The following is a 115452-nucleotide window of genomic DNA, read 5'->3' as shown; positions in this document are numbered from 1 at the left end:
TTTTATGTTCTTATGTTCTAAGCAAACGATATGATGATACATGAGCATCTTGAGCCTGCCTCCTGCCAGTATATACATTATATACTATATATATATATATGCATAAAAACACAGTAGGAAAGTGTTGTTTCGCTACTTTTTTGGAGCATTCACATATTGTTTGTATAGGAAGATATAGAAGAATGTACACCCTAACACAAAGAAAATACATTGCAGTAGGGTGGGGGGGGTGGAAGGTACAACATATGGGGGGGGAAATCTGTTATTGATATGGCAGCTATGAAGATTGTACGTTAAATAAATATTTCTAGGTGTGAGTGAAACCATAGAACGGCCTGTGTAGAAATGATGCCATAGCTAAAGAGTATTAAATCGCATGCCCTGATGTGGTTAATGGGTTGAAAACCCTGCACGTATTTGTGTAAGGCAGGTACCAATAGGGAAAGAAAACAAACAGTTCAGCTGTAGCAGACCAGTCTCTCCCCTGCTCCTGAGGCATGTGGCCACCATATTAAAACAACATTTCAGCAAAATCTTACAGAGTTCCTGGAAGATTGGCCACAAGAAAAAAACAGAGGGTGGACTGACTGCTTCGACGTATATATATATATATATATAAAAAACCTTCGAGTTGCATATCGCTTCATAAAATTCTAATCTATTGCGTTACAGCCGGAAGTCAGTTGTCATGTTTTCATCAGTGATGGACTGTTTTTTTTTATTTGTGTCCAGGGAGGTGCTACCGGTGCTTTCTGTGTTGCTGGCGTGCTCCTCATCTCTCTTTCGCTTGTGCGTAAAGGGGTTTTCTCCCTCACACAATCTTCCGTCTGAAAGTCCTAAAGATCGCAAACACACAATCGCTGTGGACTGTTCTACTACCTTCTTTGTTTTATCCCTGAAAAGGGAAAAGAAAGATAATGACGGCGGTTAAGATGAAAAACGAGTTAGTTAAAACAGACAGTGTGGTACAAGACTGGGGGAGAACAGCTGGACCAGCAGCTGGTCACATCCATACAGTTAACACATACAAGAGGAATCGTGACATTTTTACCATTGCATTTTGACAGCAGGATTATTATTGGTCCAACAAACACGTACTCAATGGGGAAATTGGCTTGGTTGCTTTTTCCATCTATCTAGCAGTCTACACACTTGAAATGTACATATATAGACGCCAGGCAAGGACAAAGTGAATTGGGAAGTCCTACAGAAGGGACTGGTTTACTGATGTATAGCTTAGACTATAGGAAATGCAGATCTCCACGAGTCATAGAACAGGAGGGATGAAAATTGAGGAAAGATAAACAAAAGTTAAATAACAGGTCTGAGATTCATTTTAAGCCAACTTTCTTTTTATTCATTCGTGGGATATGGGCGTCGCTGGCTGACCAGCATTTATTGCCCATCCCTAGTTGCCCGAGGGCAGTTGAGAGTCAACCACATTGCTGTGGCTCTGGAGTCATATGTAGGCCAGACCAGGAAAGGTTGGCACATTTCCTTCCCTAAAGGACATTAGTGAACCAGATGGGTTTTTACAACAATCGTCAGCAGGTTCTTAATTCCAGATCTTTTTTATTGAATTCAAATTCTACCACTTGCCATGGTGGGATTTGAATCCGGGTCCCCAGAACACAAGCTGAGTTTCTGGATTAATAGTCCAGTGATAATCCCACTGAGCCATCGCCTCCCCATGGGGAAAGCAATTGATTTGAGTTGAGAGTCATGACGGCACATTTGATCTCTGTAGAGTAATCCAGTCAGTCTCATGCCCCCTTCTATCCATGTGGCCCTACAAGTTCATTCCCTTCAATTCAATTTCCTTTTGAAATCATTCATCGTATTTGTCTACACCCTCGTGGGCAGCGAGTTCCACCTCATGAGAATTCGCTGCATAAAAAGTTCTTCCTTGCATTCTCCCCTACATCTCTTGCTCAAAACCTAAAATCTGTGTCTCCTGATTATCAGCCAATGAAAATAGTTTTCCCTTGTCTATATTATCCAAATCTGTCATAATCTTGAAACCTCTAACAAATCTCCCCTCAATCTCTTTTGCTCCTCGGAGAACAGCTCCAGCTTCTCCAACCTAATCTTGTAGCTGAAATCCCTCATCCTTGGAACCATTCTGGTAAACCTCCTCTACATCCACACAAGAACCCTCACATCTTTCCTAAAGTGTAATAACCTGAATGCAATACCCTCTAACTTCCCTGCTTTTGTAAACAACACCTCCATTTATGTAGTCCAAGAACGCATATATTTACTAACTACTCTCTCACTATGTTCTGCTGCCTTCAAAGTTCCCTGCATCCCTTCACACTCTTTGGAACTATGCTATTAAGTCTACATTGCCTCTCCCTGTCCCTACTGCCAAAGTGAAGTGTCACATTTCTCTATATTAAATTCCATTAGTTAACTGTCTTGCTGGCCTGTGTCCTTTTTTAAAATTCATTTACAGGGTGTGGGCATCGCTGGCCAGGCCAGCATTTATTGCCCCATCTCTTTTACCTTCGAAAATGTGGTGGTGAACTGTCTTCTTGAACTGCTGCAGTCCATGTGCTTTAGGTGCACCCACAGCGCTGTTAGGGAGGGACTTCCAGGAATTTTGGAGGGTCATGGTGGCAGAATAGTGAGCAATGCTGCCCCACAGTGCCAGGGACCTGGGTTCAATTCCGGCCTCGGGTCACTGTGTGGAATTTGCACATTCTCCCCGTGTCTGCATGGGCTTCCTCCGGGTGCTCCAGTTTCCTCCCACAGTCCAAAGATGTGCGGGTTAGGTTGATTGGCCATGCTAAATTGACCCTAGTGTCAGGGGGATTAGCAGGGTAAAGATGTGGGGTTGCGGGAATGGGGCCTGGGTGGGATTGTTGTCAGTGTAGGCTCGATGGGCCAAATGGCCTCCTTCTGCACTGTAGAGATTCTAGATTTTGACCTAGCGACAGTGAAGGAATGGCAATATATTGACCCAAATCAGGATTATGAGTGACTTGGAGGGGAACCTCCAAGCAGTGATGTTCCCAGGTATCTGCTGTCCTTGTCCTTTTAGATGGTAATGGTTATGGATTTGGAAGGTGCTGTCTAAGAAACCTTGGTGAGTTCTTGCAGCACAGCATGTAGATGGTACACGCTGTGCCACTGAGTGTTGGTGGTGGAGGGATTGAATGTTTGTGGGAAGAGTAGCAATCAAGTGGGTTGCTTTGTCCTGGATGGTGTCAAGCTTCTCGAGTGTTGTTGGAGCTGCATCCATCCAGGCCAGTGGAGAGAATTCCATCACACTCCTAACTTGTACCATGTAGATGGTGGACAGATTTTGAGGGGGGCGAGGGGGCAGAGTGAGTTACTCGCTGTAGGATTCCTAGCTTTGGATCTGCTCTGAAAGCCATGGTATTTATATGGCTAGTCCATTCAGTTTCAGGTCAATGCTAACCCCTAGCATGTTGACAGTGAGGTTTCAGCAATGATAACGCCATTGAAAGTCAAGAGTCTATGGTTACATCCTCTTCTGTTGGAGATGGTCATTTCCTGGCACTTGTGTGCCACTTGTCAGTCCAAGCCTGGATATTGTCCAAGTCTTTCTGCATTTGAACATGGACTGCTTCAGTATCTGAGGAGTCGTGAATGGTGTTGAACATTGTGCAGTCATCAGCGAACATCCTCACTTCTGACCTTATGACAGAAGGAAGGTCATTGATAATTAGCTGAAGATGGTGGCACAGTAGTTAGCACTGCTGCCTCACAGCTCCAGGGACCTGATTCAATTCCGATCTTGGGTGACTGTCCGTGTGGAGTTTGCATGTTCTCCCTGTGTCTGTGTGGGTTTTCTCTGAGTTTCCTCCCACAGTCCAATGACGTGCAGGTTAGGTTGATTGGCCATGTTAAATTGCCCCGTGTCAGGGATTAGCCGGGGGTTGGGGTTACAGTAATAGGACTTTGTGGGATCATTGTCGGTGCAAGCTCGATGGGCCGAATGGCTCCCTTCTGCACTATAGAGATTCTATGATTCTAAGATGGCTACTAGGTCTGGGACACTACCCTGAGGAACTCCTGCAGTGATGTCCTGGAGCTGAGATGATTGACCTCCAAAGTTTTGCTTCTTGATACCACAGTTGGTCAAATATTGGTCACTTTCACCTCACGTCTGGAGTTCAGCTTTTTTCCACAAGTTTGGACCAAGGTTGTAATGAAGTCTGGAGCTGAGTGGCCCTGGCAAAACTCAAACTGAGTATCCGTGAGCAGGTTATTGCTGAGCGAGTGCTGCTTAATAGTGCTGTTGATGGCCCCTTCCATCACTTTACATTGAGAGTAGACTGAAGAGGCAGTAATTGGCTGGGTTGGATTTGTCCTGCTTCTTGTATATAGGGCAGACCTGGGCTATTTTATATATTGCCAAGTAGATGCCAGTATTGTAGCTGTACTGGAACAGCTTTGCTAGGGGTGCAAAAAGTTCTGGAGCACAGTACTATTGCCAGAATATTGTCAGGGCCCATAGTCTTTGCGGTATCCAGTATCCGTTTCTTGATATTGAATTGGCTGAAGACTGACAGCTGGGATGCTGGGGAACTCTGGAGGAGGCAGAGATGGATCATTCACTTGGCACTTCTGGCTGAAGACTGTTGTAAATGCTTCAGCCTTATCTTTTGCACTGATGTACTGGGTTCCTCCGTCACTGAGGACGGAGATATTTGTGGAGCCTCCTTCTCCAATGAGTTCATTGTCCATCAACATTTATGACTGGATGTGGCAGCACTGCAGAGCTTAGATCTGACCCATTAGTTATGGAATTGCTTAGGTCCGTCTATTACTTGCTGCTTATGCTGTTTGGCACACAAGTAGTCCTGTTTGGTAGCTTATTCAGATTGACACCTCATTTTTAGGTATGCCCTGGGATGCCTCTGGCATGCCCTCCTACACACTTCATTGAACCAGGGTTGATCCCCTGGCCTGGAGGTAATGGTGGAGTGGGGATATGCCAGGCTATGAGGTTACAGATTGTGTTGAATTCAATTCTGTTGCTGCTGAAGGTCCACAGTGCCTCATGGCTGCCCAGTCTTGAGTTGCTAGATCTATTCCAATCTATCCCATTTAGCACAGTGCCACACAACACAATGTAGTTTATTGGCATTATCCTCACCATTTTCCACACCTCCTAGTTTGGTATCATTGGCAACTTTTGAAATTTTACTCTATTCCAGTATGCAAATCATTTATATAGATCTAAAAAAGATGTGGTCCTCATACTTTGGAATACCATTGTCAACCATCCTCCAGTCTGAAAAACAACCATCTACCATGACTCGCTTTATTTTGTTCTTAAGTCAATGCTTTAACCAAGCTGACACTGAACCCTCCTGTTAAGCAGCCTTTTAGGTGGCATTTTGTCAAAAGCTTTCCTAAAATCCACTACCCTTTCATGGATCTTCTCTGTCACTTCATCAAAAAATTCAATTCAATTATTCCAATATCAGGCTGTTTCATCCTATTAAAAAATCTTATTCCTGACAAAGCCGGCATTTACACAAATACATTTTGATTTGGATACTAAGGTATAATGCAGTTGCTCCAACAAAAACTTGAACGATAAAGTGATCCTAACTAAATGTTAGTTCAATCCAGCTGCGTAAATGCTGCAGTCTACAGCAATGAAAGGAATAAGGAATGCTTTCCACAGATGTGCTGTCTGTGACCAGTTATCATTTGAGCATATGGACCCAATAAAAAAAACTACTCTCACTCAAACAGATTACAGAAAGGGCAAAGTAATTTATTAAAGACCTAATTTCTTAAAGCGAAACAGCCCTTCAGCAATTAATGAATAAATAAAAACAAATGAACGAAGAGGGATTAAGCTGGGCTTTCAATAATCAGTCTGAAAAGTTCAGATCAGGAACTGAGCGCACGTCAAGTCAGAACACAGGAGGACAAAGGGATTTTTGTTTTGAGTTTTTTTTTTAGAAATATGTTAATCATTTGCTTGGTGTTCAGTTATTTGCTGCTACCTGACTATAAATAGTCACACTTTACCCTTGTACATTGTACCAGGCGAGAGAGACCGAGGGAGCTTGCCAATATTAGCGACCAGTCACTCAGCTCAGTTCAAGGGCAATTAGGTCCAGCCAGTGATGCCCACATCCCCGTTTAAAAGATGAACTGGCTGGACAGAGTCAGGGTCAAACAAATTCTCACCTGCTCGGTCCAGCTGGAAAACAACCAGTTTACTCTTTCTAAACTTGTACTGTTTCCTTTCCCAGGCCAATGCCTTGGTTCAGTCCCTTGAAACGTTACATTCCTCAGCTGGCGAGGGAGGTGGGTGAGCAGCCAGGTCCTGTGGTCACTAGTGTTCTGTACCTGTTACTGCGAGGTGTCAATTGCATCATTCCACCCAGCGGGGAAGCATCGGAGTTTATCCCTCATTAAAAAGCCCAGGTAGCAGTCAGCAGTGTGGCAACATGCAGCAAAGCTGTGCCATGTGGCTCTGTGGCACTGCACGGTGACACAACAACCGGGACAATTTTCAGACAGAGTTAAGATACACAAGATTGGGTTCAAACACAATGATTTAATTTGAAGATTAAGCAAAGATTTGAGAAAAAAAAAGCATGATTTCTCATTCCAAAAGAAAGTCGTCCTGATAAGTTTATAAATTCACTTCACATTTATAACTCTGGGTTTCAGAGTTTGCCTCTTTTTTTTATCCATTTGTGGGACATGAGCATCCCTGGCTGGGCCGCATTTATTGCCCATTCCTAGTTGCCCTTGAAGGGCAGTTGAGCTGCTATGGCTCTGGATTCATATGTAGGCCAGTAAGGACGGCAGATTTCCTTCCCTAAAGGACATTAGGGAACCAGATGGGTTTTTACGACCATCGACAATGGTTTCATGGTCATCAGTAAATTCTTAATTCCAGATTTTAAAATAAATTGAATTCCAATTCCACCACCTCCTGTGGCGGGATTCAAATCCGGGTCCCCAGAACATTAATTGAGATTCTGGATTAATAGTCTCGCGATAATACCACTAGGCCATCATCTCCACACTAAATAGATACAAGATCTTATTCCCCTTTCTATTATGAGGCTCCCAAATCAGCAAACAGTGCATCAACGGGTAACTGAATAATTATCTGAAGAGATTTACAGGGCTCTGTGGGGAGTGAGACTAGTTGGGTTGCTGTCGCAGAGGGCCAGTATGGATGTGAAGGGCCGATTAGCTTCTTTCTGTGCTGTAACCATTCTATGATTCTGTATAGATGGCCCAGCCAACGTCCTGTACAAATTTATCATTCATCTTGCGCTTTATGCATTTTTCTGTAAAACTGGAAATGTTCTTCATATATAAAGATAAAGGGTGCAAATTTGGTTGCAGTAGCACTGCTGGAGGTGACGCTATGGAAACTGAGTGCCCTTTTGCTTGGGCTAGCTGCACCACTGACTGCTTCTGACATGGCCCACACGGTGAGTTAACTTGTGAAAGGCATTGCGCGGGAGTTCCTGACGTCACACAGCCCTGTTGGCTGCCCAACTTCCTAATACAGACCATGCAGGCTCGCCAAATAAATGTGCACGTCATTCCACATGGCTGAATCTACAAAGGTCAGGAGCAAGATCGGACCCACACCAGTGCTATTTTAAAAGACCAGGCATCCAACATGCAGGTGAATTAATTCGCAGCTGTTAAAAAGTCCTTAAAAAGTAGTGTGGAGTATTTTTGCAGGTGTTGGGGTGAGTTCCTGGATTTGGCAGAGGGCGTTGCTGCATAGGGCGGCACGGTAGCACAGTGGTTAGCACTGCTGCTTCACAGCTCCAGGGACCCGGGTTCAATTCCCGGCTTGGGTCACTGTCTGTGTGGAGTTTGCACATTCTCCTCGCGTCTGCGTGGGTTTCCTCCGGGTGCTCCGGTTCCCTCCCATAGTCCAAAGATGTGTGGGTTAGGTTGATTGGTCATGCTAAAATTGCCCGGTAGTGTCCTGAGATGTGTAGGTTAGAGGGATTAGCGGGTAAATGTGTAGGGATATGGGGGTAGGGCCTGGGTAGGATTGTGGTCGGTGCAGACTTGATGGGCCAAATGGCCTCTTTCTGCACTGTAAGGTTTCTATGATGCTATGATCCTCACGGACAGAACCATAGAATTCCTACAGTGCAGGAGGAGGACATTCGGCCCATTGAGTCTGCATTGACTCTCTGAAAGAGCATCTTACCCTGGCCCACCTCCTGACCCTATCCCCATAACCCTCCCTAATCCCCCTAACCTACACATCTTTGGGCACTAAGGGTCAATTTAGCATGGCCGATCCACCTAACCTGCACATCTTTGGAGTGTGGGAGGAAACTGGAGCACCCGGAGGAAACACACGCAGACACGGGGAGAACATGCAGACTCCACATAGACAGTGACCCAAGCTGGGAATTGAACCCGGGTCCCTGGCGCTGTGAGGCAGCAGTGCCAACCACTGTGCCGTGTTCTCTGCCTGTGACCTTGCCCTCCGGTGAGCTGGCAAATGAACCATCTTTTCTCTCTGCCCCGTTTGAAACTCACTAATACCAAATGACTCACTACGAGCTGATCCCAACCTTATACTGCCTTTTATGGTATGTGCAGCCTCAATATCTGCCTGGGAGCCTCCTAATGTCAGATCAAGTGACAAGGCCTTTTTATCGGTGCTGTACTATAGCTTGTTCTCTTCCTCCTGGAGTTCCTGTGGCTGGGCAGGCAGCAGTTCTTGGGTGTCTGAAAACAGCACATCAGAAGTTTGGTGTGAAGAAAGGGCTTGAGGTGAAAGCAATAGGTCCACAATCACACCATTAGCTGCCTCACTGTGTCAGAGAGCAGGATGAGGTGAGCTGGCCATTGAGACTTGACAGAGAACAGGAACATGCCATCACCCTCAATATTCTCAGCAACGCTGGATGGCGCACACACACTCTATCGCAGCTGGCTCTAAAGTTCAAAGAAACAACTCCTCCATCGGCTCAGGGGATGGAGGTCTCTTCCCCCCCAACCCGTGCTCCCTCCTATTATGTGCTAACGTGTCCTGCAAGTGAAATGGCAAAATGTCAGTGTTTACTTGGCACTGTGCTTGGCTGCCATTGCTGAATAACTGGAGGGACATGGGCCTGAGGCTGGCAGCATTGATGAGTGTGAGAGTATGAGGGAGCGCGTCTGGATGTGAGGAGCGAGTTCTGAATGTCAGGGAATGCTGATGGTGTGGTGCATTGCGCAGAGTAAGGGGCTGATAATCCAGTGGATAGGAGATAATTGGTGCAGTTGCATTCACTGACCTTGACCACCCATGGGAGGTGACTACACTTCTTGTGGCACTGTTCCCAGGCCCTCAGGTCCAACTCTTCCTGGCCAATTGTTCCTATTCTATTCAGAGGGTGATCTCCGAGGGCTTCCCACAGAACTATGGAGTCTCTCCTCTTGTCCATCTTCATCACTAAGGCCTCCAGTGCCACATATATCCCTCTGGAAACCCTCTTAGATCTAATGTTCCATCTTAGAATCCCTACAGTGCGGAAGGAGGCCATTTGGCCCATCGAGTCATTGAACCTCCGACAGACCACTGTACCCTGGCCCTATCACTGTAACCCCACATATTTACCCCGCTAATCTCCCTACCCTACACATCTTGGGTACACTAAGGGGCAATTTAGCATTGCCACCTAATCCGCGCATCTTTGGTCTGTGGGAGGAACCTGGAGGAAACCCATGCAGAAACAGGGAGAACATTCAAACTCCACAGTCACCCAAGGCTGGAATTGAACCCTAGTGCTGTGAGGCAGCTGTGCTAACCACTTGCCACCACGCCGCCCAGTCTTCCATGGTTCAAATTATAGCATTATTATTCAGTGCAGCTTTCCTTTAAGAGGGACAGACAGTCTTTTAAGAGCAGAAGGCAGATTGCACCACATGCTATTAGCACAACGCTGCTCGTACCCCTGCCAGGCACAGAGGGCAGCTGGCAGACACTTGGTGCTATGCTATAGACATGGTAAATTAGATGGTAGCACCAACAGAACCAGCACGGGCAAGTCACAAACTCTTACCCCTGCACTTGAATAACGGGGAAGCCAGGTTTTTATTCCAAACTTTTTCTTCAGTTGTGTTGATGGCATCTATTTGACGAAAGCTAATAAATGCATTCCCGAGGGTAAGCACTAAAATCTTTAAGTACACATATCAGGACAGTCTGTTCTCTGGCTGTTACATCTTTAACCTCCTCAACATTTGATTCAGTAGCTCTGGAGTCAAAATTCCCGAGCTCTGATGTTTGAGACAGGATTTATTGTCCAACATGGTAGGAATGACAGCCCCCTACTGTTCAACATCAGGAGATGCTTTCACAAAATATCTGGCCAAACGCTTTCTAATCTTTCCGTGCACGACTAGGATGAAGTCTAGTGGCTGGAGAGCACAGGTTTCTAGGACTTGCTTTCAAAGCAATCACATAAAACCTGGAAGGGAAGGAAGGGGTTTAGAGATTTTTTAGAAGCCTAAATAATTCTTCAAATATTCAGCAACTGAACTGGATGATTTAACAGTTTCAAACAGGCTACCACCATAGCAGATGAACTATTACTGACTCTTTTTCTTTGGTTGTGTGTGAATAACGTTCTTTTTAAAGCTATTTTTTTCCCTTCCCCATTGGCCTATGCAAAACCAGAGCCAAGGCAAACAATCTGCATGAAGCCTCAAGTTAGTGTTGCTCTGAATGAACAGGTAGGACATGTGTGACAGGAGGTCAGAAGTGACTTGGTCACCAATATTTCTGTGGGAATGCACTTTGCCTCTGGCCAGCTCATCCTCTCCCTTCCTGTCAGTTTTTAATTCCCAAAAGGCATTGATGTGGGGGAGGGAGGGGTGGGGGTACAGTTGCATGGGTGCCAGGTGCCATCTGGTACCTTAAGTGGACATTACTTACGCCTGAGCTTAGACATTGAGTGTCAGCATGCCAACTGATCTTGACTGGGGCAGCAGGATGGACACACATAACAGCTACCCAAGAATGGAATCCTTGATCAATGTTCTCCTCAACAGCAACAAGGCCAATTGGCGCATCCCTATCTTAAAACACAGCAGCGTCCATGTCCCCATACAGTCCAAAGATTTGCATGTTAGGTTGATTGGCCACGGTAAATTGCTCATAGTGTCAGGGGAACTAGCAGGATATGGGGATTAAGCCTGTGTGAGATTGTGGTCGGTGCAGACTCGATGGGCTGAATGGCCTCTTTCTGCACTGTAGGGATTCTATGATTACAGGGAACCTCTGATCAGTCCAGCCGGCTACACAATGTTAACCCACCAAATTGCTGCAGAGAGAGAAGGGGTATTTTCTCCTTCCTGACGGCGATGCAACCAAATCTGGGAAGATTGCCACTCCATGCTGTTATACACATGCCTCAAACCATTATTCCAATGACTCCCCCCCTCCCCCCCGGACCAATTCTAATCTGTACAAATGCATTCCGAGTTCAACAACTCCAATCGTTTGAGATCAGAAACCTACAAGTGAACGGGTTATGGGTGCAGGGACCACTTGTAGAGGGGAAGTCTCCCAAGTTACCGAGAAGGCATTTGACTAGATAGAAAAATAAAAGTTCACCTGCCACTCTCGACCATGCTGCCAAGGAGAGCTGTGCCAACTGCTTCCCCATTGTTTCACCAGGAGAAAAATAAGACATCGACTCAGAATTCACTTGCATGGACTACAAAGGGTCGTGAAAGAAGCCCAGTCCATCAGGCAAACCAGCCTCCCATCCATTGACCCTGTCTACACTTTCCGCTACCTCAGAAAAGCAGCCAGCATAACTAAGGACCCCACGCACCCCAGACATACTCTCTTCCACCTTCTTCCATCAGAAAAAAGATACAAAACTCTGAGATCACTCAAGAAAAGCTTCTTCCCTGCTGCCATCACTTTTGAATGGACCTACCTTGCACTAAGTTGATCTTTCTCTACACCCTAGCTATGACTGTAACACTACATTCTGCACTCTCTCCTTTCCTTCTCTATCAATGGTATGCTTTGTCTGTATAGTGCGCAAGAAACAATACTTGCAGTAAGGGTCCTACGTGAAGTGAGTTTATTAGTCTCTCTGGGAAGGGCATTGCTAGCGAGGTCAACATTTCTTGCCAGTTCTTAATTGTCCTCGAGAAGGTGGTGACGAACGGCCTTCTTGAACCACCGCATTCCACAGCCACAGTGCCGTAAGGAACTTCCAAGCTTTTGACAAGACAACAGTGAAGGAATGCCAATACAGTTTCAAGTCAGGATGGTGAATGACTCGGAGAGAAACTTGCAGGTGGTGGTAGTTCTAAGTGTCTGCTGTCCTTGTCCTTCTAGATGGTAGAGGTTGTGAGTCCGGAAGCTACTGTCGAAGGGGCTTTGTTGAGTTGGTTCAGTTCATCCTGTAGATGGTACAGAGTGCTGCCACTGTGCATTATTGTTGGATGGAGTAAATGTTCAAGTTGATGGAAGAGATGCCAGATAAGTGAGCTGCTTTCTCCTGGATAATGTTGAGCTTCTTGAGTGTTTTTGGAGCTGCACTCATCTAGACAAGTGGAGAGAGTATCCATCATACTCCTGCAGCTTGATAGGACAATTAATGGCATCTTCCATCACATTGCTGATGACAGAGCACAGACTGATGGGGTGACAATTGGCCGGGTTGGATTTGTCCTGCGCTCTATGGACAGGACATACTTGGGCAATTTTTCACATTGTTAGGTAAATGCCAGTGTTGCAGCTGTACTGAATCATCTTGGCTAGACATGCAGCTAGTTCCGGAGCACAAGTCTTCAGTACTGCCACCAGAATGCGGTCAGGGCTCATAGCCTTTGCTGCTTTATGGACAACCTTAATCCAGTTCCCAGCAGACATGGGTTTATAGTGCAAAATTGTTCTACTTAAGAATTGTTCTACTTACTCAGAAATGCCACAAAATGGTTGGCTGCGAGTGGGAAATGGAAGGAATGTCATTCCACTAGAGTAGGGCTGAATTAGATGGGACTTTACTTTAGCACCTGGTTCTGTTATACCTGATGTGGAGATGCCGGCGTTGGACTGGGGTAAGTACAGTAAGAAGTCTGTTATACCTGACAGGTTTACTTGTTATCAATGTGCCTGAAATGGGGAGAGCTTCATTCCCTAACTTCAATAAGCTAAAAACTATTTTATTTTACTTGAATGAGGTGGACCGAATGATCCATTTATTTTATCAAATGGGACTCTACTTATTAGTCAATGCAAGCAACAAACTGCAGAAACTGAATTCATTACGAATGTGGTCTCTTGGCCATTAAACAGCTTCATACCAATAATTTCTTCTGGGCACGGAATCTTGCCCATTAACAACCTGAAACCATCAAAGGGACGGCTGCATTATTCCAAAGACATCAGCAAAGTGCCCAAGGTAAGTGCAGCATCATGGGTGGCTTGCAGCAAATACAGTAAGAGTTTTAACAACATCAGGTTAAAGTCCGGCAGGTTTATTTGGTAGCAAATACCATTGCTACCAAATAAACCTGTTGGACTTTAACCTGGTGTTGTTAAAACTCTTACTGTGTTTACCCCAGTCCAACGCCGGCATCTCCACATCATTGCAGCAAATAGCCAGGAGAATTGGTGGATCTGAACATTCCTTCTGAAAGGTGACAGCCTTCGAGAATCTATCAGTCTGGGTGGAACTCAGCAGGTCACAGCTATTCTACCTCATTCGACAAGGATCTGACCTATTTTCTACATCTAATATTTCTAGTAGCTTTGACAAATGTTGCCGTTTCATAATGCTATATTCTCAGTACGTCATCACACTGTGCAGTGGAAGCTCGACAAAGCACTAAGTATAAGTATTCTCTCAAACTGTTTTTTATAAGCTAACTAATTTTTAGCATAGCTTTCTTTACTGGTGCAAGAGTCTGCATTCCGTAAAGCATGTTGTTAACATTTAGTTACTAATTAAACACAACTTTATATCTTCATAGGGTGACGTGTTTAGAGTAGGTTACATTTAGCTTAAATTCAGTGCTTAAAGAAACTGCAAAATAAAATGTCAGGCTGACTTTAAATAATTATATAATTAAAACATCTGCTAATAATTATCTAACCAATTGTAACAACATGTTTATCACAGGACTGGATCAAAGTACCTAGTGGACATTTTGGACCAACCTGGTCTTTGGAACCAGGAGCAGGGTTAAGTAAAATCAACCTCCACATCACTTACCAACAGGAGGAGCTGTAGTTTTTGTCTGCTACTGTCACGACTGAATTAAATAATCTGTCTGAAGGCCTTTGTACCTGGTACAGAACAAAGCGTCCAGTTAAATGATCTGTCTGAAGATGTTTAGGCCTAGTACAGAACATCCAGTTAAATAATCTCTCTGAAGGTCTTTGTGCCTCATCTGGAACAAAACAGCATGGTGGCACAGCGCTAGGGACCCAGGTTCAATTCCCGGCTTGAGTCACTGTCTGTGTGGAGCTTGCATGTTCTCCCTGTGTCTGCGTGGGTTTCCTCCGGGTGCTCCAGTTTCCTCCCACAGTCCAAAGATGTGTAGGTTAGGTGCATTGGCCATGCTAAATTCTCCCTCAGTGTATCCCAACAGGCGCTGGAGTGTGGTGACTAAGGAATTTTCACAGTAACTTCATTGCAGTGTTAATGTAAGCCTACTTGTGACTAATAAATAAACTTTACTTTTAAACATCCATTTAAAAAATAAAAATAAACCTGCTGGAAACATCCAGCAAGTTGGGCAGCATCTGTGGAGGTAGATACTCAGATGAGGCTGGGATTCTCCGACCTCACCCTCTGTTGGGATTATTTGCTGAGCGCCAAATTCTCCTTTCTCACTGGCAGCGGTAGTGGGGCGCGCGAGATCGGAGAAGTCCGGCCAACATTTTAGGTCACCGACCTTTCATCAAAACCGTCAGAAATCAGAGTTTTATCAGCTGGTGAAAAGAAGGAGCGGAAGTAAAGAATTCTAACTTCTTCCCGCTCTGATAAAATTGTTATCAAACTGAATCATTAACTCTTGTTTCTCTCTCCACAGGTGCTGGGTGTTTATTGCGTTGTCTATCTTTCTTTCAGGTTTCCAGCACCTGTTTTTGCTTGCTTTTGACCCAGCTAAATAAATTATTTAAAGGTCCTCGCATCCAGTACAGAACAAAACACCCAGGGCGGCAAGGTGGCACAGTGGTTAGCACTGCTGCCTCACAGCTCCAGGGACCCGAGTTCAATTCCCGGGTCACTGTCTGTGTGGAGTTTGTACATTCTCCCCATGTCTGTGTGGGTTTCCTTCGGGTGCTCCGGTTTCCTCCCACAGTCCAAAGATGTGCAGATTAGGTGGATTGGCCATGCTAAATTGCCCATAGTGTCCTGGGCTGTGTAGGTTAGAGGGATTAGTGGGGTAAAATATGTGGGGTTGTGGGGATAGGGCCTGGGGTGGGATTGTTGTCGGTGCAGACTCGATGGGCCGAATGGCCTCCTTCTGCACTGTAGGGTTTCTATGTTCTATGTTCAGTTAAGCATCTTAGTTAATCACTCCAATCAATCATCTCAGTTGGATCAGAATTTAGAATGGCAAAGTCTGCCCAGTTAATCTGGTACAATTTAAAGGAGCTCCCCAGTTTAGTGTAAAAGCAAAATACTGTGGATGACGGAAATCTCAAATAAAAACAAAAAATGCCGGAAAAACTCAGCAGGTCAGGCAGCAACTGCGGAGCGAGAAACAGTGTTTTGAGTCTGTATTTCAGAGCTAAGGAGAGGGAAAAATGTGATAGATTTTATACTCTTTAGAGAGGGTCTGGGGCAGAGTAGAAGGTATGGGGTAGGTGGGAACTGGGGGAGATTACACAAAGGCACAAAACAAAGGGAGTGTTAATGATATTGTTAAAGACTAAAGAAGGTGCTGACAGCGGCATAAAGCAGAATGTTAACTGCGGAATAAAGGTCAGTTGTGTTAAAGCAAAACTAAAGAACAAAAGACAAATAGCCTTGTGAGCGAGTGGGGGAGGGGAATGCTGAAACAAAAGAAAAAAGGGATAAAAATGGGTCGGGGAGGGAGGGAATTCCAAATCTGAAACTATTGACTCCTCAGTTTGAAGTTGGGTTTCTATGATCCAAGTGTTGCCTCGCTATAAGACTAGGTTTTTTTGTTATTTGACGCATCTCATTGAAAAAAAACCCTTTAATATTCCCAAATGATATGTTGTTGTCCTCATTCCAAATGTCCGATTGCAGCACAGTCAGGTACTTAGCCTTTTTCAGCTTGTGAGAAAACGTGATCAGTTGCTTTTAAAGAAGTGATCATGATGAGGATTCAACTCCAATGAAGAAAGAAAGTTGTTCACCTTCTACCTGCTGCTAAAATGAGTTTTACTTGCCAGTTCTGTTCAACTGGATCCAAACATGAAGCAAATTAACACCAACACTTAAACAAGTCTGCTACAGTGCACACCCTTACTAAGCAGTATTCTTTTAGCATACCAAAGTAGAGCCCAGTTAAAAACTTGCTTGCATTGTGTGAAAGTGTAAATCATAGAACAAACTAACGGTTGAAAACTTACCGTCACATACACTGGTTGAGGAAGCTTCTGTTTCCGACACCACTCGAGTAATATCATTTTGGGTGTGATCTGAGGTGGGTACTCACGCCTGGAGGCAACACAAACATCATAAATTAGTCATTTGAAAAGGTGAATGGCACACACAGAAACTAGAAGCAGGAGGAGGCCATTCGGCCCTTTGAGCCTGCTCCGCGATGGTGATGGCCTAGTGGTATTATCACTAGACTATTAATCCAGAAACTCAGCTAATGTTACATAAGAAATAGGAGCAGGAGTAGGCCATCTAGCCCCTCAAGCCTGCTCCGCCATTCAATAAGATCATGGCTGATCTGATCTGTTCTGGGGGACCCAGGTTTGAATCCTGCCAGGGCAAATGGTGGAATTTGAATTCAATAAAAAAGATCTGGAATTAAGAAGCTACGGATGACCATGAAACCATTGTCGATTGTCGGAGAAACGCATGTGGTTCACTAATGTCCTTTAGGGAAGGAAATCTGCCGTCCTTACCTGGTCTGGCCTACATGTGACTCCAGAGCCACAGCAATGTGGTTGACTCTCAACTGCCCTCCCAAGGGCAACCAGGGATGGGCAATAAATGCTGGCCAGCCAGCGACGCCCATGTTCCACGAATGAATTTTAAAAAATCATTATGATCATGGCTGATCAAATTCAATATGCTGATCCCACCTTCCCCCCTTTAGCCCCAAGAGCCATGTCTAATTTCTTCTTGAAATCACACAATGCTTTGGCCTCAGCTACTTTCTGTGGTAGTGAATTCCACACACTCACCACCCTCTGGGTGAAGAAATTTCTCCTCACCTCAGTCCTTAATTATTTTATTTTCATAATGGCCGACAAAAAGAATATGGAAACTTTTCGTACAACATTTGTTAGACAGGGAAGTCTTTGGACATTAAATTAGATTTGGTGCAGAGTTTAAAGCAGGGATGTATGAAAGTGAACTCGCTACACTGGTTTATGGATGCTTTGCAGTTACCTTCTAAGTCAGTATGCTTACATTCTTTGGCAAACTACTGTGGCTACATATCTCGTTAAATGGTCTGTGAATCTGCCAACAGCCTCCCGCTGTCAGTTGGAAAACATGGAGAATGATGGAAAAATGGTTAGCGGATGATTTCCACTGGCAGCAGTTCCTTCTGCATTCCACTCAGCATTTTCCTTTATTTGTTTTGTCCCAGGCTCACTCAAGCTTTTCCTTCACAGCGCACAGATTGCAATGAATTTCTGAAATGTTTAGTTCCGGGAGGACACGATGCAATGTGTATTCCAGTTACGATTTATGTGCCGTGTAAGGCAGAATGCCATTACTACCCACTCTGTGTATAGCAGGTTGTGGAAAAGACTCTTCACTGCCAGGACAAGGAAGAGCTTTCCCTGATGTGTGCGCGCAATTCCTGTAAACTTCTCATCTTGATAGCTCGTTAAATGTGAACCTTTTGACTCGGGCATAAGCTGTGTTGCTGCGCGTAAGCATTGTGCTCCCTTATTGAGGCACCACTTATGTCCAGATTCAGGAAAAGAATAGCTCAACTGGAACTGATAGAACTTTGGTAAGGAGCCAATGTCTGAAGCTGAAAGTATTATTTTTGTGTCACGTTGGTGGTTGCTGCAGTTTACAGACCCTTTTGCACAAGACTGAGGGCATTGGTGTGTTGGTCTTTTCAGTTTAAAGTCTTAAAGTTTATTCATTAGTGTCATAAGTAGGCTTACATTAACACTGCAATAAAGTTAGTTGCCACACTCCGGCGCCTGTTCAGTCACACCGAGGTAGAATTTAGCATGGCCAATGCACCTAACCAGCACGTCTTTCAGACTGTGGGAGGAAACTGGTACAGCCGGAGGAAACCCACGACGCAGACACGGGGAGAACGTGCAGACTCTGCACAGGCAGTGACCCAAGCTGGGAATCGAACCCTGGTACTGTGAGGCAGCAGTGCTAACCACTGTGCCACCATGCTGCCCCAGTAGTAGTTTATGGGTAGTGATGAGGAACCCAAGATGATTCCCCTCCCCCCCCTCCGCAAAAATACTGCCTCACTCAGCTGCCATTCAGTAAGTTGTCAAACTGGGGGAGCAGTGGGTATTTAACATGGAATCTTTCTATTCTGGAATTCTGATCTACCCACTGGGCAACCAGACTGGGACAACTCCTGTTCACCCAACTTTCACTTACCCTAATCCAATATAATCATCATGACCATTTTTTCTGTCTAAGAAAACTTACTTCGAAACCCATTTTTCTTACCCTATCTATTTCATCCTGGCCCACTCTGCACATTGTGGAAGAAAACTGCAAAGATGTACCTCAAAAGGTATCTCTCATTCAGCCATTTGAGGCTGCTCTGCCGATTAATAAGATCATGGCTGATCTGATAGTAACCTCAAATTTGCACTCTGCCTACCCCCCATAACCTATCACCCTCTTGTTTTCCAAGAACCTATCCACCTCTGCCCTAAAAATATTCAAAGACGCTGCTTTCAGCACCTTTCCAGGAAGAGAGTTCGAAAGGCTCACGACTCTGAGAAAAAAAATGGTCTCATTTCAGTATTAAAAGAACAACCCCTTATTTTTAAACAGTGACCACTAGTTCCAGATTTTCCCACAAGAAGAAGAATCCTCCCAATGTCCACCCTGTCAAGATCCCTCCGGATTTTGTACGTTTCAATGTTACTCTTCTAAACTCCAGCAGATACAAGCATAGTCTGTCCAATCTTTCCTCACAAAACAACCCACCCCTTTTAGGTATTAGTCTGATAAACCTTCTCTGAACTCTTCCAACACACTTACACCTTTCCTTAAATAAGGTGACTAATACTGTATACAATACTCCAACTGTGGTCTCGCTAATGCCCTGTACAACTAAAGCATATCCTCCCCACTTTTGTATTCAATTCCCCTCACAATAAACAATAACATTCTATTAACTTTCCTAACTACTTGCTGTACATGCATACTAGCTTTTGATTTATGCATCAGTACAACCAGATCCCTCTGAATCTCAGAGCTCTGCAATCTCTCACCATTTAGATAATAGATATTTCATTCTTCCTGCCAAAATGGACAATTTCACATTTTCCCACATTATACTACATTTGCCAGATTTTTGCCCACTTAACCTATCTGTATCTTTTTGTAGTTTCCTTATGTCCTTTTTCACAACTTACTTTCCTATCTATCTTTGTGTCATCAGCAAATTTGACAATCATCGCCAACTATCCCTTCACCCAGTCTTTATGTAAATTGTAAAGAGTTGAGGTCTCACCTCAACGGAGTGGCACACCACTTTATACATCTTGCCAACCTGAAAAAGACCCACTTTGCGTAATCTCTGCTTCCTAACAGCCAATCAATCTTCTCTCCAAGACAATATGTTACCCCAAGAACACGAGCTTGTATTTTCCGCAATAACCTTTGGTGTGTCACTTTATCAAATGCCTACTGGAAATCTAAGTACATCCACTGGTTCCCCTTTATCCACAGCACACGTTACTTCCTCAAAGAGCTCCAATAAGTTGGTTAAACACGATTTCCCTTTCACAAATCCATGCTGACTCCCTTGTGTCTTCACGGTGGAAGACACAAATAGTTTACCGAATATTAACGATAGAGGGTTGGTAGGAGGAGAGGTACTCAATACAATTAATGTTACCAGGGAGGCAGTGCTTGGTAGACTAACGGGACTGAAGGTGGACAAGTCCCCGGGCCCGGATGGAATGCATCCCAGGGTACTGAAAGAAATGTCAGAGGTAATAGTGGATGCGTTAGTGGTTATTTATCAAAATTCGTTGGATTCTGGGGTAGTGCCGGCGGATTGGAAAACGGCTAATGTTACGCTGTTGTTTAAAAAAGGAAATAGACAAAAGGCGGGCAACTACAGGCCGGTTAGCTTAACGTCTGTAGTTGGGAAAATGCTGGAATCCATCATTAAAGAAGAAATAGCAGGCCATCTGGATAAGAATGGTTCGATTAAGCAGACGCAGCATGGATTCATGAGGGGAAAGTCGTGCTTGACGAACTTGTTGGATTTTTATGAAGATGTGACTAGTGCGGTTGACGGAGGGGAACCGGTGGATGCGGTGTTTTTGGATTTCCCAAAGGCGTTTGATAAGGTGCCTCACAAAAGGTTGCTGAAGAAGATTGGGTCACACGGAGTTGGGGGTAGGGTGTTAGCGTGGATTGGGGATTGGCTATCCGACAGGAAGCAGAGAGTCAGAATAAATGGGTGCTTTTCTGGTTGGCAGATGGTAGCTAGTGGCGTGCCGCAGGGATCGGTACTGGGGCCTCAACTATTTACCATTTATATAGACGATCTGGAGGAGGGGACTGAGTGTAGGGTAACAAAGTTTGCAGACGACACAAAGATAAGTGGAAAAGTGAATCGTGTGGAGGGCGTAGAAGGTCTGCAGAGATTTGGACACGTTGAGTGAGTGGGCGAGGATCTGGCAGATGGAGCAAAACGTTAACAAATGCGAGGTCATTCACTTTGGAAGAAATAATAGCAAATTGGATTATTATCTAAATGGAAAGAAATTACAACATGCTGCTGTGCAGAGGGACCTGGGGGTCCTTGTGCATGAGACGCAAAAACCCAGTCTGCAGGTGCAACAGGTGATCAAGAAGGCAAATGGGATGTTGGCCTATATCGCAAGGGGGATAGAATATAAAAGCAGAGATGTCTTGCTGCATCTGTACAGGGCATTGGTGAGGCCACAGCTGGAATACTGTGTGCAGTATTGGTCCCCTTATTTGCGGAAGGATATATTGGCCTTGGAGGGAGTGCAAAGAAGGTTCACCAGGTTGATACCAGAGATGAGGGGTGTTGATTATGAGGAGAGACTGAGCAGATTGGGTTTGTACTCGTTGGAATTTAGAAGGCTGAGGGGGGATCTTATAGAGACCAATAAGATAATGAAGGGGCTGGATAGGGTAGAGGTGGAAAGATTCTTTCCACTTAGAAAGGAAACTAGAACTAGAGGGCGCAGCCTCAAAATAAAGGGGGGGTCAGTTTAGGACAGAGTTGAGGAGGAACTTCTTCTCTCAGAGGGTGGTGAATCTCTGGAATTCTCTGCCCACTGAAGTGGTGGAGGCTACCTCGTTGAATATGTTTAAATCATGGATAGATGGATTCCTGATCGGAAAGGGAATTAGGGGTTATGGGGATCAGGCGGGTAAGTGGAACTGATCCACTTCAGATCAGCCATGATCTTATTGAATGGCGGGGCAGGCTCGAGGGGCTAGATGGCCTACTCCTGCTCCTATTTCTTATGTTCTTATGTTCAAAAGCCCCTGTGTAACTTCTTTAATAAATAATTCTAACATTCTCCCTATGACAGATGTTAAGCTAACTGGCCTGTGGTTTCCTGCCATGCTGCAGTGGGGCACTAACATCCTGGCCGATGTACTGACAAGGTCATGCTGTTGCGGGGAGGGTTGTTCGTTAACAATGAAACAACCGAGAGTAAATCCATTCTTAGGTTAAATTTGTAAAATTTTAAGAAGTTAATTTTAAGACAAAGTGCAGTGAGTGAATGGACATAATAAACATAGAAGGTAGGAGCAGGAGGAGGCCATTCGGCCCTTCGAGCCTGCTCCGCCATTCATTACGATCATGGCTGATCATCCAACTCAATAGCCTAATCCTGCTTTCTCCCCATAACCTTTGATCCTGTTCGCCCCAACTAAAAAAAACTAAACAAATCAGGTAAATTTACATTAGGAAACCAGCGAAATCTAATTACATTTAAGGTTTCAAATCTGATGGACGTTTTCCTGTCAGTCGTGAAAAAATAATCAGCTACCAATTTCAATCTAATCATCACAAGTGTGTTTGTTTGGAGACATTTTAGTCACCAGGTGTTAAAGATTTCACTAAAGATTAAGCTTCATTTCTATAGAATTTCCCCTCCATTCAATTGATCCTAGCTATCTGATGCATGATTTAAAATGTCCCTTCATCAGAATGTGCAGATTGCAGTAGGCAAAACAGTTTTATGTCTCTGTCATGAGATTTTAATCAGGCAACGTTCGCATGTTTGCCTTAAATCTGATGAGTGGCAGGATAAAAGTATACTTCTTAAGTTATTAGAAAATTGGAGCCATAAGCTACCGCCCAAAGGGCTATTCTGAAAAAAGAAAATAGCCCTTTAGGGGTGGTTTATGGCCACCCAAAGAATTTAATACCATATTCTAATCATACCAACTGTTGTGCGGCCTTACTTGTTGAATCGGACTGCCATTTGGATGGCATCAGGAGATCCATTATCTCCAGGCTGTTGTTCCAATTTCTCTTGACATTTTGCATTCAACACGTCCCTCTTTCTTTCCAAGCAAGCTGTAACTTCTTTATAATATTCATTCATTTCAAAAGCCTCGCTGTTTATAGGAAGAATGCAACCATGATTACCAAATGTTCTTTCATGTTCGTCACAACAAGAAACAACTGAGCTTTAACAAATTACACACTTAATGTTCATCACTTGGAAACTTTGGCTTTTTTTGTGCCAGCATTCTACAAGGGGTCAGGGAGAAATTAGAAGTCAAAAGTGTTTTATTGTTGATGCAATTCTTGTGTGACCGTCTCAAATTATTCTTGTGACAAGGGCTGTTGCTGGACATACTCTCTTCCACCTTCTTCCGTCGGGAAAAAGGTACAAACGTCTGAGGTCATGTACCAACCGACTCAAGAACAGCTTCTTCCCTGCTGCTGCCATCAGACTTTTGAATGGACCTACCTTGAATTAAGTTGATCTTTCTCTACACCCTAGCTATGACTGTAACACTACATTCTGCACTCTCTCCTTTCCTTCTCTATGAACAGTACGCTTTGTCTGCATAGTGCACAAGAAACAATATCTTTCACTGTATACTAATTTAATAATAAATCAAATCAAATCAGTCTTAAGATGGTTTTGGTGACATCACTGAGTTAGGTGTGCCGGTTAGGTGCATTGACCATTCTCAATTCTCCCTCTGTGTATCTGAACAGGCGTCAGAGTGTGGGGATTTTCACAGTAACTTCATTGCAGTGTTAATATAAGCCTACTTGTGACATCAATAAATAAATAAAGTTGTGGGTTTAAGTCCTACTCCAGGACCTGTGCACATAATCGAGGCTGACACCTGAATAGTGAATGATGGAGGGAGGACTGGATAAAGGGTATTTCCTAATCTCTGGAAAAGAACTCGAGAAGGAGGACGATCCAGTTGTTGTGGCCAATGGCATTGGTAGAACAAGGAATGAGGCTCTGCGGAGGGAATTTGAGAAGTTGGCATCCAAGTTAATAAGAAGAACCTTAAGGATAATTGCAATAATTCCGCCAAGGCCAGTTTCCCACCACCAAAAAATCCTTCATTGCAAACCCAAGGAAGAGTCGTATTTGCAGCAAACAAGCCTGTACCTGAGACCCACACAACAAGCAACGGGTTTTAACCTGCCACTGCTCGCTTCCCATTGGGTGAGGCTCTGCTTGCTCAATAAGGGAGCTTGCACTCCATGAACCTCACGAGGAGATCTATCGACGATACCCTGTGTTCTTCATGACCGTCATAACAATAATAATAATAATCTCTGGATTAATACCCAAGTCGTATGCAAACTGGCAGAGGGTTAAACAAGTCAGAGTTGAACGAAGCCTCCTAGAGTTGCATGGGAGACATGAAGTGCTGGCTAGTAACTAGGAAAGAATCATAGAATCCCTACAGTGCAGAAAGCGGCCATTCAGCCTATCGAGCCTCCACCGACAACAATGCCACCCAGGCCCTATCGCCGTAACCCCACGTATTTACCCTGTCAATCTCCCTAACACTAAGGGGCAATTGAGCATAGCCAATCAACCTAACCCGCACATCTTTGGACTGAGGGACCTGTTTCACTGCGACAGACTCCACTTAGACAGACCTGGAACAGAGTCCTGATGAAGCAAGTAATTAAGATGTGGAGATGCCGGTATTGGAATGGGGTGGGCACAGTAAAAAGTCTCAACACCAGGTTAAAATGCAACAGGTTTATTTGGAATCACGAGCTTTCGGAGCACTGCTCCTTCATGATGAAGCAGCAGCGCTCCGAAAGCTCGTGATTCCAAATAAACCTGTTGGACTTTAACCTGGCGTTTTGTGAGACAAGTAACTAAGACTGCAGGTAGTGCTTCAAGCTTTAAAAAAACAGGGATGAGGACTTCAAACGAAAGGATATTTACAAACCTAAAGAGAAAAGTCAAGGCTGCTGAGCTGTGAGCAACTTGGGCCAGGATGAGCAGATTGTGACAGGAAGATGCAGAGAGTTTAATGGTAATAGTATAACAGAGATAAGTTAAACCAGGGGAAAAGATGAAAAGTTTAAATTGAGGGCACAATGAACAAAGCACTCGCAACAACACAGAGAGGTTAATGGCACAGAGATAAATGGGTTTGGTCTAACAGCCATTACGGAAACGTGGGTGCATGATGACCAAGGTTGAGAATTAAATATCCTGAGGACACTGTAGTTGATCAAGAAATAAGAGGAGATTGTAACAAAGCTGATGCGATAACATCACATCAGTCATCAGAAAAATGCTAGAATTCATCGTTAAGAAAATGATAACAGGGCACTTTGAGAATCATAAAGGCCTGGATTTTACGAACAGCAAAAAGGGCCTGAATTTAACGGGCAGCAACAAAGCGGTGGTGCTGATTTTGAAGAAAGGTGCACAAAAATGTTTGAGTTATTCTATTTTTTAATTCATTAATGGGACATGGGCGTCGCTGGCTGGCCAGCATTTATTGCCCATCCCTAGTTCCCCTTGAGAAGGTGGTGGTGAGCTGCCTCCTTGAATCGCTGCCATCCACATTCTCTGTGGTGTGGATTTCACCTTTCTTGTCAGCAGTATGAACCTGGTAACCAGTCAAGGGGATCTCCAACCATTCAACAACAATGGTGACATCACGCTCAGCAAGCAGCTGATCACATCGTATCATTCTCACAGACACCAAACCACCAGGTAAAGCCCACTTACTTTACTCTTTTAAATTTTGAAGGGACTAAATGAAATGTATCCAAGTTTGCTGGTGATAGAAAGCTAGGAAATGTGAACTCTGAGACAGGTGCAAAGTGTGTGTATAATGTATGTGGGCAAGGTGGTGGTGGCAATATCACGGGAAGAGTGTAGGGTGCGGGATTCTCCGACCTCCCAGCCACGTGTTTCCCAGTGAAATTCCCATTGACGTCACCCCACACCGGCAGGAAAGCCGCAGGCGGGGGTGCACTGCCAGCGGGACTGGAAAATCCCGCCGGAGTGAACGGCTGGAGAATTCCGGCTAGGGTACTCAGTTTGGTAAAAATGGAAAAAAACAGAATTTTTAAAAAATGGTGAAAAGTTATTAAATGCCGGTATTCAGAGGAATTTGCTCACAAAACACAAATAGTTAACTTGCAGGTACAGCAAGCAATTAGGAGAGGAATGGTCTGTTGACCTTTACTGCAAGGGAGCTGGAGTGCATGAGTAAAGAAGTCTTGCTGCAGCTATACAGGGCTTTGGTGAGGCCACACCTAGAGTAATTAACATGTACAGTTTAGGTTTCCACATCTAAAAGGATAGACTTGCTTTAGAGGGGTTGCAACAAAGTTTCACTAGATTGATTCCTTGGATGAGAAGGTTGTCCTGAGAAGAGATCGAATAGATTGGGTTTATAATCTTTAGAGTTTAGAAGGAGGAGGTGATTTCATTGAAACACAGAAGATTCTGAGAAGGCTTGACAGGGTGAGTATAGAGGGGCTACACCCCCTTTTGGAGACTCCAGAACAAAGACAAAAACAGACTATCTGGTCATTGATCTCATTGCTGTTTGTGGGCCTTTTGCTGTGCGCAATCTCCTGTACACTAACAGTGACTGCATTTCAAAAGCAATGCATTGACTGAGGTGCTTTTGGACATCTTGAGAATGGGTAAAGTGCTATATCAAAGGTTCTGCTCACCCCACCAATGCCCAAAGCTGCAGTTACCATTTTCTCTGGATTGTCACATGTCAGGCAACATAGAACAGTACAGCACAGTACAGGCCCTTCGGCCCCCGATGTTGTGCTGAACCTTTTCCGAAACCAAGATCAAGCTATCCCACTCCCTATCATTCTAGTGTGCTCCATGTGCCTATCCAATAACCGCTTGAAAGTTCCTCAAGTGTCCGACTCCACTATCAATGCAGGCAGTCCATTCCACACCCCAACCACTCTCTGAGTAAAGAACCTACCTCGTATATCCCTCCTATATCTTCCACCACGAACCTTATAGTTATGCCCCCAAGTAACAGCTACATCCACCCGAGGAAATAGTCTCTGAACATCCACTCTATCTATCCCCCTTATCATCTTATAAACCTCTATTAAGTCGCCTCTCAACCTCCTCCGCTCTAAAGAGAAAAGCCCTAGCTCCCTCAACCTTTCCTCATAAGACCTACCCTCCAAACCAGGCAGCATCCTGATAAATCTCCTTTGCACTCTTTCCAGTGCTTCCACATCCTTCTTATAGTGAGGTGACCAGAACTGCACACAATATTCCAAATGTGGTCTCACCAAGGTCCTTTACAGTTGCAGCATAACCCCACGGCTCTTAAACTCAAACCCCCTGTTAATAAAAGCTAACACACTATAGGCCTTCTTCATGGCTCTATCCACTTGAGTGGCAACCCTCAGAGATCTGTGGATATGAACCCCAAGATCTCTCTGTTCCTCCACATTCCTCAGTACCCTACCTTTGACCCTGTAATCCGCATTCAAATTTGTCCTACTAAAATGAATCACCTCGCACTTATGAGGGTTAAACTCCATCTGCCATTTTTCGGCCCAGCTCTGCATCCTATCAATGTCTCTTTGCAGCCTACAACAGCCCTCCAAGAGCAGGCAAGTTCTCCGAGGGATGAGGAAAAGGGGGTCTGAGTCTTATCCATGTAGAGCCTTCAGGGAGTGATTCTCTTAACTTGACCTCAACAAGAATAAAGTTGATTTATTAGTGTCACAAGTAGGCTTACATTCACACTGCAATGAAGTCACTGTGAAAATCCCCTAGTCGCCATACTCCGGCGCCTGTTTGGGTACACTGAGGGAGAATTTAGCATGACCAATGCATCTAACCAGCACGATTTTCAGACTGTGGGAGGAAATCGGAGCACCTGGAGGAAACCCACGCAGACACGGGGAGAACATGCAGTCTCCGCACTCTGTAAACCAAGCTGGGAATCAAACCCGGGTCCCTGGCGCTGTGAGGCAGCAGTGCTAGCCACTGTGCCGTGTGAGTGTGTGAGCGCACGTGAGTGAGTGAGAGTGTGCGTGTAAGGCTGATGGCAGTGCACACACAAATGTTTAGTGCATTGGGGGGCCTGCCAGAAAGCCTGCATGAGGAGGAGTCAAGCACCTTGTGCAATCTGTCCTCCAGCAGATCACTAGGATTGCTCAGGTGCTATTCCAGGGAGTGGCAGTGGCTCCATAGAGAATGAACCTTCTGCCCTCACTTAGAATGGCAGCATCTGTCCTTGCAACACTGCCACTATAGTGCCCTTGTTGTTGCCTCCCATCCAGATTCTGCCTCTATGTTACCCTGTAAAGTACACACAGTTCCAATATCTGTAAGATATATATCTAAATAATAATATGGTTATGAACTAAAAGTGAGGCTTGAAATATGCATCAGGCAAGCAACAGGACGACTCTGCTTTCCCAAGCAGAGAACCAACATTGCAATTCTGTATCTGTACCATTAGGTGGCAAGCTTAACTCATCAACGTAGAAATGTTAGTGATCAGTGTCAGCACAAAACTACTCCACTTGCCCACTGCCACACCCCCAACAAGACTCAAATATAAACTGACTTTGCAATTAGCACGACAGATTATGAATTAGTCAATGCTGATTAATTCAGTGCCCTGTGAGGCTAATTCAAATGGTCCGAATTTTACCATCCCGCCAGCCACAGGAATCGGAGCAGGCGGGAGGGCGGATAATGGGAAGGTCTGTTGACCTCGGACAGGATTTTACGGTTTCAGGATGAGCGAGGCCATAAAATCCCGCCCATTTGTGTGTTTTCTATTTCTAAGCTGATCGTACCTTGTAACTATAATTTACTGAGGCTGTTTGAATGCACAGAATTTTTACTCACGTGCCACTGAAAACAGAAAATGAAAATTTTACCAGGCCATTGTGAATGCAACGAAACAGAGGACACGATATCAGTGAGAGTTACACCAATATTAAATGTCACCCTACAGATCTGGAGGTAAACCTGGATTAAACCCTGGATGGTTTGATTTGTGCAACATTAATATGGTTCAATCTGTTAGATAATAACGTGGAAGCTCAGACAAATCAAGAGTTCAAAACTGTTGTAGAGATAATACACAACTGCAATGCAAGGACACAATGAATTCTCAGTGACAATGCCTTACAGATAACATGTGCTTAATCTGGGTTCAGTTGTCTCAATGACAACAGGACAATCAAGCGAAAATGCAGCAAATTGCAAATGTAGCCAGTTCCCAGGAAGGATCAGTGGCACAGTGGTTAGCACTGCTGCCTCACAGCGCCAGGGTCCCGGGTTCGAATCCCGGCTTGGGTCACTGTCTGTGCGGAATCTGCACATTCTCCCCGTGTCTGCGTGGGTTTCCTCCGGGTGCTCCGGTTTCCTCCCCCAGTCCGAAAGACGTGCTGGTTAGGTGCATTGGCCATGCTAAATTCTCCCTCAGTGTACCCGAACAGGCGCCGAGGGGATTTTCACAGTAACTTAATTGCGGTGTTAAAGTAAGCCTACTTGTGACACTAATAAATAAACTTATAAACTTGTTGTATCTGAGATGTCAACCTGTGCTTTCCTTTTACAGGAGTTGCAGATTTTGCGGTTTTGGTTTCAGTTTGAGATTTTTGGTTTTTGTTTCTTTCAGCACTCTTTTTGGTACGGTTTCACCTCACCCGACCAACCAGGTCAGGCAGTTCCCGGCATGACAACCCAACTGAAATAGGCTTGTACGATATCCCCGTTTGCAGCTGCTCCCTGGTCTGACTGAAGGTCAGACTGTTCAGCACTCTGCAGTGTTCTGGTAGCAACGAACAGAGTGACGTGCTGACAATGGGACGGTTATTACCCAAATCATGTGTGACAAGGTTGAAGCAAATTCCACAAAGCAAAACCCCGAGATCAGTGCCACTAGGAGAATGTTGCAGCAGCACCACCAGGTCATTAATAGGCAAATTTATTAAAACAGGTCAAAGAAATTTGTACCTGGAGGGAACTTTTTTTTAAACCGTTCGGTACTTTATTTCTAATCAAAAAAGCCAATTCAAATTAAACCCGATCATGTTCCCCACATGAGGGACAAACCAGATCCAACCTGATAAGACAGGACATTGTATCCCATCTTGGACTCAATCAAACAAGATCCAAGCTGACAGAATGAGGTATTGCACCCCCTGGGGTAGCACAGTGATTGGCACTGCTACCTCGCTACGCCAGGGACCCCAGGTTCAATTTTGGCCTCGGGTGACTACGTGGAGTTTGCACGTCCTCCCCATGTCTGCATGGGTTACCTCTGGGTGCCCCGATTTCCTCCCACAGTCCAAAGATGCGCAGGTTAGGTTGATTGGCCCTGCTGAATCGCCCCTGAGTGTCAGGGGGATTAGCAGGGTAAATATGTAGGATTACTGGGATAGGGCCTGGGTGGGATTGTTGTTGGTGTTGTTGGACTGAATGGCCTCCTTCTGCACTGTAAGGATTCTACGATCTATGATTTTGTAGAGCCTCGGTTTAACCTCATTAGCTACTCTGACCCCTTAGCCTGGCTTAGAGAACTACAATCGCAGGCGTCGGCACACCCCAAGTGCAATGAACCACAGAATCCCTGCAGTGCAGAAGGAGGCCATTTGGCCCATCGAGTCTGCACCGACTCTCTGACAGAGCATCCTACCCAGGCCCTTTCCCGTAATTCCAAGTATTCACCCCACTAATTCCCCTAATCTACACATCTAGGGGCACTAAGAGGCAATTTAGCATGGCCAATCCACCTAACCTGCACATCTTTGTGGGAGGAAACCGGAGTACCCGGAGGAAACCCACGCAGACCCAATGGGCTACCCTTGTCCCCTGCGTGATCATGGTTTCACCCCCGCTTTAGGCTTTAAAAATCAAAGAGCAATTAAGCATCTTCTAAAGGGTGATGACAGTAACATTACAACTGCAGAAATTAGTCACTGAGTTAATATCGCTCTTATCTGATTTGGCAATTCTGGTGAATCAGATTGCTTGTTTGCAATTTCTCTTTACACCTCCAGTTAATTCATTATTCTCTATTCTTCAGCTGTTATTGTGGGAACGTGCAAGAGTTAACCAGAGTCACGTCATCAGTTTTATGCAATTCTATCAGATATGCTTCAATGAAATGAAATGCTTGAGGTTTAGATTAATTTGGTGAGATGGCAGGCAACTGTCCCAGGAATTCAATACATCATTAACAAGCAGCATAAAAGCGTCCTTGATGCATTTGGATTATATTTTTCAGTTATTTGTCAAAGACTGCCTGAACTATGCATCTCAAAAGACATTCAGATGCCAGTACTCAGTGGCTGAGCAGCATTTGACTAATGTGTGTAACGTGTTGTCTTCCTAACAGCCATCCTAACAAGACTTTCAATTGAAGCTTCTGTACATGGAGTTAAGAAATAAAATTATAAACCTTAAAAATTAATTACATTTTTAGTGAAACAGCAAATGCTACAATGGAATGCAGCAGGGTGGCACAGTGGTTAGCACTGCTGCCTCACAGTGCCAGGACCCGGGTTCAATTCCCGGCTTGAGTCACTGTCTGTGCGGAGTCTGCACGTTTCCCCGTGTCTGTGAGAGTTTCCTCCGGGTGCTCCCGTTTCCTCCCACAAAGATATGCCGGTTAGGTACATTGGCCATGCTAAATTCTCCCACAGTGTACCCGAACAGGCACCGGAGTGTGGCGACTAGGGGATTTTCACAGTAACTTCATTGCAGTGTTAATGTAAGCCTACTTGTGACACTAATAAACTTTAAACTTCAAATCTCACAGGATCCAGGGTGAGGTAGCCAATTCGATACAAAATTGGCTTGATGACAGAAGACAGAGGGTGGTTGTAGAGCGTTGTTTTTCAAACTGGAAGCCTGTGTCCAGCAGTGTGCCTCAGGGATCATAGAAATCATAGAAGAATCATAGAAACCCTACAGTACAGAAAGAGGCCATTCGGCCCATCAAGTCTGCACCGACCACAATCCCACTCAGGCCCTATCCCCACATCACTACATATTTTACCCACTAATCCCTCTAACCTACACATCTCAGGACACTAAGGGGCAATTTAAGCATGGCCAATCAACCTAACCCGCACATCTTTGGAATGTGGGAGGAAACCGGAGCACCCGGAGGAAACCCACGCAGACACGAGGAGAACATGCAAACTCCGCACAGACAGTGACCTAAGTCGGGAATCGAACCCAGGTCCCTGGAGCTGTGAAGCAGCAGTGCTAACCACTGTGCTACCGTGCCGCCCATCAGTGCTGGGTCCACTGTTATTTATCATTTATACTAATGATTTGGCTGAGAATTTAGGAGGCATGGTTAGTCAGTTTGCAGACGACACCAAGATTGTGGTCAGTGAAGAAAGTTATCTAGGATTGCAATGGGATCTTGATCAAATGGGCAAGTGGGCTGATGAATGGCAGATGGAGTTTAATTTAGATAAATGCGAGGCAATGCATTTTGGTTGATCGAACCAGGGCAGGACTTACTCAGTTAATGGTAGGGCATTGGAAAGAGTTATCAAACAAAGAGATCTAAGGGTACAGTTTCATAGTTCCTTGAAAGCGGAGTCATAGGTGAACAGGGTGGTGAAGAAGGCATTCGGCATGCTTGGTTTCGTTGATCAGATCATTGAATACAGGAGTTGGGACGTCTTGTTGAAGTTGTACAGGACATTGGTCAGGCCACACTTGGAATACTGAGTACAGTTCTGGTCACCCTATTATAGAAAGGATATTATTAAACTAGAAAGAGTGCAGAAAAGATTTATGAGGATGCTACTGGGACTTGATAGTTTGAGTTATAAAGAGAGGCTGGATAGGCTGGGACTTTTTTCCCTGGAGCATAGGACGCTTAAGGGTGACCTTATAAAGGTCTATAAAATAATGAGGGGCACAGATAAGGTAGATAGTCAACATCTTTTCCCAAAGGTAGGGGAGTCTAAAACTAGAGGGTATAGGTTTAAGGTGAGAAATACAAAATGGTCCAGAGGGACATTTTTTCACACAGAGGGTGGTGAGTGTCTGGAACGAGCTGCCAGAGGCAATAGTAGAGGTGGATACAAGTTTGTATTTTAGAAAGCATTTAGACAGTTACATGGGTAAGACTGGTATAGAGGGATATGGGCCAAACGCGGGCAATTGGGACTAGCTTAATGGTAAAAACTGGGCGGCATGGACAAGTTGGGCCAAAGGGCCTGTTTCCATGCTGTAAACCTCCGTGACAATGACTCTATTTAAAAGTGAAATCGGAAAGCATTTTTTCCACACAAAGCATAGAAGAAAGCTGGCCTCTCTTCACCCAAGAGGCAGTGAATGCCAGATCAACTGGAGCTTTCATGACCGAGACTGCTGGATTTTTCTCTGGTAAGGGTGTTGAGGTGAGGGCGTGGAACAAAGGTGGATAAAGGGAGGTGAGGTACCGATCAGCCATTATCTAACTGAATGGGGGGCAGAGCAACCTCAATGGGCTGAATGGCCTATTCCTGTTCCTAAAGCTCCAGGCACAGAAACCAGGACTTCAAGGGTAAATAAGAAGAAATCAATTGAAGACTACTTTGGACTTCTAGAGCTTTCTAGTTTCTATATGAACAAAACACATTTAGTCATCACAGATACAATGTGGTCTCTTTGAGTTAAACACTAAATTAAATTCTTACCAGATCTCTTCATTCGATTGTGCAGCATGCAATTTTTTCCCCTGAGCCGATTCCAGTTTCTCTCTCAACATTTGGCAGAGACAGTATTTTGTATTTGAGTAATGACTATCATATTTAATTGCCTGGAGAACAAAAAATAGAATATAATTACACCAATCCTTCTTTAATACACTGCCCACTATTTTGCAGCGTAGTTCAAATTCCATAGAATTATTAATGATGCTTATATAGATTTTAGCTATATTAATTATAAAGCATTCAATTCAAATCAGCTTTGTCCATAGAAACTGGACCAACTTTTCCCTCCTTTTAAGCTCCCATTATTTTGGTGTTGTTGCTGTTTTCCATGAGTCAGGATTCCCATGCCAAGGATCTATAAACCACTGGGCCACTGGAAATCCTGTTTGGTTTTTTAAAAGGATCAAATTAATTTGTATCCTTTCATCTTCCCAGAATTGGGCTTTTGGCTGGGCAGCCGAATTTCCAGTAGCGGGTCCTGGCACTGCAGGGTGGGAAAATCCTGGCCCATGTGTAACATGATGTGGAGATGCCGGCGTTGGACTGGGGTAAGCACAGCAAGAAGTCTCACAACACCTGGTTAAAGTCTAACAGGTTTATTTGGTAGCACAAGTCACAAGCTTTCCGAGTGCTGCTCCTTCATCAGGTGAGTGTTAGGAGCAGTGCTCCAAAAGCTTGTGGCTTGTGCTACCAAATAAACCTGTTGGACTTTAACCTGGTGTTGTGAGACTTCTTACTATGTGTAACAGTCATGTTAACAAAGGCAAAGAAGAGTACGGATGTTGGGAGAGTGGAAGGTGTATGGAGGGCGATTGGCCATTCAGTTATAAATATTGCAAATAGTGTCAGTCTTATTAAAATAAAAGATTTCCTGCTTTAGGTACTCTTTTTTGGAAAAACATCTACCAATCATTTGGGATATTTTTGACATGGAAATGATGCTGAGCCTTCTGCATGTTTATTGTGGTTCAATTATTCTGCAGAGTGTAGGCACCTTTGCCTAACAATGGGTTACCCTTTTGCGGACAAACAGCTGGCTTCATGCACAGTGACCTTTTCCATCTTACTTTGTCATGGCAACATCGAAAATTGTAGCAGGAGTAGGTCATTTGCCCCTTCGAGTCTGCTCCACCATTCAATATAATCATGGCTGATCCTCAATTTCAATGCCATGGTCCCATGCTCTCCCATACCCTATTGACACCATAGTCTGGAAATCTATCTATTTCCTTCTTAAATATGTTCATTGACTTGGCCTCCACAACCCTCTGAGGCACAGAATTCCACAGATTCACCAGCCTCTGAGTGACGAAGTTTCTCCTCTTGTCAATGGCTTCATGGCCAGTTTAGTTTCAGTGTACAGTTTTAATGGAGCTAAACAGACATTGAGACAAAAAGAGATGGATAATAAGTTTCTCAAGGAAAATATATCACTTTTACTCCGACTTAGCAACCCTTTCCATCACTGTGTCATTTGTTTGCAGAATCACAGGGGAGACAGTGGCATAGTGATATTGTCACTGGACTAATAATCCAGGGTAGTGCTCTGGGGACCTGGATTTGAATCCCGCCACAGCAGGTGTTGAAGTTTGAATTCAATAAAAATCTGGAATTAAAAGTCTAATGATGACCATGAAATCATAATCGATTGTTGTAAAAACCCATTTATGTCTTTTAGGGAAGGAAATCCTTTCCAGGTCTGGCCTACATGTGACTCCAGACCCACAGCAATGTGGTTAACTGCTAAAATGCCCTCTAAAATGACCTAACAAGGCACTTAATTCAAGGGCAATTAGGGATGGGTAAGAATGAGGGCCCAGCCAGTGATGTCCACATCCCATGAATTATTTTTTTTAAAAAACGGCTCCCATGAGATCCGCTAAATAGCAAATTATTACCAATTGGAATGAATCCAAATAGGAAGCAGTTAAATTCTGACATTATCTACACATCCTCCAGAATTTTTCTTATCTATTATTTCTTTCTACAGTTTGCATCAAGTATGATAAATCGCCCGCCAGGCCGGGGACAACTAAAAATACTCACATATGAGAGATATTCCTTTAAAACCTTCTCTGCTGGTAACAGTCCTTCTCTTCTGAAGATGGAAGGATTCCACATGGCTGCACGGGCCACCATTACTGAAGAAGCGTTTGTTAGCTGGCGGAATTCTTCGATGCCTGCATACTCTTTGATAATCTCCTGAGATCCCCCACTGAATGGACAGCAAACTGAATGTAAATCACAGCTGCAGTGATATGGCATTTACACCCGAAAGCACATGGGATGTATCATGCAGTAGAACAAACTTGAAAAGACTCCTTGATCAATGCAACATTCTGGAACTAAAGCAACATAACATTGATTCCCTGGATAACCCTCCCATATCCGACTGAAATATATTCAAATATTTATCCAGGTCTATTTTAAATCACGTGCCATTCTTTGAATTGATCAAACTATATTTTCCAGCTATGTGGATGTATAAAGTTCTTGAAAATTATGTGAACAGTAATAATATTTAATATTTAATTTAATCCTTGGTTATCTAGCCTCATCATAAGACGTAGGAGCAGATGTAGGCCATTTGGCCCATCTGGTCTACCCTATCATTCAATGAGATCATGACTGATTGGATATGATAATCCTCAACTCCACTTTCCCGCCTTATCTCAAAAATCCTTGATTTCTTTACTGATTAAAAATTTGGTTTGTCTCAGTCGTGAACATATTGAACGACCCAGCCTCTACAGCCCTCTCCGCTAAAGAATTCCATAGGTTCATTACCCTCAGAGAAGAGATTTCCACTGAAGCACAAATGGGACACCCTTCACTCTGAGATTATGCGATGATGCCCTTTGGTCCTAGACTCTCCCACCAGGGGAAACAAACTTTCAGCATCTGCCCGGTCAAGCCCCCTGAGAATCCTTTGGGGGGGAATCGTAGACAATAAGACATAGGAGCAGAATTAGGCCACTCAGCCCATCGAGTCTGCTCTGCCGTTCAATCATGTCTGATATTTTTCTCATCCCCATTCTCCTGCCTTACCCCATATCAATCAAGAACCTATCTATTTGTCTTAAAGACAACTCAATGATCTGGCCTCCACAGCCTTCTGCGGCAAAGAGTTCCACACATTCACCACTCTGGCTGAAGAAATTCCTGCTCATCTCTGTTTTAAAGGATCATCCCTTTAGCCTGAGGTTGTGCCCTCTGGTTCTAGATTTTCCTACTAGTGGAAACATTCTCTCCACACCCATTCAATCCAGGCCTCGCACTATCCTGTAAGTTTCAATAAGATCCCCCCTCATTCTTCTAAACTCCAACCAATACAGACCCAGAGTCCTCAACCATTCCTCATAGGCAGAGGGCGGGCGGCGGACCATGCAAAGGTCCGTTGACCTAGTGTAAGATTTTCCGGTTTTGAGGTGAGTTTTGGGAAAACCCCACCCTATGCGTCTCAATAAAGCCGCCTCTGATTCTTCTATACTCCAATGTGTCTAGATCCAACCTACTTGACCTCTCCTCATAAGAAAATCCCTTCGTACCCGGGATCAGCTTAGTGAACCTTCTTTGGACTGCCTCCAATGCCAATTTCCTTCGATAAGAGGACAAAAACCAAAACTGTTCCCAGCACTTCATTGTGGCACCATAATTAGCCTTTGTAACCAGGACTTGTAGATGGTAGGGTTGTGTGTTTAATATCTGATCATTCCCCTGATCCAGAAGAAGGATAGTGACTCTCGGACAGGATAGAGCTAAGTGATTGTTGCTTGTGAGCCCATATACCCAGTGCAAGTTGTTCCCTTCAAGAGAGGGCAATCATTGTGATGGGAAAAACATCAGAGAAAACTGTACGACCAGAACAAGTACATAACAAAGAGGCAAATATTGTCTTAGTTGTGTGAAACAGCATTCGGAGCTTTCTGGCTGTAGTTCGACAATCCTGCATGGGATAATTTAGGTGAGAACTACTTGAGTTAGACGCCTAAGCAGAATTTTTTATGCAGTTGACCACAGAGCTTCTGAAAATCTATAGATTAAAAACATTTATACACATGGTGACATATAATCAATGAAGACAAGTCCTCTGAGATTAATTAAAAATCATCCCACTGATTTCACTTCACAGTGAACTAAAAATAGATCCAGCTGTGATATTATTTGACAGCTATTCAATGGATAATTTGAATGGCTCAAAATGCTGGTGTTATAATCTGGTTGGGTGCCTTGCATTTTTTGAAAATGGTAGTGAAAGCAAATATAATGTACTGCAAAGATTAAGCAACGCCAGATTCCTCAGGCCACACAACGTGTTCTCTTTATAAGGTTACAGTACATGAGAACAGCAGAAGAATGGAAAGGACTTTCTTTAAATCCAAACGCAAATCCCATCCTCCTTTCATTCTCACAGTCCTCAAAGTACAGGCTGCCATTTGCAGGTGGCACAGTGGTTAGCACTGCTGCCTCACAGCGCCAGGGACCTGGGTTCGATTACCGGCTTAGGTCACTGGCTGTGCAGAGTCTGCACGTTCTCCCTGTATCTGCGTGGGTTTCCTCCAGGTGCTCCGGTTTCCTCCCTTAGTGTCGGGGGGACTAGCTTGGGTAAATACATGGGGTTATAGGGATAGGGCCTGGGTGGGATTGTGGTCGGCACAGACTCGATGAGTCAAATGGCCGCCTTCCGCACTATATGATTCGATGATTAACCATCAGATGAAATGAAAGATAAAATGCCAAAGCTCATTGAAGCTCTCTTATTAACAGACTTGCTTCCAAAGAACAGGGAGTCTAGTTGTAGGATTCAGCTGTGATGCAGTAAAATGTATGTTATCTATAGTCAATTACGAGGGGACATAAGTTTAAGGTGCGAGGGGCAAGGTTTAAAGGAGATGTATGAGGCAACCTTTTTACACAGAGTGGTGGGTGTGTGGAACTCACTGCCGGGGGAGGTAGTGGAAGCAGATACGATAGTACCTTTTAAGGGGCGTCTTGACAAATACATGAATAGGGTGGGAATGGAGGGACATGGTCCCCAGAAGCGTAGGGGGTCTTAGTTCAGTTGGGCAGCATGGTTGGTGCAGGCTTGGAGGGCCGAAGGGCCAGTTCCTGTGCTGTAATTTTCTTTGTTCTTAAAATCCAGTTTTTCACTCAAGTGAGGGTTGTTTAGTTGTTCACATTATTCAAATACTTTCTCATTTTCCAACAGGGTTTGTGCAAACCCATGGCAAATAGAATAACCATCAAAACATCCATGTTAAATTTTTATTAACATCCAAAGATGTGCAGGTTAGGTGAATTGGTCATGCTAAATTGCTCCTTAGTCTCCAAAGATGTGTAGGTTAGTTGGATTAGCCATGGTAAATGTGTGGGGTTACGAGGGTTGGGTGGGGAGGCACCTGGGTAAGATGCTCTTCGTAGAGTCGGTGTAGACTCGAAGGGTCAAACAGCCTCTTTCTGCACTGTAGGGATTCTATGAAGATGCACTAATTGTGCTAAACCATGCTACTCGAACCTTCAATGGAGTTTCGAAACCAAAATAATTCTACTTGGCATCATCCAACACTGAGAATATCTCAAATCTATTTTTTGAAAGCAAAGAAAGAGAAATTGTACCCAGGAGTAAAGTAAAAGGGTCAAATAAAACTGCAGTACTTTTATCAGAGTGTGAAGGTAAAACAATGAATTTCTCCAGTTCAAATTACTGGCCAATGATAATAGTGTCTGAACAGAGGGCAGCAAAAGAGCTGTTTCCCAAACAGACAGACACTAAAATAATTAATACTGAATCATCAGATACATACAAGGCCGTCTTTAAATCGGAGATAGATTAGGTTTATTCACAAGTGTGCTAGCACGGACCTCCCAGCAACACAAGTTCCCAAAATCGGTCAAAGTTGCAGGCTTTCCGAATCACCTTTAGTTTGCCACCATTGCAGTAAGTTGCACAGTGGATGGGATTGTTGTATAGAGGAGCAACTTCTCCCCATGATATCCAATTCACTCAGATCTTTTCTATGGAGAAAGGGTTACCCACCAGCTGAATGCTTGTTCGATTCAAAAACAGATTACAGACTGCAGAAAGGGCTGGACAGAGATCGGCAACCTTGCCATTGATTGCACAGAAAAAAGTGTTCTCGTTTCCATTTCACATTTACTAATGAGTGCTTTAGTGAACTGCAAAACAGTTTGCTACTAATTTCCAAAATATTTAATTGAACCATAAAGGTTGATCTTGACCTTTGGTAGCAGTGGTCACAAGTTACATGCTGCCCACTTTACCTTTCTAATGATATGGAACGCAAATGGCTGGCAGTTCAATTATTGCCCCTGTTGTGCAAGTTAAAACTAGTCCTGCAGTGTCGGTAGGTCTAACTTTGTACAACTGGATTGTTTTATTTGACTTACTTTGCTATCACTGGGATAGACACAGCTTCAGAGATCGCTTTAATTATGTCGCAGTGCACAGGATGCTGTGGCCGTTCCTCTTTTCTCCTGTGGAAAAGACAAATTATAATATTCTTCTATGGTTCCAGTAGAAAAGGGGAAGGTGTTTTACACACACTCACTGTGATAGAGACCTGAAGCAGTAGGAGCCACTGTCCTAAATTATTTTTCTATAATTCCCCGACTGTCACTTCTCTTCCCACATTCCTCCATTTCTGACCTCCTGATTTTTGCCATTTAACCATTGATGGTGTGCTTTCAGGCGCCTAGATCTGAAGTTCTGGAAATTCCTCTTTAAACCTATCTACCTCTCCATCATTCTTTAAATGCTCCTTAACACCTACCTCTTGGTAAAACCTGTCATGAGATCTCTGATGTGGCTCCATATAAATGCAAGTTGCAGTCGGTATGGAAGGAGCAGTGATATAGCAAGGAGCAACTTTACTCATTGAGCCATCAGGGGAACTAAAGAATACATTGTAATCTGCTGCTGTGCAAACTGTGAATTCTGCATCACATCTTAAACTGCCCAAACTGGTACTTCTGTGTACAGCCTAGCAGGGATGGGCAAGTATATCTAACTGAGGCACCGCAAGGTACATCATTTGAATATCATCACCTCCAAGTTCGCTTCTGTGTCACAGACAATCCTCACTTGGCCATATTTCACCCTTCCTTCATTGCCACTAGATCACCAAATACCATCACCATAAAGACGGCAGAGGTGTAAGAAGACTCGCTGCCTCCTCAGGCTACTGAGCAATGGTCTAGAAATATGGCCTCACCGGCATTGCCCATATCCTGAGAACAAGTTTAAAAAGAAAACCTTCCACTGAAGCACAAAAGGCCAGGAGGGAACTTAATTAGAAAATTCAAAAGGGTTTATGACGGGAAAGACTATTTCCAATGGTCAGGAGATCAGAAACATGACAACCAGAAGGGAAAGCAGAGAAGGCAAGAGAATTTTTTTCACAGTGTTTCTGAACAAAGGAATACTGGGCCACAGGAAATGAATAATCTCCATCACACTTCATGTATATCAATTTATAGTTGGAAAGACAGTGTTAAATTTAAAGGCGAATCCTAGCATCAGAAATCTGCTAACTTAACAATGCCATTTGGAAGTGCAAATTCCAAAATGAAACCATCACAACAGACCCCTGATGGAAGGAATATAACATGATATCTTGAACGAAGTATAATATTGAATTCTTTCTTACCCGAGGTACCCGAGTCACAGTGTATCATGTTCTTTATGAAGTCCCATGAAACCAGGCCTGTCAGAGTGACTGAAGCCAGCAATTCCAACTGGCTGCAATCCCACAATTCAGATCTACAATCATTGGCATATTTAACACAATATCCATCGAGAATCTTCAAAAACACCAGGCCAGTAGAGACCCAGGCTCAGAACTGCGCCAACTGTTACATGGCACCTACAGTACAATGCAGCCAAGGGGTGGTAGCAGTCAGGCAAGGACGCAAACCCGGCCCCAACTCCAATGCTGACTCTTTGGGACAGTGCTGTGGAAAGGTAAATGGAGCAACCTCCTCACAACTACCTGCTGCCTCACAGCGCCAGGGACTTGGGTTCGATTCCCGGCTCGGGTCATTGACTGTGCAGAGCCTGCACATTCTCCCCATGTCTGTGGGGGTTTCCTCCGGGTGCTCCGATTTCCTCTGAACGATGTACTGGTTAGGTGCATTGACCATGCTAAATTCTCCCTCAGTGTACCCGAACAGGCGCCAGATTGTGGTGACTAGGGGATCTTCACAGTAACTTCATTGCAGTGTTAATGTAAGCCTACTTGTGACACTAATAAATAAATTTTACTTTACGTATCACCAATGCCCCTTCAGCATCCATTAAGCAAAGGGGTCAGGTATGGGTCTGCTCTGTAACTTGCTGTCAGACTAATGCCTGCACACCAATATAGCAACAATACTGCCTGCTTAATTCCTCACTAGAAGTCAGGAAGCACTGGTTTGTATGCTGTGACATTATGTCAGCCTAACAGTGCCCTTTCTTTAAATGCTGTCGTTTGAAAGTTCTGTAACCAGTTGATATAGGCAAGCTTCTCCAATTAGAGATCTTCACTTTTGAACAGTCTTGTACATCACTACTTCCTGACAGGAAGGGTTCATAATTAGAAAGGTCTTGCTCAGGCAGCAGAGAAACAATTCTTATCGGTCTGTGAATTGGTACTTAGATGAATAAAACTGTCAAACATGAAGGGAAAAGTTAAGAGCCTTTTTTCAATGCAGTTGTCGGGATTTGCAATACTTTACCAAGAAGAGCAATGGGAGCAGAATGGCGTTTAGAGAGTTAAAGTGTCGAGGTAAAACACCAAGTATTGAGCTGAAGCCACATGCACCCTGTCCATTATTAAAGAGGAGATAGCAGGGCATCTGGATAGAAATGGTTCGATCAATCAGACGCAGCATGGATTCATGAGGGGAAAGTCGTGCTTGACGAACATGTTGGATTTTTATGAAGATGTGACTAGGGCGGTTGATGGAGGAGAACCGGTGGATGCGGTGTTTTTGGATTTCCAAAAGGCGTTTGATAAGGTGCCCCATAAAAGGCTGCTGAAGAAGATTAGGGCACATGGAGTTGGGGGTAGTGTGTTAAAGTGGATTGGGGACTGGCTATCCGACAGGAAGCAAAGAGTCGGAATAAATGGGTGTTTTTCCAGTTGGAGGAAGGTAACTAGTGGCGTGCCGCAGGGATCGGTACTTGGGCCGCAACTGTTTACCATTTATATAGATGATCTGGAGGAGAGGACGGAGTGTAGGGTAACGAAGTTTGCAGACGACACAAAGATAAGTGGAAAAGTGAATCGTGTGGAGGACGGAGAAGATCTGCAGAGAGATTTGGACAGGCTGAGTGAGTGGGCGAGGATATGGCAAATGGAGTATAACGTTGAGAAATGCGAGGTTATACACTTTGGAGGAAGTAATAACAAATGGGATTACTATCTCAATGGAAACAAATTAAAACATGCTACCGTGCAAAGGGACCTGGGGGTCCTTGTGCATGAGACGCAAAAGCCCAGTCTGCAGGTACAACAGGTGATCAAGAAGGCAAATGGGATGTTGGCCTATATTGCGAGGGGGATAGAATATAAAAGCAGGGATGTCTTGATGCACCTGTACAGGGCATTGGTGAGGCCGCAGCTGGAATACTGTGTGCAGTATTGGTCCCCTTATATGAGGAAGGATATATTGGCATTGGAGGGAGTGCAGAGAAGGTTCACCAGGTTGATACCGGAGATGAGGGGTTTGGATTATGAGGAGAGGCTGAGGAGATTGGGTTTGTACTCGTTGGAGTTTAGAAGGATGAGGGGGGATCTTATGGAGACTTATAAGATAATGCGGGGGCTGGATAGGGTGGAGGCGGAGAGATTCTTTCCACTTAGTAAGGAAGTTAAAACTAGAGGACACAGCCTCAAAATAAAGGGGGGTCGGTTTAAGACAGAGTTGAGGAGGAACTTCTTCTCCCAGAGGGTGGTGAATCTCTGGAATTCTCTGCCCACTGAGGTGGTGGAGGCTACCTCGCTGAATATGTTTAAAGCGCGGATGGATGGATTCCTGAGCGGTAAGGGAATTAAGGGTTATGGGGATCAGGCGGGTAAGTGGTACTGATCCACGTCAGATCAGCCATGATCTTATTGAATGGCGGGGCAGGCTCGAGGGGCTAGATGGCCTACTCCTGCTCCTATTTCTTATGTTCTTATGTTCAAATCAGTATTCAATTTATATAGCATAAAAAATACTTCCGTTTCTCACAAGAAAGAGACAAGAACAATCACAGCTCTTTCTCCGAATGTCTAGCTGAACAGCAAAACGCAACTTTAGCTCGAAGTCTCAATCAAAAGACACCTTCAACAATGCAGCACTCCCTCAGTATTAACTGAACGAGCAGTCTAAGTTATGTACTCAAGTCCTGGAGTGGAGTCTGAACTCACAATCAGCTGGCTTAGAGTGGATTGAGAACCAAGCTGATACTTAGGCATTGAGAAAAGCCATTTCCTCACTCTCAGAAGAGGGACCCCTCCCACACCAGCTTCATTTATTTTCTGTTTCCCATATGGAATCGGAGTACGGTTAAAATGACACTGAAGTGTGGGATATTGTTCATAACTTGCCTTTTGGTAATCTGGCTCAAAGCTCCAGAATTTCAATCTGGCATGTGCTAAATGCCTGGAAGCGAGGAGAGAATAACGTGATCCATCTCCTTAACTTTCATATAGGAACCAGATAATGTTGTCCACCCAAGACATTTCTCCCTCTCGTTAGCTCTGAAGAAGTTATACAGACTCAAAACATTAACTCTGTTTCTCTCCCTGCAGGCGCTGACAGACCTGTTGTGTTTTGCCAGCATTTTCTGTTTCAAATTTCCAGCATGGGGCAGTATTTTGCTTTTATTATGATGCTGTCTACCCACTTCACTCTATAAATACTCCTGTAACTCAGGGCACACTGATGAAGCCAGCAACCAAGAGTTTGTAGACTTCACTTGTACCTTCCGTGCACCGCCACAGCTGCAACTCCCGTTCGTTCGATGCGTTTTACAAGCTGAATGGTGTCTTCCAGCTGCAAGTAAAAGCATTAAAACAAATCATGAGATCAAGAGGTGAGCTAGGCTTTAGCTTCCTTGATGAGCAACACTTTAAACAATGAGTGTCACTGTTGACATACTTTGCAAATGTCAATCCAATAGCAGAAGAACTTTATACAATCACTTTTTGCTTTTTTGGACTAAACAACTGCTTCTGACATTTAGTGAGACAACGGAGGCAAGTGACCTTATAGTGGGAGAGGGCTGAAGCTTCCTGAGAATATTTCCTAAGCTGTTCCGATGAAAGAACAATATTCACTGATTGAAAAGAAATGCTTTTTGGCAGTTGGTTTGAAAATAGGAGTGGGGAAAACTTGGGAGCAGTATCCGATTCAAAGATCCCTGGGGCTACTCGCTGCTGCTATTATTCCCATTTTCCTTTCTGGCAATGCAGAAGGAAGGTGTCAGTGTTAAACTTGGAGAGATAATTATCGTTTGAACAATGAAGTTGGACTGGTATATTGGAAATTGTATTCCTTCAGGGTTAAGGTACAACAGAAAGAAATAGAATTTGAGGAGGCGTAGGCCTCCAAGCAATGCTTGGGAGGGAGGGGGTTTGGGGGTGGGAGAATAACCAAAAACAGTTTTTGGATTTTGAACAAATGTAATACTTGGAACAGGTCTGGGAATTTCCCAAAATAACTAATTATTTTTATAGGATTTTCTAAGTTTTATTAAAAAAAAGGTGCCCCATGGTGCATCACAAATGGAAAAGAGGGAGAAAGAGATTAAAGAGGGGTGACCAAAACTTGGCTGAAAGGATCGGTCCAAAGGAAATTGTGATGGAAAACCATTGCAACTTCCAGCACAGGCGATCATGTCTAAGCCAAGTTCTTGCTTCAACAATCCAAAACTAATCCCACACTCCTCATACACCCTGTATCTTCCCCTGATAATATTTATCGATATTATAGCTGTCTGAACTACCTGTAAGAAATCTCACAACACCAGGTTAAAGTCCAACAGTTTCTTTGGTATCACGAGCTTTCGGAGCGCTGCTCCTTCATCAGGTGAGTGGACTACCTGAGATAACATATTCCATACTCCAACAAAGCTCACAGGAAGGGATAAAGGGCTGGAAGACACAGGGTGAGGACAAAGAGAGATGTGAAGGTGAGGAAAGGTGATGTGATTTTAAATTCAATAAGTGTAGGTGGGTTAGAGTAGAGGATGGGCAATCAGGACTTAATATGGTACAAGATACAGAGGGCTAGCGTTAGACACTGGAAGTTTAAGGAGGTGAAGGTTGGCAAGTAAGGCATTGGAAAAAATATCAAGCCCAGAGGCTCACGCAGGGAGATTCATAAGAACACAAGAACTAGGAGCAGGAGTTGGCCCCTCGAGCCCACTCCGCCATTCAGTAAGATCATGGCTGATCTTTTTGTGGACTCAGCTCCACTTATCCGTCCGCTCACCATGACCCTTAATTCCTTTACTGTTCAAAAATTTATCTATCTTTGCCTTAAAAACATTCAATGAGGTAGCCTCAACGGCTTCACTGGGCAGAGAATTCCACAGATTCACAACCCTTTGTGTGAAGAAGTTCCTCCTCAACTCTGTTTCAGATTCAGATCTATGCAGCATTCATCAGGGAAAATTAGCCAGTTCGGATCCACCATGATTGCCCTTCAAGAACCTTTTCCATTATTCAGATGCTCTCCATTCACTCTTGGACATATCAGCCTTACAAAACTGACTGATCCAGGATGTAAGAATTTCACAAGATCAGCTGACGGTCACTGCACTGAAAGGAAGTAATGAGACGATTGAACAATGTCTGAATATCTGGAAGAATTAAGATTGTTCAGTAAATAATTATAGGTAATAGCAAAGTCATCGTCTTTATAGGACAGTACGGTGGCACAGTGGTTAGCATTGCTGCCTCACAGCGCCAGGGACCCAGGTTCATATCCTGGCTTGGATCACTGTCTGTGTGGAGTCTGCGCGTTCTCCCCGTGTCTGTGTGGGTTTCCTCTGGGTGCTCCGGTTTCCTCCCACAGCCCGAAAGACGTGCTAGTTAGGTGCATTGGCCATGCTAAATTCTCCCTCAGTGTACTCGAATAAGTGCCAGGGTGTGGCGACTAGGGGATTTTCACAGTAACTTCCTTGCAGTGTTAATGTAAGCCTACTTATGACACTAATAAATAAACTTAAAACTTTGTTAAAAGAGAAAATGCTGGAAAATCTCAGCAGGTCTGGAAGCATCCGTAAAGAGAGAAAAGAGCAGATGTTTTGAGTCCAGATGACCCTTTGTCAAAGACAGGCGAGAATTTGTCAGTTTTGACAAAGGGTCACCTGGACTCGAAACGTCAGCTCTTTTCTCTCCTGACAGATGCTGCCAGACCTGCCTGAGATTTTCTAGCATTTTCTCTTTTGGTTTCAGATTCCAGCATCCACAGTAATTTGCTTTTAAACTTTGTCAACTCTGCACCTCCCCCACCCCACCCCAGCCAATGCACCCAAGCCATTAACTCTACCCTCTGCCTGGCAACTGGGGTGGCATGGTATCACAATGGTTAGCACTGCTGCTTCATAGTGCTAGGGACCCAGGTTCGATTCCCAGCTTGAGTCATTGTCTGTGTGGAGTCTGCACGTTCTCCCCATGTCTGCATGGGTTTCCTCCGGGTGCTCTGGTTTCCACCCACAGTCTGAAAGATGTGCTGGTTAGGCGCATTGACCTGAACAGTGGCGACTAGAGGAATTTCACAGTGACTTCATTGCAGTGTTAATGTAAGCCTTACTTGTGACTAATAAATAAACTAACTAACTACCTGAGGCTGAAACAGACCATTTGCAACCTTGGTGTTGTATTTGAGCCCAAGGTGAGCTTCCAACCTCACGTCCGCTCCTTTACCACTACTGCTTACTTCCACCTCTGTTGCTCCACTGCCGTCTCAACTCATATTCTGCCGAAACCTCATCCAGGCCTTTTTTATTAAGCCTCTGGAGCTGATGCCATTGGTGCCACCAATTCTCACCTGGCCAACCTCCCATCTTCCATAAACTCGAGCTCATTCACTACTCTGCTGCCCGTGTCTTAAGTCACAGCGAGTGCAAAGATGTGCAAGTTAGGCTGATTGGCCATGCTGAATTGCCCCTTAGTGTCAGGGGAACTCGCAGGGTAAATATATATGGGGTTAAGGGGATAGGGCCTGGGTGAGATTGTTGTCGGTGCAGATTCGATGGGCCGAACAGCCTCCTTCTACATCGTAGGGATTCTATGGTTTTATGTAGTCTTTTCAACCATCACTCCCATGCTTGCTGATCTATAGTGGCCCCTGGCAAAACCCATTTTCAATTCTCATCCTTGAATTCAAATCCCTCTGTGGACCCACCTCGCCTTCTCTGTAACCTACTTCAGCCCTGCAATCCTCTGAAATCTCTGCGTTCTTCCAATTCTGGCCTTTTGAGCATTCCCAATCTTAATTGCTCTACCATCGGTGGCCATGCCTTTAGTTCCCTAGGCCCTAAAGACTGTCATTTCCTCCCTATACCCCTCAGTCTCTCTTCCTCCGTCTCCTCACTTACGCTGCTCCTCAAAACTTACTTTGTTGACCAGTTTTTAGTGACTGCCTTAATCTCTCCTTATGTGGCTCAGTGCTCAATCATGTTTCACAATGCTTCTGCAAAGTGCCTTGGGGCATCTTGCTGAATAAAGACACTATTTACATGGAAGTTGTTATTGTTAAAAGCTAGGGAAGGCTGACAAGTGGAGATGATGTTTGAAATTGTTTTACCACAGTGCACTTAACTATTTATCACCTTCATATACTGTTTAATAGTTTAAATTATTTAAATATAACGCACAACATCAGTTGTGGTTGTTAGAAGCATAGAACTAAATTCAGTTGTGTGTCCCTGGCATTGGGAGGTCACTGCACTTCAAAACATTTGAGGTGTTTCTGAGAGATATGAGGCTGGACTTGAATGGATGACTTTAGTTTTTTTTCCATTCCGTTCTGGGGATGTAGATGCCACTAGCAAGGTTGATATTTATTCCCCACTTGTCATTGCATTTGAGAAGTTGGCAGTGGACCATCGTCCTCAAGCAATGCAGTTTAGCAGTTTTGTTGGTTTTTAAAAAATTTTACACTATTTTTAATGTTACAAAGCCAACGTGCAGAGTGGACAGGGCAAACCCTTAACCCGTCTCCTTGCTCGCTCCAAAAACCAATTAAAATGCAAATCAAATCCAATTCATGCCCCCGACAAGACAGACATACAAGCTCCAAGCTGACAAGAAACGGCACTGGGCCTAATCCTGGGCTTGATCATACAATCCTTCAGTGCAGAAGGACGCCATTCGGCCCATCAAGTCTGCACCGACCACAATCCCATCCAGGCCCTATTCCATAACCCCATGCATTTACCCTAGCTAGTCCCCCTGACACTAAGGGGCAATTTAGCATGGCCAATCCACCTGACCCGCACACCTTTGGACTGTCGGAGGAAAACAAGCAGACACGGGGAGAACGTGCAAACTCTGCACAGACAGTGACCCAAGCTGGGAATCGAACCCAGGTCCCTGACACTGTGAGGCAGCAGTGCTAACCGCTGTGCCACCATGCCACCCTTGCTTAGCCAAAGGCCGAGAAGCGATCAAAGTGGAGACTATGGGCATCGATCCCAGTACCTCTCAAATGCAGAGCAAGCACTCTACCAGGTGAGCTAATTCCTAGGCCATTTCAGAAGGCTGTTCGTTGATGTGGGTCCAGAGGTGCTTTCTGGTCAGGCCAGGTAAGTGTGACAGATTTCCTTGCTAAAAGGACTTAAATGAACCAGTTGGGCTTTTAGAACAATCTAACAGCTTCACCGTCATTTTATTGATTCCAGCTTTTGATTTCCAAATTTAAAAAATAATAATTAAATTGTTTGGTTGGATTTGAATCCACGGAAAACAACTGGTCCGGATGGGGTACCCGGATGAGCACTCAGATCCTGCGCGGATCAGCGGTCGGAGGTATTCACAGACATCTTCAACCTCTCTTTACAACAATCTGAGATCCCTATCTGCTTCAAGACGACGCCCATCATCCCGGTACCTAAGAAAAACTAAGCAGCGTGCCTTAATGACTATCGGCCGGTGGCTCTGACATCCATCATTATGAAGTGCTTCGAAAGGTTAGTCATGGCATGATTCAATTCCAGCCTCCCGGACTACCTGGATCCACTACAGTTTGCCTACCGCCGCAACAGGTCCACAGCAAACGCCATTTCCCTGGCCCTGCACTCAACCCTGGAACACCTAGGTAACAAAGACACCTATGTCAGACTCCTATTTATTGACTACAGCTCAGCTTTCAACACCATTATTCCAATGAAACTCATCTCCAAACTCCGTGGCCTGGGCCTCAGCTCCTCCCTCTGCAATTGTGCCCTGAACTTCCTAATTCACAGACCACGATCAGTAAGAATAGGCAACAACACTTCCTCAACACCGGTGCCCCACAAGGCTGTATTCTGAGCCCCCTACTATACTCCTTATACACCTATGACTGTGTGGCCAAATTCCCCTCCAATTCGATTTTCAAGTTTGCTGACGACACCACCGTAGTGGGTCGGATCTCAAAAAATGACGAGGCAGAGTACAGGAATGAGATAGAGAATCTGGTGAACTGGTGCGGCAACAATAATCTCTCCCTCAATGTCAATAAGACGAAGGAGATTGTCATTGACTTCAGGAAGCGTAAAGGAGAACATGCCCCTGTCTACATCAACGGGGACGAAGCAGAAAGGATCAAGAGCTTCAAGTTTTTAGGTGTCCAGATCACCAACAATCTGTCCTGGTTTCCCCCATGCCAACACTATAGTTAAGAAAGCCCATCAATGTCTCTTCTTTCTTAGAAGACTAAGGAAATTTGGCATGTCAGCTACGGCTCTCAGATGCACCATAGAAAGCATTCTTTCTGGTTGTATCACAGCTTGGTATGGTTCCTGCTCTGCCCAAGACCGCAAGAAACTACAAAAGGTCGTGAATGTAGCCCAATCCATCACGCAAACCAGCCTCCCATTCATTGACTCTGTCTACACTTCCTGCTGCCTCTGCAAAGCAACCAGCATAATTAAGGACCCCACGCACCCCGGACATTCTCTCTTCCATTGGGAGAAAGATACAAAAGTCTGAGGTCACGTACCAACCGACTCAAGAACAGCTTCTTCCCTGCTGCTGTCAGACTTTTGAATGGACTTACCTTGCATTAAGTTGATCTTTCTCTACACCCTAGCTATGACTATGACACTACATTCTGCACTCACTAGTTTCCTTCTCTATGAATGGTATGCTTTGTCTGTATAGCATGCAAGAAACAATACTTTTCACTGCATGTTAATACATGTGACAATAATAAATCAAATCAAATCAATGTTCTTGGGATTGTTACTCAGGGCCTCGGAGTTACCAGGCCAGTAGCTACCACATGATTCTATCAGTAACAGAAGGAATAAAGACAGGTTATGAATACGAAAGTTCCTATAGGTGCTTAGGTAGAAGAAAAAGACCAGACACTTACAGATGGCAAAATTCGAATTTTGCAGGTCACTGGCTTTGTGATTCCTTTGACCAGAGTGGAAAGAATCTGAAATGGTTGGACAAAAATTAGGAAAAATTAGTTTAATACATTCTTAATAGAAATTACATCAAATGTTGATCTCCTGTATAGACACTGACTTGAAAAGCTCCTGACAATGGGTGTGAGAATAGCCTTGCGCAATTGATTTGTGCAAATTCATTGAAATGTCGGCAACACTCGTGCTTTGTGCTCCCTGCCGATTACTGTGATTGCTGAATGCAGCCAGTGCTAACCCCTGCTGTACATCGGCTGCATCAGCAGGGGGCTCACAATCATAACTACCTAGCACTCCTGGAAGCTAGCTTAGACTGCCAAAAGCTAACGTGCCTTGCCTAATGAGGAAGTGCACTGTGGCTGGAGCAGCTGCTGGCAGTCGCGCAGCAAGTGAATTTGACCTGGAAACAGTGAAGAACGGCACATTTTGAGAGAGAATGCAAGCTGCAAAGTTTTCAAAACGACACTGGAGAACTGGGTGCAGCAGGTGCGAGACGTCTGGTATCTGCAAGAGGCCGAGAGGCTCTCCAGAAAAATAGCCAAAAGGCAGCGGAAACAGACACCAGAGGACATCAATGCCAAGGTCTAGCTGCAAGGTTCTGGACATAGGGCTGCAATAGGTTCAGCAACCTCACAACTGCTCAAGATCAGTGAATGTATCTTCAACTACCATATCCTGCCAACTATATCACTAGCCTCCAAACTCATTCATTCACTTCTCCCCACCACCCATCACTCACACATAATCTTTTTTTATTCATTCATGGAATGTGGGTGTTGCAGCAAGGTCAGCATTTATTATAGAACCCCTGCAAAAGAGGCCATTCGGCCCATCAAGTCTGCACCAACTCTCTGACAGAGCCAGGCCCTCTCCCCCACACTATCCCTATGACACCCACACCTTTCCCATGGCTAATCCAGCTAAGATGTGGAGGTGCCGGCGTTGGACTGGGGTAAACACAGTAAGAAGTTTAACAACACCAGGTTAAAGTCCAACAGGTTTATCTGGTGGCTTTTGCTACCAAATAAACCTGTTGGACTTTAACCTGGTGTTGTTAAACTTCTTACTAATCCAGCTAACCCAAGAGGCAATTTAACTTGCCCAATCAACCTACCTTGGACTGTGGGAGGAAACCAGAGCACCCGGAAAAAACCCCACGCAGAACGGGGAGAACATGCAGACTCCGCAGAGACAGTGACCCAAGCCGGGAATCGAACCCGGGGAACTGTGAGGCAGCAGTGCTAACCACTGTGCCACCATTTATTTTCCACCTCTAACTGCTCTTGGGAAGGTGATGGCATGCCACCCGTTTCTATACAGCCAAGTGTTTTGCTGGGCAATTTCAGGGAGCAGTTAAGAGTCACCCACATTGCTGTGGATCTGGAGTCACATACAGGCCAGACTAGGATGGCAGATTTCCTTCCCAAAACCATGTTAGTGAACCAGGTGAGTTTTAATGACAACCAGTAGTTTCAGTAACTATTACTGATCATAGCATTTTATGTCAGATTTATTTATTTAATTAAAATTACATTCTCCAACTGTCTGTGGTGGGATTTGAACTCATGTCTTCAGATCGTTAGTCCAGGCCTCTGAATTAGTAGTCAAGTAATATAATCACTATGCTAGCTTATCGTACCTACGAGCATACGAATTTGGAGCAGGTGTAGGCAACTCAGCCCCTCAAGCCTGCTCCACTATCCAATAAAATCATGGCTGATCTAATTGCAACCTCAACTTCACATTGCCACCTACCCCTGGTAACCTTTCACCCCCTTGCTTATCAAGAATCCACTCAGCTCTGTCTTAAAAATATTGAAGCTTCTGCTTCCACCATCTTTTGAAGAGGAGATTTCCAAAGACTCACAACCCTCCGTCTTAAATGGACAACCCCTTATTTTTTAAATCAGTCACCCCCCCCCCCCCCCCCACAATTTTAGATTCTCCACAATGGGGAACAGCCTTTCCAGCTTTGATTTCCAAATTCTAAATTGTTGAGTAGGATTTGAATTCACGTTAACATTCTTTGGATTGTTACTCGGGGTCTCTGGGTTACCAGGTCAGTAGCGACCACATGACGGTATCTTTTCTATCAATAGAAAAAGCAATAAAGACAGATTATGAATACGAGAGTTCCTATAGATGTTTAGGAAGAAGAAAAACACCAGACCCTGTCGAGTGCCTTCAGGATCTTACATGGCACCTGTACTTTCATCAGATACGATTATGTTCTAACATTCACAATGGACAACAGCACGGAGTGCTCCCTGTTCATTCTTCCAGTCATGCTGTATGCTAAAGGGAATGCCGATTTCTGCACCCATCGTTTGGGACAACTGCTTTGTGTAGAAGCAAAACCTTTTTCAGCACCTGTCACGTCACTCGCTGTCAACCTCTGCAACCTGAAAGAGTTATGGAAAATACTTGCAGAGAAGCCATAAGAAATCAACCCGAAACTGAGTTAACAAATGACGATCCCTTCAGTGCTGGTTGAGGGGGGGGGTTTCAAAATACACCTGGTTCAAATACTGCAGTGAAACGTGAGAAAAAAAAGGTTGTTTGTTGAATGATGGATGGGGTGGCAGTGAAGAATTAAAGTGCTGAGAAGCTAGTGTGTGCTTAGTTGTGTGAGGTAGAAAGGGGGCAAGAGAGGGCATTGGATGGAACACTGAGCTTCAAAATGGCAGCAACGGTCATTATCACTGTGGCACTAATTGCTCTCAGCAGAATGGCATCATACACAATTTGTAGCATAAATGTGTACATCTACCAGATGCCATTTTGGATCCTGTGTGGCACCCATAGCACTGAAATAACAGGCCCTACCAAACCCAATTCTGTCTCCTATTTCTTTACGTACAGTTATATATTTCAAAATATAATTTTAATTCTGGATTTTCCCAAACTAAAATTTTATAGATTAGAACAGCCAGACAGCTATAAGCTTTCTGTGTAAACTTCAAAGCAAACAGCTAAAAATCTTGTTGCAGGACCGCATAAACCTCGGGATAAATTAACCCCACACACAATGCAACAATGAGGAGGTTCTAGAGGCTGCTTCTCCACCAAAGTGAATCACACGGACCTGAATCACCCAACCCTTCAAAACGCTCCAAGCCCCAAGTCAAATCAAAGAACAGCAAAACCGGAGCTTCCTCTGAAAATCCATAGCCCCCTCACATCCAGCACCTTGTCAATTCAGATCCACTACAAGGTACATATTAAATGTTAAAAAAACCACGGAACTCACAAAGCAGATGGTATGAGAGCAATGACTATTTTCATTTTGATTGATTTATTTGTATTCATGGAGAGCTCAGTTTTGGTCATCATACATTGGGGCTGAATTGCTGTCAAATGCCAGTGCTGGTTACATTTATACAGGGCAATAAACAGTGCTCACATTTATCACTTGGTAATTCTGAGTCACAATTCCATTGCACATCTCGCAGAGCCTCGAACCTACAGAAAACATGTACTAGAATATATACTTTGGAGAGAGGCTGGCATAGCAGTGATGTGGCTGGATTAGTAATTCAGTGGCCCAGGTTAATGCTCTGCAGACATGGATTCAAATCCCACCATGGCAGCTGGTGGAATTTGAATTCTGTTAATAAATATGGAATATAATGTTCGTCTCAGTAACGGTGACAATGAAACTATCATCAATTGTATTAAAAGCCCATTTGGTGCCTTTAGGGAAGGAAATCTGCCACCCTTACCTGGTTTGGCCTACAAGTGACTCCAGACCGCAGCAATGCGGTTGACTCTTAACTGCCCTCTGAAGTGGCAGCCATTCAGGTAAAGGGCAACTAGGGGTAGGCAAGAAATGCTGGCCTTGCTAGCAACGCCAAATACCATGAAAGAATTAGAACATAGAAAACTACAGCACAAAAGTGCCCCACAAGTTGTGCCGAACATGTCCCTACCTTTTAGGTCTACCTATAACCCTCCATCCTATTAAGTCCCATGTACTCATCCAGGAGTCTCTTAAAAGACCCGATTGACTCCACCACCACTGACGGCAGCTGATTCCACTCGCCCACCACCCTCTGTGTGAAAAACTTCCCCCTAACATTTCCCTTGTACCTACATCCCAGCACCTTAAACCTGTGTCCTCTTGTAGCAGCCATTTCCACCCTGGGAAAAAGCCTCCGAGAGTCCACCCGATCGATGCCTCTCAACATCTTATATACCTCTATTAGGTCTCCTCTCATCCTACGTCTCTCCGAGCTCCCTCAGCCTATCCTCATAAGGCATGCCACTCAATCCAGGCAACATCCTTGTAAATCGCCTCTGCACCCTTTCAATCTTTTCCACATCCTTCCTGTAATGAGGCGACCAGAACTGAGCACAGTACTCCAAGTGGGGTCTGACGAGGGTCTTATATAGCTGCATCATTATCTCCGGACTCCTAAACTCAATCCCTCGATTGATAAAGGCCAGCACACCATACACCTTCTTAACCACCTCCTCCACCTGCGGGGCCGATTTTAGAGTCCTATGGACCCAGACCCCAAGGTCCTTCTGATCCTCTACAGTACTGAGAGTCTTTCCCTTTATATTGTACTCCTTCGTCCCATTTGACCTGCCAAAATGGACCACTACGCATTTATCTGGGTTGAAGTCCATCTGCCACTTCTCCGCCCAGTCTTGCATCCTATCTATGTCCCTCTGTAACTTCTTTCATCCCACGATCTGTATTGATAATAAATTTAATCATTTTTACCACAATATTCAGGAATAACACCTTAAAACAACCAATGAAAAATGAAAGACAATGGCCGGGATTTTACCAGCACGGAGATCGGCATTCTCCATTGGCCTCGGGCGGGATCTTACGAACCTCGGGCGGACGTGCTGGTAAAATTCCGCCCATAATTTTAAACAGCAGCTGGTATGCAAATAGTGGCCATGGAAGACTGTAGATTTCTAATGTCACATTAATTGTTATCTGGAATATTGAAAATACACAGGCTAACATGAATCAGAGAAAAGAACATTTTCTTTTAAAAGCAATGGAAGTAACAGTGTTCATCATCATCACATCAACTTCTGGAATCCGCACATGCGCAGGATAACGCAGAAATCCAGAAGTTGCTGTCAGTGAATCTATGCTTCACCAGATGGTGTGCTTTTCAGGTACACATGGACTGCATGCAATTAATGGGAAATCTATGAAATGATGAGAGTTTCCACTCTTACACGGTTAATCTCAGTGTAAAAACCTTTGAAAGTGTTACACCTTCTTGAATGAGGTGTAACTGGGGTATTGACTTCATAATTACTGTTAAACATCCTCACTAGCCCTGAAAAGCTAATTTTATATTTGTGGAATATCAAATTTCTCCATCAATGATAAAAAATTGCACATTTTAAAAAGAATTTTTCTTTTCTTTTATCAGTTTGCACACACTTCTTTTAGCTCCTATCTTAATCCAAGCCATCAATTATTTTGCTATTGAAAAATTAAAAGTGAATGAAATTAAGTACTTCTAAGTTCCTGGTTTCCGGTCTGTGAGAATACCTCAGTGTGATTGGCTGCTTACCCACTGGCTGACATCACTGCTGCTGCAAGCAAGACATCCCCTTGACTGACTTTCAGATTCAAACTGCTGTTGCAAAGGGGATATCCATGCCACAGAAATGGCTAAACCTTTGTGGACAGTTATCTTTTGAGGCGAGTGGCAGTGCTTTGCTGCTGACCTCAAAGTCCAGACCATTGTCTTTAGGACATAATGATCGGAAAGAGACAGCACAATATGTTGGACTAAATCCTCTGGTCTCCGGATCATTAGAAGTCAGGTGTATGACCAATGATGCATGTTGGGACGTTGCAGACGTCCTGATTTATGTTTCAAGTTAGTTGATGATGCCACCATAGTGGGTCGGATCTCAAACAATTATAAGATGGAGTATAGGAAAGAGATAGAGAATCTGGCGAACTGGTGTGACGACAATAATCTCTCCTTCAATGTCAACAAAACAAAGGAGATAGTCATCGGCTTCAGGAAGCGGAATGGAGGACACACGTCTAACCACATCAACAGGGATGAAGTGGAACTGGTCGAGAGCTTCAGGTTTCTAGATGTCCAGATAACCAACAACCTGTCCTGGTCCCTCCATGCCGGTGCTATAGTTAAGAAAGCCCACCGCGCCTCTACTTTCTCAGGAGGCTGAGGAAATCTGGCATGTCCGCTACAACTCTCACCAACTTTTACAAATGCGCCATAGAAAGCATTCTTTCTGGTTGAATCACAGCTTGGTGTGGCTCCTGCTCTGTTTAAGACCACAAGAAACGACAAAGGCTTATGAATGAAGCCCAGTCCGTCACACAAACCAACCTCCCATCCACAGACTCCGTCTATACTTCCTGCTGCCTTGCAAAAGCAGCCAGCATAATCAAGGACCCCACGCACCTTGGACATTCTCTCTTCCACCTTCTTCCATCAGGAAAAAGATACAAAAGTCTGAGGTCATGTACTAACTGATTCAAGAGCAGCTTCTTCCCTGCTGCCATCAGACTTTTGAATGGACCAACCTCATATTAAGTTGATCTTTCTCTACACCCTAGCTATGACTGTAACACTACATTCTGCACTCTCCTTTCCTTCTCTATGAGCGGTATGCTTTGTCTGACGCGCAAGAAACAATACTTTTCACTGTATACTAATACAGGTGACAATAAATCAAATCAAATCAAACCTTCCACTGAACTCTACACCGCTGTGACAGAGCTCCCCGATGGATGCCGTACTCCGCAATTCTGGAAAGCTGGGCTTGAAGGGAATGTGGAGCAATCGAGGGAATTTTCAAGCAGAATGGCAATCCGACAGTGATTACCATCCTTGGAAAGTCTGGGCCATCATACTTACAGACAGTCTTTAACACGAAAATAAGCCATTGTGACAAGAGGCTTGGACAAAGAGATGGTCTAAAGGTTTTAAAAGGAAAGCTTAGAGTCAAGGCATGAAACATAGAAACTAGAAGCAGGAGTAGGCCATTCGGCTCTTCAAACCTGCTCCGCCATTCATTTTGATCATGGCTGACCATCGAATTCAGTATCCTGACCCTGCCTTCCCCCCATATCCCCTAATCCCTTAAGCCCCAAGAGCTATATCTAATTTCTTCTTGAAATCAGAGAACGTTTTGGCCTCAACTATTTTCTGTGGTAGTGAAATCCACTCATTCACCAAGAAATTTCACCTCACCTCAGTTCAAAAAGGTTTAGCCCTTATCCTCAAACCATGACCCCTAGTTCTGGACTCCCCCACTATTGGGAACATTCATTCCTTTCTAACCTTGTTAAAATTTTCTAAGTTTCTATGAGACCCTCTCACTCTTCTAAACTCCAGTGAATATAATCCTAACTGACTTGGTCTCTCCTCATATGACAGATCTTCCATCCCAGAGATCAGCCTGGTAAACCTTCACTGTACTCCCTCTATAGCAAGGACAGCCTTCCTCAGATAAGGACACCAAAACTGCACACAATACTCCAGGTGTGGCCTCACCAACGCCCTATATAATTGCAGCAAAATATCCCTATCCCTATACTCAAATCCTCTTGATATGAAGGCCAACATACCATTTGCCTTCTTTACTGTCTGCTGTACCTGCACGCTTACTTTCAGCGATTGATGTATGAGGACACCGTGAGTAGTCATACTCATCAAATCACACAATGTCAGCCTGGTGCTTGACTAGTCTGTGGGACAGCTCTGCCAATTCCTGCACAAGCCCCCAGATGTTGGTGAGGAAAACCTTTCAAGGTCAGTAGGGCTGGGTTTGCCATTGTCGTTTCTAGTGACTAGGTCGATGCTGGGTGGTCCGTCCAGTTTCATCCCTGTTTGCAGACTTTGTAGTGGTTTGTCATACAACCGAGTGGCTTGCTAGGCCACTTACAGAGGGCATTTAAAGAGCCAACCACATTGCTGGGGGTCTGGAGTCACACGTGGCCAGACCAGGTAAGAAGGGCAGATTTCCTTCCGTATTCTCTTAACACCTACTCTCTGTTTTGTGTGTTTAAGTCAGCTTGCTATTGTCCTACTTATCCCCCGACTCCACATGTTTGGATTCTTATGTCTACAATGCGGTATCCTATTGAAGCTTTTTGGAAATCCAAATGTATTGCCTTTTATTTACCACGCCTGATATTTCCTCAAAGGATTCAATAAGGTTGATGAAGCGTGATCTTCCTTTTTGAAATCCATGTTATCTACTCTATTATATTTGCAGTTGCCAGATGTTTATATCTAGATATCGTTGCTAGATTGCAGAAATATCAGTGTAGGGCTTTAAAGAAAGATCAAGTGTGTTTACTTGCACCCCTCAGGAAATGTAATTAAGTTGTGCAGGAGACCAGAACAGTGCAAACTTTTCATCCACCATTCCACATTGCGCCTGAGCTTTTGGCTTTCCGAGTAGCTGAGATACAAAGGCAACCTAACTTGGCGGATTTCCACAAGGCAAGCAATTTGGAGGCAAGCACAAAATGTCATACTTCTTCTCCAAGGATCAACACAGCCAAGAGCATGGAATGAAAATGTAACAAAACGCCGGATATTTCATGCGGTTCGCCTGTTATAATCAATGTGCTTCACGATCTGGTGAAGAGTAGCCATTACCAGAGAAACAAGAAATCAAATAACCGCAAACCTGGAAAAAATTAGGAAATCTTAAAATCAATCTCAGTGAAAACAGGTCTGAAATTGCAACAGGATGTTTTGAAGATGAAATCAATTGACTTGATGCTTTTGTAAAAGTTATGGAAACTTGGAAGATATACTTTGGGGCGGCACGGTGGTTAGAGCTGCTGCCTCACAGCGCCAGGGACCCAGGTTCAATTCCCGGCTTAGGTCACTGTTTGTGCGGAGTCTGCACAATCTCCCCATGTCTGCATGGGTTTCCTCCGGGTGCTCTGGTTTCCTCCCACAGTCCAAAAGATGTGCTGGTTAGGTGCATTGACCATGCTAAATTCTCCCTCAGTGTACCCGAACAGGCGCCAGAGTGTGGCGACTGGGGGATTTTCACAGTAATTTCGTTGCGGTGTTAATGTAAGCCTACTTGTGACTATTAAATAAACTTTAAACTTTTTAAATGTTTGGATTTAAAAGATTTTTTTGAAAGCGCCGCAGCCTTGCAGTGTGTTATTTTAATATTCCTTTCTGTCCCATCCTTAACAAGAGGAACAGTTACTGACCAGAAGCTGCAAGTCATGGATCAGTGGTAACAATCTTGCTTTGAAAACTTATGGATTCAAACTGCACTTCAGATACCAGAGCGCACAATCCACTTCAGTGCATTATTCAGGGCATGCTGCTTGCTGACTATCTATCACATACCCAGCAACATTAATGGAAAAAAGGTGATCTGCTCATTGTTTCGTGGCTGTTTTTTTGGGTCTTGCTGTGTACAGTTGATTGCTGCACTTTCTAAAATACACGTGAAAAGTGTTCCGTTGGCTGTAAAGCTCAAGATCATGAAAGGCGGCATACAAATGTAGCATCTTAATTGTTAAGTCTTGACGAGATGCTGCCTTTCAGGTAAGGCAGTTCTATCAGCCCTTGAAATCTGGAGGAAAGAGCAGAAAAATGCGATGGGGGCAGGTTATCTCCTACACGGAGGTAAAAAAGACAAAAGAATAGGTGCGATTGGTTGAGCAGTTCTCGGAGTAAAAATGACCATTATTCTGCCTGAGTTAATAAAGCTTTGCCTGTCCGGCGACACCATTTTATTTGAAAACAATGCTACATTCAGCACTTGCAACAGAAGTTGAGAAAACCTTCAACTTTTAAAAAGCCACCCGACCTCCCCAAACCAACCGACATATCTGCTATCAACACCAGCTCCCTTCCTCTGAAAGGTGAAGCAGGAGTAGGCCATTCAGTCCCTTGAGCCTGGCTGATCTGTATTTTAACTCCATCCATCTGCCTTTGTTCCGTAACCCTCAGTATCCTTGACTGACAAAGCCGATCAGCTGAACCTTCCCCCACTCTCCCTCCCACCTTTTGGAAAACAGAATCCCAGATTTCCACGACCCTTGGTATGAAGAAGTCCTTCCTAACATTCCTCATGAACTGGATTCCGCGGCCACAGGAAACAGTCCCTCTCCGTCTATCATCATCAGATTGCCTGTCTTAAGTGCAATTAGGGATGGGCAATAAATGCTGGTCTAGCCAGCGTGGCCCACATTGTGTGAAAGAATTAAAAATCTATTTTAATTATCTTGGACATCTCCATTTGATCAGTCCTGGATATCTCAAGCGATACCGAAAGAAATACAAGGTTAGTCTTTGCAACCTGGCCTCAACCTGGCCTATATCGCAAGGGGGATAGAATATAAAAGCAGAGATATCTTGCTGCATCTGTACAGGGCATTGGTGAGGCCGCAGCTGGAATACTGTGTGCAGTATTGGTCCCCTTATTTGCGGAAGGATATATTGGCCTTGAAGGGAGTGCAGAGAAGGTTCACCAGGTTGATACCAGAGATGAGGAGAGACTGAGCAGATTGGGTTTGTATTTGTTGGAATTTAGAAGACCGAGGGGGGATCTTATAGAGACCTATAAGATAATGAAGGGGCTGGATAGGGTAGAGATGGAGAGATTCTTTCCACTTAGAAAGGAAGCTAGAACTAGAGGGCACAGCCTCAAAATAAAGGGGGGTCAGTTTAGGACAGAGTTGAGGAGGAACTTCTTCTCTCAGAGGGTGGTGAATCTCTGGAATTCTCTGCCCACTGAAGTGGTGGAGGCTACCTCGTTGAATATGTTTAAATCATGGATAGATGGATTCCTGATCGGTAAGGGAATTAGGGGTTATAGGGATCAGGCGGGTAAGTGGAACTGATCCACTTCAGATCAGCCATGATCTTATTGAATGGCGGGGCAGGCTCGAGGGGCTAGATGGCCTACTCCTGCTCCTATTTCTTATGTTCTTATTAACATTAATCCACTGGCCTCGTATCGTTCTCCTTAAATGTGCCTCCTGGCAACTTTAAAAGATAGGCCCAAATCTTCTGTTCTCCAGATCAGTGGATTTCCTTTCTTAAACATGGAGACCAAAACTGCACACTATTCCAGATGTGGCCTCATCAAAACCCGAAACAATTGGGGCAAAACGTTTATATATCTATAGACCAATTCCCTTGCAATAAAGGCCAACATGCCATTTGCCTTCCTAATGGTTAGCATTCTAACTTTGTGTTCCTTGTATGAGCATCCCCAAGTCTTTGACAATCGACACTTACCAGTTTCACACCCTTTAAAAAACATTCTGCTTTTCTAATTTTGTTGCCCACTCACTTAACCTATCTATATTTCTTTGCAGCCTCGGTATCCTTCCCACAGCTTACCTTTCAACTTAGTTTTGTATCCTCACCAATTTCAGCAACATTACTCTCTGCCTCGTCATCAAAGTCATTAACTACAGACTGTAAATGGCTGAGGCCCCAGCATTGATCCTTACTATTCGCTGCCTGCCAACTTGAAAATGTTCAGTCCCAAGAAGCCCAGGCCAGGTCACCCACCCAGGATGGCCCGGTCCAGGTCACCTGTCCTGAGGGACCGGCATCATCATTGTTCAAGGAAGATCCTGGTGGACGGGAGATGGTACCTGCTTAACTTACAATCTCATTTGACCAGTCCCTCCCTATATTATTACTGATCTGTTTTCTGTAAAAGGAGAGGCACTTGATGCTACATTTTATGGGAGTGAACTTCACCCACAGTCTACCAACCTGCAGATCATTGTGAGTGCTTAGAATAGATAAGATATTGCTTCATACAAGATCAAAGTCAATTCTGTTTATTATTTTGGTCCTGGCAATACTGAATGGAAAGCAGGCTGTGACAGAAAGTGGCGATACAGTCATGCTGGTCATGTACTGCTTGTGGGCTTGAAACTGAGGGGCTGCAGTTGAAAACAGTTCACGTTGTGGTTTTCCTTTTTGGTTTCAAATTGAAGATCTCACTAAATTAAACATGAAGGGTTTGATGCATTCGGAGTCATCTGCTGACCTGGTTCATAAAGGCCTTTCCAAAACCTTTTTGACACGCTTGAATTATTCCTAAAGTGAAATATTACTAAGTTATGCATGTAATTGACTTGCCAGTGAGATCATACAATTGGACACTTTACAGTACTTGAAAAATTGTGTCAAGCATCATACATAATAATACAGCGATTAAAATCTACTGCTCTTAAATTTTACAGTGCACTTTTTGCATTTAATGCACCTCAAAATGACCAAAGGACAGTTTCAAGATTAAATCTCTGTGCATCAAGAGCCATGTCATTTACTCACAGGTGCAGAAGACTTAAAGTGATGAAGCAAGTCGACAAAAAGATGAAAGAATCTTATGTCGTCCACTAAGCAACACGCTTCCTTTATTCTGATACCATAACTGTACTAAATATACTTAAAGTACACCTGAAGCATATTTATGAACCATGCAAGTTTATACCCTCAACCCAATTTGTGTTACAGGGAGAAATCCCACAATTGCACCTCCCCATCTCTCATATTGTGAATATCTAACTTAAAAAGTCCAATTGTGCCATGAATATTTGGATTGGTCAGGAAGTATGTTCATAGCACAGACTGAGCATAGAGTGTTACTGACTGGTTCGTGTTGACCACATGACTGTTACTACTACCCTAAGCGGGAGGGCCGGGAACTCTCTCTCAGCTGTTGAGTTGTAGGTTTACCCCAATAAAAAAGTTCTGGGGAAAAATAAATCCTCTCCAATTTGGCCTTTCCCTTCAAAGCTCTGCCAGAGCTTACACATTTCTGTAACTGTGAGCCAAAAGTCCATTCCTTCAATTACTTTTAAAACGTTATCACTGTTTCAAGAAAGCCAAACTACATAAAAAGCAATGAGATAGACAACCAGATAATCTGTGTTTATTTTTTAAAAAGTGGTCTTGTTTGAGGAATAAATTTTGGCTCTAACACTGGAAGGTGAACTCTGCTCTTGTTCAAACAGTGTCATGGCATCTTTTGTGTCGGCCTGATCATTTTTAAATGTCTCAGCTAAAAGTTGACACCGCCAACAAAGCAGCACTCCCTCAGTGATACACTGAGGTATCAACCTAGGCTACGGGCTCAGGTCGGTCAAGTAGAACTAGATGCACTGTCATTGTGTTACCCAAGATTACTTCAGTTTAGTGTTTGCTGATGCTTAAAGTCAAAATGACATTAAGTGACACACAATTATGATGTTTCGTATCAGTCTTATTTTATTATAAAGTTTATTTGTTAGTGTTCTCTGCACAGCATCCCTGTAACATGAAGAAAAGGCCAAGCTTGTGGCTCACTTGCTCAGGGCCCAAGTAGGCTCACATTAATATTGCAATGAAGTTACTGTGAAAATCCCCTAGTCGCCACACTCCGGTGCCTGTTCAGGTACACTGAGGGAGAATTTAGCATGGCCAATGCACCTAGCCAGTACGTCTTTTGGACTGGGGGAGGAAACTGGAGCACCCGGAGGAAACCCATGTAGACAAGGGGAGAATATGCAGACTCCACACAGACAGGTGACCCAATCCGGGTCCCTGGCACTGTGCGGCAGCAATGCTAACCACTGTGCCACCCTTAAACTGAAAAACATTATCATAAGCCTATTTATTTTGATAAAATGAAACTTTGCTGCATTATTATCACAGCTGCATCACCAAACCTGTGCCAATCCATGTTTTCCCAGCAGACCTTCAGCAAACTTAAAAAATGCTCGGCCAGAATTCACTGCAGCCAGTGACTGGCCTGCTGTTTATTGGACTCTCTCTCACCCGTTTAATTTCCATGAAACTTTGAATAGGAAGTGGCTGTTCACGGCAGTGGAGAATGGCATGGTGCCCTCTCAAAAACATCTGGGATCTGAGTGAACAGGGCAGGCAACGGTGCATCCCCTTCCCCAATCAGAATGAAGGATTCAACAGCACAGAGTCTGAAGCAGGGAGTGTAAATGAGCAGTGTGCTCAATGGCAAATCAGGTGCAGAAAGCAAAGAAACACTGAATGGAGAGAGAGAGACAGGAACAAAAAGTAAAATAGAAAGCTAAAGTTGAAAGAATCAGGCTACGCATCTGCAATTGTTAATTTTCGGGGCCAGAGAGGTTGATGGTTAGTAATTAAGATGTTTCACACTATTAAAAAAAGGTACTTAGACTGATGAGGACAAACCCAAACTTCCTGTGACAAGTTTCCTTCGTAATAACAGTGCAAATACAGGAGCTTAACAGCAATCAATGTATCTGAAGGTTAAGCCAGGCAGAGAGATGTCACTTTTGTGAAGCTAATGGTAAAGCAGTGTAACTCGAACAGTACCTTCTGGACTTCTATATTTAAATGAACATTTATCCATAGCTAAAACTGCTGTGCTGTTTACATATAAACAGTGAACATTATTGACCTCACTATTATTCTGATTTATGCCCAGTTCTTACTACTTCATTCAAAAAAAATGCTAAATAAAAACCTTTTGCGCAATGGCCTCAGTCTTAGTTCCAGATAACCTGTTGTCCATGATCATGGGAAAATTTGCAGGATGTGGAAACATTTTGACGCACAATTTAACCTCTTAAATATCCTCTGTACCGTTTTCCTGTTTGTCTGCTCATGTGCTGTAGACTGGCAATTAGTCAGCTTTCATTCCCAATTAACGATTCTCAATGGATTCAGGATTGATTCCATTTTTATTTTGAAAGCAGTCACTTGAAATGTTGAATTCTAAACCTTGCCACTGTTCCTTTGACTCATTTTGTAATACAAAAGCTTTAGTGCACAATACTCCAATAACACCATCTACGGGAAAAGTAAAATAAGTGACAGATATCTTGCAATGGCTTGCTGGCAATTGCCCCAGTTATGATGCAGGGCAAACCTTCATACTGAGAAACAGAAAAATCTCTCAGCTCATTCATTCCTGGGCATGGCTCTTATCACGTAATGTCAAACTCTGAACTCCCAGTGAAGCATGCTGAATTAATGACACCAAAGGAAGGCAGGAAGGTTTAGTTTTGTTCTACTGCAGGAAATATACTGTGAACTTCTGCCCACAACACGGTCACCGCAGCCTCGGCCCAGAGGCAGCCAATCTTTTGGCTGCTCCCTCAGCCTGGCTTTGCCAGGACATTCAGCTGCTACGGTCTTGCCGCTTGGGCGCTTCCTCAGGTGAAAGACAGACACGTGGCTGGTAAAGGCGGCTGAGGGACTTCACTGGTGCATTTTGGGAGAAGTCAGACCAGCAATATCCACCAAGAAGTGGGAAGCGGAAGGTCTGATGTCTCAGAGTGGTATAACCTTATGCCTTTTTTTCTCCCCCCCCTGTTTAGGTTATGTATCTAACCCCATGGAATCATACACACGGTTTTTCATGCTCTGATCGCTGTTGGATGCATCCAGAAGAAATGTGGGCACTTACTACACACCACATGACGCATCTGCATTATTTAAGAGCTATGGGAAGCAGTGAGTAGTGGCTGGGCTCATGTGATGAATGCACGGTTAACCAACTGTCTGTGCACGAGGACACCAGTCGTCAAGGCTGACATTCAGGTCACCAGAAACTAATTTTAACTGCCTTTATCATTATCCTAAAATGAAACCATCATGTTTCTCATGAAGTTTTATTTTATTGCATCAACTCAATTTGACATTTAGCAGAAGGGTCAATCTTTGGAAATATAGCAACATCTCCAGGATGAGTTGTGGGGTAATCTGTCTTAAGCTTTGCTCAAACACTGACTGCTCTGTGGCAATCTTCCCAGAAAAAAAGACACTTCCCATATCGTATGGATTGGGACATCTACATTTGCATCTTTCCTGTTATTCCATGGCCCATCTGCTCATAATGCATTATCCATTTTAATTTTAGAATTGAAAGAAAATGTTGAATCCTTCTCAATGTTATGGTCTGTCAAATACATTTTCATAGAATATAGAATCCTACAGTGCAGAAGGAGGCCATTCGGCCCATCGAGTCTGCACCGACCACAATCCCACCCAGGTCCTATCCTTTCCCCAAAACGCCATGCAATTACCCTAGCTAGTCCACCTGACACTAAGGGGCAATTTAGCACGGTCAATCCATCTAACCCGCACATCTTTGGATTGTGAGGGGAAACCAGAGGACCCAGAGGAAACTCACGCAGACACGGGGAGAATGTGCAAACTCCACACAGACAGTGACCCAAGCCGGGAATTGAACCCGGGTCCCTGGCGCTGTGCAGCAGCAGTGCTAGCTATTGTCACCGTGCCGTCCCATTTTGTTCATTAGACTGGTTTTGGGGATGAGGAGATTCTCCCATGAGAAAAACACTGAACATGTTAATTCTCTATTCCCTAGAATTTAGAATAGTGTGAAGTAATCTAATTGAAACATAGGGGGGGAAATGTGTTAGTGCAGTACGTGCGATTGCCTTGATTCTCTGGCGATGCCGGTAATGGCTTGCGGTGCTGTACGTGTAGTGTCGTTTCTGCAAACTAACGCTTCCCCATTACATTTCTTATAGAGATCGACCCAGATGTTGCTGAGAGGATGTTTCCCCTGGCTGGGGAGTGCAGAAAGTGGTGACTGGCTCAGGCTCAGGGGTTGGCCATTTAGGACTGAGATGTGGAGAGATTCCTTCACTCAATGGATGCTGAGTATTTTTATCATTCTCTAAATCAGAGAGTAGTGGATGCGCATTCAGCATATTCAAGACAGAGATCATCAAGTGAGTGCTGAAGCAATGAAAGGGTACGGGGGGGTAAGTGCAGGCAGGGAGAGCAGAGGGAGAGCAATCAAGGTCTTATTGATAGGTGGAGTAGGCTCTAAGACCTATCCCTGCTCCCATTTCTTATGCTCTTATATAGAATCCCTACAGTGCAGAAGGAGGCCATTTGGCCCATCGAGTCTGCACCAAGCACAATTCCACCTAGGCCCCAACCCCACAATCCCATGCATTCACCCTGCTAGTCCCCACTGACAGTAAGGGGCAATTTACCATGGCCAATCAACCTAACCCGCACATCTTAGGACTGCGGGAGGAAACCGGAGCACCTGGAGAAAAGTCACGCAGTCACGGGGAGAATGTGCAAACTCCACGCAGACATTGAGCCTAGGCCGGATTCGAACCCGGGTCCCTGGCGCTGTGAGGCAGCAATGCTAACCACTGTGCCGCCCCCATCACTGATGAGGGTGGGATTTGAACCCACGTGTGCAGAGTGCAATAGACTGGCAGTCCATCGCCTTAACCACGAGGCTCTTACATAATTTTACCTCAGTAGGAGTTAACTGGACCGGTTTCATGATGTCCAATGTTTACTTCAGAATCCTGTAACTCCGCAGCAGTGTTTATTTTTCATTTGAGAGGCCAGCACAGAGACTTCAAATTATACTTTCCACTGGTGCTCTTAAGAAGCCAGGCTCTGCATGTTCACCTTGAAGTGCGCAGTGGTGTTGAGACCAGCAGGCTGGGTTACTGGAGAGGAGTACGTGCTTCCTGCCTCCCTCTCTGGAGCTCGGGATGAGCTTCAAGAAGATTATTTGGTGGATTCTCTGCACAGCATCCCTGTAACATGAAGAAAAGGCCAAGCTTGTGGCTCACTTGCTCAGGGCCTGTTGGTAACTGCGGGCGGCACGCTGACACAGTGGTTAGCACTGCTGCCCTCACAGCGCCAGAGACCCAGGTTCGATTCCGGCCCTGGCTGACTGTTGGTGTGGAGTTTGCCCGTTCTCCCCATGTCTGCATGGGTTTCCTCCGAGTGCTCCAGTTTCCTGCCACAGTCCAATGTGCAGGGTGTGCGGGTTAGATTGACTGGCCATGCTAAATTGTCCCTCAGTGTCAGAGAGGTTAGTAAGGGTCATGGGGATAGGGCCTGGGTGGCCTGTCTACCACACCACCAGTCGGTGGTGTGGTAGACAGTGAGGAAGGGTGTCGTAGTTTGCAGGAAGACTTAGACAGGTTGCAAAGTTGGGCCGAGAGGTGGCGGATGGAGTTTAATGCGGAGAAGTGTGAGGTAATTCACTTTGGTAGGAATAACAGATGTGTTGAGTATAGGGCTAACGGGAGGACTTTGAATAGTGTGGAGGAGCAGAGGGATCTAGGTGTATGTGTGCATAGATCCCTGAAAGTTGGGAATCAAGTAGATAAGGTTGTTAAGAAGGCATATGGTGTCTTGGCGTTTATTGGTAGGGGGATTGAATTTAGGAGTCGTAGCGTTATGTTGCAACTGTACACAACTCTGGTGCGGCCGCACTTGGAGTACTGTGTGCAGTTCTGGTCCCCACATTACAGGAAGGATGTGGAGGCTTTGGAGAGGGTGCAGAGGAGGTTTACCAGGATGTTGCCTGGTATGGAGGGGAGATCCTATGAGGAGAGGCTGAGGGATTTGGGATTGTTTTCGCTGGAAAGGCGGCGGCTAAGAGGGGATCTTATTGAAACATATAAGATGATTAGAGGTTTAGATAGGGTGGATAGTGATAGCCTTTTTCCTCTGATGGAGAAATCCAGCACGAGGGGGCATGGCTTTAAATTGAGGGGGGGTAGTTATAGAACCGATGTCAGGGGTAGGTTCTTTACCCAGAGGGTGGTGAGGGATTGGAATGCCCTGCCAGCATCAGTAGTAAATGCGCCTAGTTTGGGGGCGTTTAAGAGATCCGTAGATAGGTTCATGGACGAAAAGAAATTGGTTTAGGTTGGAGGGTCACAGTTTTTTTTTTTAACTGGTCGGTGCAACATCGTGGGCCGAAGGGCCTGTTCTGCGCTGTAATGTTCTATGTTCTATGTTCTAATTGTCGTCGGTGCAGGCTCGATGGGCCGAATGGCCTCCTTCTACACTGTAGAGATTCTGTGATTCTATGACAGGTGAGTGAAGCTGGGGAGCTGAGTGGGCAGGTGGAGACAAGCAAAAATGTTCAAAGTCCAGAGCAGCACTGAGCAATGCAGAGGTTACCCCAGCATGGCAGAGTTTAGTGTTTGACATTTGACTCCTCCTCAACACCTTTCATCTGTGAGGCAGTATTCCTTAAAAGGTGGTGCTCTAGGTAATCATTACTGAAGCATCCATAAATTTATAAGCCAGTGTTTACTCCTAATGCAACCCAACCTAATGGAGAATCCTAAAAATAAACGAGAGCCAGAGGCCGTAAATTTTATTTGTCGGTAGAATTATTGCTTTGCATTCCACTGAGCAATAGTTACCTGGGATCAAGGCCCTGTTTCCATTTAAAGCTACAGCAAACAAAATTGCTCCATCCCATTAGAGGTTTATTGTTTAATGTAATTTCTGTACTTCTTTCAGCTTAATAATAACATGTTGCTTTTTTTTTGGCCAACAGGACCGGTTTAACTCCTGCAGTAATATTCCTGCATAAACCGCAATGGTGGCAGCGGGTAAGTCAACCAGTGGAGGGTTAACATAACTTTGTTCCTGCCTGATTTGCACAGCTCAGCTGCTCACTGAATAAACTCACCAGTCATATCTTGGGAGTTTTCCTTTTCTGGGTGCTTTGGATTCAATCTGTGTATCACTGGTAATCACAAATGCTTTATTATGATCAGAGTTATCCCTTGGAACCTCGTGAACGGCCATATGAAGTGCAAATAAATCTTGCATTCAGATTTCTTTGTTGATCCATGACATTATTCAAAAATCTTATCCCATATTTTTGTTATGGATATGTAGGTGCATTGAGTCATATTGAATACACAACAGTCCAATTCCAATTCTCTTCCCGCACCTAGTGGTTCAATAAGGCAGGCTCTTGTCTGCTTCCATAGCTAGTAATTCCTGGAATAGGTCGCTAGTCTGTCACCAGAGGTTTATAGTTTAAGTGGTGCCGCTCCCCCGTTAAGTGTGGCTGACCAGAAGTCTCTCCCACTCTTACCGCCAGCCATTGACATGTTTGGAAGGATTTGCAAGTTGACACCCATCCTGTTTGACCCCATTATGAACACATCTTCCTTGGCCATCAACTCCCTAGGGTGGGACTCGAACCTGGGGCTTCTGGCTCAGAGACAGGTAAGCTCAAAACCTCCTAATACATAACAGTACTGTAGTATAACTGAAAGGAATTAAACCGCTATTTCTGCTAGATTTCATTTTGTAAGTTATTTTTGCAGGCCAGGAGCTGGCTTTTTACAGCATCTCTGATCCTTCTCCCATGTGAGGACCTGCACATGGATGAGTGCACACTTGCCTGGATGGGTGCAGCTCCAACAACACTCAAGAAGCTCAACACCATCCAGGACAAAGCAGCCCACTTGATTGGCACTCCATTCACAAACATTCACTCCCTCCATCACCAAACACACAGTGGCAGCAGCAGTGTGTACCATCTACAAGATTCACTGCAGCAACTCACCCAGAGTCCTCCAACAGCACATTCCAAACCTAGGACCACAACCACCTAACAGGACAAGGGAACACCACCAACTGCAAGTTCCCTTCCAGCCACACAATGCCCTGACTTGAAACTGTTATCACCGTTCCTTCACCGTCACTGGGTCGGAATGCTGGAACTCCCTTCCTAACAGCACTGTGGGTATTTCTACAGCACATGGACTCCAGGGGTTGAAGAAGGTGGCTCACCACCATCTTCTCAAGGGCAATTAAGGATGGGCAGTAAATAGCCAGCAACGCTTACACTGCATGAACAAATAAAATGGCGTACTCTTTGTACATGTTGAACATGCATGTGTAATCTAATGGAAGGGTAGTGAAGAAACAGGACATATCGACATGGCTGGATTTACAACATGGGAAAGCTGAGAATACATCAATAGGTGGCATTTATATCGTCAATCTTGTGTCAAACCTGGCCTGCAAATTGAAGTGCAACAGGAAATTATTTTATGTCCGTGGTGTATTTTATGAGTCATTGCCTTTCATATTTTACAACAAAACCACTCCAATGCCTGTAACGAGTTATGGGAAGTCCCGAGGTCAGGAAAAGTGCAAATTAGTTTCTATAAATTTCATGCATATATAGTTTACAGAGAAAAACCATGCCAGATTTCACCTTTGAGTGCATCAGTGTGCCCTTTGAAATATCCTGAGAATATGATGCGGAGTAGTGTGTCCAGTTTTGGTCCATCCCACTCACCCGAGGAAGGAGCAGCGCTCTGAAAGTTCACGATTCCTAATAAACCTGTTGGGACTATAACCTGGTTTTATGAGACTTCTTACCATATCCTGAGAATATGGAAGGTGCTATCTGAATGCAAGTCTTACCTTTATTAATTGTTATCATGACTGTAATAATACTGTAGGATTTGGTGTCCCAACGAACAGAAAAGATCCAAAAAAAATTAATCCCCTCTCCGGCAATGTCTCTTTTCTTTTACTCCGGAAATCTCTCAATGGTTTGGCACATTGATGTACTGGAGACAATATTCAATATTCCGTGTCATTGCAACAGGAAGTGAAATCAAAGTATACAGTCCAGAAAAAGGCCACTCAATGTAACCAGTCTATGCTGGTGTCTTAACTTCACTTGAGCCATCTATCCTTCTTCATCTAACTCTATCAGTATATCTCGCTATTCCTTCTCACCCCCATGCTTATGTGGGCTCCAAACAAGTTTTCATAGCTAGGAACATTTAATGAGATATAGGTAACTGGAGACAGATATTACATTTCCCCAGTAAACCACATCAGCATTTCTGAAACAAAGTTTTATGTTTGCAGATTGATGGAGAACAACTGGAAGATAATTCAGTGTAACTACTTACAGCTTCGATCTTGTCAGGATTGGACAACAATGCTACTCCCATGCCACCCTACATAAATACAAAGGAAAAGGAAAAGATTAGTTGGGAGTCAAAGCTGCTTAAATTTAAAAGAGAACATATCTTGAGTAATAAGCAAACACAGGAACATAGGAATTAGGAGCAGAAGTAGGCAAATTCAGCCAATCGCGCCTGCTCCGCCATTCAATTAGATCATGGCTGATCTCTCCCTGGTCTCAAATCCATCTCTCCACCTGTTCCCAATATCCCTCTTTCCCCTTTTTTAAAATTAGAAACATGTCTATCTCCCTCTCGAAACCATTTAATGATTCAGACTATGCCACACAAAGGGGCAGCAATTTCCACAAATTCACCACCCTCTGTAAGTAGTAGTTTTTCCTCATCTCAGTTTTAAATCTACCGCCTCACAACCTTTACCACTGACTGCTTGTTCTAGATTGCCCCATTAGAAGAAACATTTGGTCTGCATTTACTTATCAATCCCCTTTAAAAATGTATATACCGCGATCAAATCCTCTCTCATCCTTATAAACTCCAGCGAGTACAAGCTCAAATGTTTAATCTCTCCAAATACATCAAACCCTTCATCCCCAGAAACAATCTGGTGAACCTCCTCTGAACTGCCTCCAATGCCACCACGTCCTTCCTCAAACAAGGAGGCCAAAATTGGACACAATATCCCAGATGTGGTCTCACCAACACCCTATACAATTGCAACAAGCAAACCGAAGTAGCAACCCCCTCATTCCAAAACAGCAATATGAAGTGCAAGGGCCTCAGGAGATTCCAACCTCTGATAAGAAGCTGTTTCTGTGAAATATCTCAGGACAATGTGGCGTTTTATTCTGTTGAAGGCGCTACTTGCTGTAGTTTTAGTGCAAGCCTCGATAGGCAAACTGGTAATATTAAATGTTAAATTGTTGCCTCAATAGTAAGGGGCAATCTCAGTTGTTGCCTCAGTACATTGGAATGCCATTAGTAAGCACAGAGAGGATCTTAATCCATAATCTCAAGCCTTAGAATGTGTGTCAACATTGCTGTTGGACTGTGTCCCAATTTCATATATTTTATAAATGCAAAATCTTATTCGAAGGGATTTAAATTCCTGTGCCCAAAATGTTATTAGTAATTAACTGAACATAACAGCACCAATTGGAGTGACACATCTAACCGCACAGTTCAGCATTACTTTTCATCTACAAAGTCACAACTTTAGGCCTGCCGAAATTCTCAGTTTGCTCCCAACACTTCAAACACCAAATTCAATCCCAGAATGTGCAGATTAATTCAGATTCATACTTAAATTTGTGTTTTTCTTTCATGGGTATAGCATGGTGGCACAGTGGTTAGCACTGCTGCCTCACAGCGCCAGGACATGGGTTTGATTCCGACCTTGGGTTTGATTTGAATTGATTTATTATTGTCACATGAGTTGGTATACAGTGAAAAGTATTGTTTCTTGCCTGCTATACAGACAAAACATACTGGGAGAAAGAAAGGAGAAGTTTCAGAATATACAGCCATAGCTAGGGTGTAGAGAAAGATCATCTTAATATATGGTAAGTCCATTCAAAAGTCTGATGGCAGCAGGGAAGAAGTTGCTCTTGAATAGGTCAGTATCTGATCTCAGATTTTTGTGTTTTTTTTCCCCGATGGAAGAGGGATTGTCCGGAGTGCCTGGGGTCCTTGATTATGCTGGTTGCTTTTCCGAAGCAGCAGGAAGTGTAGACGGAGTCAATGGATGGTCTGTGTGGAGTTTGCATGTTCTCCCCATGTCCGTGTGGATTTCCTCCCACAGTTCAAAGATGCACAGGTTAGGTGGATTTGGCATGCTAAATTGCCTCTTAGTGTCCAAAGATGTGTAGGTTAGGTAGACTAGCTATGGTAAATGTGCGGGGTTACGGGAAAAGGGACACGCTGGGGTCCTGCGTAGGAGGGAGAGTTGGTGCAGTCTCGATGGGTCAAATGGCCTCTGTTTGCACTGTAGGGATTGTACAGGTGCCAAATGCTTATTATAATTTTAAAGCCATATCGGAAATGCACAGCAGGACGTTCAGAATGTGTCGGTTTTACCAACAGCCCAGAGTGCATCTGTCCATTCGACCATTAACATGAGGCAATAAAATGACAGAGAATGCACAGATCTGCTCAGTGGACATGTACCATTCATTACAGGATGCAATTCTTCAAAGTCTGCCAATTCCACATGAAATTATTTAAGATGAAAACAGGCAAAAAACCCTCCCAGCTTTTCAAGGAATTTAATTGACTTGCTTGAAAGTGAGCATTAATAAATTGTAAAAGGTCCAATGAATTCGTATCACTTATCAAGAAACAAATCAAGCTTCACAAATCTCAATCAATGTCAATAGGAATGGACTGGCCAATTCCGACTGGATTCATAAAAAAGTGGTTAAAGTGGGCGGCACGGTAGCACAGTGGTTAGCACTGCTGCTTCACAGCTCCAGGGACCTGGGTTCGATTCCCGGCTTGGGTCACTGTCTGTGTGGAGTTTGCATATTCTCCTCGTGTCTGCATGGGTTTCCTCCGGGTGCTCCGGTTTCCTCCCACAGTCCAAAGATGTGCGGGTTAGGTCGATTGGCCATGCTAAAATTGCCCCTTAGTGTCCCGAGATGTGTAGGTTAGAGGGATTAACGGGTAAAATATGTAGGGATATGGGGGTAGGGCCTGGGTGGGATTGTGGTCGGTGCAGACTCAATGGGCCGAATGGCCTCTTTCTGGACTGTAGGGTTTCTATGATTCTATGAGTTTCTATGATTCTATGATAAAACTCGGCCACCACATGAAACAAAACACATCCTTTACAGCATTCACCACTGTCATAATTAATCTCTTACCAACTCATTTGTAACAATGTGCAACAGTGCTACCACAGTTCAGTGCTACCTTAATTATTGCTACCTATTGCAATTGCAACGTCTAATTTGAGGTATCCGTTATTAGATCAAGATTAAACTCATTTATAAATGCAGCCCTGAGCTGTCAAAAGCAAAGCTGTTATCCTACTTTTGAAAATTAAAGAATGAAAATTTAATTTCCCACCTCACTAACAGTTAGCTCTTCTGACAAATTGAGGATACCTCTCGCTGCTTCGAATTATTTAAGCTAAAGGAGGTAATATCTCTCAGTGTCGTACCAGGGAAATTGAAGTTTTCCCCACTCCATTACCTTATCCAAGGCCAGGTTTCAGGGCCTGTGCTTGCTGACAGTAATAGAAAGGGCAGAGCTTTCCTGGGTGTCAGCATTCTGCTGACAGTTTCTCAATACAGTTCAGTCACATTGTGAACAAAAGAAAAAGGTTAGGGTTCAGTCAAGAATCAAGTAACGCTTCTCACTGAATTCCCACTGAGTACGTAGCATTTAAAATGTGCCCAATCCAGCCCTTAATGGAATGCTTCCAACTGCGCTCTACAGGGATCAAGGGCCACATGGCAGCTCAGTAAAAGGGAAATTCAAGTTCACTATCTGTGTCAGAAGACTGCAAAAGCCCACGACCACATTCTGTTGAGCTGTGCGCCTTGCTATAAAATATAAAAAATGCTTGGATTACAAAGGTCAGCTTATGAGGATGGAATGCACTGATTTATATCACACCCTGGCCCGGATAGATGTTTATTGCTCCATTTTCTCACTATTCATTTCAAAGATAAATGCATTACCCTCCCACCTCATTATGCAGAAACTGTTTCTAACCCTGTGAGAATGCAATGTAAACTAGTCAACGTGCCACTATAACCGAAAGGCCACACTGGGTCCCCTTACTTCCCTGCAGCAAGACGCCAGCATGCACTCAGCTCTTTCTCACAGAAATGCAGCTGAAATCAAGAGTTCAGCAAAATGGTGGACCCCACATGTTCTGATGCTGTTATTAGGCTTTACTGGTTTCTTCGGCAGCTCAGCTACCATACGGAACAGTTCCAAACAAGAGTACTAAAAACGCAAGTGCCCAAATATTCAGCAGGTCTAGCAACATCTGCGGAGAGTGAAATAGAATTCATACCCGGACATTCTCCCTTCCACTTCTTCCGTTGACAAAAAGATACAAAAGTCTGAGAACACATATCAACCGGCTCAAGAACAACTTCTTCCCTGCTGTCATCAGACCTACACATCTTTGGACACTTAAAGGGCAATTTAGCATGGCCAGTCCACCTAGCCTGCACGTCTTTGGACTGTGGGAGGAAACCCACACAGACATGGGGAGAACATGCAAACTCCTCACACAACATCCATTGACTCTGTCTATTGACTCCACTGCCTCGGAAAAACAGCCAACATGATCAAGGACCCCATGCACCCCGGACATTCTCTCTTCCACCTTCTTCCGTTGGGAAAAAATGCAAAAATCTGAGGTCACGTTCCAACCGACTCAAGAACAGCTGCTTCCCTGCTGCCATCAGACTTTTGAACGGACCTACCACATATTAAGCTGATCTCTCTCTGCACCCTAGCTATGACTATAGTCCCACATTCTGCACCCTCTCCTTTCCTTCTCTATGTGCGGTATGCTTTGTCTGTATAGCGCTCAAGAAACAATACTTTACACTATATACTAATACATGTGACAATAATAAATCAAATCAAATTTTGCGTGGACTATGGCTCTTCTTCAGAAACGAATTCTAAGTTCAGGAAAAGAGTCATATTCGATTTGAAACATTAACCCTGTTTCCTTCCCCGACCAAGAGTAATCCAATTCAAAACCATTGAAGTTAACAACGATACTGAACCCTTAAAACGTTTCATTGGTGTATACCAGTCAGCTTTCCCGTACATTAACTATCTTTTGGTGGGAAATATTTAAAACGTGCATATTAGTGCCTGTGTAACTAAAAAAATATATAATCAGAAGAGGTTTCCCCGAGACTGCGTATTCGGCAGAATCTTGCCACTTTGACCGAGTGGTGTGGTTGGTTTTGTGGGCGGTTTTGTGGGCGGTTTTGTGGGCGGTTTTGTGGGCAGGGCCGAGTTCGGGTGAAATTAATCTTGAATCAGCACAAAAGATCGTTGAATGTACTTTTGTACATAATTCACTTACGTTTAAGATTCCCCAGTCTTCTGGTAGTACAGAACTTGAGTATTACTGGAAAAAAAAGAGACATCAGCGAAACCTTTCACCTTGCACTCAGCAGGACACTTTACAAGAGTTCCAGTACAAGTGGAAAACAACTATTCATATCTTATGAGAAGAGAATGCTGATTGATTGGCAAATGGACTCTGATTGATAGAGGTGTTGCCATAGATAATGCACCAGTTGATGGTGGCTGACAATTAATAGCCAAGAGGTTAGAAATTTAAATCAGGCATCTTGACCCTGATTGGTTCAGGCATTGCCCTGAGGAATGAGTCAGGGAATGGCTGTCAATTGTATTATTTCACTGAAACAGACTAATTATGTGTATATGTGCTTTCTGTCTGCAAAGATCAGAGCCCTCTGTATTGATATATGTAGTTCCCTCACACACAAATGTGTCACACAGAGCCTGGCTGGCAATCCTAAATTAACAGTCAGAGTAATTCTTAGCACTGAGGATTATTTATCAAATGCTGTTCACTTGCAGAAGCACACCTAATGTTTGGACATTCTCCCTGTGTCTTTGTGGGATTTCTCTGGGTGCTCCGGTTTCCTCCCACAGTCCAAAGATGTGTGGGTGAGGTGGATTGGTCATGGTAAATGTGTGGGATTACGGGGATAGGGTGGATGGGAGAGCTTGGGTGGGATTTCTCTTTTGGAGAGTCGGTGCAGACTTGATGGGCTGGATGGCCTCTTTCTGCACTGTAAGGATTCAGTGATTCTATGATGGGTATCGTGCTTTGAGTTTTGCAAGCACAGGTGCATTGGGTATGGTTTGTAGTTTGGGAACAGTGGTTGGGACATGTTGTTTGATACAAACACAGTCATCATCAACGGGTGCATTTTCTATGGCAACGCCTCTACCAATCAGAGTCCAACAGCCAACCAATCAGCATTCTCTTTCTAATACAGTATAAATTGCTGTTTTCCCCTTATGCCGGTATTCTTGTGAAATATCCTGATGAGTACAGACCGAAAAGCTTTGACACGTCTGATTCCCTAATCTTTTGTACTGGTTTGGTCAATTCCACCTGGATTGTGTCAATATAACTCCCAAAGTTTGCCCTGAGTATTTGTATCCCATAGCACTGTGCTTAAAGTAAGTATTTGCAAAAGGGAACATTGGACATTACCCTATGCATGGTTATAAACTGGCACAGTAATTGATTAGGAATAAGAAGCTATTTTATCACTTTTGACCTTTCTGCTCGTGGAAGTATAGAAGGATATAACTGTATCTGTGCCAAATCTTTGAAACAGCTGGGAACTAGGCAGTGTTTATAGGTTTGTAAAAGGTTTTGCTTTTGCACATCATGCCTTTATTTAGAAAGCCAAGAATCCCATATGCCTTTTATACAACCTTCTGAACTTGTCCTGCCACTTTAAGAACTTGTGTACATAAATCCCATCTCTCTCTGCTCCTGCACTGCCTTTAAAATTGTAATTTCATTTATATCGACTCTCCTCATTATTGCAACCAAACGAAACTCTTCGTATTGCTGTGTTAAATTCTATCTGCCCAGTTCACCAATCTGTGTACAACTTCCTGGAGTCTGCTACTGATCTCCTTGTACTTTATTACATTTTTGAGTTGTTTTGTGAAATATTTTGCCTATTTTCTTTTTACAGTTTTTATAGTTTTTTTGTGAAACTATTCTGCCCAGTGTACCCAAGTTACTGATGTACATTAATAATACAAATACCTAATTCCGTTATCAGGGGAAGACCTCCACAGACCTTTCCTTCCAGTCTGAAAGATAAGCTTCATCACTTCCCTCTGCTTTCAGGCCCTTAACCAAGTTTGTATCTACGCTGCCACTCTCCCTTCAATCATTCTAACAAGTCTATGATGTGGTATGTTATCAACTGAAATCATAGGAAATCATAGGAACCCTACAGTGCAGGAAGAGGCCATTCGGCCCATCGAGTCTGCACCGACCACAATCCCACCCAGGCCCTACCCCCATATCCCTACATATTTTTACCCACTAATCCCTCTAACCTACACATCTCAGGACATGAAGGGACAATTTTAGCATGGCCAATCAACCTAACCCGCACATCTTTGGACTGTGGGAGGAAACCGGAGCACCCGGAGGAAACCCACGCAGACACGAGGAGAATGTGCAAACTCCACACAGACAGTGACCCAAGCCGGGAATCGAACCCAGGTCCCTGGAGCTGTGAAGCAGCAGTGCTAACCACTGTGCTACCGTGCCACCCTGCCTTTAGAAAATCCACATACACAACAACCATGCTACTCTCATCAAACCTCCTTTCCTTTTAGTCAAACACAATTTGCCTTTAACAAAATTCACACCTGTGTTCATTTATCAATCCATCCGAGATTCTCAGTTTGCCCACCACCAACATTAGGCAGAATGACCAAGAGTTACCAGATGTAACCCTCTTCCAATTTTTGAATGGGCATGTAACATTAACAATCCTCTAGTCTTCTGTGTTATACTTCGGATAGTAAGAAGTCTCACAACACCAGGTTAAAGTCCAACAGGTTTATTTGGTAGCAAAAGCCACTAGCTTTCGGAGCGCTGCTCTTTCGTCAAGTGGGAGTTCTGTTCACAAACTGGGCATATAAAGATACAAACTCAAATTTACAAAATAATGGTTGGAATGCGAGTCTTTACAGGTAATCAAGTCTTAAAGGTACAGACAATGTGAGTGGAGAGAGGGTTAAACACAGGTTAAAGAGATGTGTATTGTCTCCAGCCAGGACAGTTAGTGAGATTTTGCAAGCCCAGGCAAGTCATGGGGGTTACAGATAGTGTGACATGAACCCAAGACCCTAGTTGAGGCCGTCCTCATGTGTGCGGAACTTGGCTATCAGTCTCTGTTCAGCGACTCTGCGCTGTCGTGTGTCATGAAGGCCGCCTTGGAGAACGCTTACCCGAAGCTACGACAACGGATGAATGAACACCGCTCGACAATCACCAGGCAAGAGTGTTCTCTTCCTGTTGGGGAACACTTCAGCGGTCACGGGCATTCGGCCCCTGATCTTCGGGTAAGCATTCTCCAAGGCGGCCTTCACGACACACGACAGCGCAGAGTCGTCGCTGAACAGAGACTGATAGCCAAGTTCCGCACACATGAGGACGGCCTCAACCAGGATCTTGGGTTCATGTCACACTATCTGTAACCCCCATGACTTGCCTGGGCTTGCAAAATCTCACTAACTGTCCTGGCTGGAGACAATACACATCTCTTTAACCTGTGTTTAACCCTCTCTCCACTCACATTGTCTGTACCTTTAAGACTTGATTACCTGTAAAGACTCGCATTCCAACCATTATTTTGTAAATTGAGTTTATGTCTTTATATGCCCTGTTTGTGAACAGAACTCCCACTTACCTGACGAAGGAGCAGCGCTCCAAAGCTAGTGGCTTTTGCTACCAAATGAACCTGTTGGACTTTAACCTGGTGTTGTGAGACTTCTTACTGTCGCATACAAACATTCCCTATCCCTACCATGATTCAAACAGTTAAATACACCAACAAGCCACGAGCAATATTTGTTAAATTGGTAATGAAGATGTAATTCAGCACAATGGGTAAAACACTCTCCTTTTACAGATTGCACACCGCATAAGTGTAACTCTTTACAGAAGGAAAAATCTATTGTGAAGGGTGAGTTGGAGGTTGTACTGCTTTATAGCAATGGGGTAGGTATCAATGTGGCTTGATAGGGAAATATAACACAAAGCATAAGTTGCAGAAACCAAGAAAATGTTACAGAAATTACAGAAAATGTCAGCTTACCTTGGTAGAATATTCTTTTGGACAGCCCATGTTGACATCTATTCCAGCTACATCATTTTCTCTGTGTGGAAAGTTGGAGATACATTTACAAAAATATTGCGGTCAAAATACTCTGCTTACATTCAGAGTTACATACATGAGCTGACCCCTGTGTTGCTGCCGACGGTGACACGCAAAATGCGATGACTGAAGTGTGACACAAGTGGGACATTTAAGTTTGTGTTAAAAGACAAGACACTTAATTTTTGAAGGGAAGTTCACTATTGTGTTGCTCACCATGAATGAGGTGTATTAGAAATGTGGAAGTTAATGAGATTAACAGTGAACTTGAGATGGAAACAAAAATAGGAGACAAGTAACAAGATTAGCAGGTGTCTAGAGGAAAAATGAGATGTGATTTGCCAAGTAACAAGATTAGCAGGCATCTAGAAAAACTGAGATGCGAATTGCCATATTAGAAATAGTGTTTACCAGAGATCAGTGAGGCTACACAAACGATATTTGTATATTTGTGGAAAAATTGGAGCTAAGAGTAACGTTTAAAAACTTCTGTTAAGAGTGTTCACAGCTTCAATTCCTTCACCAATTAGGAGTCATATTTTGCTTCATTACATTGGACCCTCCTTTCCTCATACTTTAACGCCCCTATATCCACTCCTTGTACACTTATTGTTTGAGGGCACCTTACAGAGTCATTTTGAGCAGTTACTGGGGCTGTGACTTACACAAGTCGTGCGACTGTCAGAGCTCTCTGAGCGTCAGCTGTGCCCTGCAAAATAAAGAAAACTTGAAAAAAGCATGAACTCCCAGATACGTGCAGACAAAATACAAAAATATTCTGAAGGGCTGAAAAGCAATTACTTAAATATAAAAGGAATTATTCACAATAAAAATGCTAGCAGCAGGTAGTAAATCAAAAGTGACACACGAATAGTCTCATCAGATTCCATATAGCATTATTTCTGAGCCATGAAATAACAGTAAAACTTCATTGGAACTAATGCCATTATTTAGACTCAGAATGGGACACTTTCTGTTTAAACAATTCAAGCTGATCGAGTTTCAACCAGCAATAATTCTAGGATTATTTGCTTAGTGCAAAAGATCCCAAGACACTGTTTTGAAGATGCCCAATATCTACCTTCCGACCAACACCTAAAAAAAAATCATGTTTGTCACATTTCTGTTTATGGGAGCTTGCTGTGTACAAATTGGTTGCCAAGTTTCCTGCATTACAATAGTGGTTACGCTTCAAAACTGTACAGCATTGGGTGTGACATCTTCAGGTCTCTCCTCTTAAAACATTTTGTGATGTTGCACATAAAAACATAAAGATTCGAGAATCTGACTGAATCCAAAGCAAGGGGTTCGGATGCTGCTGATATACTCATATCTATTGCCTTGGTCATCTTTGCTTTAGAAGCTTACACCACCGCCCAGCCGACTGATTATATCCTAAGACACACTGCAAAAATATCCCTTTTGTTACGTAGTGGCACTCCCGTCATCACCAAGAGACTTCAGACTTTGTTAGTTTCTCTTATTCAATAAATATGTTTTGTTCCTATGTATGGAGTTTGCAGCCCTAGACTGCCTTGGAGCTGTCCCAGTCCTTACATACTTACTACATGGCTTCCAAGATGTATTCTGCCAAGAGAGGATTCCACCCTCTGGGGTGATCACTCTCAGTTCCCATTGGTCCCTCAAGCCAGTGACCCTCTTCTGCTGTGCTGTCTTAAAGTCATGATGTGGAGATGCCGGCGTTGGACTGGGGTAAGCACAGTAAGAAGTCTCACAACACCAGGTTAAAGTCCAACAGGTTTATTTGGTAGCAAATACCATAAGCTTTCGGAGCACAGCTGTGCTCCGAAAGCTTATGGTATTTGCTACCAAATAAACCTGTTGGACTTTAACCTGGTGTTGTGAGACTTCTTACTGTCTTAAAGAGACAGACAGCACAATCATTACATCTTTGTTTAAATTTTTTACTCCAGTCTTAAAGTTTAAAAGCCAATGCTCAGAGTGGGCCAGGTGGACCTGAATCCATTCCTTGCTTTCTCCAAAAACCAAATTCTTAATTAATCCTATTCATGGCCCCACAAAAGAGATAAACCAAATCCAAGGTGACAAGATAAGGTATCGCACCCCATTGAGGGCTTGATCTTAGCCTTTGGATTTATCATGACATTTCCTCCCCTTCAATGGAGATCAGGCATTTCAGAACTCTCTGACCTCCAGCCAGCCCCCCCTTGTGTGTAAGGTCACACAAGAAGGATCCATCTGCATTTCAAACAGGGCCCATGACCCTTATATTAATCTGCAAGCCAATCCAGAGCTGTCCAATTCTCAGAACACCCAATACTGGTGAAGCAAACCCAATTTATTAAAGTGTTATCAGCATAAATAGGAAATTGGAGGTTAAAAATAAACCATGCCAGAAATACTTGAAGTAAAGTTTATTTGTCACAAGTAGGATTACATTAACACTGCAATTACTGACTGCAATGAAGTTGCTTCACACCAGGGTGGCACGGTGGCACAGGGGTTAGCACAGCTGTCCCACAGTGCCATCCAGGGGACCCAGGTTCGATTCCCAGCTTGGGTCACTGCCTGTGCGGAGTCTGCACATTATCCCCGTGTCTGCATGGGTTTCCTTCGGATGCTCCGGTTTCCTCCCACAGTCTAAAGATGTGCAGGTTAGGTGGCTTGGCCATGCTAAATTGACCCTTAGTGTCAGGGTATGGTAAATGCATGGGGTTATGGGGATAGGGCCCGGGTGGGATTGTTGTCAGTGCAGATTCGATGGGCTGAATGGCCCCCTTCCGCACTGTAGGATTCTATGACTGCCCACCCGAGAGTTGTTGCTGTGGGGTTAGGAAATCAGCTGTTAACAAATTCAGCTGATGTCAGCTTTGCAGACTTTGACGGGAAAGATGAATCAAAGATGAAGAGGAGATATTTGGACCTCATTGGACTTCATTTTAAAAAGAGAGAATCGCAAAGCAGATAAATGTAACCCTGACAGATAGTGATAAGCAAGAGAAGCTATAGGAATAATTTCGTAGATGATAGGCAAAGGAAAACTTGCACGACATACATAAATTTGGGAATCTCAGGCTGTCTAACAGGATAGTGGGCTCCAGAAGGCAGGGCAGCCTCTGCCTTGCAGAGGAACTCCTGATCGCAAGAGTGGACATTGTGAATGGAGACATGAGCACCACACCAATGTCCTTTATCATTAGCAATATATTGGGAAACTCAATTCACGCTCGCAGTGAGCAGCTCGTTCCTGACTGCGCCATTTAGAGGCCATTTTATGGTTCAGCCCAACCAAATCTCTAGGGTTGGTGGTCACTATCTCGTGTTACAGGTATGCACCACTTACATGCTGAAACTGCTTTCAGCTGCCTTAACAGCAAAATTCTGATCAACCTGTTTCTAATTTAATTTCAATAGCCCAAAACAGAGGTGGTACACATTTATTTTCAACATCCTGAAATCAGTGCTCCAAAGAACTTTGCACATCTTCACATTTCCCTTTCTTTTAAATCTGTCATTATGGAAATCTAAAAGACTGATTGTCTAGGATAGAAACCGTGAGTGACATTAGCAGCAGCCCAACTAATCCCGGGCTCACTCAGCCTGCGTATTTCATAGAATCCCTACAGTGCAGAAGGAGGCCATTCGGCCCATTGAGTCTGCTTTATGTCTGTTGTGCAAGTTTTTCTTTTCCTTTCTTCATCTTTCCATAACATCTCTTGGTTATCATCTATTTATCTGTCAGGGTTACATCCATCTGCTTTGTGATTCTCCCTTTTTAAAATTCAATCCAATTAGGTCCAGATGTCTTCTCTTCATCTTTGATTGGTCTTCCCTGTCAAAGATGCTCTCCAACAGAGCATATTACCCAGGCCCACCCCCACCCTATCTCCACAACCCCACACGCTTACCCCAATAATCCCCCTAACCTAGATGTCTTGGGACACTTGGGAGCAATTTAGCCTGACCAATCCGCTTAACCTTTGGATTGTGGGAGGAAACCAGAGCACCCAGAGGAAATCCATGCCATTTGAAGCCATCCAAACACAGACTACCGCAAATAGTAATTTATTATTATACCTTTCCACTGGATGGGGTGGTTGTTTCTTACCATTTGGAAGACAACGTGATTCTTTTCTCTTTCACAGGTCCGGAAAATGACTCGCTCGTCAGATGCAACATAATCTATGGTGTCCAACACCTCTGAGAAAAACAAATAGAAAGACAGGCTTAGCAAGGTGGATGAGCGCAAGTTTTTAAAATCCTTCCATGGGATGTGGGCGTCGCTGGCTAGGCCAGCATTCATTACCCATCCCTAACTACCCACGAGAAGGTGGTGGTGAGCTGCCTTCTTGAACCGCTGCAGTCTATTTGATGTAGGAACACACACAGTGCTGTTAGGGACGGAGTTCGACCCAGTGACAGTGAAGGAACAGCGATATATTTTCAAGTCAGAATGCCATGTTGTTGGAGGGGAACCTGAAAGCGGTGGTGTTCCCAGGTATCTGCTGCCCTTGTTAATCTAGCTGTTAGAGGTGGCGGATTTGCAAGTTGCTTTGTAAAAATGGTTACAGGGAATGGGGTAATGAAATGACATTTTCAATAATCAATTTCACCGACAATCTAGCTACATCTGGTACAGTGCACAATATTTCCTTTACAAACTACATTCGCAAATATCTTTATCAAGAAAGATGCCTTTGGGATACCAAATGGCCAGGGTCAAGGTTTTACATAGAAATTAGAATCAAAGAATCAAGAATCAAAGAGGTTTACAGCATGGAAACAGGCCCTTCGGCCCTACTTACCCATGCCGCTCTTTTTTAAAAAAAAACTCCTAAGCTAGTCCCAACTGCCTGCATTTGACCCATATCCCTCTACACCCATCTTATCCATGTAACTGTCTAAATGCTTTTTAAAAGACAAAATTGCACCCACCTCTGGCGGTTTGTTCCAGACACTCACCACCCTTAGTGAAAAAAATTGTCCCTCTGGACCCTTTTGTATCTCTCTCCTCTCACCTTAAACCTATGCCCTCTAGTTTTAGACTCCCCTACCTCTGGAAAAAGATATTGACTATCTAGCTGATCTATGCCCCTCATTATTTTATAGACCTCTATAACATCACCCCCTCAGTCTTCTACACGCCAGATAAAAAAGTCCCAGTCTATCCAGCCTCTCCTTATAACTCAAACCATCAAGTCCCGGTAGCATCCTGGTAAATCTCTTCTGCACTCTTTCAAGTTTAGTAATATCCTTAATATGCTTAAAATACGTTGACAGGGAGGATAACCAGAAGGAAATACCAGTAGTGGTAAACAAGGAAAACAGGGGTAGAAACAAAGGATTCCGAAATTGACTTTCCTTGCAGACTATTGCCATCGATGATGTGGGCGTTGGTGCTGGTGCTATATGTTATTACAAGATGAAGAACTAGGAATTAAAAAGTCGGTAGGATATATCTCTCAGAATTTTTATGTACATCAGAAGAAATATTTAACTATCAAGGAAGAGACTCTAAAGTATCAGCTTTACAGCATTTCAAAATTTATGTTGCAAGCAATTCTTCAAAGGCAATCATATGTACTGACCACAATCCTTTGAAATTTGGGGAAAATTTTCAAAACCAGAATGCAAAGCAGGAGTAGGTTATTCAGCCCTTTGAACCTGCTCCGCCATTCATCTTAATCATGGCTGATCATTGAATTCAATATCCTGATCCCTCCTCCCTCCCATATCCCTTGATCCCTTTATCCCCAAGAGCTATAGCTAATTTCTTCTTGAAATCAGACAACGTTTTGGCCTCAACTACTTTGTGTTAGTGAATTCCACACACTCACCACCCTCTGGGTGAAGAAATTTCTCTTCACCTCAGTTCTAAAAGGTTTATCCCTTATCCTCAAACTATGACCCCTAATTCTTATTGTCTGGCGGAGCAGGCTCGAGGGGCCAGATGGCTTACTCCTGCTCCTAGTTCTTATGTTCTTATTGCAGTACTGACCGTTCCATTCATAGAATCACCATAGTGCAGATGAAGGCCATTCAGCCCATCGAGCCTGCACTGACAACAATCCCACCCAGGCCATATCCCCATAACCCCATGTAATTCCCTGCTAATCCCCCTGACATTAAGGGGCAATTTAGCATGGCCAATCAACCTAACCTGCACATCTTTGCAGTGTGGGAGGAAACTCAGTCAACTTCTTTTGCCAAGTATCAGAAACATGTTTAAGTATTCATTCTAGAAAGAAAAGGAAGCGCAGGGAAGATAAAATCACGTGAAGAAAAAATTAATTTGTCAACTCACCATTCACCACTCTCTTGCACTGTATCATTTTCAAGTCAATCAATTCCTATTTAAAGTAGAAAAAAAGTTAAGTTCACCCACTGACCGCAACATTATTTTATTACCCAAATGATTGATGCACTCATGACTGTTACGTCACAGAATATTCAAGACACTATCTATATACAGATTGTTGGGGAACACTTAAGCCAATCTGTCCTTAATTTTTAAAAGCATGAAGTGAAGGAATGTAAAATATCATATTGCTGTGAAGCTTGCCAGTACTCTATCTCTGCCACCTTCATGTTAAATTGCATTTTGCATGATCTCGGAGAGGTTTGCCTGGCAGATTGTTCCAAACATTAATCACCTTTTGAGAAGGGGCTGTATTTCATACACTGGCTTGAAAAAGTAGAAAGAACTTAGAAAGCATTTACATTGTGCCGATCATGTTCTGGACGCCCCAAAGCACTTCAGTGCGAATGAAGGACTTTTCAAGTGTAGTCACTGTTGTAATGATGGAAATGAGATGACCAGATTGTGCACAGCTAGGTCCCATCAACATCAATGAGATAAGTAACCATATCATCTGTTTTAGTGGTGTTGACTTTGGGGCGGAGGAGGGGGGCGGGATATTGATTAGGTATTCCGCATCCTCCTTGAATTGTGCTATGGGATCCTTGCTGCCTAATTGAGAAGGCAGACAATGGCTCCTTAATCATTGTCTGCATGTTTCATCTGAAAGACGGCACCTGATCATGTAATGCTCCCACTGTGTGCACACAGCAATGCTGCAGGCAGCAGCCACAAGAGTCAACCTGGGTTTCATGAGCTCAAGCCTCTGCAGTGAGACTTCAATCCACAACTCTAGCTTAACAGGCAAAGTCGGCTTGAGAGAAGTTGAAGAAACTTGCCTACTTTACTCTCGGACAGACAACAGAAAGGTGATCTTATAGACATGGGTACAATTAAGGGAAGAGAACAGATGAACTCAGAACATAACTACAAATTAATTTATGGTAGGACAAGGGTTCAAACAATTAAGATGGTGAATCTAAACTTGATATCAAAGGAGCTCTTCCTACATGTTTCTACATATGGAATAAACCTCCAGATAGATTACTGAAGGCATAATCCATAGAATCATTCATGAATCAACTGGAACCTGGAATGGGAGGGGGTGCTGTATCTCGGGTCTTTCTAGATAGGCGAGTCAAGATGGTTTCCCAATCAGTCATTATCTTGCGATTATGCATGGGTTTATAAACAGAGTATCCCGTTTGCTATAAATGAGTATCCTGACTCGTACAGTTAAAGAGTCAGCCATGTTGGTGTCGGACTGGAGTGACACATAGGCCGGACTGTGCAGAGACAGCAGGCTTCCTCTCCAGTGTGATTTTCCTGATGCCAGTTTTCCTTCTTTATTTCTAGAATTTGAATGGTCAAGGTGGGATTTTGGAGTTGCGTTTTGTGGATGTAAGGGAAGGCCTCTGGACTCCTAGCTCAGTGGCATGGCCACAACACTGTTCATCATTCATCTGATCCCTAACTTTGAGAGAATAATTCACACGTGTAGGGAATTCTACCACACGGCAGGAATACCCCTGCAAATGGAATTCTGCTTTCATGGATGTCTGATGCTTTCCTGAATGATTAGTGAGACACTGTAAGCGCCACTAAACTAGACCATCACGTCAAAACACTCGCAAATAGCTCGCAGCAGCTGGCCACTCAGGTCTAAGCTTCCACAAAGCAAATGTGAAAGCATTCTTGTTTTTGATAATGGATCACCATTGGGTGAATTTTACCCCATCTTCAACCCCTAGCCAGGGTATCTGAAGATGAGGGACTCATAAAATCAAAATGGGTGACCTGTCCTCTGCCTTCCCACCCACCTCCCACACGGCTCCTATATTACAGGGTGGGTAAGGCAGCCCACCCATCCTTGAGCCTTTAAATGATTAATTAAAGGCCACTCCAGGGCCGTATAGTGCCTCTGTTGTTATAATACACGCTTCGGGGAAGTGGAAGCAAGGCGGGCGGCCCGGCAGCTTTCAATGCATGGGCTGCTGGTGGGAGGAAAGGGGGAGACCTTCTGTTGGGGTGACCTCTTGTACTCATTGGAGGTTCGCCCCTCCAAAATCGTACGCTCCTTTTATGCCTCTGCCCCCTAGCCTCTAAAGCATGGCCTTCCATCCCCACCCAATCTGTTTGACTTTCTAGGGGTGGGACCTCTTTCCAGATGGGGGCGGATGCCCCACTCTAAATCAATTAAGGCTGCCCCCAATACTGTTCCTGGATGGCACAGTGCCAAAGGACGTTTTAGTGTGGTGGGGTGAGGGGAAGAGACAGTGTATGTAATCCATAATCCATGCCCTTGTAAAATCTACCCACTCCCCCAAACTCATGTCAGGGAAACATCATAGAGCCCGCTCCCAATTACTGCTGCAAGTCATTTGAATTCTCTATATGTGGGCCGGTTATCCCCCTGAATTATCCATCTCAAAATCAGAAACCTGTTTAATGAAGAATACAAAACGAAAGTGGTCAGTTTGACTGCTGGGCGCAGGGAACCATCAACGGCCAGAAATTAAATAAGGGCCATGGGGTATGGAAGTCTCCAACCAATATCAGGCATGGCGCATGCTATTAATCCCAAGTGTACATCGCGGGCAGGGAGGCTCACCACCAGGACTTTGCCTCTGAACACGGATCTGAATGTGCCTAAAGCAGTTCATTCGGCACAGTGGACAGAACAGTGACTGAAAAACAATAAGAAGGTTTGCTGCAGAACACAGCCTGTAATAGACTCTGCAGAAGCATGCACATCTTCTAGTTGTGTTTAAAAGTGAAAACTGCAGGATGTAGTCGATGGAATCGCTGAAGGTTCACTGATCCTAACTCTGTTTTCAAAAATTTCTTTTTCTAGAACGGAGTCGGAATGCAACACTTCAGGAATAAAAACATAATGTTTGATTTGATTTATTAGACAGTGAAAAGTATTGTTTCTTGCGCGCTATACAGACAAAGCATACCGCTCATAGAGAAGGAAAAGAGAGAGTGCAGAATGTAGCGTTACAGTCATAGCTAGGGTGTAGAGGGAGATCAACTTAATGTGAGGTAAGCAGCAGAGAAGAAGCTGTTCTTGAGTCGATTGGTACGTGACCTCAGACTTTTGTATCTTTTTCCCGATGGAAGAAGGTGGAAGAGAGAATGTCCAGGGTGCTTGGGGTCCTTGATTATGCTGGCTGCTTTTCCAAGGCAGCAGGAAATGTAGACAGAGTCATTGGATGGGAGGCTGGTTTGCGTGATGGACTGGGCTTCGTTCACGACCCTTTATAGTTTATTGCTGAATAATATGGAATGTGTAATTAGCTTCAAATCTTAAAAAATTATAGAACTATAGACTCAAAATTATTTTCCAGAATGAATGATAGTGCGCGCAGTTTACATTACAAAATAGGTGGTGCAAACTCCAACTCACACTTGGCCTTAACAGAAGTAACTCTTTCCTTGAACAAATCAAGCCATTGTTACAGCAATAAAATTCACAAAGGTTTATTTTCCCACCATGGCCAAACACTTGTAGTATCTCAAATTTTTGCAGCAACATTCCATTAAGGAAAGATGTAAATGCGTTAGAAGCAGCTCAGGCAAGGATTACTGGACTAATTCCAGGAATTAGTGGGTTGTCTTATGAGGAAAGGTTGAAGAGGTTAAGTTTGTATCCACTGGGAGTTTAGAAGAGGAAGAGGTGACTTGATTTAGGGTCCTGAGGGACATTGACAGGGTGGATGTGGAGAGGATGTTAACTCTTGCGGGAGAATCTAGAACTAGGCGCCACTGTTTAAAAATAAGGGGTCGCTCCTTTAAGACACAGACAAGGACATTTGTTTTTCTCTCAGAGGATTGAAAGTCTCAGTGGAAGCAGACAATTTGAATGTTTTCAGGCTGAGCTCGATAGATTCTTGATTAACAAGGGGCAAAAGGTGAATGGGTATAGGCAGGAATGTGGGGTTGAAGTTACAATCAGATCAGCCAGGATACACAAAGGAACGGGGGCGACATGGTGGCACAGTGGTTAGCACTGCTGCCTCACAGCACCAGGGACCCAGATTCGATTCCTGCCTTGGTCACTGTCTGTGTGAAGTTTGCACATTCTCCCCGTGTCTGTGTGGGTTTCCTCTGGGTGCTCCGGTGTCCTCCCACACTCCAAAGATGTGTGGGTTAAGTTGATTAGCCATGCTAAAATTGACCCTAGTGTCAGGGAGATTAGCAGGGTAAATGTATGGGGTTACTGGAAAAGGGCCTGGGTGGGACTGTAGTCGGTACAGGCTTGATGGGCTGAATGGCCTCCTTTTCTACTGTAAGGATTCTATTCTATGATCCTATTGAATGGCGGAGCAGGCTTGAGGGGCCGAGTGGCCTACTCCTGTTCCCATGCTCATTTCCAGGTAGAACAGGATTTCTAACAACCCAGGTTAAACAAAACATGTATACACAAAGGAACTGAGAATGACACGAACATTCAGCCTGTCTTCCCACTCAACAATAAAATAATTAAAAGTGAAAAACACTACACAGAACCTACAGTTCTGACTATCCAGACCTCGCAAATTGAGACAGGGATACAAACTCAGATTGATTTTTTATATAAGAGGTACATAAAGCTTGATTAACAAAGGGCTCAACTGATTCAGCTCCTGTGGCAAATTTTAAACAATTACAAATGAATGGACGAAGATCAAGAAACCGTGGACCAGCCAGCCTGAATCGCAGTGTTGTACACAGTATTGTGCTGAATCACTCCAGTTTTACAGAAGGTAGCTGCTGATATTGTTACAAATGCGAGGTTTTGTAAGCTCTTTAATTCAGAGCAAAATGGAGGAATGAAGGGGGTCATGTGACCTGCCATTTGACATCTTCACTTGTCAGTCTGGAAGAGCGTGGAATGTCTCAGAAGAAGCAGAGGCCCGAGACCCGGGACAGGGCAGCCCCTGGATTTTCAGCTGCAGACCTGGAGCTCCTCCTCGGAGCTGTAAGGCAGAATCAGGGGGTCCTCTTCCTGGAGGATGACAGGAGGAGACCGCCCTCCCAGACGAAGCAGGTCTGGCTGGAGGAACAGCAGACACTGAGGGGCCCATTTTACCAAATCGGCTCAAAGTGCCGGGTGCGGTCGTAAATCAGACCCGCGGCCGGCAGCCGCGCTCCAGCGCCCCCATACGCCTTTTTTTGGCGTGGGTCTAGTGGGCGGGGCCTAGCGCATTTGCATCTGTCGGAGCACCGAACTGCGCATGCGCAGTTCACCGACAGCACTCAGCGTGCCCGAGCGCGAAAGTCAAAGGCAGCACTGCTGTCTGCACTGCCTTTGACTTTCCCTTGGGGGGGGGGATGGGATGTGGCGTCTCTTCCCTGGGGGGGGAGGGGGGGGGGAGAGAATGGGGGGGAATCTGACATCTCTTCCCTGAGGGGGGGGGGGATGTGATGTCTCTTCCCGGGGGGGGGGGGGGGCGGTGTGGGCTGCCGGGGTGGTTTGCGGGGGCGGTCCGGGGCAATTTGGCGGTTCAGTTGCTGAGTTGAAACCCTATCGGACTTGAATTCAGCAACACGGTAAATGCGCGGGCGCCGATCGGATTGGAGCCTCGTAAAGTGTGAATCCTTGGGTAAGTTGGGCGCGGGCTTCATTATGCCGATTTAAATGCATGCAAATGCATTTAAATCGGTCCGCTGGCCGATTCAGGCATGCGCCGGATCGGCACTCGGATCGGCCGTTGGTAAAGGCGGGATTGGCCTTGGGTCGGGTCTGGACCGCGTTTTAGGCGCGACGCTCAACTTTACCACGATTTCGCAATCGGGCCCCGAGTGTGGTTTGCTGAAAGTGGATCCATAATGACCTGGCTCGCCCTGGCAGTGTGAGTGCAATCCCCCTCCATCGCTGAGGGCAGGTCGCTGGGTATTCAGTCTCCATGTGGCTCTTGCTACCAAATAAACCTGTTGGACTTTAACCTGGTATTGTTAAACTTCTTACTGTATTCAGTCTCCAGCAGACAGAGGTACATGCCGTTCCTGCGCAGGTCAGGATTGTGCGCCCAGGGAACTTACTGACTCAGTGCCTCTGAGGACTTGCCAAAGGGATGACAATGGTCAAAGATAAAAAGTTTTGACAGGGATCATGTCATTGTGGTGCTTCTGATCACTGCAAGTGCTTCTCGGACACTTCAAACGTTTGGCAGGGCCTGGGCGGGCTGTCCTTTTGGAGAGTCAGCACAGACTTGGTGGGCCGAATGGCCTCTTTCTGTAGGAATTCTATGGAATTATTAGACTTCAAGTGGGTAGAAACATTAGTTTTCCTTAGCTTACCATCTACCACAGTCAAGACTATGGACCAATGCTTTTGGATCAAATCACCAAGGCCTCAGTATTTCAGCATTCAGTGCAGTGCAGCGTGGAATCCACACTAACACAACTTGACTTTACTGGATTCTGTCCATGTAAAGTGAGGCAAAGGGCTTGGGCAATGCTTTGCAAACTATTTCCCAATCTGACCCCATTTTAACTCACCATCACCTTCTCAAGGGCAATGAGGGATGGGCAGCAAATGCTGGCCTTGCCAACGATGCCCACGCCCCATGAACGTACATTAAATAATAACACTCAAAATCTAACATGACTTCAGATGCCAACAAAAACAAAACATTAATAAAACAGAATAGTAACATCTGGTATAATTATTAAAAAGTGCATGTTATAGATCAACATGCATCATACAAATATGAAAAGCTGTTATAAAAAACTTTGAAAAAATATTATTTTACATGCTGATGTAGGTCTCAGCAAATCTCTCCACCTTCCCTGGCGACCGAGGACTCAGTAAAGTCACTCTCCTCCTCTCCCTCACACACACATTTTAATCAGCCCATCTCCCCCACTACACACAAACACCTCTTTCCCAAACCCCCTCCCTCCACTCACTCTTCAGCCCCTTTTCCCAAACCCTCTCTCTCATTGTTTTGCCCCTTTTCCCAAAACCTTTCCTCGCTCACAGTTTTGCCCCTATTCCCACACTCCCTCTCCACTCTCTCACTGTTTAGTCCAGCTTTCCAAGCCCCTCCCCTGATGCACACTCACTCACTCGGAGGCCTGGCCTCTCCAACAACCTGACAGGAACATCAGCTGCCCTGGAACCTCACAGGATCCTACACCGTCAGGCCACCAGGGCTGAAAAACGGCATCCATTCACAACAACCAGCCACTGTCTGTGTGGAGTTTGCACATTCTCCTCGTGTCTGCGTGGGTTTCCTCCGGGTGCTCCGGTTTCCTCCCACAGTCCAAAGATGTGCGGGTTAGGTTGATTGGCCAGGTTAAAAATTGCCCCTTAGAATCCTGAGATGCGTAGGTTAGAGGGCTTAGCGGGGTAAATATGTGGGGGTAGGGCCTGGGTGGGATTGTGGTCGGTGCAGACTAGATGGGCCGAATGGCCTCCTTCTGCACTGTAGGGTTTCTATGATTTCTATGAAGGCTCGGACTCCACTGCATCCTCCCCTCCTCCACCCTGAACCCTGCAGTTCCTCTGAGTGGTCAGCAAAAGAGAGACCCTCCCGGTGGAATCGGTGACAGCAGCCAGTTCTGGGGACCAGACCGAGAGGCTCTGCTGCAGACACTGAAACAGGCAACCTCCAGCATTGGCTAGAGGACAGGATTGCCTCACCATGCTCTCTTATGTCTTTGCAGGAGAAACATGCTCTGAAAGCCTGGGAAAGCGCCTGGCCTGAGGGAGGCTTCTTACTTCCCCATCATTGCCACAATGGAAGAGGAAGCCATCAGGATCGTGATCACAAGGAAGTTGGGCAAGGAAAAATAGGCACCCATGCTGGAGATTTGATTTGATTGTCATATGTACTGGGACACAGTGAAAAGTATTGTTTCTTGTGTGCCATACAGACAAAGCATACCGTTCATAGAGAAGGCAAGGAGAGGGTGCAGAATGTCATGTTACAGTCATAGTTAGGGTGTAGAAAAAGATCAACTTAATATACAGTAGGTCCATTCAGGAGTCAGATGGCAGCAGGAAGAAGCTGTTCTTGAGTTGGTTGGTATGTGACCTCAGACTTTTGCATCTTTTTCCCGACGGAAGAGAGAATGTCCGGGGTGCTTGGGGTCCTTGACTATGCTGGCTGCTTTTCCGAGGCAGCGGGAGTGTAGACAGTGTTAATGGATGAGAGGCGGGTTTGGGTGATGGATTGGGCTTCATTCACAACCCTTTGTAGTTTCTTGCGGTCTTGGGCAGAGCAGGAGCCATACCAAGCTGTGATACAACCAGAATGAATGCTTTCTACGGTGCATCTGTAAAAGTTGGTGAGAGTCGTGGCGGACATGCCGGGGGAATTAAGGGGGTGCCCTGCACTCCATTCCCTATTCTGCAGCTTACCCAGCATTGAGCTGCACTGAAAGGCCTCAGCACATGCAGAGGCTTCTGCTCTCCAAGGCAGGTCCTCATGATCTCTTCTTGTGTCTCCCACAGGTGTTGACATTGAGGTGCCAAGACCAACTCCCTCCCATCATTGGCCAGATGCAGCCACAGCAGAGTTCAGAACAAGCATCTTCACCAGCACATCCCTTGGAGGTTCCTCATTCATGCTTCGATAGAGTGACACTGGGTGATAAGCATGGCACCAGTGCGCAGGAGAAGGTGCCAAAGACCCCCCTTGGCACAACCTGAAAATTCAGCCCAGGATCTCAGTCACAGAACCAAGTTGCAAATCAAAGGTTGAGATAACGTTTGTATTCAGCAGCTTGTGAAAGAAAGAACAGGAACAAATAGATATTTATAAAAACCACACTCAGAACCCCGTCAACCGTTCAGTGAGACTTTGTGTATAATGACTCGACAGTATTATCTTTATCTGTCATTAACTAAAAATGAGTTTCCGTATCCCCTTACTGCACTTTGTGCTTCAAGAACTGTAAACTCATTTTCCCCAACAATTGGGTCTCCAGATAGTCAATCAATTTCCCATCAGCTTCACTCTATCTGGGACTGCTGCACTTCTCACATTAACACTGGTAGATTTATCTTTTTATTCCTCTCCGATAGCTCGGATCCAAAGATCAACGAGTTATTTTATTCTCTCTTCAGTTACAATACACCCTGCCCATTTCCCCCACGTTGACACTCCCGTCATGTGTCGCACTGTTTTAGAGCGTGCAGCTGTATTTGAGCCCGGTTTCTCTGAGCTGCTTTTTACAGTGATGCCTTGTGAAACACACAGTAAGAAATATTCCCCAGAACAGGCCACTGCAATGCTCAAATCCTGAGTGACAGCAAAAGACTAGATATTTTAATCTTGGTAAAACTGCGGAAGCCAAAGGTCAGATCGGCTATGTTGCTGCCCACCCAGACTCCCACAAGAAGCCATCACCTTCAAAAAAGAAGTCCGGTCACATTTATTCATTATTTAAACTCCATTACACGATGCTCAAATACACTGCAGTCATCATATGGTCGCTTTCCCCAAAAGTCAATGTTACTTTCCATTCAAGCCACTAAGCTTCAACCATTTCATTGCAAACCTACAGCTAAGTGGAGTTAAAATACAGATCTGCCATGATTTAGTTGATTCTTGGAAATACACAAGAGCTGAACTGGCTACTGTTCAACTGGACTGAGAGACTTAACAATGCCCCGTATGAGAAGGGTTTGAGTATCCCTTGTTGTTCAGTTTTGCTCTCACTCAGCACTGACCTGTTTTCCTATTAACACACTCTTAAAGACAAATGCTACGGATGCTGGAATCTGAAACAAAAACAAAAAATGCTGAAAAGTCTCGGCAGGTTTGACAGCATCTATGAAGAAAGAACAGAGCCAATGTTTCGAGTCTGGATGATCCTTCAGTTGAAAGTTTATTTATTAGCATCACAGGTAGGCTTACATTAACACTGCAGTGAAGTTACTGTGAAAATCCCCCAGTCACCACACTCCAGCGCCTGATTGGGTACACTGAGGGAGAATTTAGCATGGCCAATGCACCTAACCAGCACGTCTTTCGTACTGTGGGAGGAAACCCAAGCACCCGGAGGAAACCCACGCAGATACGGGGAGAATGTGCAAACTCTGCACAGACAGTGACCCAAGCCAGGAATCGAACCCAGGTCCCTGGCGCTGTGAGGCAGCAGTGCTAACCACTGTGCCACCGTGCTGACAAAGGGGCATCCTGACTTAAAGAAGGGTCATCCAGACTCGAAACATTGGCTTTATTCTCTCTCGATGTGGAGATGCCGGCATTGGACTGGGCGCAGAGTCGCTGAGCAGAGACTGATAGCCAGGTTCCGCATACATGAGGACGGCCTCAACCAGGATATTGGGTTCATGTCACACTATCTGTAACCCCCTCAACTTCCCTGGATGTGCAAAATCTCACGAGCTGTCCTGTCTGGAGACAATACACATCTCTTTAACCTGTGCTTAATGCTCCCTCCACTCACATTGTCTGTACCTTTAAGACTTGATTAGCTGTAAAGACTCACATTCCAACCATTATTCATGTAAATTGAGTTTGTGTCTTTGTACCCTGTTTGTGATCAGAACTCCCACCCACCTGACGAAGGAACAGCCTGTTCCGAAAGCTAGTGGCTTTTGCTACCAAATAAACCTGTTGGACTTTAACCTGGTGTTGTTAAAACTCTTACGATGTAAAATACAACATACTTTTATATTCTTCCTCATATCGACTTATTTCTCCATTTTTCTCACATACCTTTGCAACAACCAGCATTACCATAGAAACGTTACAGCACAGAAGGAGGCCATTTGGCCCATCTTACCCATACCAGCCCAAGAACACCCAGGTGCCCTTTCCAATCCCACCTTCCTGCACCCAGCCCACAGCCCTGTAGCTTACAGCACCTTAAGGTGCAGATCCAGGTACTTTTTAAAAAGCGTTTAGAGTCTCTGCCTCCACCACCCCAACTCGGGCAGTGAACTCCAGACATCCGCCACCCTATGCGGAGGGCCTCATGCCCCCTTGGCCCCCAGTGCCACTTATCTTGAATCTATTTCCACTGGTTCTAGAATTCTCCGCCAAGGGAAACAATGAGCGCAGATTACCATGGTCACTCTCTCATCAGACCTGAAGTTCACAGTGGGGTTAATCATCAGCTAATTTTGATTGACTCAAGGGTGAACAGAAATTGTCCAAATGACAGTAAAATAGGTTAAAGCTCTGGAATTAAGCTCCATCACAAGGCTTTCAAACTGCTATAAACCTTACTGAGTCACAACTCATGTTGAAATGAAGGTGGTACCTGTACACCGTACACTATTGTCAATGAGAAGTTCGCATGTGTGTATTGTAACATAAAGTAGGTTGGCAGTATTACTCGGGTGTGGGGGGACAGAGTGAAGTCCTTAGTTTTTGTTTATTCCATTGCATTTTCTAATTCTAACATTGGTATTCAATCAACCCCTGCAGGAGAGGGACACACTAATCAGCAGACATGCCTTTCCCTTTAAGAGACCCTGGCCCGTTCCCACAATGCCTTCCTCCTCTTCTCACGGCCTGGATGGTGTGTCGACAGCACACATCTTCCATTATTATTCTCCTGTCAGTTTGGCGCCTTGCGTGAGCGAGAAGGAAAACAAGACTAAATTCCAGGCTCCAACAGGGTCAGAAATACATGTTGATTTCTGCAAGTTACATTCCAATTTGAAAGACTAAACAAAATCTCAGATTTCCCTTGGGTCCAGGATTCAAAAACCTACTTTGTGCAGCGAAACCTCCCTAAAGACCACAATTGCATTGCAAAATTCCATCCAAAGCAGCAAGGACAACTTAAGAAAAAGGAGGTGACTGATTCACGATGACTGAAATGGCAGAGGCTTTCTCTTTATAAGGCATTGAATCACACAACAGCAGCGATGAATCCTCGTGTTTCTAATGACACAAATGGCAGAGAATGATAGGGTTGGCACAAGGAGAGACAGGGACGGCGGGGGGGGGGGGGGGGGGGGAGTACAGCAGAGGGGGCGGGGGGGGCGGGGGGGGGCGGAGAGGGAAGGGGGAAGGGTGGAGAGGGGAGGGGGGGGAAGAAGGGGCGGCCGGGGGGGACGGGAGAGGGGGCGGCCGGGAGAGGGGGGGGGGGGAAAGAGGGGATCGGGGTGCGTGGTGGGGGGGGGGGAAGAGGGGGCCGGGGGGGAAGAGGGGGCCGGGGGGGGGAAGAGGGGGCCGGGGGGGGGGAAGAGGGGGCCGGGGGGGGGAAGAGGGGGCCGGGGGGGGGAAGAGGGGGCCGGGGGGGGGGAAGAGGGGGCCGGGGGGGGGGGAAGAGGGGGCCGGGGGGGGGGGAAGAGGGGGCCGGGGGGGGGGGAAGAGGGGGCCGGGGGGGGGGGGAAGAGGGGGCCGGGGGGGGGGGGAAGAGGGGGCCGGGGGGGGGGAAGAGGGGGCCGGGGGGGGGGAAGAGGGGGAAGAGGGGGCCGGGGGGGGGGGGAAGAGGGGGCCGGGGGGGGGGGAAGAGGGGGCCGGGGGGGGGGGAAGAGGGGGCCGGGGGGGGGGGAAGAGGGGGCCGGGGGGGGGAAGAGGGGGCCGGGGAGGGGAAGAGGGGGCCGGGGAGGGGAAGAGGGGGCCGGGGAGGGGAAGAGGGGGCCGGGGAGGGGAAGAGGGGGCCGGGGAGGGGAAGAGGGGGCCGGGGAGGGGAAGAGGGGGCCGGGGAGGGGAAGAGGGGGCCGGGGAGGGGAAGAGGGGGCCGGGGAGGGGAAGAGGGGGCCGGGGAGGGGAAGAGGGGGCCGGGGAGGGGAAGAGGGGGCCGGGGAGGGGAAGAGGGGGCCGGGGAGGGGAAGAGGGGGCCGGGGAGGGGAAGAGGGGGCCGGGGAGGGGAAGAGGGGGCCGGGGAGGGGAAGAGGGGGCCGGGGAGGGGAAGAGGGGGCCGGGGAGGGGAAGAGGGGGTCGGGGAGGGGAAGAGGGGGTCGGGGGGGGGGGGTGGAGGGGGCCGGGGGGGTGTTGGGGGGGGGGAACGATCCCGTGCAGGAGTGTGAGCGGGTGATACAGGAAAAGAGCATCCAGGGGAGAGAAAGGGAGAAAAGGGGGAAAAGGGAAGAAAGACAGAGAGACGGAGAGAATGAATGTGAGACTGCAAGAAAGAAAATGCAGATGCTTGGGAAAAGTGGAAGATTGATTAAAAAGCCAGTCAGTGCAAGTTTAGGACAACACTTAAAAAATTCAAATTCAAAATATAAATGTGGAGGTGAACAACTGGCTGATTAACAAGAGAAAGGAACAGATAGTTCGCTGATTAACTGCAAATTCACTGGAGGATATTGAATTGTACAACATTGTTCCAACATCGTGACACTTTCAGCATGAAAATCTGTGCACAAAAATGCAACTGTCAACTCATCATCCCAGCCCCCAGGAGTCCCTGCTTTTCTTGTCAAGTGTTTTTGCCAGGATCAGAAAAATGTCCTTGTGTGTGTGAAATCACTCCAACCAACGCTGTCCAAGTGAGTTCCCTCAGCAGTATTTATACCTGGATATTCTCCTTAGACAGGCATCCATTCAGGTTCATTTAGTATCCAGGCACTAACCTGATTCACTAAACCAGTTCACTGACCCCAATTATAATGGGCGGCACAGTGCCAGGGACCTGGGTTCAATTCTGGCCTTGGGTGACTGTCTGTGTGGAGTTTGCACATTCTCCGCATGGGTTTCCTCCGGGTGCTCCGGTTTCCTCCCACACTCCAAACTTGTGTGGGTTAGGTTGATTGGCCGTGCTAAATTGCTCCTTCGTGTCGCGGGGGGGGCGGCTAGCAGGGGTTACGGGGATCAGGCCTGAATGGGATTGTTGTCGGTACAGGTTCTATGGGCTGAATGGCCTCCTTCTGAGCTGTCGGGATTCTATCGTTCAAAGAAGCAACTGAACCAGTAGTTTCAGTAATGACAGGAGAAAAGGACCTAAAATGCTAGCAATCTGAAAGTAGAAGGTGGCAGAAACATAGTGGGCCAGGCAGCATCTGGAGGGAAAAGACAAGACCGAACAGCTGCCTGTGCCAGTCTGCCCATGCCAGTCTGCCCCTGCCCTTGCCAGATGTTAACTGACTGTGCTTGGCCTTTCCAGCACTTCCTGTGTTTTGTCAGCAAGCACCTAGTGATCTTTGACCTGGAGAATATTTTCATCCATTTTCCATTGATCATTTGACACAATGACAAGGGAATAGTCGATTTGTGTTTTAAATGCTGATGGCAGGTTAGAATTCACAACTAGAGGAACAACTGTGGACTCCCAATGTAGAAAACATGACTGGTATTGATTAGATATCCCTACCGTGGGCACAATGCGAAATGTAACCTCTATAGAGCACATCGCCAGCAAACTAGCGCAACTATCGAGCATGCCACAGGAATAATACCTGACTGCTTTCCTTACCTCACAGTACACAATGTCCGCTCCATAGTCCAGTGCCAATAATCTCATCGGTAAAGTACCAACACGCACCATGGGGGCCAGGATCATCTTATTTCTATAACAAAGTCGGCTAACAGTTTGGTCGATCATTTCCTCTTTAATAACCTAGAGAAGGGAATAAAGCAAGTCTTATTAGTGTCACAAGTAGACTTACATTAACACCGCAATGAAGCTACTGTGAAAATCCCCTAGTCACCACACTCCAGTGCCTGTTCGGGTACACTGAGGGAGAATTTAGCATGGCCAATGCGCCCAAACAGCACATCTTTTGGACTGTGGAAGGAAACCGGAGCACCGGGGGAAACCCACGCAGACACGGGGAGAATGTGCAAACTCTGCACAGTGACCCACGCTGGGAATCGAACCCGGGTCTCTGGCGCTGTGAGGCAGTAGCGCTAACCACTGTGCCACACTACGTGACTGTGCCTCTGTCACAGTCCCTCTGCGACTGTGTGACTGTCCCTCTGAGATTCTACAACAGCTGCTGCTACCAACTGCATTGACCCATCAATCTTGACAGAAAAAAAAATGCCTAGTGAAAGGAGATAGGAGGACGGGGAAACCAAAACCTGGGTCAAAAAGTTTAAGGAGTATCCTAAAGCAGCAGATGGAGCTGCAGAAAAGGGAGGGAGTTCCGGAATTTAAGGATGACTATGAGCACTGATGCCGAGTGTGGGGTAAAGGGGGAATCACTCATAAGGGGTGAGCATCAGGAGATGAGCTCTCAGACTGCAGCAGATCGCAGAGATAAGGTGAGTAAAACCATGAACGGGTTTATTAAAGTATGAATTTCATAGAATCTTACAGCGCAGAAGGTCATTTGGCCCATTGAGTCTGCACCAACTACAATCCCAACCAGGCCCTATCCCCATAACTCCATGCATTTACCCTAGCTAGTCCCTCTAAACTAAGGGGCAGTTCAGCATGGCCAATCAACCCATCCCGCACATCTTTGGATTGTGGGAGGAAACCGGAGAACCTGGAGGAAACCCACGCAGACACGGGGAGAAAGTGCAAACTCCACGCAGAGTGACCCCAAGCCAGGAATCGAACCCGGGTCCCTGGCGCTGAGAGACAGCAGTGCTAACCACTGTGCCGCCCCTTGAAATCACTGGGGGAAAAGGCCTGTGAGAAAAGGCAAGTGAAAGCACCCTATCAATGCATTCCTGGGCTACACATGCTGAGATACTGATACTGAATAGAAGATGGGTTTATGGGAGGCCAGCCAAAGTAGCACAGAATATCGAATTGTTGACATTTTGTTGCTTTAATGGGTACATAAACATGCCCAGAGTTTCCCAACTATGAATCCATGACATTGGTCCATATCTGCCCCATGGGAGTTCAGGCCACAATCCTACTGAAATCAATATGCAGCCTATCGATCTAGTCTAATTCTGTGCTGGGGGTGGGGGGAGAGAGAGAGAGAGAGGGGGGGGGGGAGGAGAGAGAGAGAGAGAGAGAGAGAGAGAGAGGAGAGAGAGAGAGAGAGAGAGAGACAGTGTTGGCTCATCTCTCATTGCCCAGCCAAGTGCCCACTTTTCATGGATGAGTCTTCACAGTGCACCTTAGCATCTGTTGGCCACAGGCCCAGTTTTGTCCTTAGCCAACGTCTGACTTTACACACCTCCAGCAAATGTCCTTGGATAAAGATTATGAGCAAGAACCTAGGGCTGATACCCCTTCCCATAATCCACAGCCAATGAGGCAAATTGTGGAACCCTCACCCTACTCTTGCTGAGAGCAATTCGCTCAGTGGAATATCAAGAAACGGTTTGAGTGCACTGCGTACAGCACAGACTCTGGGCCCTGACAACACCTTAGCCATTACGCTGAATCCTTCTGCTCCAGTACCAGCTGTTTCAGAACAGCTACAATACTGGCATCTCCCCTGCCAGTATTGTAATAATAATAATAATTATTGTAATAAGTCAATAATAATGACAGGGAATATAATCCTTCACACCAAACACACCTTGGTGGAAATGTTCAACACGGGAAAGCTGAGGTCCGTCTCAAACATGAGAAGGGCTAAATGGGAAGCTGTCCTCCTACCTCCCAGCAAAGCCGTAATAATAATAAGGGATACAGCAGAAGGGATTTAGACACAGGAGAGCCACACAATTGTGGGGATATAGATATGGACGTAGACGAGGGTAGGATAAAGGATGTACCTTTAACAACAGCTGAGGAGACCCTTTTTGTAGATGGTTCACGCAAATATGTGGAAGGATCACCCCGGACAGGGTGGGCAGTAGTAAATGACAAATTAGAAACAGTAAAGTCAGAAACAATTGACGGAGGTCTATCCGCGCAAGTGGCAGAACTAGTGGCATTCACACAGGCACTAGGGTTATCTGAAGGCAAAATGGTAAACATACATACAGATAGTCAGTACGCGTTCGGGGTAATACATGACTATATGACAGCATGGGGTAGAAGGGGTTCATAACCACAGGAGCAATTCCTATTAAACACCAAAGAATTGAGGCATTGTTAAAAGCCAATGAGAAACCTCGAGAAGCTGCAGTAATCAAAATTAAAGCGCACCAGAAAGAACCAGGAAGAGATAACCCGGACTGGTTAAATTTCAAAGGGAACCAAGTCACAGATAGGGCGGCACAGTTAGCCTTAGAACAGGAGACAGTTGGCGAGCTGCCAATAGCAGTAACAGAACAGACAGGAGACGAAATAGATATTCGGGACTTACATGAGGATACCTCGAAAGAGGAAAAGGAGAAATGGGAAGCACAGGGAGTGATCAAAGGGACTGATAACATTTGGAGACGGGAAGATAAGGTAATAGCACCAGAGTGCATACAAAACACCCTATTGGAACTACACCATGGACTCTCACATGTGGGTAGACAGGCCATGATAACTAATATAGGAAAGGAATGGTGGTGGAAAGGAATGGGAAGAGACATAGCCTGACACTGTCACCGATGCGTGACGTGCGCGCAACACAACCCTGGTCGACCCATAAAAATTAAGATGGGACACCAGCCCCGACCAAAGGGACCCTGGGAACATCTGCAAATAGATTTCACAGGGCCACTACCACAATCCCATGGCAAAACCTATTGTCTGGTTATTATAGACCAGTTCACCAGGTGGGTAGAAGCGTTCCCTACTACAAATTGTACTGCTACCATGGTGGCTAGAATATTGGCAGAAGAGGTAATCCCTAGATGGGGAGTACCCCTACAAATCGATTCGGACCAAGGGACGCACTTCACTGGAAAGGTGGTAAAAACAGTGTGCCAATTGATGGGGATAAAACAAAAATTCCACATCCCTTACCACCCACAGAGTTCTGGAATGGTGGAACGTATGAATAGAACACTTAAGAATGCACTAGCTAAAGCCATACAAACATCGGGAAAAATGTGGACAGAGGTATTGCCCACGATACCAATGAGACAAAGAGCTACCACAAACCGGACAACCGGATTAACCCCTTATGAACTGATGACAGGACAGGCGATGCAATTACCAGAAAGCATTGAAGGAGGAAAAATATACAGATGGGTACACATAAGATGGTGGCCTGGCACACAAACAGTCACCTGGGAAAGAGACATTAAACGGACACTGACTCTTAGCCCAGACAATTACTTAGGATTAAAGACACTCAGACAACTACTTGTAAATTAAAATATGCAGGAATTAGAGACTGCAGGAAGCCAGTGGAAATAGGGACAAAAGGGTCTGGTAAAGAGATTAGCTACAGGTGGGATTGGGAATACATAACTGCAGGAAAACCAATTACTGTAAACTACTGTGTGAATAGACTGAAACTAAAGTCATTGATAGTCACTGACGTAGGAAATGTATCCATTCATAGAACAATGCGATGTTAACATGCTAATGTCTGTATCTGTCTGTATTTGTCTATAACGATGTGTTTAACGATCGATCACCTACTTGATTACAACGATGTGATAATGGCTAGATGTCCGGTCCATCTATTGTGTAAAGGGTATAAAGATGGACCGCTCCTATTGTCTCATTGAGAGAAGGTTTTGCTGCTTGTTAGTGCCTTTTCTCCACGAAGCTTCGTTTAATAAAACTGTATTGTTGAAACCTTCAAGTCTGACTCACAAGTGGCATTCTTCCTACAACAGCATCATAACAGGTGGGACCGATGTAGGTCCACTAAAAGGTAAAATCAGAAGATATCTTTTGGAACTAAGTGCCCAACTAAAAGGGATGCGCAAATTGGTAAAAGATAATCAAGAAAAAAGAGACGCACAGAGAGAGCTTGAAATGCTCCCTGACGTCCCAACAGCAGGAAGTCACGTCCTAGTAAAAACATTACCTGACAAACCAGGATTTGCACCAAAATGGAATGGGCCATATGAAGTTATAATTAGTGGAGACACCTGGGCCTGTATAGACATGAGGGAAAGGTAGATGGAAACATTGGACCCAGCTGAAATTACACAAAGGAATGAATGAATTAACGTGGCCAGATTGCTTTCCCAAAACAGGTGAAGACTGCAAGCAAGAGTAACTGACGCGTTCGGGTTGACAGTATAACTTGTGAAAATTGTATAACTTACAGTATTAGAATTGATACTTGCTTGTTGTGGACATGTATGAAATCGCGTATGTAACTATTACTTTGCGTTGTCGCGACTGTAAACTTGACTGGGCTGGAGGATAACCTATTTTACAAAGCTCATATACACTTACACGGGAATCGAACTGTATGTTACCCGTTAGCCCAATCGGTAGAAACCCTATTTGTGGCTACCCCTGGGTGGACCCCTCATGACTTATATACAGTAGATACATCAGACGCACCCTGTAAGGGACAAATTGGCAAATATAAAAGAGGTATACAGGGAAGATGTGTGGAACTTGTAAATCCCACAGATCCTGTGTGCAGGGGGCTCCAACAGGGGGGGGGGCTATCCGCTTTGTTTTACGGGGCAGGGATGGGGATGTGCATATGCCTTGGTCCCCAGGAATGATTCCTGCGTACAGACGCAGTGTGTCCGTCAGCACTGTCGGGTAAATAGGGGTCAGATTACTTGCACCTGTGATGAACAGAAATGCCTGAATGGAACCGCGAGGAGGCAGCTCATTTGTGGACAGTGTAATGGGACTCATGTCAGCTCAGCCGAATTGACATATCCATTTGATACTTACCAGGTGGTGGGATCAAACGGGGAGTCAAGTAAACCGAGCAATTGGCGTATAAACAGACTAATAATCGGGAAAATAAATGCTCCCGGGCTAAGAAGGGATTTGTATTCCTCTTCAATGGTACCTACACAACAGCAACACCAACCCTCCCAATCCTTTTTGCAGTCGGAACAATAGGACCACTCACTGTTCCATGCCCTCAGAAGGGGCACATCCGGAGAAAGATAGTAACCCAGGCTATCAGCAAAGATTTCTGTGCTGACTGGGAAACCCCGGGCACAATGGGATCATCGCTGGGATACGGGTTCCTCGGAGCCCTATCTCTGGGGGCAGGGGCGGGGGGGGGGGGGGGGGGGGGGGCAGCAGGAGTAATTAGTGCAAAAAATAGGAATCATATTATTTGTGGACTAACAGTCCTGGGAAACAGCACTTCAAAAGCACTGGAGGCTGTCAACCAAGAAATGGCTGAACTGAGATTGTATGCACAGCAGACCCGATATGCAGTGGACTACCAGTTAGCACAACAGGGGGGAGTATGTACAATCATAGGAGACAAATGCATAACCCTTGTCACAGACAAATCCTATAACATTACCCAAGTCATTAATAACATCAGAAAACAGCTTGATGACTTCAGGCAGGGACCCAAGAAAGGGAGTAGCTGGCTGGAATGGCTTGTGGGGGGATCCTGGGGATCCTATTTACTGCATGGACTGATCATACTCATTTCAATTGTAATTGTCTGTTGCCTAATTGTTGGATGCCTTAATGTCTGTTGTAAAGCAACGGTGACACGAATTGTGCCAGGAGCCAGTGTAACCATAGAGGAAGAATACATGATGGGAACCCCTGAAAACGCCGAAAGCTACGAAGAAGGAAAGAAGAAGATGGACCTCTACCTGTGAAGATGCAGTTGTTGGTCTGGGGATTATTAAATAATAATCCTGACCAAAAAGGGGGAGTGTTATGGTGGAATTAAAGTGATGGACACAAAATGGTTACCTGGGAAGGGACATTAAAAGGCACTGGCTTTTGGCACAGACAGTTACACAGAAAGTTAAAACCTGCAGTATCTGAATTGCTGGGGGGAGGAGGAAGGGAATCACAACCCTAATATTTATTTCGTGTTAACACCTCAAGTTTCAAGTACAGGTTAAAAAGAGAATCTGGGGAAGACTTGTTGGTGTAAAGATGGGAAATCTCCCCAGACAATCAATGAATCCCACTACCAGGTCCCAGACTAAGATCACCATTTATTAGGCGCTGGAATGAGTGAGTGTGTAAGTGTGTATAAGGAACATTGTGGCACCAATACAGTAGCTTCACACACACTGAGTATTGGAAACATGTTGATATAAAGGTGTCCCCCCCCTCCTCACCTGGATACCAGCTGCTAAGAAATCCCAGCCTTCAGCCCCGGGGTGAAGCTGCTCCGCTCCAGACACACACACACATGTGGGACTGCGGCAGGCCACTTCCGCCTGGTTGCTGCGTCATTTCTACGCGTCGGTCCGTTCCATTTTAGAACCCTGAAGAGCCGAGTGTTCCAACGCGGCTGTCCGCGCGCGCGCAAGGGGTTCCCCGTTCCATTTTAGAACGCTGAGGAGCTGAGTGTTCCAGCGCGGCTGGCCGCACAGGGGGACGGGGATTCCCCCCTCTCCGGCTCCGCCAACATGCTGACATTGAGCTCCTGGTTCCGCCTTCAGCCGCGGGGCCCCGACTCTCCGGCCTTCCGACTCGGCCCGCTGCTGAGGCTGGCATCGGGCTTCTCCGCCGGGCCCCAGGGCTCGGCTCCCGGTGCTGAGCTGCCCGTCATCCGCATCCCGCACAAGACGCAGCAGCGGGCGGAGGGGAGGCTGAAAGGGGCGGCGGCAGCGGCGGCGGGGAGCCGGGCGCTCAGGCTGGCCAGGCCGGGCCGGCTGCTCATCATGGGCAAGCGGCCCCAGCTGAACCAGCACGCCGGCTGCACTTTCGGCAAGTTGGAGCCGGTGCCCCTGGTCTCCAAGGGCTGGAAGCACAGGAAGGCGGCCGGCGATTACTTTGTCATTAACAACATGCGGAGCCAGCCGCCTGGGTTAGCGGAGGGAGAGCAGCAGCAGGAGGGGAAGAAGGGCCCCACGTTCCGCTCCCTGGGGCTGTGCACCGAGCTGCGGGATGCACTGGGCACCATGGGCATTTCCCAGCCCACCAGGGTCCAGGCTCAGAGCATCGCCGCTCTGCTCCGGGGCAGGAATGTCCTGTGCGCCGCCGAGACCGGCAGCGGCAAGACCCTGAGCTACCTGCTGCCTTTACTGCAGACCCTGGCGGCGGGCAGGAGGGACAGTCGCGCCGACGATGGGCCGAGCAGCCTGGTGCTGGTCCCCTCCCGGGAGCTGGCCGAGCAGCTGCAGCGGGTGGCCCGGCCGCTGGCCGCCGGCCTGGGGCTGACCGTGCAGACGGTGGGGGGAGGCCGGGGGATGGGCAAGGTGAAGCTAACCCTGTCCCGGGGGCCCATCCACCTGCTGATCTCAACCCCCGGAGCCCTGTGGAAAGCCCTGAGGAGGGACTTCGTCTCCCTCCGCGACCTGAGCTACCTGGTGCTGGATGAGGCGGACACTCTGTTTGATGAAAGCTTCGTGGACCTGCTGGAGGACATTCTGCAGCGCAGCCAGATCGCTGCCCACCCCTCAGAGACCCGGGGGGTGGAGAGGAAAGCCCAGCTGGTGGTGACCGGTGCCACCTTCCCAGGGGGAGTGGGGGAACTCCTCAGTAAGGTCACCGATCTGGGCAGCATCACCACCATAAAAAGCAAGGGGCTGCATCACCTCATGCCCCATGTCAAGCAGAAGTTCATGAAGGTCAAGCGGACAGACAAAGCCAGTGACTTGCTCCAGATGTTAAAGGAGTTGGTTGCTGAGAAAGCTGGCGCTGGAGTGCTGGTGTTCTGCAACAGTGCACCCACAGTCAATTGGCTTGGCTATGTCCTGGAAGACCATGGCATCAAACACGCCCGCTTGCAGGGCAGCATGAATGCCGAAAAGAGAAGTGGAATATTTTGTACTTTCCAACATGGTTTGATAGACATCCTTCTCTGCACGGATATTGCATCTCGGGGACTGGACACTCAGAGGGTGGAAGTTGTGATCAATTATGACTTTCCCCCAACGCTGTGCGATTACATTCACCGTGCTGGGCGTGTGGGACGTGTTGGGAGCAAGGTTCTGGGCACCGTCCTTAGTTTTGTGACCCACCCCTGGGAGGTTGAACTGGTCCAGAAAATTGAGACTGCAGCTCGACAGAAAGTGATACTCCCGGGCCTGGAATCTGCAATCAAGCAGCCCCAGAAGCAAAATATACCAGAGTTATTGAAAGACCAGGCTGAACTCTCTTCAGAGTGTCCAGTATTCGAATAATCAATTAGTTTTGTAATCTGAAGTTATGAAAGTAAAATGTTTAAATTGTTGCTGAATGTTAACTTTTTATGATTTTTCTGATGTGGAGGTGCTGGTGTTGGATTGGGGTGGGCACGGTAAGAAGTCTCAACGCCAGGTTAAAGTCCAGTGGGTTTATCTGTAATCGTGCGCTTTCAGAGCGCTGCTCCTTCATCATTCGCCTGAGGAAGGAGCAGCGCTCCGAAAGCTCGTGATTCCAAATAAACCCTTTGGACTTTAACTTCATGATTTTTGGAATGGAGAGCGGAGATGATGCATTAAAACAGGTTGAAATCAAAATGCCGTGGATGCTGGAATCTGAAACTAAAAGAGAAAATGCTGGAAAATCTCACCAGGTCTGACAGCATCTGTGTAGAGAGAATAGAACCAATGTTGAGTCAGGATGACCCTTCATGAGAGCTCGGACAAAGAGTCATCCTGACTCAACATTAGCTCTATTCTCTCGACACAGATGCTGTCAGACCTGCTGAGATTTTCCAGCATTTTCAGTTTCTGCATTAATACAGGGTGTCCAGTTCATCCTGGCTCTGCGGTAGCACTCTCCACCCTGAGAGTTCAGTTATGCTTCCTGAGACTTCAGTACAAAATCTAGGCTGACACTACTGTGCTGAGGAGTGCCGATGAATTGCTAAACCCGAGGCCCTAACTACTACTTCAGGCTCTATGTATGTGGCTCTATTTCAAAGACAACCAGCAGCGATCTCCTCATCCAATATTTATCCCTCGGCCGATTTCACTAAAGTGCCTTTCCCAGTCATTGTCATGTTGTTGTTTGTGGGAACTTGTTGTGTGTAAATTGGCTGTACAGCATGTTGGAATGTGCTGAGATGGTGACAGGTGCTCTGCACGTGCAAGCTTTAAAATGCTTCGATTAGCTGGTGGGGTCAGCATGTCATAATCATACAATCTCTACAGCACCGACGGCCCATTGTGTCTGCACCAACTCTCCGGCAGAGCACCCGACACAGGTCCAATCCTGGTAACCCCACACATTTACCCTGTTAATCCCCCTAACTGACACATCTTGGGGCACTAAGGGACAATTGTAACATAGCCAATCCACCTAACCTGCACATCTTTGGACTGTGGGAGGAAACCGGAGCACCTGGAGGAAACCCACTGGGAGAACGTGCAAATTCCGCACAGGCAGTCACCCAAGGCCAGAATTGAACCTGGCGCTATTAGGCAGCAGTGCAAACCTATCCGTGAGAGAGAACAGTGTACAAGTAAATCTGGCAGAATCTGAATGAAAATACAGTCAGCAACTCCTGATACAGAACGCAGTTCATTCCATCCTTCATTTGTGCCCTTTCATATCTCTCTCTGTCAACTACTCTGCTGTTCGTCCTTTTACCGCTGTCCTCTTTTACCTCTACCTATTCCCACCCACCTCCCACAAGTGGGAAGGGGTGGTAGCATGGGCACTTGAGTGGCTGTTGTGCCCAGTCCTGATTCTGTTAAAAACATCCTTATAAATAGTGACTGGTTCTAATATTTTATATTGTATTTTTGTCATTTGGGCTCAGCTGCACTACAATGTGTGCGAGAGTTGCACCCGTTTAGCCATCCTGTAATCTTTACTGTGTACATGGAAATGCCACAAGCCCATTGCTATATCTTGCCTGTAACCGGCAAGGCCAGAATTGAACCTGACGCTATTAGGCAGCAGTGCCAACCTAGTGGTGAGAGATCAAGAAGACTTTTTAATGGGTAAATTAGTTTTTGAAACAGAACAGAAGTTGCTTGCCCCTGTTTTTTGTCCATGTTAACTGGACTAGCTTTTAAAACTTCAACAGTTCTTTCAGTAGGAATTTTAAAAGCTACCAAATTGCTACAGACTACCAATTATTTTCTTTTAAAATCGATATAATTACAGTGCTTTTGACAGCAGCATTGTAACATTTTTATGGTACTGTTTAGTCATTGCTTGCTATCTGTCTAATATACTGATGACCAAAGTCCCAGCTTTTCCATTATTTAAAATAACACCAAGTTCATAAAGCTCTGTTCTGGAATTGAACCCAGCTTTTATAAACATCAAATATTACTGATTTAACTAAGAGGCACATTAAAATTCAGAATTTACTTGTACAAATTTGCCAAGATACCAATGCAAAAATAAACCAATAAGCAAGCGGATCGGACTATAGATAAGAATCTGTGGTCTAGATTTCAGATAATAATTGTCTTACATTGAAGTGGAAGAAAGTAGTTTGATTTTGCTTTTCTTGCATGTTTGGAGGAGAAAACCAATGCTGAAAGCAGGACAAGTAAATCGGGAAAGGGCCCAGGTTCGATTCCCGGCTTGGGTCATTGTCTGTGTGGAGTCTGCACGTTCTGCCCGTGTCTGCGAGGGTTTCCTCCGGGTGCTCCAGTTTCTTCCAACAGTCCAAAAGACGTGCTGGTTAGGTACATTGGCCATGCTAATTTCTGTGTATCCGAACAGGTGCTGGAGTGTGACGACTAAAGGATTTTCATAGTAACTTCATTGCAGTGTTAATGTAAGCCTACTTGTGACACTATTAACTTTTTGATGACAATTGGCTTAAAACAGCACTAATGTAACTTGCATTTCATAAATGGACAGGATTTATTGTGATAGTGTAATTTTGTTAAGTCTATAAACATGAACAAAAAGTCACAATTTAAACCATGCTACTCTTTAATTGTAACTATGGGCTTTTATCTCCATATTTTTTCCTCTCCCCATTCTTGCTCATTTTCAGTGGCTAACAAAAGTAGTATGTAATCTCATGCCCAACTTTCCAACAATTTGTGATGGAGCAGTAATGTGTTGGAGGCTCATCTCATGGTCAAACTATGACATCAAGCTTGTAATTGGTCTAGTTCAGCCACTAGGATAGAACCAGTGGCTAGAGTGGAGTTTGTGGTAGAATTCAAAGACAATGGCTTTGGTCTTCCTAAAGGTTGGTAAAAAATTCTGTTCATCCAGTCCTGGATGTCAGACAAGCAGTGTGACAAATCAGAGATAGTGGAGGGATTGATATTTCTTGTTTGAAACTCCCCAGTCAGGTGAACCACCCCTGTCAAGGTACTGGGATAGCTCTTGCTGGACTCTGTGACATCCTGTTTGACTGACTGCAGCAAACTAATCCTCCTCGTCATTCATTAATTGTAGGCGGTCATCGCAAGGTTGATTGCTTCAAGCTTTTCTACTGCCTCTTTGTCACCCATCTAGGTGATCTTCCCTCACTGTTTCATTCTTATCTATTCAGTTGTAGCCAGAGAACCATCTTCAATGGATTCCTGCTCCCACACCATTGTCTCCTGAACCTTTCAAGGAATTTATCCTTGACTCCCTCCTGTTTCTCATCTACGTGCTGCCCTTCACAATATGATGACAAAATGACATCCGGTTCCGCTGACAAAATACAGCTCAACTTCACCAACACCTTGAGCGACCCCCTCCACTCTCTCCCCCTTTGTCACACTGCTTCTCCAACATCCAGCACTGGATGACCAGAAATTTTTCGCAACCATTAGGAAGATCAAAGCTGTTGTCTTTGAATTCCACCACAAGCTCCATTCTCTAGCCACTGCTTTCATCCCACTCCCTGGAAACTGCCTCTGGTTGAACAAGATCGATTGTAATCTTGGTGTCATATTTTGACCACAAGATGAGCCTCCTACGACATTACCACTCCATCACCAAGGCTGAGTACTTCCAACTCTGCAACATTGCCTGTCTGTGCCCCTCCTTCAGCTCATCTGCTGCTGAAACCCTCATCCGTGCCTGTTATCTCTAGACTTGCTCTCCTGCTTGATCTATTCTCTCAAAGAAATTGAGCTCATCCAAATAGCCTCTTGCCACATCCTAATTTGCAATCAACTCCCATTCACCCATCATTCTTGTGTCTGCTGATCTACACTGGTTCCTGGTAAGGTCATTCCTATTTTAAAATTCTCATCCTTGTTTTCAAATCCCTTCAAGGCCCCAGTTTTCCTTATCTCGCTCATCTCCTTCAGCCCTACAATGTCAATGAGGTTTCTGTCCTCCAATTCTGCCCATTTACCTTTCTCTAATTTTAACTGCTTCACCACTGCTAACCTAACTTCATCTACCCACCTTTGTCCCATACCTCTTAATACCTTGGGTTAATAAAATTGATCAGTCTCAGAATTAAAATTAACTATTGATCTAGCATCAATTTCCATTGGCAGAAGAGGGTTCCAAACTTATACAACCCTTCATAATTTTACTCATGAATGGTCTGGCTGTAATTTTTAGACTCTGCTAGTTCTAGATTCCTCACCCAGAGGAAGTAGTTTCTATCTAGTCTGTTCCCCCTAACATTGATTAAATG

General features: G+C 45.0%; 2 protein-coding genes across 3 annotated transcripts; one reads left to right on the top strand and one right to left on the bottom strand.

The window, feature by feature from the left end:
• Positions 1–536: 536 nt before the first annotated feature.
• Positions 537–109182, bottom strand: dus2 (dihydrouridine synthase 2). Of its 2 annotated transcripts, XM_078210912.1 has the most exons (16): positions 109076–109182; positions 102504–102647; positions 88113–88158; positions 85917–86008; positions 82492–82535; positions 81767–81827; positions 72879–72926; positions 51109–51174; positions 44504–44574; positions 39940–40026; positions 35578–35746; positions 33514–33635; positions 22797–22952; positions 16559–16646; positions 14220–14293; positions 537–895 (listed from the first exon to the last, which is right to left on the bottom strand). In XM_078210912.1, the coding sequence occupies exons 2-16, from the start codon at positions 102630–102632 to the stop codon at positions 667–669; spliced, it is 1482 nt and encodes a 493-aa protein (XP_078067038.1). In that variant the 5' UTR covers positions 102633–102647; positions 109076–109182; the 3' UTR covers positions 537–666. The 2 variants fall into 2 exon arrangements, with proteins under 2 accessions (XP_078067038.1, XP_078067039.1); XM_078210913.1 differs by lacking the exon at positions 22797–22952 and having other exon boundaries at positions 109076–109177.
• Positions 109183–109238: 56 nt separating this feature from the next.
• Positions 109239–111138, top strand: ddx28 (DEAD (Asp-Glu-Ala-Asp) box polypeptide 28). The gene has a single exon (XM_078210910.1). The coding sequence runs from the start codon at positions 109370–109372 to the stop codon at positions 111086–111088; it is 1719 nt and encodes a 572-aa protein (XP_078067036.1). The 5' UTR covers positions 109239–109369; the 3' UTR covers positions 111089–111138.
• The last annotated feature ends 4314 nt before the right edge of the window (positions 111139–115452 follow it).

Source organism: Mustelus asterias, chromosome 4 (genome assembly GCF_964213995.1).
Source record: "Mustelus asterias chromosome 4, sMusAst1.hap1.1, whole genome shotgun sequence".
Taxonomy (NCBI): Eukaryota; Metazoa; Chordata; class Chondrichthyes; order Carcharhiniformes; family Triakidae; genus Mustelus; species Mustelus asterias.
The sequence above is the reverse complement of the archived record's forward strand: the minus strand, read 5'-3'. Positions and strand labels throughout refer to the sequence as shown.

Coding starts and splice junctions, on each gene's coding strand:
- dus2 (XM_078210912.1), bottom strand. CDS start 102,632: ATGATCGACCAAACTGTTAGCCGACTTTGTTATAGAAATAAGATGATC. Junction 22,953..33,513: donor CAATCGAATGAAGAGATCTG/GTAAGAATTTAA, acceptor TCCTATAAACAG/CGAGGCTTTTGAAATGAATG. Junction 896..14,219: donor AACTACAGCTCCTCCTGTTG/GTAAGTGATGTG, acceptor TTCCCTTTTCAG/GGATAAAACAAAGAAGGTAG.
- ddx28 (XM_078210910.1), top strand. CDS start 109,370: ATGCTGACATTGAGCTCCTGGTTCCGCCTTCAGCCGCGGGGCCCCGAC.